Source organism: Anabas testudineus, chromosome 21 (assembly GCF_900324465.2).
Source record: "Anabas testudineus chromosome 21, fAnaTes1.2, whole genome shotgun sequence".
Lineage (NCBI taxonomy): Eukaryota > Metazoa > Chordata > Actinopteri > Anabantiformes > Anabantidae > Anabas > Anabas testudineus.
In genome coordinates this window covers 18,756,056-18,900,234 of record NC_046629.1, presented here as the reverse complement: position 1 = coordinate 18,900,234, position 144,179 = coordinate 18,756,056, and the positions used below count along the sequence as shown (strand labels likewise).

Sequence of the window (144,179 nt, the reverse complement as noted above, 5' to 3'; positions counted from 1 at the left end):
ACATACTGCTACTGATGCAGGAAGCAGTAATGCATTCAGAAGGTTAATAATGAGAATCCTATGAGCAATAGGTTTACCCGTAGAAGTTAGAAAACCTTGATTTTTCCACAAAGCATAGAAGTTATAACACACATTAAAAGCATATTGTGAATCAGTGTAAACTGTGATGTTTTTCCCTGCTCCTAGAATGAAAGCACGGGTTAAAGCAAACAATTCTGCAGCTTGAGCAGACAAATTAACAGGTAATCTGGCACTTCCAAGCACATCAATGTCGCTACAGATAGCATAAGCAACACAAGGCAAGCCATCTGAAGGATTTCTCATTGCAGATCCATCCACAAAAAACACACAGTCAGGATTACACAAAGGTGTATCAAACAGCTTATCACGTGGAGTTGATGTCATTTCCACTTCCAAGCATGAGTGTGGTTCTCCATCTTCAGCTGTAGGGAGTAAAGTTGACGGATTAAGAACAGTGCACCTTTTAAGAGTGACATGAGACATGGTTAGTAAGACATTTTGCCAATGCAATAGCCTAGCTGGTGAAAGATGAGCTGTTTTTGCTTGAAGAATAAGGGAGTGCACTGCATGTGGAACATGAACTATGAGAGGACACATAGCAACAATGTCTGTTGTAGCCAAGACAGCTTCAGTAGCAGCCGCTACTGCTCTCAAACATGCAACCATTCCTCTCTCTGTAGTTGAGAGGCATTTGGAATAATAACCCACAGGTCTCTGTTTGTCACCATGGAGCTGCGTAAGAACAGCTGACATAAATCCATCACGTTCAGACACAAAAAGATTAAACGGTTTTGTATGGTCTGGAAGTCCTAAGCACGGTGTGCTTGCAAGAGCTTGTTTTAAGTCAGTAAAAGCAGTCTCTGCTTCTGTAGTCCAAGTCAGAATGTCAGTCGTGGCCATATGTTTTCCCCCATATGTGATGTCATACAGGGGTTGGGAGATCTCCGCATAATTTTTAATCCATGGACGGCAATAGCCTACTAGACCTAAAAAAGACATCATTTGTTTTTTATTCTTTGGTTTTGGCACATCCAAAATTGCCTGGATGCGTTCAGGACCCAATTTGCAACCCTCCGGAAGTTATAGTATGGCCAAAATAGCGCACAGATTGCAAGACAAATTGTAATTTGTCTTTCGCAACCTTGTGGCCGTTTTCTGCCAGAAAACAAAGTAAAGACACAGTGTCAGTTTCACATGCATGCTTCGATGTTGAACATAGTAAGAGATCATCCACATAACTGATTAATGTACTCTTACATGGTGGCACCCAGTGTGAGAGATTTTCTGCCACCGCCGTTGCAAACAAGGTGGGACTAGAAGAAAATCCCTGGGCTAGCCGCGTCCAAGTATAATGTTTACCATTGAAAGTGAAAGCAAACCAGAATTGTGAATCAGGATTAACAGGAATACTGAAATATGCATTTGCCAAATCAACAACAGAAAACCAACAGGCATTCCCTGGAACCTGACACATCAGTGTGGTTACATTCGGCACTGTTGGAGCCGGATGGTGAACTGCTTCATTCACAGCCCTAAGATCTTGAACTGGCCTCCAGCCCCCCATTTGGTTTCTTTACAGGCAAGATGGGAGTGTTGCATGGTGAATGGGGACATTCCACTATAGCACCTTTATCTATCAGTGATTGGATGACAGGAGCTGTTACAAACTGGGACGGACGAGGACCAAACGGGTATGAACAAAAGGATATTTATTAACAAAAGGGCAGGGGACACAGGGAACTAACAAACACTAACAAAGTATCAAAAGAAAGAGACCCGAACACACGGTGCTACAAAGTACAAACAAAACCCTAGCCAAACATACAAAGTGCCAACAAAAAACCACGCACTAATGCGGACATGAAACTAACAAACTAAATGTACAAAGTGACAAACCAAAATCACTGCGCAAGGCAGGCAAACAGGAACAAACATACAAAACTAACAGGACAAAGTATCAACTAAAAATGCTGCATAAACGCAGACCAAACAATTCAAAACCCACAAACCAAAAACAGACAGGTGCCTCACAGACAAACAAACGAACGAACGAACAGACCAACCAGAGATGTGGAGGAGTAGTGTGCAGCATGAATGAATAAGCAGAAGTGTGAGCACGAAAGTCAATGTGCGACAAACCAGCACCGAACTGAGGACTGAGGGGTGCTTTTAAAACAGAGGGAGTAACAGGTGAATCGAGTCTGTAATTAGTCCAGAGTGTGGAGAGTGGGGGATGAGGAAGTCCATATAAGGGTGTGTGGCAGGAGAGTGAGACAGAACAAACAAAACCAAACCAACAGACAGGGGCAGAGAGAGGAATTGTAACAGGAGCAATGCCTTCAACAGCTTCAGGACTCAGTGGATATTGTTGCTTACATGGTCAAAAACTAGATTTTGGCTGTACAACAACAGGAGTTGCACCCTTCATATCTCCAAAATCAAATTTGCTTGTAGCCCACAATTTGTCCGGTACTGATGAAAGCAGAGCTTCATCTTCTAATGTCAGTGTCATAAGTGTTATGTCTGTTTCTGAACTATGAACTGCTGATAAACAGATGGGATATAGACCCGCAGTTGCACATGTTACTTTAATTCCAGTAGGTTCACACTGAACCTCAAGACTTAATGCACACATGAGATCACGACCCATCAAGTTAACAGGACAAACATCAGATATGAGGAATACATGTTCACCTATGTAATCTCTAAAACAGACAGTTAAAGGCTCAGATAGTGGTTCAAATCCAGGAACCCCTGATGCTCCTATTGTTTTAAGATAATTTGTTGTTTTTGGAGCACTAGGAAATATTTTAGATTGAATGACAGAAATTTCTGCGCCTGAATCTACAAGGAACATCACACTTTTCCCTTGTATAGTGAGGTTTAATCTAGGTGGTGTTTTATAATTAGATGTTAACTGTAAATACTGACTATATGTAATAGTTGGGGTGTCATTAAGAACTGTGTCTGTAAGTGTGTCAACATGCTGCTTACTGCTCTGACCTGCCCCCACTGCTTCCTATTGCTGAGGTGCCTAGAATCCTGGTGAGTGAACTGCAATGCCCTGGGGAGGTGCATATGGCCAAGATCCCTCTCTGTTGCTCTCTTCTTGTTGAGCATTTCCTCTGTTTGTTGGACAGACTCGGGACATGTGTCCAAAACCTCCACAGGTGTAACATCGCAAGTTGTTCTGATTATCCATCTGGTTCCGTCCATGCAGCCTGTTATACGGCCCTGACTGCCCTCTTCCTCTGTTTCTTCCTCTGGCACTGCTGTGTTGTAGTGGTCTATGTCCAGGACTTTTCCCACTACCCTGCTGATAGAACATCAACTGAGCTGTTTGGAGTTTCTTTACCTGTTTGTTGTCATAGTCCACCTTGTTTCTCTCAGCATGTAAGACATGTGTCCACACAGTTGCCAAAGTCTCTGTTTCCCAGCCTACGCATGACATCATGACACGGCTCTTCAGATCAGGATGAAGACCATTCACCAGGGCAGTTTTCAGGCACTTTCCATACGGGTACGATAGTCAGTAGCTGACTCACCTTCCTTCTGCTTGGTGTTGTGAATCTCAGGCCAGCAGACTCTCAAAGGGAAGGCAACCTTCACAGCATCATACAGTGTGTCCATCATGGTGCTGAATGCTGGTGAACCAACAGGTGCAGTAGTGGACCAGTTAGCAGGTCTGATGTTGGCCCATCGAAGCTTGAAAAACCTGCGACACACACATCTTCCACTTCCTGTAATGTTGGGTTATACATAGCCAGTAATTGCTGCATTGCTGTGACCCATTTTTCCCCACCAGTCTTTTGAGGATCAGGTAACTCCTCAGCCACTTCCTTCAGCTCGTCTGGTTGCCAAGGTCTGTAGACAAATACCTCTGGATCCCAGTTAGCTTGTGCTTGAGCATTTTGAGGCATAGGTTGTGGGTTAGGGAAAACCATCATAGGCAATTGATTGATTTCTTTTCTGTCACCCTGGCTCCTGAGCCAATATTCAAATGAGACTGCTAGAGGAGACAGAGGTTTACTAGTAGAATCAGACAAAGTGCTGGACTTTTTCTTTATCTGTACTTTAGATGCTTCTGGAGTATTTAAAACAGTAGAGAGGTCAGGGTAGAGTTTCTCACTTTCCTCCTCCTCTTCTGAATCCTTCTGTGCATAGCCACTTGCAGAGGCTCCAGCCTGAGCCTGAGGAGGATGCATTCCTGATGGAGGAGGGGCACCTGGTGTGGAGACAGCATATGGAGGGGGCAGGACCTTATCTCTGTCCCTGCGTTTATGTTTATCCTTCTTTTTCTCCTCTATGCTTAACTCTTCCATTTTTAACATCACTCCAGCAGCAGTTTTTTCTGCCTTTATGTCTGCCTCTCTTTCCCATTTCTGGAAAACATGACACTTTATATTACCTTTCCCTACTTTCTTTCCCTTCTTCTTCACTTCCTCTTCTTTCTCTTCTAATATTATTCTGCAACGTTTTAAACCATCTACACTTAATGTGCCTTGTAAAGGAAATACCCCTTGTGTGATATAGTGCCAAAGTGGAACATCTTCAACTGCATCTTTTCCCCATTCATCTGCCATTAATTTAGCAGGGCCCTTAAGAGGGTCAGATAATTGCTCTAATTTCCCTGTTTTGTTTCCCATGTCCTAGATTCACTTGGACTGGTGCTTAAACATTCAATGGGCTTATCAGTCACACACTATTTCATTCATTCACACTGATTTTCCCATCTCATCGTATGGTCAAATCTTATCACACATACACTAACACTGGACGACTTCCCAGTCAGACAATCTGAGACTGTCCTATAGAATGCACAAGATGCGCAAACTGTGTGCGTATATATATATATTATATATATATAATGCGTATATAGTCTCCTTTTTTCTTTACTTTTCCTTTTTCTTACAAAACTCAGTTCGGACCCCACTGGATCTACTACGAACCAAAACGATATTCTTTCCACACAGGATCCGTAGAATATCCGTCAATCAAGACCACAAAGGATTTACATGATTAGTTTCCACACAGTAATAGGCCTATCTGTCGTACCACACAGGATTTATCGACCATTTCAACACATAAATATCAGTAATCGGACCACACAGGATTTATCGACTTGCCTAACCTAGGTAATCACTATTAAAAGAAATAGTTCATAACGCTGTACTCACTCAGTTTGGATGAAACATCTGCTGTCCGCCGCCTGTCCCAACGTCAGGTGGGAATCCAGTCCTCCGTTTGTCGGAGCGGAACTTTCCCTGGGCCCCTAGTAACCTTCAGTCTGGACTCAGGCGTCGATCAGCAGCATGAAAATTTTCCTCTTCCTCTAAATATTGCTCAATCTTCATAGACTTCAAGGAAGGACTCAATGTGATGAACCATCTCAGTTTAATGCGTACATGGCGGCATGGAGAAAACACCACAATCATGTATGTCTTCTGCTCTACCTCTCTCTAACCCTCATACTTATACTTCTTAGGTCTCCCTCCACATAACATTCCTAAGGCACTAAAGACATAAATTCTTCTACATATAGGCTAAATCTTTAGACCATAAATTCCCACTACAAGTCTGTGTTTTTTTACTCGTGACCTTATGACCCCGAACTCCTTTCCTACCCATGTCCTATCTATGAACCCTTGTCCTGTCTAATGTCTCCTATCTTCTTTCATACTGAAGTTGCTCTTTTCTCCTACAACACTGATTGACAATCAGTTTCACATCACACATAAAGGAGTGGTTCTGCAGGTAGTGACCACAGATCACTTCTCAGTTCCTATGCTTTCTGGCTGATGTTTTGGTCACTTTTGAATGCTAGTGGTTCTTTCACTCTAGTGGTAGCATTAGACGTAGTCTACAGCCCACACAAGTGGCTAAGGTAGTGCAGCTCATCCAAGATGGCACATCAATGCGAGCTGGGGCAAGAAGTTTTGCTGTGTCTGTCAGCGTAGTGTCCAGAGCATTGAGGTGCTACCAGGAGACAGGCCAGTACATCAGGAGACGTGGAGGAGGCCGTAGGAGAGCAACCACCCATCAGCAGGGCCGCTACCTCCACCTTTGTGCAAGGAGGAACAGGAGGAACATTGCCAGAGCCCTGCAAAATGACCTCCAGCAGGCCACAAATGTGCATGTGTCTGCTCAAATGGTCAGAAACAGACTCCATGAGGGTGGTATGAGGGCCCAACGTCCACAGGTGGGGGTTGTGCTTACAGCCCAACACTGTGCAGGACGTTTGGCATTTGTCAGAGAACACCAAGATTGGCACAGTCGCCACTGGCGCCCTGTGCTCTTCACAGATGAAAGCAGGTTCACACTGAGCACATGACAGACGTGACAGAGTCTGGAGACACCCCGGAGAACATTCTGCTGCCTGCAACATCCTCCAGCATGACTGGTTTGGCAGTGGGTCAGCAATGGTGTGGGGTGGCATTTCTTTGGAGGGCCGCACAGCCCTCCATGACATTTGTAAAGTCCCCAAATCCTCACATCAATTTTGATTATGTATAACACTTAAAACCGGTGTCAAGCATCAGCCACTATGTTACTATGGAACTTCCACACCACTGTCCAGCTCTTAGTTTATTTTTAGGATCTGCACGGTTCTGTCTGCATTGACTGCCTCTGTTGTTTGGGGAAGTAAGGCTGGCTTTGCACTCATGCTGGCATTCTTCTTTGCTGTAGACAGAGACAGAGGCAACAACGGACTGATGATTAGCTTAAGTTATTTTTACCTCCTAAATTCATTAAAAACTGATAAAAGTACTTTTTTTTCAATATTTTTATGTAGCGATCGATGAGCGAAGCCATCTCAAGGCACTTTACAGTGTAAGGTTTAAGACCCCTCAAAATACACTGAATTAAATAGAAAACCCAACAACCCCACTTGAGCAAGCACTAGGCAACAGTGGTGGGCGTCTGTCTGCCTCAACCGGTTGGTGTGAGTGGAAAGAGGAGAAAGAAAAGAACAGCAAGCGACAAAAAACAACAGTCAGCAAAAACACTGGGCAGGTTGGCAGGGCCAGTAACTGCACTCAAACAAATATAGACAAAATAAATCCATTTGATATTCACTTATCAAATCATTTACTAACAGGGATTTAGCCGAGAGAGATTAATATTTCACAGTCAGGGAGCACATAAACACTGTTTATGGGGTTTTGGGAGTTTTGGGAGAGTGATGGCTGTTAGATAACTGCAGAGAGCTGTGTAAGAATGTGTCTCTGTGTCCTGGGCTCCACTCTGAGATGTCAGGGTTTAGGTTGTCTAATAAACTAAAGTGAGATGGATGCCATCTCTTCTAATCATCCCAGGTTTTCCCCAAAATGTTTCCAATTGTCTATGTAGCCCACGTTGTTTGTGGGACACCACTTAGACAGCCAGTGGATAAATGATGATATGTAGCTAAACATGTCACCACTGGTCAGAATGGGAAGAGGTCCAGAGAAAACTACAGAATTCGACATTGTTGTAGCAAGCTTATACACCAATTCCACATTAATTTTAGTGACTTCCAATTGGCATAAACTCCTGTGTGAATTATCACCTTACTGTATTTCCATTTATTCATACACAGGAGTGTTAAATAGGATTCAACGTCCCATGTTGTGGCCCTGGGATAGATTTGGCTATGGCCGCTGGAGTCTCTAACTTCATGTTTCTCAATATAGAACTGCCAATTATCAGAGTAGGTTTAGTTAGTGGTAGTGGAGAAAATCTGTTAGAAGCGTGAACCTGGTTGTTGTGAACCATAGTCGAATGTCTAGTGCCTAGGGTTATTCTTCCTACGAACCATCACCCAGCTGGCCTGATTATCTGACTTTTTTTCTGTGTTGCAGAGTCAAGTTTCAAGATTGTTTTGAATTTAACAGTATTATAAACAGGTGTTTGAGCAACACAAGTCTTTGTTACAACTGTTACTTCAGTAGCTGTATAATAAAACTAAATATTTAGCGTTAAAACAAGTTAAAAGGCTAAAGTTAATGTACACTCAACACGAGAAAAACAAGTCAGCGTCAGTATGAGCAACGGATGCATTACGCCTACCGTATGAAAAAGAAGGAGCAGTCGATAAATCTGACAGAAAAGACAACCACAAGATGTCGACATGCCCTGGGTCCAATTTGTGGGTTTTGGTTTAGTATTAGGAATAAGGAGTTAGGTTTAGTCTCATCTTATAGGCCTGTGAGAGTTTACAGAAACAATGGTCAGTGTCCTTTAGCTACACCAATCTAGCACTGCACATATGCAGTTAAAAAGGTAACACCAGACTTTTAGTCATTCCTGTCAAAACCCAGGTTGGATGCTTACTACCTATGTTCATATTACTGTTTACTTATACTATCCCAATATAATTGGTAATATTTGCTCTTGGATGAGGCCATGTTTTTCTGTTTTAACCCAACCTAAACTTGATACAGCATAGCCAAATTATCATTTGTAATAGCACAGTAAATTAAATGAAAGAGTATCATAGATTCATGTAGTCAGTGTTTTAGGTTCAAAATATTTACAAGTGAAACATTTCAGCTCCATGTAATTGTTCCTGTTTAGCAGGGTTCTGTAAGGTTAGGTTCAGGTATTCACCCCTCTAAACCAAATTTCCAAACCCTTTACAGAGCCACTGCATTTCATTTACATTGAGCAGATGATGCAAAAAATATCTTGTCTTGCCCATGTCAAAGGACACTTGTGGAGGAGGGACTGAGGATCAAATCCCATTCTCCACAGCACACATACACTGTAATTATTATATAATTTATATAATGTATATTTATAAATATTATAGTACTGTAATATCTCATTTAATTTAGACCTACTACATTATCTTGCTTGATTTTTTGCTTTGTACCTCACTTGTATGTTGCTTTTGATAAAAGCTTCTGCCAAATGACTAAATGTTAATCCCAAATAATATTGTCTCTTTGCACTTCTGGTTAGATGTCGACCGCATTTGACTGATTCTGTATATTTTCTCTGCACAGTGACCGTAAAGTTAAATACAAACTAATTACTTATGTGCTAAAATAGCATTTAGATAAACACGCACACCAACAAAACATGCAAATTTTGAAACTGAACATGTAATTTACTATGTAATATTTAGGATCTCAGCAAATCAGGTCTTAGGTGTATAAATGCTGTTGTACATGAAGCATGTGGATGAGAAGTTCTCAGACACTTGTCATCCCCCGAAGAGACAAGTTGGAGCAATGGAGAGATTGTAACGTTTTTCAAAGTGATTCATGAATAAAGAAAAATATTTGCTGTCTTTTGTGGTGGAGTGGAGGTTTGGGGGATTTACCAGGTGCTCATTTAAATACATCCTCTTCTTCAACAATGGTTAAATGACACCTAGATAGAGAAGAAGCACCAGCAATTCATTGTGATGTATACTACTTTACATAACATTAGTGGACACAATTGCACTTTTATAGTTTCTTTTGCTGATTTTCTGAAAAAGTGTTATGTTTGGATGGATATTTCACTAATGAGCCACACTGCATATACATATAAAATCATGCCAGCTTTATCCTTTAAATAATAAAAGAGCATTTATGGTTGTCTGTGTTTGTGTCGTCCACAGACAGAATTCTGTTTCAGCCAGTCAGTGCTGCCTTTTGATCTCATTATTTCCTTGTTTTCTGATCAGTTTCTCCAGAACTCTTTTAGGGGAAGACCAAAGCCTTAGTAGTCTGCAAGTGAGGGTGTATTATTTTTTGGTGAAACTAAACTAATTATCAGCAGTACTGGATATGACACATCAACAGGACTGCTTCAGAAGTTCTCTATAAAGCGTTCAGAGATGCTGATGAAGAGTCAGTAAATGGATCACACAGGATTATAGTTGCTTGGTTGCGATTCATTTAAGGGAAATAACACATGCACACACACATACATATGCATGTCACTTTAGTGAGCTTTTCGCACTGTGCTGTTGATCAAAGACATGCTGTGCTCACATTTGGTGCTTTGAAGCAAAACACTCTGACCGTACAGTACTTACCCACCTGCTGGGAACAATGCAACAGTGCATACTAATATACAGGGGCTGACTTATTGTCAACAGTGTGACACAAAATGTGCACAAATAGGGGACACAGAAGGAGAATGAAACAGGATGGATGAAAATAACATGTCAGGGATCCAAAATCAAAATCCATGTTAGTTAAAAATATATTTGTTTGATGTGTCACTGATTCACTGACTATGAAACGTGTCTTCAATATGTCTACAGACTCTCTTACAACATGCACCTTCCCACCTCATTTAAGCAGGCCCAGATCACCCTACTCCTTAAGAAACTGACTCTTAACCCCTCCCATCTAGAGAGTGTGGAGGAAATTTTGAAATTCATGCTGATCCTCATCCAAAAAAGGAATGATGAGAGAAAAGTCTGTTTGTCTTTGTCGTTTTATTCGTCACCTGGGGAGAGCTGTACACATAACGTGTGGTACATGACAACTCTGAATCTCTATGTCCACATGCTTCTTTTTCTATGTGTTCTTGGAGGCGTAAACAGACTTTCTACCAATCGGATTTACTAATTTTACGCTTACTCAGACCTCATCAGGAAAAGATCATCATATGATCTTAACAAGACAATTGGGTATTGTTCTTAAGTGATGCTGTCAACACTTATCTGGGTTCACTGAGCATCCTAAGTTTTCTGAACACTCAGTTGTATAGATAAAGAAACACATGTTTTAGAGTTCAGCTGAGTCAGCACAAAACATTAAACAGTCACAATGTTAAATTTCTTCTACAAGAGTTACAGACCTATCTCCCTTCTACCATTCCTGCCCAAGACCCTGAAACGAGCAGTCTTTAATCAACTCACTGACTTCCTTTCTTGGAGCGACCTCCTTGATGTCAACCAGTCTGGCTTCAATAGTGGTCATTCCACAGAAAAGGCACTCCTGAAGGTTGTGAAATCTGTGCAAAAGCTGCATCTTCTGTCTTAAGTCTACATGATCTATCTGCAGCCTTTGACAGAGTTAACCACCCGATCCTCCTTTCTACACTTTCTAATTTGGGCATCACTGGGACAGCTTTGGCCTCACTTAAGTTCTACTTGTTTGTAACCTGGTACCTTCAAGGTATCTTGGCAGGGGCAGGTTTCAAACTCTCATTGCCTCTCCACTGGCATGCCACAGGGTTCAGTTCTTGTCTTACCAGGCAGACCTTAATTAAAAAAAAGACATCAGCATCAACACAGCGTCTACAGTGATTGTCCACACTGTCTGCCAGAAACCTGGGCGGGATCATTGATCATCAGCTGAGCTTTCCTGACCACATCTCTTCTGTCTCAAGGGCATGCAGATTTGCCCTTTTCAATCAGTCAATCAGAAAGATCAGACTCTACCTTTCAAACAATACAACACAACTCATGGTGCAGGCTCTGGTCATATATCGGCTTGACTACTAAAATGTATTACTTACCAGCTGCACCATCAAACCCCTCCAGATGATCAAAAATGCTAATTTTTGATTAGCCAAAAAGGACACGTTGCACTTTTTCAGATCTCTGCACTCGCTTCCTGTACCTGCCCGCATCAGGTTCAAAGCCCTGACCCTTGCCTACAAAATGGTCAACTCACCCGCTTACCTGAACTCCCTCATCCTGGTCTACAATCTCTCCTGCTCTCTGTGCTCTGCAAGTGAACGTCTTGTAGTCCCCCCACCTCACCTCAAAAGATCCCAGGCAAAATTTTCTTCTCTGTTGTTCTGCAATGGTGGACACTTAGCTGCCTCACTCTCAATTTTTTTTGCTGAAAACAGAACTTTTCTGAACTCTTCTCTGCACTTACCCTATGAAACTGAAGTAGCTCTTTCTTAAGCACTTTACTTACAAGTTTGCCTCCTTGACTTAGATATTTGCTTGCTTTGTATCTCACTTGTAAGTCACTTTGGATAAAAGTGTCTGCCAAATAGCTAAATGTAAATGTAAAAGACTCCTTCCCATTTTCTTCAGAGCTAAATTTCACCAGTTTTCATTGTTGATTAACACAGGCTGCAACAGTCTGAATAACTTTCAATGGCTTTATGTATACAAAAACAGAAATAATGCTGAATGTTTTTCTAAAAGTTTCACTTTCATATCCTCACACAGTGAAAACAGTCTTCTTGTCATTTTTTTAAACTAACTGCTTCAGGTATTGTGCATTGAATCACAAGACAGTAATCTGCGTAAGCTATCCACAATGCTAAGCCTACTATTTTTATTGGCTTTTCAGCTACTTGTACAAAACCCTACTTTCTTCTGGTTACACGCTGTTGTGTTTGCTTTCTCCGACTCTCTCCCTGCAGCCTGGATCTTCCTCACTACGTACCTGCAGGCTAGAACAAGAACAAAACAAAGCGTGTGTGGGTAGAAGCTCTGCTACTAAATCACCATCCCCTTTCCACCATCCTGTAAACACAATTTCTTTTGAATCTATTATAAACAAGAGAAACAAGTCGATGAGTTCATTGGAGCTTTTATGGAAAAAACAAACATAACCTATAATTAAATTCAATTGCATACTCATGACTCAATATAAAACTAGTTGTTGACAGAATTAAATATCACTTCCATGCTCATAAAGAAATCTTGAACTGAGAAGTTTAAAATAAAAAAAAAAAATTATATTAAAAGAAAAATTTCATAGAATTCATAGTTTGTCTGTCCCAAACTTTAATCTTAAATGCAGCTGCTATGAGAGACCAGCTTTACATTTACATTTAGTCATTTAGCAGACGCTTTTATCCAAAGCGACTTACAAGTGAGGTACAAGGCAAGCAAACAAAATCTAAGTGAAGAAGATACAACATCAAAGCAAAGTGCTATCAAAAAAGTGTCTCTGTTCAAGAGATGTGAGAATGAAAGGGTAGAAAAGTTTTTTTTTTTTTTTTAAGTGCAAAGGAATATGTGGAAGAGTTCTGTTTTCAGCTGTTTTTGAAAGATTGCAAGTGAGGTGGCTGAGCGTGCAGAGATAGGCAGCTCATTCCACCTTCGTGGGATCACTGCGCTGAACAGTTTTCCTTGGTGTTGACTGTGTGGTGCTGGTACCACCAGACGACATTCTCTGGTTGAGGGCAGTGGACGGGAGGGGATGTAGACCTGAATGATTGAATTGAAATAAGATGGAGCTGTGGAGTTACCCACTCTGTAGGCAGGAGACAGAGCTTTGAACTTGATCCTTGCAGCCACAGGAAGCCAGTGCAGAGATCTGAAGAGCGGTGTGACATGAGACCTTTTTGGTTGATTAAAAATGAGGTGTGCTGCTGCATTTTGGATCATCTGGAGGGGTTTGTTCGTGGATGCCGGTAAACCCATCAGTAGTGCATTGCAGTTATCCAGGCAAGATAAGATCAACGCCTGTACAATGAGTTGGGTTGTGCACTCTGTCAGATAGGGTCTGATCTTTCTGATATTGTGGAGGGCATATCTACATGACCTAGAGACTGTGGCGATGTGTTCCGTGAAGGTCAGTTGGTCGTCAATGATGACCCCCAGGTTTCTGGCTGACTTAGTAGGGACAATCACCGCAGATCCAATCTTAATGTTGATGTTGTGTTGTGTTGAAGGTCTGGCAGGGAAGACTAGAAGTTCAGTTTTGGGAATGTTGAGTTGAAGGTGTCTTTTTCTCATTCAGGCAGAGATGTCAGAGAGACAGGCAGAGATGCGAGATGAGACAGCTGAGTCATCCGGCGGAAAAAACAGGAAGTGCTGTGTGTCATCTGCATAGCAGTGATAAGAAAAGCCACGTGGAGAGGTTATGAGAGTCAGAGACATGCCCCTGCCAGGATACCTTAAAGGTTTGTTCGTTCCACAGTGCAATTTCGGATCAGAATGAGGTCCAGGTTGTTGCCAGCTTTGTGAGTTGGAGGAGTGGAGACTAGTCTAAGGTCAAACGTGTTCAGAAGAGCTTTACCAGTTGAACTGCATCCGATTTCAAAGAAGGGCTTGAACAAGCTGATGCACAGTAGGTGTGTATGTGACTCAGGCAGCACAGCACAGAATCATTTGCGCAGCTTCAAGCTAAACAGGCTCTACACTAGTTTCACACACAAAGGTCAACTAGTCTTTGTCATAACGAGTCACAGAGTGAAGAGAAGAGAAAGTCTGTGATTCTGGAGGAACTCCGTCAAGTAGGAAGAAGGAACCCTGCATCTTATGTTGTGATGATGTCACTCCATCTGGTTTTTAGAGAGTACAAACAAGTATTTTTGGAGCTTGATTAAACATAACAATTTGTTAGCAGCTGCTACGTCAATTAGGCTATTCCTAATTTCTTAAATTGTCTCTCTTTTCAGTCCAACAAAAGAAGTAATTTCCTGCCTAGGAACAGAGAGCCTTGCGCTTCCTGATAGAAAAACACTGAGTCATTCTGATAGACTAAGATCACAGACCTCTCTTTGAGCCACTGTTTTTCATTTGCCAAAAACAAAAGATATGTCTGGCAGTGTTGTGACAGCAGTCTAATACAGAATGTACAGCCCTTCTGATCTGACATATGTAGAGGGGAGTTGTACTGCAGAGATTAATCCTAAGTGTTCAGGATGGCGTTTCAGATCTAAATACCTGTGACTTTTGTGTTTTGTGCCTTTTGTACAATCACTGTGATCAGTTGTAATGCACACATGTAAATTTTTCTCGAGAAATCTGACTTTCTTCATAACATGTTTTGTAAAAGGATAGTTCGTTAAATAAAAAAAATATCCTAAAGTAATTGTACTTCTTTCCACTAAAACAAAGGAGAAAAACATGAATTTATTGTTATTTATAGCTGTGATGAGATATGATGATGAGCTATGCTTTGATTTTAATGGTCTGGCCCTCTTGACATCAAATTACGATGTATGCGGTCCCTGAGCTAAAATGAGTTTGACACCCCTGCTGTAAGGTTTGCCTGTAATATGGTGCAAGTTTACCAATACTCATGTGAGGGACCAAGCAGGCAGGCAAGAGGAAGCACAGGTGGATTTTCAAAAAAAGTTTTTTTTTATCCAAAAAAGTGGAAGGAAAATTACACAACATATTTAAGAACATTTAGAAACCAAACTTAGCAAAGTAGACTAGACAAACTTAACTTCAACTGACCTACCTAAAGGTACACACAAGGGAACATGTATGATGGCTGATCAGACCACTTGACACACAGGGGGTAACTACAAACACATACTACTAACAAAACTTCAAAACAGTACAACATCACAGTCAGTCCTGTCCTCTCAGTTGTAAATAATTAAACAATTAATCAAAAATAACTCCCTCCACATAACACATTATCAAGTATTCACTTCAGTATCAGGGGACTTCGAACTTATTCAATGTGGGTTTCAGTTTAGTTGTCATCTTTAAGGTTCTCATCTTTGTCCGCGACCAGTTGGTACATAGTTATAGTTAAGGCAGCATCTATCTACCCCTGCATTAGTCCTCAGAGGCATCCACATACAGCAAGATTCACATAAAACCACTAAGGCAGCCACCACTGCAATAGAGAATAGAAAAGATTCTACTGTGACTCAATCATTTCTTCTGAGATTTAAAGACATAATAAGATAATAATAATGTATGACTGTAAAAACGATGTGAAAGAGGTCATAGAATGATCAGATGAATCTGCAGCATTAGGACCACAACTGTACTGTTGTTGTTAATAAAGATAAGAGATTAACTGATCCAGATCCACAATTTTCATGACCTGAGGTCATACAGAATTGAGATGGAGCACATCTGTCGTAAGTCACTGGTAACCTAACAGAGCCATCTCAGAGCTCGTGCGGTGGACTTTTCTACAGTCTAAAAGTGACAACTCAGAGGTGGAGCTAAAACAATGTAAAACAGAATTATCTAAAAAGTGCTTCTTTAACAGTGGCTTTTCCCTCTGGTGGGACCAGCACCACATTGTTGACACCAAGGAAAACTCCTCAGCTCAGTGATCCCACGATGGTGAAATGAGCTGCCTAACTCTGCACACTCTGCCACCTCACTTTCAATATTTAAAAACTGCTGAAACAGAACTCTTCAGCATCTTCCTTTGCACAAAAAATAAATAAATAAATAAATACTTATCTCCTCTCTTGAATTCACATATCATGAAACAGAAACACTTTTTTGATAGCACTTTGCTTTGATGTTTTTTCTCCTTGACTTAGATTTTGTTTGCTTTCCTGGTTCCTCACTTATAAGAATAAGTGCTTTGGATAAAAGCATCTGCTAAATGACTAAATGACTAAATGTACTTCAAACGCCTACTCTGTATACAGGGTTTTAAGCCAATTAAAGACCAATATTCAATCTGCCCTTTATCTCTCAAATCCTTGAAAAGGTAGCACTTATGTGACCACCTGTACAGTACCTGTATAGATTTCCCAGTCAGGATTAAGATTACATCCTAGTACAGAAACAGCATCAGTAAAGGTCACTAATGATCTTCTCTTAGCATTAGACAACAGACTGTACTCATTTTGTTAGATCTTAGTCCTGCATTCGACACTATAGATCACAATATTTTATTACACTGCAACATGTAATTGGGATTAAAGGAACAGAACTGGGCTGGTTTGAATCTTATCTGTCAGACAGATTCCAGTATCTGCATCTTAATGATGAGTCTTTCATGCACACAAAAGAAACCAGAAAAAACAAAATACAATTGGTCAAACTTTAAGCATGCTTAAAAGACATAAAGGCCTGGATGCCCTCTAATTTCTACTCCTAAATTCAGACATGACAGAAATTATTCTTTTTGAGACATGATGTTTAATCATATTTTTACCCTAGATAACTTTGACCTCAAGTAATACAGTGAGGAATCTCGGAGTTATCTTTGACCAGAATATCTCCTTTGCATGATACATAAAAGAAAGAAATGCCTTCTTCCACCTAAGCATTTATGCTAAAATTAGGAACATCCTGTCTCAAAGTGATGCTAAAAAACTAGATGCATTTGGTACTTCTAGACTGGACTAATGTAATTCACTATTAATAGGATGTCCCAATAACTAATAATAGGATGTCCATCCATAACTGTTAAAGTTTTTGTTTTGTACTTGCTATAAGGGAAATAAAATAGGATTCACTGACTGATATGAAGGTCCAAAGATTAAAGATTTTTCTGAGAATAAAGAAGTGATATTCAGAATCGCTTTTTTCCTGAGGATGCAATAATAATATAGCAACATTAAAGTCAAAATACTTTATAAATAAACTCAGTATATTTTGAAAATGTCAGAATAATCTCGCATTATTAAGTTTAAGTTTCTGAGTTTAAAGTGTGTGAGTGTTGTGAGAATAATATTGGAATATTGTAAGAAGAAAGAGGAGATCCATTACTTTGATTTTAAAAGCACTTTCCTACTTATTCTTACTGATATAGAAATTCGGTGGTTCAACAGATTGGTGCTTTATTAAATTTTTTTATCTCACAACGTTTCAAATGTCACCACAGTGAGTGGCAGTGGAAGTTGGAAGTTGGAAGACCTTTCCTGAAAACAACGCCTGGATGACAGCATATGCTGCTTCAAAGCATACATCCATTCAGCATTAATGCTTCCAATAATTCTGGGCTAAACATTTCCAGTTGTGCTTTTTTTAACATGCAGCATTCCACCGTTCTTAAAACTACTACTGCTGTTCATTAAATCTAGATTACATGCACACATCCATCTAGACATGCACAAATGGATACATTGGCGAGATCTGTAATTTTCCCATAGAGCTGTTCTTCAAAAATGTGCAAAAGTGCAGCAACTGTGTAAATAACAAATCAAGATGATTTAAGAACAGATTCAGTCACTTCCACAAACTGTTCTAATGCGCTGTGTGGCATTTTGTAGACGCACTAAAGCTGATAGTTTAACTGCAATCTTGACTTTTATATCTCTATAACATTTCCTTCTTTGTTCTTTTCATTTCTACTTTATTTCCAAACTAGTATATCAATGTTATTCTCAACATTTCCATTTTTATTATAACATTGGGCCTCTCTTGTCAAAATGCAGGGAAGAAAAAGCACGGGCCTGCTCAAAAATACTGTAAAAAGAATGAGTCTTTCAACAGGTGATGTAAAAGAAGTGCTCCTGAAATCACCTTGTGAAAAAAGCTCACTATACACTTACTTGCCTTTTTTTTTTTTTTTTTTTATAAAACTATGTAATATAAATCGGCAAATGACCCAGGCTCATGCCAGATACAAGGTTGAAGCCATTTCTCTTAAAAAGCTGTGTGTAGTGCAATGTAGTGACTGACTGAAAGGCTAAATTAGTTTGGCCACAAATCTTGTTGCTTGAGGGAAAGGTTTGCTTTTGCTGCCAGCACACAAATTTTGAGTTGTCAGACCATAAGACAGATTTCCTCTTGGTTTCAGTGCAAGTTCAGGGACCTGTGATGTTGCAGCCTGTGTTAATCAAGCAAAGAGTATATATATTGGTTATGTGTTTTGTGCCAAGTGCTGCCATGTTTACCACAACATTTCCTGTTGAAATAGCACATTAGTCAGTCATTACATGTGCCTTATAACATTTTGCATATTATGTAATCTAATACAGTGGATTAACATAGTAATAAAGTTTTACCTCATTTAAATCAGCTCTCAGAGAGATAGGGAACACTCTGAGCAGGTCACAAGTGTATCAGTCTGGTATAGGTGGCTGGTTAGTGTAGTGGCAAGACCTCCTTACGTTTACCCTGCCTACACTTGTAAGTTGCTTTGGATAAAAGTGTCTAGTAAATGTAAAATCAGTCAACCAAGAGACAGACAGCCAATTGCACTAGCATCCATGGAAAAGTCAACTCTAACTCTAACTGCATGAATCTGGATTGTAAGAAGAAAGCCTCACAGAAAGGCCCCAGATGCTAGAGGCGTTAATGGGGTGGCTGTGGCTCAATAGGTAGAGCTGTTGTCTGTCAATCACAGGATTGGTGGTTTGATTCCTGGTTGCCATGTCACATGCCAAAATGTCTTTGGGCAAGATACTTTTCTACTCTTTTGTTCTCACATCACTTGAAACAGAAACACTTTCTGATAGCACTTTGCTTTGATGTTGTTTCTCCTTGACCTAGATTTTGTTTGCTTGCCTTGTTCCTCACTTGTAAGTCGCTTTGGATAAAAGTGTCTGCTAAATGACTAAATGTAAAATGTAAATGTAAGATACTGAACCCCAAGCTGCCCCTGGTGGGTCAGCTGCATAGCAGTTCTGCCATCGGTGTGTGAGTGTGTATGTGAATGGGTAAAGCGCTTTGAGTATCAGTTAGGTAGAAAAGCGCTATATAAGGGCAGACCAATTACCATTTAAGCCCAGAACATCCTCAGTGTGTGGCAACAATGTTGAACATCTTGAGGATCAAAACTGTGATGCCTTCAGTCAGAGACTGAGTATGTCATTTTGTATGGCTTAAACACAAAGCCATGCATGCACGGCATTTATTAAAGGAGAAGCTATGACCTGAGGGAATTTACCATATAACCTAGATACTCGAATTGAAATATCTTCTGCACTAATACCGGTTTTAAAAATCATCTTCCTAAAGACACGACTGATGAGAAAGTAAGGATGCAGTAACTGGACACTTGGTGGCGGTAATGTCCCTCTAGACTGAAAGTTGCCAGGAAAACGAAGAAGAGCCGACGCTAGTTTTTGTAAACTGAAAGCAACCACATGATTTGATGATCTGAACAAGGTGGGCTTTTCATACTGTTTGCTTGCAAACATTTTACTTTGGGCTATAATTTACTTGCTTGTGGTTAGGGTTGTTCACCCTTAGATGTTTTTTATGTTAACGTTAAAGCTGCAGCCTTAGACGTAGGAACTACGTTAGCTAACGTTGTGCTAACATTACAGCTAGCCTAGTTATTAGCTAGCTGTCTCTGTTTGCTTTCACAAAGCTGGCAGATCAGATATCACATTATTATGTTTATTTGTAGATGCACGTGGGTGATGCTGAACATTAACACTACTGAGTAGGTTCATTCTTCTACTTTGGCAGATCTGCGACTCAGAATGTACAGTTAGGCTACCAAGTGTCACACTGAGGCATTTTGAAGTGTTTTTCGTTGCTTTGATTTGGCGGACGACTTGACAAGCTGCTTGTTAGATTGATTTGATGCTGAAACTAACTGAATAATAATAATGATGAAAAGACTGATTCAGTCACCAGACCTAGACATATTTCCATGCTAATACACATCAGGTCAGTGCTTAAATATGGAAGATAATGTTTTATGTTTTTATTTTTCACAGGCATCTCTGCCAGAGTCACTGATCCCGTGGGAAAACTACAGGTGAAGCAGGTGTTAACACAGGCAAAGCACTGTTCACTAGGAAGATTGGATCAGGAAAAGAGTGCTGAAGATGGCTGGCATTCTGGATAACTTCCGCTGGCCAGAGTGTGAATGCATTGACTGGGGGGAGAGGAGGAATACACTGGCTTCTATTGTGGCTGGAATTCTGGTTAGTGATCCTACAGAGACAGTAGTTGTAAGATTTGCATAGATAGAAAAGTGTGTCATGTTTAGAGAAATATCGTTGCTGCTGGGTTTATATGAGTAAAGTAACAAGACAGTAAAATTGTGAAGTTGAGGTTAAACTTTGTTAATTTGCATTGCAGAGCCTACACTTTGCCTCAGTGTGAAAAACCTACACACTGATTTATAGCCAGGTCTGTATATCTTTGGACAATGTCACAATTTTGGGTCTGTGCAACACTACACTGGATTTTAAATGAAATGATCAAAAAGTTTTTAAAGTATACACTCATTTAAGGATTTGGTCAAAGATATTGGTTAAATTGTGTAAGAATTGCAGGTATTTTTAGTGACAGGCCCCCATTTTGGTGGGGTTTAAAAGTATTTGGGCAAATTAACATAATCATATGTTGCAGGTCCCCTGCCTTCAGTTCTGCCTTCAGCAACTTAAATGCAACTCAGTTGAAGTTATGTGATTGACATGGCCATTTTAAAATATTATACTTCTTCTTGCTCAAAAAAGCATTTTTATTACATGTTTTTGGCACATTCAAATCCTGTCTTCATGGACTTTGGAGAATTGTTTTTTATTGAGTGGTGTTCTTGATCTGGTCAACTATTGAACTATTCAGTTTTAATTCCCGAGAAAAATAAATCTTCTCTCATCTTCTCTCAACTCCATGCAAATGTGAGGAGAAAATCTTTTAATTCAATTCTGGATTTTACAGGAAGCTGATGGAGAGAAGCTAATGTAGGAGAAATCTCTTGCTAATTCCAGTCAGAACTCGTGTAACATTTTGGAATGGAGGCGTTTTTGGGACATCCTATCCGTAGTGAACTATAATAATCCAGTCTGGAAGTAACAAATGCATGGACTATTTTTTAAATTAATTAATTTATTTTTTTTACATCACTTTGGGACAGGATGCTCCTAATTTTAGCAATATTTCTCGGGTGAAAAAAGGCAGTTCTAGAAATTTCATTTATGTCTTTTTCTTGTATGAATTTAGGAGAAGAAAATTGGAGGACTTCATAAGTACACTAGAAGATGCAAACCACTCAGCAGAAATGAGCCTTAAAAATTCTGGAACAAAGTTTTATAGACTGATTAGACAAAGATGAACCTTTGCCGAACTGATGTGAAGGCTAAAGTTTGAGGAAAGAAGGATCTGCTTATGATCCCAAACATACAAGTTCATCTGTGGAATGTCATGGCTTCTTCTGGCCTTTCAGGTTTTAAACTGGAATAACCAGTCTCCAAACTTAAACCCTATAGAGCATGCATTTTACTTACTAAAGAGAAAACTCAAGGGAGTAACTACCCAAAACAAAAAATTAAAATAGGCTGCAGTGAAAACCTGGAAACCCATCCTAAAAAATGCAAAAGTTTGGTGATGTGGGTTATAGGTTTGATGCAATTTCTGCAAGCAAAGGATTTGCAAGTAAATATGAAGTCTTATTCACTTTAATTTGTTTTAAGTCTACATTTCCCAATACCTTTACTCACAAAATAGGTGGGTTCAGGTGGCTGTTGTTGTATTGTGTCTGAAAGCTCCTTTAAGCTGTTTCTGACTGGGAATATTGTTTGTGATATATTGTATATAGAATGTGTGTATAACATAAATTGTTGTTGCTTCTTGTCAATCAAGAGGAGCTTTTAGGGCTGTGCCATTTGTAATCTTTAGGATTTTCTTATGTGCACAGTTTTTTTTCATTTACATCACTGTGAAAGGAGTGACTGCGGTGAATACATTTATCTGCCACAAATCCTGTGAAATTAGTCTTTTCTAAAGTTTTAAAGTTTCAAAGTTCAAGAGACCATGCAAGTATGGATGCTGGACCTGTGTAAATCCTTCCCAAACCCTAGATACATAAATTAGTTTTTGAAAAAGACAGACCCAATTCAAGCACAGCCTGACTAGGCACCAGTCTGTGATACATTTGAGTTTAATACACTGGTCTCTGCACTGCAAAAGCACCACTGTCCACACACACACAACTCCTGTATTCCCTCTTTTTCATGACCTTCTCCCATCACATTGGAATCTGAGCAATTCAGTTAATGGAACTCCATCTCCTGTATTCAGACACATCAAATGTCTACTCTGTAATTTATTTATTCATTTTTTTCAGTTTTTCACAGGCTGGTGGATTATGATTGATGCAGCAGTGGCGTATCCAACCCAGGAGCAGATGAACCACGCCTTCCACACCTGTGGTGTCTTTTCCACCATAGCATTTTTCATGTAAGTGCTGGACACTCTAAGTCAGGGGTCAGCAACCTTTAACACCCAAAGAGCAATTTGGACCCGGTTTCCACAGAAAATAAAACAATGGGAGCTGCAAATACTTTTTGACATCTACAATGAAGATAATATTGTTTTTTTTTTCTTTCTGTTTTTACCTTTACGCTTTGTATACACAAATTTTGTGTCTTTCTTGTGACATGTATTTTAGTGCTACAGAGAAAAAAATAAAATCATTAAATAAATTTCATTTATGTAATAAACACATTTTGAACAAAAAAAATAATGGCAAAAAAAAGAAACACGCTGAGTTCAACTCTTTCAAATGTATCAAAAAAGCTGAACTTATATTATCCACGTAGCAAACAGAAAATGCCCTGAGCCATCATCCTTATATCGCCTTTGGGCTGTCGGAGCGTGTAGCGGGGCCTTGACATGAATTCAAAAAGTTAATTGGAAAAAAAGCACTACATCACCAAACACTGAAAAATAAATAATTGCAAAACATCTGCATATACATTTATTTTACCTGCTCCTGAACCTATGTGCACAGCGTCTGCAAATTGGAGCTGTACGAACTCACTTTCATCTTTACGTAGGACTGTAAGCTGTCATCTGGGTTTGTTTTTAACGTAGTTCATGATGGAGAATAGCTGCTCACATACGTACGTGGATCCGAAGATCGACAGGACTCCAAATACATATTTCTTCATGTCTATGTAGGTGTCGGGGATGAATTCTATGTTTCAAACACCAGTTTGTCTCTCTCAGTGTCACTCTATTTGAGATTCTATATTAAATTAACTACTTATAATTTATTTTCCCAAGCCATGTGGAGCCACGGTATAAGAATCTACCTGTGTTTAGAGGTGATCAACACATGAATTATACACTAAACTTTTTTATCTTTTTTTTGTCTTCAGTTCAAGTGTGGAACTTTGAATAATGATCTTAAATTGAAGACCACTTCTGTGCTCTTTAAATGCTGTCACTTGACTGTTTTACTTTAGGACACTTTGACCAACTAATAGGATTGCTGTGTTTTACATGCTTATTTTACTTTGATTCACAGTACAGTCATCTCTTCACAGTTTTGTGAAAGAGACCGCTAGCAGCCATTTTCACTTATTTCTGGTCCCATCTGTGTTGTGGGAAGTGTGCAAACTGAACTAGTGTGCCAAGAGCTGAGCCAATTGTCGTGTCAGGTTGGAGTGGTTTATGCTATGACTAGAGGATTGAGAAATGTGCTGCAGCTCTAAAGCAACTATCAGAGAGAAAATCAATACACATAGCAATCTGAAACTTACCAGGGTTCCTCCTTTTACCAACATGTCCAATTGAAAATTACCTTTAATTACTAATATGTTTTCTTTGCTTTAGAAAAATATCAGATCCACGGGGATTAAATACAAATGCACATTAGCATTATATTGGTGAGCACCATGTAAAGTATATCTCGACATAATCTTAGTTTTTGTCTACATCAAACAGCAGATAAACATAGCTGGTGAACACAGAGGAACATTTAGTAATTTCAGTTATTGCAGATTTAAGCTGGATTATTGTTGTAATTGTTTTTTTTTGTATTTTTCAGGATCAATGCCGTTTCCAATGGCCAAGTGAGAGGAGACACGTATGGTGAAGGCTGCCTCGGCAGAACAGGTGTGTCTCTATGAATGTGTGTGCTTTTTCTTTGTTAGATTTATATGTGAAGTACGTGTGAAAATTTGCAGAGAAACTGGCATATTGCTGCCACCATGACAAAAGAGAGAGTGAAGTCATTTAAGAGAATACCTTTGTATACCTTTGACTTTTAATAAATTTACAAACAATTGTAAAAAACTAGTTTTCACTTTGTTTATACCGGACAAAACGACAATTTAATCCATTTAAAATTATGTTTACAACATAGTAACGTGAAGGATTCTCATGCTTTCTGAAATGACTGTACGTGTCTGTGTTCCTATATTAGAATGTATTCTTTTTAATCCATTTCCTGTAGATTCACAACCATATATGGCAGCCCAAATCATCTACCTTTCCAGATGCCCCTACAGAACTAAAGTTTATTAATTTCAATTCAATTCAATTCAGTTTTATTTGTATAGCGCCAATTCATAACAGAAGTTATCTCAAGGCACTTTACAGTGCAAGGTTTAAGACCTTACAGAGTATAATTATACAAAAAATTATACAGAAAACCCAATGGAGCAAATGGAGCAAATCTGTTAAAGCTCTGGTGAATGATGATATTCAGTACAATTAATGAATAAATTCAAGATGACAACTACAGTTGCCGTTAGGATAGGATTTAATGCGAGTATGTTTGTAACTAGTGAGCTAATGAAAGTGATTAGCACCTCTTTGTCCTTACAGGAGCTCGTCTCTGGCTGTTTATTGGCTTCATGATGATGTTTGGCTCACTCATCGCCTCCATCTGGATCCTCTTTAGTGGCTACGTGGTGCCAAGTGAGTGTCCTTTCACACAAACACCACATTTTCTTGCTATTGTTATTATTCCTGCTTTGCTACACTGCACACTGCGTCCCTGCTTGTCTTAATGAATTCTGATGATACCTGTATAGTGTGCAAGTGCATAATTTTCAGAAGTCTATATGATGTGACATGTATATTTCATGTGACATTATACTTAATATTAATCAAAGTTTCCAAATCCATATTGCTTCTTTTAGGAAAATGTCATACAATAGAGTATTTAGCCAGTTTAGCTCAGAGACAGCAAAGACTCAGTAACCCGTTATCAACATGCTCATATCACAAAGACACGAAAAAGTATGTACATGAAGTACATGACGAGTATACATTATGTGTACTTTGATATTATTTTTATTTAAACCACAAAATTCAGTAATTTCCATGTATCTTATAACAGAGCATTTGGCCTTCGATGCCACGTGTCCTTTGATGACAAGCTGATGTGTCTCTTTCTTTTCTATGTGTCTCAGTAGAAAAGATCAATTTAACATCTACATTTTCATAGATTTTTGAGACTTAAAGTGCCTATAAAAAGTCAATAAAAGTTGGCAACTTTGACAAAAAAATCATTAATGTCAAAGTGAAAACATGTTTCTACAATGTAATGTCAATTACAAAAATCTAAGACTGAAGCCATGCTCTTGAGACTGTGCTGGGAGACTCAGAAAACCTTCTGGCAATAGCATGCATAAAAGTGCGATCCTGGAGGAGTTGGACTGCCTGGGCAACCTCTCTAGGGACCAGGTATCACCTTAGGCTACCAGTAGTGACACTGACCCTAGCAAAATGCTAGAGAGAAAAAACAGTCAGAAAAGATGAGGGAAAATGTCAGTGGCCTCCACCTGTAAAATCATTCCTGTTTTGGAGGGTTGTCTCATTTTTGACCCTCTAGTTCACCTGTTGTTAATTTCATTAACACCAACTGAAACAGATTAATAAACCCCCTTTGCTGCTTAACTGACCAGATCTATATCCCAGAAGTTTCATTGACTTGTTGTAAAAAAGTGTTTAATTTTTTTTTTACTTTTGAGGATGATGAACCTTTTGATGTTTGTTTTTAATTTTTTTGAGCAGTGTATTTAAATTTAGACCTGCTGGAGTATTTCACTTAGCTTTAAAGCTAAGCTAGGACTAAGCACTTACAGTAGGTCTTGAGACCTATATGGGTCACTGTCTAATCTAATGACTTTTCCCTCATTACACTGACGATACTGTTTATCCACAATGACCTGGCAAAAGACAGCTCATTTGCACACTGGTTTGAAAAATCTAATTACCACTGTGAGATTGGAGACTAGGCCTTTATTATTATTGCCATTAATAGCTTTTCTCACACATTGATTACTGTAGCAACACAGATTGAGTGGCTCTATGTAAAGAAGTTAACTAGTTAAATATGTGGCACGGCAGCAATGTCAGGTGAGCCATCAGGTATGGTAACACTACAAGCATGATATACAAGTTGCCTGATATATATATAATAATAATAATAAAAATTATTATTATTATTATTTTATTTATTTATTTATTTATTTATTTTGTTAGGATACTGTTGAGGCAATTTTACATGTAACTATGCAAACTAGAGGTATAAATGAAGCAGGGGAGGAAGAGGAAAAAATGACAGCAGCAAAAGCCAGGTTTGCCATGTCCCTTAGGATACTACTGCATGCTAAGTCTGGGCAGAACCGTAAAATTGCCATCTAGAGAAAATAGCTTGGGCTCTCTTTTATAAACCATGAGCCTTATCAATGTCATGTACACTGAAAGCTCACTCAACTGTGTGTGATTAATGCTTTTATGACAGTGTTAGCAATTTTAAAAACTGATACTTATGCTTAATTCTATACTTCCACAAGCCATGAGAAACCACATTTATCTATCAACAATATTACCCAAATAAAAAGACCACGGGAACACACAGACATCACAGTGTTCAGGAAGGAGATGTGTACCAACTTGAACAGATGAATAAGTCAGGGAGCTTGTACAAAAGTATCTACGTCCACAGTAACAAGAGTATCATTGTCATAACCCAGGGTCTTGACTTGCACTAATCAAGACATAATTGTTCTGGCAACACATATTCGAGATAGTCAAGAGGCAGAAGTGCTCTGGAATATGTACAGTTTACTTTTATCTTTGTTCTGCATTAAAGGACACAGTTTACAGATATACACTGCTCAAAAAAATAAAGGGAACACCTAAATAACAAAATGTAACTCCAAGTCAATCACACTTCTGAGTAATCAAACTGCCCACTTAGGAAGCCACACTGAACAATCAGTTTCACATGCTGTTGTGCAAATGGAATAGACAACAGGTGGAAATTATAGACAATTAGCAAGAAACCCCCAATAAAGGAGTGGTTCTGCAGGTAGTGACCATAGATCACTCAGTGATCTATGGTCACTGGCTGATGTTTTGGTCACTTTTTAATGCTAGCGGTGCTTTCACTCTAGTGGTAGCATTAGATGGAGTCTACAACCCACACAAGTGGCTCAGGTAGTGCAGCTCTTCCAGGATGGCACATCAATGCGAGCTGTGGCAAGAAGGTTTGCTGTGTCTGTCAGCGTAGTGTCCAGAGCACGAAGGCGCTATCAGGAGACAGGCCAGTACATCAGGAGACGTGGAGGAGGCCGTAGGAGAGCAACCACCCATCAGCAGGGACCACCTTTGTGCAAGGAGGAACAGGAGGAGCACTACCAGAGCCCTGCAAAATGACCTCCAGCAGGCCACAAATGTGCATGTGTCTGCTTAAACGGTCAGAAACAGACTGTATGAGGGCCCAACGTCCACAGGTGGGGGTTGTGCTTACAGCCCAACACCGTGCGGGACTTTTGGCATTTACCAGAGAACACCAAGATTGGCAAATTCACCATTGGCGCCCTGTGCTCTTCACAGATGAAAGCAGGTTCACACTGAGCATGTGACAGACGTGACAGAGTCTGGAGATGCTGTAGAGAATGTTCTGCTGCCTGCAACATCCTCCAGCATGACTGGTTTGGCAGTGGGTCAGTAATGGTGTGGGGTGACATTTCTTTGGAGGGCCGCACAGCCCTCCATGGGCTCGCCAGAGCTAGCCTGACTGCCATTAGGTACCGAGATGAGATCCTCAGACCCCTTGTGAGACCATATGCCGGTGCGGTTGGCCTTGGGTTCCTCTTAATGCAAGACGATGCTAGACCTCATATGGCTGGAGTGTGTCAGCAGTTTCTGCAAGACGAAGCCATTGATGCTATGGACTGGCCCGCCTGTTCCCCAGACCTGAATCCAATTAAGCACATCTGGGACATCATGTCTCACTCCATCCACCATTGCAACGTTGCACCACAGACTGTCCAGGAGTTGACGGATGGTTTAGTCCAGGTCTGGGAGGAGATCCCTCAGGAGACCACCGCCACCTCATCAGGAGCATGCTCAGGCGTTGTAGGGAGGTCATCCAGGCATGTGAAGGCCAGACACACTACTGAGCCTCATTTTGACTTGTTTTAAGGACATTACATCAAAGTTGGATCAGCCTGTAGTGTGTTTTTCTACTTCAGTTTTGAGTGTGACTCCAAATCCAGACCTCCATGGGTTAATAAACTTGATTTCCATTGATAATTTTTGTGTGATTTTGTTGTCAGGACATTCAACTATGAAAACAATAAAATATTTAATAAGAATATTCAATTCAGTCAGATCTAATTTGTGTTATTTTAGTGTTCCCTTTATTTTTTTGAGCAGTGTAGAAGGATCTGTTAAAATCCTCTTATTGACCGCTAATTTTTTCTTTCAGAAAAAGAAGTGGCACCAGGGCTTGCTGTGTTCTTCCAGAATGCCTTCATCTTTTTTAGGTGAGTCTAACACAAAGAGTCAGATTCAAAATAACGAATTTCACTGAGACACAGTATATATTTCTGAATATAAATCCATGCTAATGTTCTGATCTCTCCAAATTGTTTTTTGTTTGAGTTTCTGTTCAGATTACTGGTTAAATGTGATGATGGTACAGTGACTCAGAGCCACTCACAGTTCATCGTCCACACTAGTCTATCACAGAGACAGTGTGTAGACTCACAGTAGCAAGAAATGCATCACATGTGCTTGTTATTTCTAATAATGGGTGTGATTGTGTAGCTGGAAGTTTAGCATGTTCAGGCAGGAACTGATGAACACTAGAAATCAGCTCTCTGCCTTTTATCTGCTTGTTATTCATGCACTTGGTCACAGAATAGCTGAGCAGCCAACTATATGAATATTTCTGAGCCACTGCCCACAGTGGATGAGTCCTTACATGATTAGAGTTTGGCAGATAGAATGTAGCATCGCAACAGCAAGAACATTATGGGCTTATGATGACACATAATGGTGTAAAGATAATAAACAGTTGACTTCAGTGGACAGCTTTCAAACGTTAACGTTAGAAATACTATAGCTGCTGTCTGTGCTGGAGAGATCACTGTGTCCTGTTGTCAAAAACACACAAAAATAACACTTTTTCTTTTTTCTTTCTGTAGCACTCTGATCTACAAGTTTGGTCGGACTGAAGATTTATGGGGTTAAAGGATCTGTCTTTCACACACTCTCAACCTTTAAACATTTTTTGTAAGCAGCTGTTTAATCCATAAAACCATCACCTTAAACACACACATCAACTCACACATTTTACGTACTCCATTACTTTTCAAATAGAAACATGGCCCTGTTCTTTGTACATAGATAAACAGGTCTGTCAATTATGTTAAGCTTGTTGTCCTGACAACATATTAGCAATCTCAAACCCACCTAGGCCAATGTTCTGTACCAGCTTGGCTGATACATTTTCGGTGGAGTTGCAGTAAGGGTTCTGGTAGGGATTCATGTTTAATTTTAAGCAACATTTTGAATACATCTTTCTGCAATTTTTGCCTTTTTGTAGGCTTTAGCTGAAGCTATGACTAGGAACTGTCTGAACTCAAGATAGCCAAAGAAAATAATGATAATAGATAATTTATTAACTCTGTTGGGGAAATTTTTTGTGGACAGGCAGCTGCATTTTAGGTGCCAAGGGCTTGGGGTTCAGACAAGACATTATGTATATACAGTATATGGTATAGTCAACCACCACAAGGGCACACGGTTATCCTAATCCAGACAGCTTTTCTAGTCCATTTTTCTACTGCAGTTGCAGAACCAACACACACACATGCACAAAGACAGATTGTACTATTAGTATAGTATTGTAGCTATTTAAATAGTTCTGTCACTTTTCATGTCTTTCCTGATGTGAGAATAGTTCTGTTATCTGTTGACTTCATTTAACAAATGTTAGGTTTATTCCATGCTGTTCTTTTTTTCATTGAGAGAATTTCTATTTTGAATGGAGGTGCTAGGTTACTTTAGTGTTATTATATCATGTGTGACATTTGAAATGCAATGATATATAAACCCTTGTACACTACATAGTTGTGAAGGGAAATGCAACCACAACAGAGGCAAGAAAGCCCTATGCTGTCTCTGCTCAAGCTGCTTGTATTCTATTGAATCCTCATATGCCATATTAAGTACATGCACTGGATTTTAATGTTTTAGAGATTAGATGGTTTCCACGTATCTGATTCATTCAACAGGGTTGGTTTCCTGTTGACAGATAAAGTAACTTTGCCTCAGGGTTTTGTTTTTTTTTTAGATCCTGTACTATTATGTAAAACATACATACAGTAAATATTCATATGCTTCAGGTTCTTTTTTTCTAGTAGCCATTTTATGTGTACGACAAACCTTGTGAAGCTGGCCATCAGACTGCTGCAGTAACAGTATTAAAGGACAGAATGCTGGAAAATCTGTATCCATCCACGTAGCAGGAGGAAAGAAGCATCTTTGAACGTCTGTTGATTGCCTCAGTATAAATTCTTAGACAAAAACCATGTGATCGTAGAGTAAAGTATACGGGGGTGGCTGTGGCTCAATAGGTAGAGCAGTTGTCTGCCAATCATAGGATTGGTAGTTTGATTCACGCCATGTCACATGCCAGCCGGGAAAGTGTCCTTGGGCAAGATACTGAACCCCAAGTTGCCCCCCGTTGAGTCAGGTCAGCTCTGCCATCGGTGTGTGTGTGTGCGAATGGGTGAATGAGACGCAGTGTAAAGCGCTTTGAGTACCAGCTATATATTATATAAGTGCAGACCATTTACCATTTAAAGCTATCAATAGACAGTACTTTATACATCAGTGGACACAGTAAAATCTTAATCTTCCAGCCAAAATTTTAATTGTGCAGCATTCTTGTTTGTGAGCATGTGTGAACAAAGTCATAGTGAGCTCTCATACCATACATGCAGGAGCACCTGTCCCTCAGAAAGAAGCTTCAATAAAGCATTTTGTAGTTTTGTGTTGTAAAAAAATCTATTGTAATAAAAAATAACAACAAATGTCTCTGTGTTTTTTTCTAAGTCTGAAAACAAGCCTATCAAGACATCTGTTAGTATGCTTACTCCTGCACTTGCTAATTACAAGAAATACACAACAGTACAAAAGCAAATTTTCCCATTAGAAACACATTTCAAATAAAAACTCTGCAAGGCTAAATACTCTGAAATGATTATTAAAATAATAAAGCTGCTCGTCTTTCTATTCATGATTTAATGTAAAAGTCAGACAAAGCAGTCAAACTACCAGACATTATTTAAACTCATCAGAACATTGGACGATTAGGATAATTACATAATGTACTAAGTTTGGACAGTGTTTACAAGACAGAAAGAGATCATGGTGAAGGTTAATTGCACCCACATCACACACTGGCTGCATAGAGAAAATGCTCAACATGAAGGACCAACACTGCGGTGTGGTAACAGCTAGAGCTGTAACTATTCATCATTTGGCTGATTGACAGTGGAACAATCATTGTTTTGATGTTTGATTCATTTAGAGACATTTCTGAAGCAGAGACGTTTTACAGTATGTTACAGCTTTTGTAGACATCACTATGGCTTCCCGGGAACTGTGCTTGACATATTTCAAGCATATTTGCTTGAAGACAAAACAGGAAATTTCTCAATAATGGTAACAGTGTTCCTCTTTCTCACTTGAAATGTCCCTTGGACTGGCTCAAGGCAGAAGGGAGGTGTCTGCTGAAGACACCCAAAAAATTATTGAGTTGTAACACTCCCACAAGTTACATTACTGTATTGATGGGTCACTTCTCAGCCTTCAACACTTATAAGACACAGTGACAGATGTGGAGGTTAGTGATTCTTCCTTAGAGTCAATGAAAGGTTTTAATCAGTGTATGTGTGTGTGTGGAGAGCAGTCTGTGATGAACAGTGTCTGTGAGGTGCATGCTGGTTTATTTAAGACTAAATATCAAAAGTAGTTAATGCTATCAATTCTTTCACTTGTGTCTGTAAAGCACTAATACAATACATGCACAAAATGTAGTACTTAAAACTAGTGTCAGGTAAGCATATGCTGGGCTGAGGCCCTGTGGAACCTGTGTTTGTATTTTGGTTTTTTTTCATTCTGATCAGCTGATTCGACCCACAGTGACTTTGTGTCAACAGGGCATAGTGCAATTTAGCTCATTTAAGTGGTATAGGCACAATCTAACAATTTCTTCTTCTAAAAATGAAAATGATTTTAGAAATGCATTCTCATTAAATGCTACCAACCATGGTACTTGTGTAGTTGTATCTTATGTGGAATCCTCTTAACTCTGGGCCCCAGTCTTTATATTTTTACATTTGCAATTATGTAGTGGTGTCTTCGAATTTCTGCAGCAACATTTAACCAAATGACTGTGGGAAAAGTAATATGACAGAGGTTGTTAACTCAAGTGGCCAAGTTCTAACTTTACAGTAAATCAAGTGTTCCTGTCTCCTGAGTGTTAGTACACTCAGCAGAACTCGAGGCTTTAGGGAGAAGACTAGGTCTAAATGTGGAGGAGTGAACAGCAGTTAGAGTGTCGCCGAGAGGTCAAGCCCAGGTGAGAAGCCCACAATAGCAAAGTGGAGGTGACAAAGCAGCTGCATTCATTTTTCTCTGACGTCCGCTATCATAATGATGTTACAGTCCTCATTGCTGGAGTAGGAAAGCTGATGACTGGGACGTGGGATGTCAAAAAACTAGAGGAGAAAGGAAACTTAGTTGAGAATACTGTGTTCTGCAGCTGTTGAACCAGTTCTGCAGCCCACCGCCAGGATCTGCTGCTTATGTTGAGATCATTGACATCATTTAACATTTAACATCGTACTTCTTGAGTTTTCACCACAGAAAGAGCTGCTGTACATAAGGTCAAAAAATACATAAGAATCAAGTTTTACTCTGCACAACTCACCTAATGCAACTTTCCTATTTTACACTCTTAGTTATTAAACACTGGATAAGCAAACATTGCCTACAGTACAGTACATTTTATCCACCAAGCCTTTGGCCTACTGCACAGTGTACACTTTTGTTTAGTGTAAAGTACTCACGTGGTCTGGGATGTTGTATGGAGGCTGCAGCCACAGTTTAATTTTCTTTCGGTGGAAAATGAGGATGTACGCTATCACAGGTATGAGAATTGCCATGGAGAACACAGCCACCACAGCTACTATTACCTCGGTTGGTTTTGTCTTTTCTGTTGGGAAATGGAAAGTACATTTATACACATACACACAAAACAGAGAGCCATTCTTAACACGTTCAGATTTCTAAGTAAGTATGTGATGCTCATAATACCAAAACTGTAAGAAATTGTCAATAAATAGCACAAACATAAATATTATTCAACTGAAAAGCATGTTGTTTTAACTGATCATCTTGTTATGAATGTCACTTGTCACGAATATCACTTTTCACAGTCATATGCACTTAAAAACAGAACAATATGTAAGCACAGTTTGTATGAGCTTCTAACTTCAAACTGAAGCTGTGTGCTACATTCTAACTGCCCTGACTTCATTAAACTGAACAGAAAAAATTGGGGACTGTATTTTTCTTTATACTTAAGTAACACTAACCTTTTTTAGCCTTATTTTCAGCTGCAATGAAAACCGATTTCTCTCGTTATAGCTGTTCTTTTCTCTTATCTCTTATCTCTTTACACTCACTCCAACCGGTAGAGGCAGATGGCTCCCAGTTTTTCTGCTCCACTGTCGCTTAGTGGTTTTCTATGCTCGTGTTACCTAATATATGGCCTGTCTCAAAATCATGTTTTTTTACCAAGAGAGTGTGTCCCAGCAGCTGCATATATGACCACAGTCTTACCTGACTCAGGGATGACCTCACATTGGATGCAGCTGGCTGTCCCAGTGATGTCAGTGTAGAGAAGATACTGCACCTTTATGCAGTAACGCTGTCCCTGCTCCAGGTCATGAATTGACACTGAAGAAGCACCATCTTGATAATTCCTCTGTAAAGAAGATTGTGTGTGTGTATACATACATAAACACACATTTTATATATATCAAAGCTAGAAGCATTTCAAAGAGACCTTCATAAAACATTTCTCAGGTTTAATCTGAGGCTGACAGTCCAGCATCTTGTCAGAATTATGTAATCTGTAATTCTGTAATCTATCTAATGATAGGTGACAATACAAGTGAGATAAAAGACACATAAAAATCTCCTGTACTCCACCTAAAGTGACGAGGATTCTCACCTCCAGTGACTCTCCCTCCTTGCCAAAGTAAACCCTGTGTTTTGCATGGCCTCCATGATCCTGAACCAGACTGGGGCTGATATTCACATATACAGTCAGTGAGCCGGGCCGTGCACTAAGGCTGACTTCAGGGGTACAGGAGTCACCTAGAAAAGGAGAAACAAATACACAAATGAGTAGTCCCATTTACAAACTGTGTCTCTACAATATTACACACACACATACAGTTTTCTTCTTAAAACATGTATTAACCCTTTTTTAACCTGTACAATTAAAATGTATTGTTATGCTTAAAACATGATTTTGACCCCCCCTGCCTAGGTGGACTGGCAAACACCAAATAGCAGAAAGGTGGACAAAGCAATTCCTAATTTACACAAAACACGCCCACACGTTTAATGAATAGACTGTAATCATCATTCCTGAAGTTGTTAATTTGCAGTTAATAATTTTTCATTTAAATTTAACTAAAAAATATTGTGCATCCATTATCTTTTCTCTCTAGTATCTATGGCTTCATATAAGAGATCCAGTAATCTGGTTAATATCATCTGTAATAAATCTACATTTATAATAATTTGTTATGTTGTGCTATTAATAATTTAAACTTTTATATTTTAGTATCTTAACCACATTTGCCTTCTTAATTTTTCTCATTTGATACTTTTGTTAACAACAGGTCAACTGTGTTTCTGTATGTAGACAAGCACAAGCAGATAAAAAACACCACTTTTTATGTTGGTGCTGACACTTCCTAATCACACATTTGTTAAGCACATGCTTTTATAAATAATAATAACAATGTACACCATCTGCCCATTTATCTTTATTGTGGATGAGATCTCATATCTCCACCAACACATCACAAACACCTCGACGTATAAATAATTTCAGCGCATAATATCATGAAAGGTTGCTATGTGTTTGTTAAGCTTGCCACTTAACACCATTTGGTTCACACCATGTTTATGATGGTTCAAGCCTACAACCACATATCATCTCAGAAAGGTTTGTCTTAATTTGTTTTGATTTGATTTGTTAAATCTGTTTAAGACCAATTTTCTATTAAACTGCAGAGATCTGAAAACTAAGAGAGGCCACTAGAAACGGACAACAAATGTAGAAATGAAATGAGTCATTTCCTGTCAAATAAGTAAGAGACACACTTTATTTTTATGATTGTGCAATATGATAAAGCAAAACACCATAACGTGCACAACTCTGCATACATTCAGAGCTTCTCACACAAACCACACCAAGGATGGAAAGACCAGTGCATGAACTACACCTTCAACGTGAATGTTTTGTATGTCCGTAGGTTAAAGTGTTCATATAAAAAACATTGCCCAGTTTACAGGGAAGTGTTGGTTTCTTACCATGTTTGCTACAGGCTTCGACTGGTCTTGAGGTCAGACCATGTCTCTCTGCTTGCACTCGCAGAGTCATGCAGCCATTCGTGCTCTCAGCTTCGGTGAAATTACAGGAATTGAAAGATGAGTGAACACAGGCTGGTACATTTTTCCAAACTTTGTCATCAAAACTGAGGACAAGGAACAGAAACAAGACATTTACGTGAGTCGAATCTGTGAGAATGTCGTAGCTTTTAGAATGTGTTTCATCTTTAAGTATAAAACACTCTAGGGCTGCAGCTGACAATTATTGATTCACCTGAGTGATTATTGTCTTTAACTGTTTTGTCCATAGAATGTCTAAAAACAGCGATAAAAAAGTGTGTATTCAAATGTGGTGTATTGTCAGAAGAGTCAGGCCAGACCTCACCTCCTGTACTGGACCGTGTAGTTGACCTGTGTCTCCTCTGTGGCAGGAGTCCATGTTAGTAGCCCCCCATTTACATGGATGTTCTTTGGTGGTGCCAGCGTCGTCTCAGACACTACAGGTACAGATGACATTAAACAGAACATCCCATCATTCTGTGTGCATTTCCGATAAACCAGTCCACATCGTTCGGTGTTGTTTTCAGTCTTGTGATGAGATGACTCAATTAACCACAAACAGGGTAACATTGAAGTAACGCTAATGTTGGAATGGTTCTCCACATCTGTGCAGTTAAGAGTTTCACGTCGTTTTAACATTTTGGTTCTTTAATAACAACTCTACATAAAATGTATAGCTTCCAAACACTATTCGCAGTGATATTTAAAATCGACTAATGCAGTTTGTGTCGCTGCTAATCCATTTACCAAAGGGAGAAATAATAATAATCATAAACGAGGCCTAGCGTTAGCTTCCGCTGGGTTAAGCCTGGACACGCGTACTCACTTACACACTGTTGCCTCACAGCACTGACGGCCAAACGGCTAAAGTTAACGACAGCGTCCGCTAAAACGAAACCTGATAGACTACTGAGAACTAATTACCTTGGACGACGAGCTGAATACTCATAAAAATGAGGAGCATTCTGGTAGCATCATTTCATTGGATACGACGACTCCCCGAACATAACATTAACGGTCTCCAGTGTAACCATGATTTATCTTTGTTAAAACCATAAAATACATTAACAGTATGTATGTTGAACTTCTTCAAAATGGGAAGTTACGCTACTGTTTTTTTTCAACTTCCTGAGACGCCCCTTAAAGGAAACATTCCCTGTAGTAATTGGTATCTATGACCATCGTAATCATTTGAAGACAGCTTTCACTTTAGCTAATGTTCTATTAGTTTTCATGCAAATACAAAATGGAGAACAACCTAAATACACCATGGCAAGGAAAAAGGTGCTGGAAGCATTCTTCACATGAGATCAGCTGCAGAGATATGCATACGTCTATGTGGAGGATGAATTAATTACAACATATAGTTAACTATTTGTCTTAGTGATATATAACATCAATTCGATTGAATTCAACTTTATTTATATAGGGCCAAATCACAACAAAAGTCATCTCAAGGCAATTTACAGTGTTTAGGTTTAAGACCTTACAAAATATCTGTATATAGAATTATATAGCTAACCCAACAATCTTACTTGTGCTGCACTAGGCAACAGTGTAGAGGAAAAAATCTCCAGCAGAACCAGGCTCAGGGTGGGCGGCCATCTGTCTCGACCAGTAGGATTGAGTAGAAAGAAGAGATAGAAAAGAACAGCAGGCAACAAAAAACAATAACAACAAGCAGCAAAAACACTGGGAACTGCACTCTCAGGATATATAGCTCCAGGGCCAAGGTTTGCTGCAGAGGAGAACAAGGAGAGGGGGATAGAAAGTAGGAACTACAGGAGAGAGACGATACAAAGTTAGGTACTTACACCTTAATTCATTTGCTTTGGCCTGAAGGAAATGTTCATTTAAAAAAGAGAAATTAGGTCTGTAGCTGGTGACTGTAATCAAACTGGAAGAAAATGTGTTTCTTTAAATAAAAAAGGTTTTTCTATTACTGCCTGTGTATTCATTCCAGCATCACATTCACTTAGACTGCTTCCATTGTGGTCTTACAAATGAATTTAGCTGTTGTACAAATGAGACCATTCATGCTGTATACAGGGAGAATCTGGTCAATTATTTCTCTGCAGTAATAGTTATGATTTTATTTGTAAAGAAATTCATGAAATCATTGCTGCTAAGATTTAAGGATATACTAGGCTCGACAGAGCTATGACTCTTTGTCAGCCTAGCTACAGTGCTGAAAAGAAACTGGGGGTCGTTCTTATTTGCCTCTGTTAATGGGGAGTAATATGTGGCTAGCTTTTTTTAAAATATATATATATAATTAAACTATCGTTTCAGGCTAGGCAATATTCATCTAGATTGGTGGAACACCACCTCCTTTCCAGCTTACGTGATGTCTGCTTTAAGCTACAGATTTGTGAATTGTACTGTGGAGCTAACTTCCTCTGATTCACTAGCTTCTTTTTCAGAGGAGTAAAAGTATCGAGTATTGTTCCGAGTGAGGCTGTGGTATTATCAGCAAGATAGTCCAATTGTGCTGGAGTAATGTCATAATGATTGCCCTCCTCTGTGTTGGTACATGGCTCTGAAAAGAGCCATGTACCAACACCCTCCCTGGCAGGGAGGATCCCTGCCGTATGCAGGAAATTCTTAAAAAGGTAGTTTCTAAGCAATTATGTGAGCACCTGCGCAGCAATAACTTGTATGAAGAATTCCAGTCAGGATTTAGATTACATCATAGTACAGAAACAGCACTGGTAATGGTCACTAACAATCTTCTATTAGCATCAGAAAATGGACTACTTTCTGTACTCATCTTGTTAGATCTTAGTGCTGCATTCGACACTAGAGATTACAACATTTCGTATCTATCGGATAGATTTCAGTTTGTACATGTTAATGATGAGTCTTCCATACACAGCAAAGTTAGCTACGCAGTTCCACAGGGTTCTGTGCTTGGACTGATTCCTTTCACTCTATACATATGCCCCTTAGGCAATATTACTAGGAAACACTTTAAAAATTTTTCTATTGGTATGCAGATGATACCCAACTATACGTATCTATGAAACAAGAAGAAACTAATAAATTAGTCAAACCTCAAGCATGCTTAAAAGACATAAAGACCTGGATGTCCTCCAATTTCCTTCTCCTAAATTCAGACAAAACAGAGGTTATTTTGTTTGATCCTAAAAATCTCAGAGACACTATGTCTAATTACATTCTTACTGTAGATGACTTAGTACTGGCCTCTAGTAATACACTAAGAAATCACAGAGTTATCTTTGACCAGGATATCTCTTTACTTCATACATAAAATAAATCTCTAGAACTGCCTTTTTTCACCTGAGAAACATTGTTAAAATTAGGAGCATCCTGTCCCAAAGTGATGCTGAAAAACTAGTCTATGCATTTGTTATTCAATTCAATTTCATTTGTATAGCTTATAGTTAGAGATGGATCAGGTGACTGGCACTGGTAACAATGCCACCATTGCATTAACTTTGTGTCTTCTCTGACCCGTAGTTGTGCTTACTCCTCTCTGTCTACCTCTCTCTCTCTGTACTTTTCTGCAGGTATCCTCAGCCTGGAGCTGTATATCTCCAGAATCCAGTTGAACTGCCCAATGTTCTTGCTCCTTGTTGTTGTTTTTTTTGCCTGCTGTTCTTTTCTCTCTCCTCTTTCCACTCACCCCAACCGGTTACGGCAGATGGCCGCCCACCATGAGCCTGGTTCTGCTGGAGGTTTCTTCCTCCCACTGTTGCCTAAAGCTTGCTCAAATGGGATGTTGGGTTTTCTATATAATTTGTATATTGTATTTGTTTTATTATACTCTGTAAGGTCTTAAACCCTACACTGTAAAATGTTGAGATGACTTCTGATGTAAATTAGCACAATATAAATAAAATTGAATTGAACTGAATTGAATTGAATTGCATTGAATTGAAGTGAATTGAATTAAAGAGACGTCAGCACTGAAGTGGTTAGTCCTTTTTCTAGCAGTTCTTCAAGTTGGAGCTGCCCCCTGTGGAGTAAACTCCTGAGTCTACGCTGCTGCTGTGCTAACGACTGTATCTGCTGGAAAGAAGAGGAAAATTAATTTATTAATTTATTGCTTCTTCTGTTGTATTATCTCAGAATGAGAATGCACCAAAAGTTTTGTCTCTGTATTTTTAGATTAGATGGTGATAAATAATATCATACATTCAGAAAGTATTTAAACCCCCTTCACTTTTTAAATTTTGTACTGATACAAATTTTTCCCCCTCAGTCTATGCACAATACCCCATAATGACAAAGTGAGAACAGAATTTTAGAAATGTTTGCAAATTTATTAAAAAGAAAAAACGGAAATATCAACAACACTTGACCTTTAGCTCAGGTACCTCCCATTTCTCGATTGTTGCTGAGATGTTTCAACACCTTGGAGTCCGCAACCTATATGTCCGATAGCCACTCTTTGTTATCTTGTTTGTGTGCTTAGCGTTGTTGTACTGTTGAAAGATGAAACATCGCTCCAGTCTGGGGTCATAAGCGCTCTTGTGCAGGGGCAGGTTTTCATCAAGGGTGTCTCTTTACATTGCTGCATTCATCGTTTGATCCTGACAAGCCTCCCAGTTCATTCTGCTGAAAAAAATCCTCACAGCGTGATGCCTGTAGGTTACACCTACTCCAGCTATTGCACGCTTCCCCACTCTACCATACAGGCCTAACTGGTGGAGTGCTGCAGAGATAGTTGTTCTGGAAAGTTCCTCTCCCTTCTTTCTTGACTGCTCAGTTTGGCCGGGTGGACAACTCTAGGAAGAGGCGTGGTGGTCCTAAACTACTTCCATTTATGGATGATGGAGGCCACTGTGCTTATTGGGACCTTCAATGCTGCATAAATGTTTCTGTACCCTTCCCCATATCTGTGCCTCAATACAATCCTGTCAGACAATTCCTTAGAATTCATGGCTTGGTTTTTGCTCTGACATGCACTGTTAACTGTGGGACCTTATATAGACTTTCCAAAAAATAATGAATTTCATACATTTTGGAATAATGTACTGTACATTTAAAAACTAGCCAAAAGAAGTAAAATATGGAACTATGAGATCTTTCAGATATGATGGAGCTTGATTATTAAGTGCTTTTTATGTGAGGAGAAGGATTTCAAACTCTATTCTGTATTTTACAATCCAATGGAGAAACGTTAGGAGTAGTATGTTGGAGAAATACAAATCCACTTGCTTATTCCAGTCAGAACTCTGACTGCAGCATTTTGGATTAACTGGAGGCTTTTTAAGCAGTTATTGACAGACATCCTTTTAATAGTGAATTACAATAGTCCAGACTGGAACAAAGCCTTCAGCATAACAACACAAGGGAGGTTTGGAGGGGCATGAGGACCATCACTGGCTACAAGTCCAGCAGCCAGGAAAATGTGGGGACTGTGGACCGAGCCAATGAATTGAATAATTTCTTCAATCGATTCCAGGCTGATCCACTGAGCCCACTTCAGTTCAATAACTGCTCCTCAGTCCCTCCCCCACACGACTCAGCCACTACCCTCACAGTCTCAGCTGAGCAGGTGAGAAGAGAGCTGCACAGGCTTCACCCCACAAAGGCTGCAGGTCCTGATGGAGTCAGCCCAAGGGTGCTGAAAGCCTGTGCTCCTCAGCTATGTGTTGTTCTCCAACACATCTTCAACCTCAGCCTGCACCTGGAGAGAGTTCCTCTAGGATGGAAAAAGTCGTGCCTGGTTCCAGTGAATAAGACGCCACGTCCCACAGTCCTCAATGACTACAGACCTGTGGCTCTGACATCACACATCATGAAGGCTTTTGAGAGGCTGATCCTGGAGTCCCTCCGACCTCTGGTCAAACCCTCACTTGACCCCCTCCAGTTTGCTTATCAACCCCATATTGGAGTGGATGACGCCATCATACACCTTCTCCATCGCACCTACACCCACCTGGACAAGCCTGGGGGCTTAGTGAGGATCATGTTTTTTGATTTCTCCAGTGCATTCAACACCACCCGGCCTGCACTGCTGGGAGAGAAATTAAAAAACATGCAGGTCAACACTCCCCTGATTTCCTGGATCATGGACTACCTCACTAACCGCCCACAGTACGTCCGCCTGCAGAACTGTGTGTCTGACACTGTGATCAGTAGCACAGGTGCTCCACAGGGGACAGTTCTGTCTCCATTCCTCTTCACCCTGTACACCTCAGACTTCAGGTACAACTCAGAGTCCTGTCATCTTCAGAAGTTCTCTGATGACTCTGCAGTTGTAGGATGTATTAGGGGTGGAGATGTCACAGAGTACCGTGGAGTGTTGGACAGTTTTGTTGACTGGTGTGGACTCAACCATCTGCAACTGAACATCAATAAAACAAAGGAGCTGGTGATGGACTTCAGGAAATCTGGGAGTCCTGTCATCCCTCTCTCTATTCAGGGGGAGGAGGTGGAGGCTGTATCTGAGTACAAATACCTTGGAGTGTACTTGGACAACAAACTGGACTGGACCAAAAACTCATCAGCATTGTACAGAAAGGCTCAGAGCCGGATGTACTTCCTGAGGAGACTCAGGTCCTTCAACGTCTGCAGCACCATGCTGCGGATGTTTTATGAGTCTGTAGTGGCCAGTGTCATCTTTTATGCTGTGCTCTGCTGTGGCAGCAACATGAAGGTGGCAGACACTAACAGACTAAACAAGCTGATTAGGAGGGCTGGCTCTGTTCTGGGGGTGGAGCTGGACCCTCTACATGTTGTGGCTGAAAGGAGGATGCTGTCCAAACTCCTCTCAATCTTGGACAACCCCTCCCACCCACTGCACAGTGTGTTGGCTGGACAGAGGAGCACGTTCAGCCAAAGACTTATTAACATTAAATGCTCCACAGAGCCCACAGGAGATCCTTTCTACCTGTGGCCATCAATCTGTACAATTCCTCGCCCCTCTGTAAGGGGTTGGGGAAGTGAAACTGTCATATACTTGTGACCCAATTTCATTATCTATTTTCTATTTTACATATTCTGTATATATATTGAGTTTTTCGGTATTGATGTTATTGTGTATTTCTGTTTGTGTATTTATGTTGGTGTATGGATCTTTCCTGGTTGTGGTTCCTTTTCTTTCTGTCTGTTTTGAGAACAATGGTAATGAGGCAAAACAATTTCCCTCTGGGATTAATAAAGTTTTTTGAATCTTGAATCTTGAATCTTGAATCTAACAAATGCATGAACTAGTTTTTCAGCATCTCTTTGAGACAGTATGCTCCTAATTCTAGCAATACTCCTCAGGTGGAAGAAGGCAATTTTAAAGATTTCTTTTATTGAGGTAAAGTAGATATCCTGGTCAAAAATAACTCAGAGATTCCTCACAGTATTACTTGAGGTAAAAGCTATATTATCTAGGGTAACAGTAAATGGTCTGCACTTATATAGCGCTTTTCTACCTAGCTGGTACTCAAAGCGCTTTACACTGCATCTCATTCACACACCGATGGCAGAGCTGCTATGCAGCTGATCTGACACACCAGGGGCAACTAGGGGTTCAGTATCTTGCCCAAGGACACTTTGGCATGTGATGTGGCAGCTGAGAATCAAACCACCAATCCTGTGATTGGCAGTTAACTGCTCTACTTATTGAGCCACAGCCACCCCTAATCATAGGTATGATTATATTACATCTCTGAGGTTTCCAGGACCAAACAAAATAACCTCTGTCTCTGTCTGAATTGAGGATTAGAAAATTATGTATTTTAAGCATTCCTGAAGTTTGACTAATTGATTTGTTTCTTCTGGTTTTATAGATAAATATAGGTGGGTTCCATTTGTATAGCAATGGAAATGTTGTGTTTTATTAATAATAGTTCCAAATGGGGACATATATAAGCTAATGCTATATATAAACCTTAGCATGCAAAGACTCATCATTAATATAAACAAATTGGAATCTATCTGATAGATAAGTTTACATCTGGGGTGGGGGAGGCGGAGTTTGAGCTTATGAACTCTTTCTGGATAAATATGACCTGGTACATGATCCAATTTGTGTCTTCTCTGTCTCGTAGTTGTACTTCCTTCCATCTGTCTCTCTCTTTCTGTATTTTTGTGCAGGTATCCCTGGCTTCAGAGGCACTGCTGTTCAATGTATGGGTCTGAAAAAACGAGGGACGCTTTAAAGTTTATTTAATTTAATATATTTATGACCTAACACACTACAGTTTGAGCCACACAAATGAGTAATTACGAATTAAATGTACTAATTGATGTAATGATTATCATTTCTATGCTAGTATTTAAACAAGTGAAATGGTTTGTTACTCCTTGTACTAAAACATAAGATTAAATGCATTCTGTATTTTCTACCTACTATGTTATCTCTGTGTCCTGGTCTTGCTAAGGTTATCTGAATAAATGTCTACTTAAATGCCAGTTAGTCATTTTATATCTGTGGTGGATACATTTGTCTACAAAGCCAATTACTATAAGGTCTGCAAAGACAATTTCTTTCATATCTGTCACACTTACATGTCTCAGATAAGAAAACACATTTTAACATTGCACAAAGTCACCAATTGTAGCGTCTGGATTGGATTTATTTCCAGACTTTGACTTTTTAGCCATTAAGAGGCTGACCTGCTGGTGTGTTCTGGATCATTGCCCTGCATAACTCCTTGCAGTGCAGTTTGACTGTTGGTATGATGTTCATGTGGACACACACCTTCCAGAAAGTTCAAATTTTGTCTCATCAGTCCACAGAATATTTGCCCAAAAGTCTCAGAAATAGCCAAAATGGGGGAGGCAGTAGCTCAGAGAGTAGAGCAGTAGTCTACAAACCCCAGGGTGAGTGGTTCGATTCCCGGTTCTTCCTGGCTACTTGCTGAGGTGTCCTTGGACAAAACACCAAAACCCTGTAGTGTAGCACTGACATACCATCTAGCAGCTGTCCACCCACAATTTCCCCAAGGGGATAAATGAAGTATTTATTATTATTAGTCTCATGCTAAAACTAGCCTATTAGCTCAATGCTAATATATAATAGAATTCCCGATTAACATGCTGAAGAGATTAACATCAGTAGTGATGTTATACAGAATTATTTTTGTATTATTTTTTTTTGTATTATATTAGCTAGTACTCTTGAATTTGCTGAAGATCAGATACTATTTTATGACAAATAAATGCAGAAAACCATAAAATTACTTACCACTGGTTGTCCTTTAAATCACAATACTAGTGCTGCAATAACTTCCTGGAATAAATCCCATTTAAAAGCCACACTATTTTCTGAATTGTCTTGTCCATCATAATAATGTGTATGTTCAACCAGGATTAGTTCTTGAGTTACAGTAGAATAAATGTACCTAAAGCTTTAAAGATAAATACATATTGGGTGGTGAATGTGACAGTGTGACTCTGGTTCCAGTCCCAGCTCACTATTTAATTGGTGTTCAAGGTAATGAGGGTCACATTCTGTGGTTGGACCAGCTCTGCTTTAACTAAAACAAACAACAGTAAACCCACATGATAATATAGTCTATTCCAATGCTGGTGAAGCTGTTATAACACAATAAACTGCTTGTCCTAAATTTTAAAATGAAGACATAAGTCAGTGAAATCAGAATCAGAAACATTTTATTGCCAGGTGCGATAAAGGGCATTTTACAGTGTCGGAGTCGGAAGGCACAATAGTAATTATGAGATAAATATGGTTATGGCTGTGAACATGAGTATGAGTATAAATATTAAAGAAGTTATGTATGAACATAAATATGCATATTCATAGTTGGTTGAGAGGGGTGGGTTTGTGCAGGGGTTATCTCGGGGGAATTGGGGAACTGTTCAGCAGGCTGACAGCAGCAGGGAAGAAACTGTGACCTCCTGGTCCTGATGGCCCGGAGTCTCTTGCCAGAGGGGAGAGGCTGAAATAGTGCATGGCCGGGGTGAGAGGGATCAGCTACAATCCTGGATGCATGTCTCTGGGTCCTGGAGATGTAGAAGTCCCGGAGTGATGGGAGGCTGCAGCCAATCACCTTTTCAGCAGAGCGTATAATTCTCTGCAGACTGGCCTTGTCCCTGGCAGTGGCTGCAGCAAACCAGACTGTGATGGAGGAGGTGAGAATAGATTTGATGATGGCAGTGTATACGTTGGTCAACATCTGCTTAGGGAGGTTGTACTTCTTCAGCTGCCGCAAGAAGCCTGCCGAGCCTTCTTGGTGAGGGAGCTGATGTTCTGGTCCCACTTGAGCTCCTGGCTGATGGTGGTGCCCAGGAAATGGATGGACTCGACAGGGGGGACCGGGGTCTTACAGAGGATGACGGGGGAGGGGGGCTGGGTCTCTTCTGAAATCCACTATCATCTCCACTGTCTTGAGAGCGTTGAGCTCCAGGTTGTTCATGCTGCACCATGACACCAGACGGTCCATCTCGCTCTTGTAGGCTGACTCGTTTCCATCGGAGATGAGGCCAATGAGGGTGGTGTCGTCTGTGAACTTAAGAAGTTTGACAGACTGGTGTCCAGATGTGCAGTTGTTTGTGTACAGGGAGAATAACAGAGGAGAGAGGATGCAGCTTTGGGGAGATTCCGGTGCTGATGAACCGGGAGTCCGAGACATGCTTCCACCGGCTTCAGGAACTGTCAGGAAGTCTGTAATCCACCTCCACAATGAGTGTGGCACATTCGGCTGAGTGAGCTTGTCTCGGAGTACAGATGGGACAATAGTGTTGAAGGCAGAGCTGAAGTCCACAAACAGTATCCTGGCATAGGATCCTGGGGAGTCCAGGTGCTGGAGAAGGAAGTGGAGAGCCATGTTTAGAGCATCATCTACAGATCTGTTGGCCCTGTAGGCGAACTGCAAGGGGTCCAGCAGGGGGGCTGTATTGTCCTTGAGGTGGGACAAGACAAGACGCTCAAAAGACTTCATGAACACAGAAGTCAGGGCAACGGGTGTGAACCAGGGTTTGTCATTGTTGTGTTGTTGAAGGCTTAGTTGTTCCTGAGGGGGGCGTACCAGGAAATAATTGAGAAGCACTGCTGTAGTGTGTTTTTCCACTTCAGTTTTGAGTGTGACTCCAAATCCAGACCTCCATGGGTTAATAAATTTGATTTCCATTGATAATTTTTGTGTGATTTTGTTGTCAGGACATTCAACTATGAAAACAATAAAGTATTTAATAAGAATATTTCACTCAGTCAGATTTAGGTTGTGTTATTTTAGTGTTCCCTTTATTTTTTTGAGCAGTGTATAATTAAAAGAAGAAATTCCAAAGTCTACCCCAGATTTATTGAGCTATTTTATTTGTATTCTTTATATCAGTAATATTCCATTATAAACATGACCAAATGAGGCATCATGTATGGACAGCTACAGCTAGACACCTTGACAGTTAACAAACCCCAGATTGGAGAGACGTTTTGTACAAAACATGTTAACACTGTGAATATCACAAATGTGTTCAAAGTGTATTTTTTATGTACAAATTGTTCAGAAATTTACATATTATCATACTTAATTGTACATGAGGCCCCCAAAACATTATTTCCAGGTTAGCTAAAAACGCTAGCTAAAACAAAACCAGACTTCGATTAACTGGGGCGGTAGCTCTGGGGTGGTAGAGCAGTCATCTACTAAACCCCAGGGTGAGTGGTTCAATTCCTGGTTCCTCCTGGCTACTTGCTGAGCTGTCCTTGGACAAGACACCGACACCCTGTAGTAGCCCAACCACAATTTCGCCAAGGGGATCAATAAAGTTTTCATTCATTATTATTATTTAACTACCGATATCTGACTTAAATTACCTTGGATGATGAGTTGAATGTACAGGAAAAGCATCGTGACCGTCTCATTAGGAGTGCAATGACTCCGTGAACATATTTGTCTCAAGTGGAACCATAATTAGTTAGTCCGTAAGACAGCATTCATTGATTCAGGATTTGTAACTTTCTTGTTTTTGCTAATAGGACTACTACCTGTGGTGGTGTTATCCTAAAATGTCATTCTTACTGGTCAGAATGACATTTTGGATAATTTGACTTTTGCCTATTTGCATTATTGTTTTAACTAGGCAAAATGCAGTTTGAGATCTCTTAAATGGTTATACAGGCTTACTGACGGTTTCACTATGGCTTCACTGCAAACAGGCCTGCTAGGTGAAAACGCTTCACTTATATGATTTTGACAGCAGAGGACAACGTTTATCTTCAGTCCAATACATAGATGTGGGGGCAAAGGTCAAAATAACAAAAAACAATGAAGTAACATAACAAAACTAAATTACATTACTTACGTCTAAAAAAAACAAACAGGAGAAAACATGGCCAGAAGTGTGGCCAGAAAAAGAGTGACACGAATGTTGCCCTGCCACCATCTTGGCTCTTCATAGAAAGGGCTCTCATCTGAGGAGAGCCAGCACAAGGCAGCGGCTGCTGGATCACACATTTTGGTGACTTAATAAACGTCTACAGTGCCTATAAAAAGTATTCAATCCTTTGGATGTTTTATCCTTTTATTGACATTATAAATCAATTATGGTCAATAAAAGTTGGTGAAAAATACCTGATTAATGTCAACGTAAAAACAGGTTTCTACAAAGTAATGTCAATTAAATAAAAATATGTAAGATGAAATCAGTGTTTGCATTAACATTCACCCCTTTAAAATGACTGACCTAATCCAACAGAGGTCAAGATATTTGATAGTAGTCCCACAGTTGGTGAAATGGGAGTGCAGTGAACGTGTCTCAAGTGATTGCAGTATAAGAAACTTGAGTCTGGAAGATCCAGTCACTGTATTCAGTTTTCCTGGCTACCATTACATCATGAAGACAAAAGAAAACTCCCAGCAACTCAGAGAACAGGTAATTGAAAATTCTAAGTCGAATGAATACAAAACAATTTCCAAGGCACTGAACATTCCCCAGAGTTCAGTGAAATCCATAATCAAGAAATAACAGGAATATGGCACATGTCTAAATCTGCAGAGAACAGGCCGCCCACACAAACTGAGTGATCGTGCAAGGAGTCAGTCTAGTGAGAGAGGCCACTAACACACAGGTGACTACGACTACTCTGAAGGAGTTACAAGCTTCAGCAACTGACATAGGAGAGACTGTACATACAACAACTGTTGCTCAGGTTCTTCACCAGTCAAAGCTTTATGGGAGAGTGGCAAGGAGAAAGCCACTGCTGAAGAAAACTCATGTTAAATCATGACTTGAGTTTGCCAATAGGCATGTGAAACACTCCATGGTCCAGTAAAGATTGTCATTAGATCTGATGAGACAAAAATTTGAGCTTTTTGTTCATCAGACAAGATGCTATTTCTGGCATACACTAAACCCTGCACATCACCACAAACACACCATGATTACTGTGAAATACCGTGTAGGCATGGTATGTTTTTTGGCAGCCAGCCCTGGAAGGCTTGTTAAGGTAGAGGGTAAGATTAATGTGGCAAATTATAGGACAATCCTTGAGGACAATCTTATACAGTGGGCAAGACAACTGTAGAGGGTTGTTCACACCTGATCCCTATGCAACCTGCCAGAGCTTGAGCAGTTTTGCAAAGAAGAATGGCATAAAATTCTAGGTTCCACATGTGCAAGCCTAACTGAGACCTATCCACACAGACTCCATGCTGTGATTGCAGCTAAAGGTGCATTTACTAAATACTGACCTAAAGGGGGAAATTATTAATGCAAACACTGATTTCACCATATATATTTTTATTTCATTGACATTACTTTGTAGAAACCTGTTTTCATTTTGACATTAATGAGGTATTTTTCTGACATTTTTTGTCAAAGTTGCCAACTTTTATTGACCATGATTTATAATGTCAATAAAAGGATGAAACATCCAAGCGGGTGAATACTTTTTATAGGCACTGTATTTCTCTGTGTTCACAAAAACACAGATCACAGATCAAACACCCTAACAGCAAGAACAACTATTCTCATTATGTTTGTTTAAAAACGAGCCGAAGACCAAGAACTGGAACCAACAGACAGATACAACCTGTCCACCCACTTTTAAATTTCCAGTAATCATGCCAGGCATTCTTGAGCTGCTCACTTTCATTATGACTTACAGGAAATGGCTGGAGATGGGGATTACCAGCCGGCACAGTGTAGTGTGTCTGCAGTGACACTCCAACAGCCAGAATAATGCAAATTAGGTACAACTTTTTTTTTAAATGTTAAATCTCTTCAAAATGTAAACATCCTAATATTAATGTAAACATCTTATTATTTCCTTTAGGATTATTACTGCCAAATTTTCATTACAACTGTAAAATGAAAAGAAAAAACCTTGTATGTGTTTGTCTTTGATATGGGAACAGCTTGACGTATCAAGAACGCAAGAACACTGGGGCATCCGCTGTTTCCCTTTGTTCCTTAGTGCTTAAGTGAAACAGAAAGCCTGAGAAAACTGCTGCCATGTCTCTGTGCTTTGTTGGAGTCACAGCAACTGAGGGCTCAGTACACCCGAATCCCAGAAAGCTGTCTTGGACCTCCCTTATGGTAAGGTCATGTTTAACAATGTTAGTACAGTAGTTCACCAGTGTCCAGTGCGCAAGTTATTGTGCATCTCAAACAGCTTTCAATAAATCTGAGCGGGATACCTGGAAATGACTGGTAAAGTTGACAGGAAAGCACAATTAAATACCACCCTTACTACCACCTATTTGCTTTGAAGATTTCTAGGCCCCTCCTGGGATTCAGACAAAAGCAAACAGGTGCATGTGTTTAGGGTTAGTGTCTAACTTATGCATATCATGTGAAACTCTCTCTGCATCATCACCCAGACTACTGAGAAGGTATCTTGGGTCCACTTCACTACAGATGAAAGCTTGGGTACTTTCTATTATGTACCTAGTTGTACCAATCTGTGGATGAACTGTATAGTTCTGTGAAGTTTGTGTATGGGTGACAAAGCACATAAACATCACTTATTTACACACCGCGGTTTTGTATTAGGTGGTTTATTTTATATTCAGGATAGTCCATTAACATGGAAGCTGGAGATACAGTTGTCTGAGAACAAAGACACAGACTGACATCAGCACTGCTTTGTGCACACTGCTTCACAAGAGGCTATTATACAGTTTCAAGACACATGGGAACTAGGTGATTGAGTTTTATGAATTTAAATCATGCGGACTGACAGTTATCTACAAGCTCTGAAAGGTTGCCTGTGTATGTGTGTATGTATGTATGTATGTATGTGTGTATGTGTGTATGTGTGTATGTGTGTGTGTATGTATGTATGTATGTATGTATGTATGTATGTATGCCCTCATTCAACATGCAGATCAGTTTGATTGTTTCTTATAACTACCTCCAAAGTCATCTACACTCTTGCTATTAGATTCAGGTATGGTTGCTTGTTAGAAGCAATGGAAACAGGTGAATAACATACACGTACATAGAGCAGAGAAAATCTCTCCCTTCTTCATTTATTCACTAAAATAGTTTTATTCTGTCTCTGTTAAATGTGAACTATGTGAATATGTCTAGGGTCAAACCTAGACAGGATTAACTCTGATTGTACGATCCTTGTTTTGTCACAGTTTCTCCAATTAGCGGATGCAGAAATAACACAGCTTCGAAACAAATATGAGTGAAATAGCTATGATAGAAATAAAATAAATCATTAGAACAGACGTAAGTGAAATGGCATCAAGATTCTATAAGAATCATAACTGGAAAAACGCACACAAAAAATACTTAAAATAAGCAGAGACAAGTATCAAATGCCAATGAAAAAGAAAATTAGAAAAATCAAATGAAAAGTAAAAAAAAAAAAAAAAGACAGGACAGAAATCTTTCTATTCTGATTTTCTTAAATGGAAAGTTCTCTCTGATGTGGACAAACTGGTGGATATTAAAATAAATCTGTGTTTACGTCAGACAGAGCAGTTTAAAGTGGATTTCTCTGTTACACAAGAACACTAACTGAAACTTCACCTTGTCAGCAGGTCTTACCCTCAACTGGCAATGACCAGAACTGCCTGAGCCACATAGTGTACTATATTTACACTATCATGTTTGATGGAAGTTTGTGTTTTTCCCTGTCTCTCACTTTTGACATTATTGCTGATTCCAATTTTAATGACTAATTGATGCATTTGAAAGTAAAACAGATGACAGCCACAATAACACAGTCAACTGTTGTTGAGACACCTGTGCACTGCAAAAGTATAAAAGCACCACTTGGGTCTATAAGCTACACAGCTACACTTTGAATGCATCTCTCGTTTCATGCCACACAACTTAGCTTGGCACATGTTCAGTGTAAAGAAACATTACAAACAGGTCAGACTATGTCCCTTAGTTTCCTGCAGAACAAAGAAACTCCACTGACACAGACACTCAAGTTCGGGACAATGTCCTCACAGCATCTTTGACTGTCAGCCACTAGCCTGTTTAACAATGGCTAAGATATCCTCTCAAGTCTCATATTTTTCATAACACACCATCATTACAGTCTTTCACTGGCTAAGCTCAACAACTGCCTGATTTCTATTCCCTCTACAATTTATATTTGATTTGATTAAGGCAGGTAAGGTCCTGTTCCACTGAGTCTGTGTGTCATATGCCTAGGTGTCCTTCCTAAAGAGAAAGCAGAGTGCATCTTCTCCATTGTGTCCTGACATTACAATGTGTGAAAAACCACTGCACTCTGTAAGAGCTACACAAGATTGAGTCCATTCAAAGCTTCTAACTTCTCTGCAACTTCTCTTTGTTTTGAGAACAGCCATATCCATTCATCCACTTACAGTACGTTTTCTCAAATAATTGAAGAGATAATCAATATTAATGCAGATGCTACACAGATGTACTCTTATCCACTCAGCTACATGAGAGCGACAGGTCGAAAACTTGCCGCATGAAAACAGTTGTTAGAAGCCAGGTGAAGGGGAATGTGCAACATATTTAAACTGGCACTACCAGACTGATAATCACATCATGTAAGTTCCTGGTGTGACCTACTTTTCTCTAGCAGCCCTTGTTTCACATGCAGCAGACACGACCCTTGTCCTTGTGTCACAGTGACAGGTGGAGAAAAGGCACGCTTTACACTTCCCACAAATGTTCCAGAATATCTTTCTTGCATCATTCTCTTCTCGTGAAGAGAAGCATCTGCCTCAGACACACATGTCCACAATTCCCTCATCTGCAACAAGAAGTTGACTTTTGAGCCCTGAAGCAATCTCCTGCATTTTTAGCTGCTCCAGGTCAACAGGGCCCCACACAAAGTCCTTGGCCACTGTACAGGACTGACTGGTACTGGGCTGCTGCAGGTTGGAGCTGCCCCCTGTGGAGTAAACTCCTGAGTCTCCACTGCTGCTGCTGTCCTGACGACTGTGTCTGTTAGAAACATCAAGAGGAAGATACATTTATTTTATTTTTATTTTGTAATACACTGCCTGTCCAAAAAAATTGGAGCGTGTGATTTTTTGTTTGGACTGGCAGTGCATTTTAAATGTTATAAAGCAACATATATACATAAAGTCACATAAATATATGAAAATACACATTTCCTATTTAATGTACTTTTCAACTGAATAGTTAACACCATATTTAAGCAAGACCTGTTGTCAGGGTCAGGGCCTGATTGGGGAGACAGTAGGGACTCAGGTGGAGGGTTGTGGATCTCCAGGACTGTTGGCTCTGCCCAGACAGTCGCTATATCACACAGTAGTTCTGATTCTGGATCCGGGGTGAGCAGACCAGGCATATGAGAACCAGTAGAGTCAAGATACTAGAGTGACACCAAGGTGAGGGGAAGGAGAGAAGACAGACTGATGTGAGACATCATGCTAGAACTGAATATAGACATTTCAGAGAGATAAATAATCACATTATGCAAAGTCAACATTTCTTCTAAAAATAGCATGGATAGCCAACAACTGTATTTTTTAGTGTAATAAAACTTTTAAAAAAAGTTTATTAAAAAAAAAAAGTAATGTAAGCTTTGCATAGATATGCCTGTGTCTGCACACATCCAAGTTTATGACAATACCATCTTGAGGTGTGAAGGCAGCTGGCTGGAGGGATAGAATGTTGTCTTGATGGTCTTGTAGCACCAAAAGGACGTGGAGAGTGAGACCAGCATCACCAGGAAGCAAATCACCAGAGATCCCAGAAAGTACAAAAAGATCTGCCACCATGGAACATTACCTGTGAAGTGTGTAAATACACACAGATACATACACTAGTTACATAATTTTTTGCTTGGTTGCCAACAGGACAATAACTTTACAGTTTAGTGAACAGTCATATTTGTAACACAGACTGTGGCCTTATAACTGTTTACACGCCATGCCTTTTTGTAGAGAGGCTTATTGAAGGTCAATAAAGTAAAGGGTGCAGCTACAGTTAAAAATAAATAAATAAATAAATAGATTCTGTGGGAAACCTTACCTTCAGTCTGCATACACTGGGGTGAGGTGGAACTGCTGCTCTTGTTGTAGAAATCATAGCATGACTGGACTCTCACACAATACCAAGTCCAGGCCTTCAGGTTTGGCAAAGTCACTATGTTGGCACTGGTTTTCAACATTTGGGTCTGAAAACACAAGAGACAGTTTAAAGTTTACTATTTAAATTCATATGTTTATGACCCAACACACTAGAGTTTGAGCCAAGTTTGGATCTGTCAGGAATGTCAGGGGGGTGGAGGGGTGGGATGGCAGGAAATAATTACCAAACACAATTTTCTATATCGTTCAAGATTCAGCTACATAGTAGCTCCAACAGGAAACACCTCTGCAAAGCATTTAAGGTTGCATCAAAACAAATAAACCAACACTGTCCTGAACTTACGGAACAGAAACCAGGTGTTCTGCTACCCACGCTCATTATAAGTGAATTACTTTTTTATGTGGTTTCACTGGGTGTCTTTAGGAGCTGACTATGGGAAGTGTAAACAGGAGACACGTTTGGGTGAAGCTTTGCATGAAATGTGTATGAAAAGCATCATCTAACAAAAGGCCTCTGTTACAAACAGCAACAGGAGAATTGGGAAAAAAAGAGAGTCAACCTGATGCAGGACACAACTCGGTCGAGTGCAATTTTGTACACATTGCTATAATGTTTGTTACGGGGATCAGTTCAAGGGGTGTTCTCTACCTGTGTGCCTGCTGAGCGCTCCCAGTAAACAATGTTGTAATATAATGTGGGAATATGGTCCCTCATGGTGACGTTGGAACTGTTCACAGGATCAGAGATGACAACGTCCAGGTCACTTCCAGCAGGACTAAGGCTCACATTGGTTGGTGGACCCAGAGCAGCTAGCAGAAACAAGAGAGAAACATGAGATGCAGGAATTGAAAGGTAGATATGGGGTTGTGTGTGTCCGATTCTAAATTTTCAGGGGGGCCAGCAGCATTCAATGTCTGATAATTTTCTCGACTTAGGATCACTGTAGGTTTTTTGGTGCCCATCGCAGTGTGGAGAGAAGCTTGCACACAGTATTCCACTGGAAGTGATTTTTGAGAGACAGTGAAATAGTGCCCAGACATATGATCACGCGTGGTTCAAATGCCTGGTGGACACAAAGACACCCTTTCTAGAATCAAGCAGCAGGCATATGAAAAATGGAAATACGAAATTTAGTCACACTGCATGACACACTTGATTTTTAGAATAAAAAACAACCCAATGATCACCTCTAAAAAAAGCCCAACTGGTTACTCTACACCAGGCTGCCACAACATAATACACATATATGCAAACATCAGATTATTTAGAACACACCCCAGAAAAGCTTCAGAAATTATTCAAGACACTTTTTGGAAAACCATTTTCAATAACTAGAATGCACCTTAACATATTTTGGAAAACCACAGTAAGGGGTCTGAATACCTTTGTAAATGAGAGATTACAGCTTTTGAAAAACTTTTCTATTTTGCCATCATGTTACTGAGTACAGGCTGAATTAGCAAACGGCAGTTTTATCCTGTAAAAATAAATCAAAAACTAAATCTCCTAAAACATTCACTGAATGGTTATCTGAATGCTCTCTTAAACACAGTATATAACACCTCACCTTTACTTCCACTTTATGGTAGCCCTGCTGCAAAAAAACAAAAACAAAAAAAAGAAAAAACAAATTGCCAGATGAGGATGAAACCCCACATAAAGACTGTTTGTTTAAGCTAGATCTGTTAACATGCTATCAAAAGCAGGTACCTTTGCTAGTACTGTTATGCACAGTTCTATCTACATCTTTGTGGTTGTTCTATTTAGTTCAGTTGCTCTTCCATCTTCTGTCTCCCAAAGCAGGTTTGTCTTGTTCTTTATGGTTTGCGGTGCACCTTTACTATAGGCTCCTATAAAATGCCTGCACTTTTAGATGGCCTCATTCTCCCCCACTCTCCTTTTTACCCGTCTTTATCTCACCCCTCTCTCACCATCTTTATCAGGGCAGAATTCCTTCTGGACCCAGCTGGAGTGACTCCCGTTCATGTTAGTTCGTACACGAAGCATGTAGATGCCCAGATAGTGCAGGCTGACCACTGTGAGGTCACATGACCTGATCAAGGTCTTATCACACACTGTAGACCAGACTGGACTCTTCTTCTTGAACTGAAGCTTGTACTTCCTGGGAACATTAAAAAAGACAAAAAGGCCTGACTTTAATCATGGTAACTCAACATGATCGTTTTTAAGTACACATCCAAAATTGAAAAAAACATAGATATAGAAATCTTAACCCTCTTAAATGAGTATACACTCATGATTAAAACACATAAGTTTAAGAGGGTGTGGTATAGTAATGATTATTATCTTATTGTTCACATAAAAAACACCTGTATTATACTTATTTTTGAAAATGGCTACATACTGCTTTATTGTCACTTTTACATTCTAAAGACAATAAAATATGCCCTATTGTGACGTGAGAGAGAAGCTTACCCGACATATTGGGTGGTGAATGTGACTGTGTGACTCTCTGCAGGACTCTGGTTCCAGTCCCAGCTCAGTGTGTAATTGGTGTTCAAGGTAATGAGGGTCACATTCTGTGGTTGAGCCAGCTCTGCTTCAACTGAAACAAACAACAGTAAACCCACATGACAATATAGTCTACTGCTAGCTTTTCATTCATTCATTTTTAAATGAAGAATTTAGTTAAGATTAGTCAATAATTTCATAAAGTCAAGACTGATCACTTCAGTTTTTGGCAAACTTCACTCAAATAGAAGGAAGAGTGCGTTTGTTGTCGTTGTGTCTGTTGGGTATGTTTACAGTATAATGGATGAATCCACATTTGGAGTTTTTCTAGCATTAGGAAGGTATATGTGGGACTGAGTCACAAACTTTTTAAAAGGAATCACAATCTTTCTTCTCAAGTTTGAACTATACTCAGGGCCTGAATTTCACTGTGGGATGGAAAGTATTGTGCAAAATTGTAATGATTCCTGCAAATCTAACTCTTATAATGCTGGAAATTACAACATGCTTCGCACTCTCTGTCCCCTCTCTTTACAAGTCTACAAGCTTTCTCTGCTGTTGCAGCATCACTAGCTAAGGTACATTCTGGTGTGCATGCAAAATGGATCGCTGGCTAAAACATAAATATAGACTAACCCAGCGTTAACAACATTACTCCTCAGGATCCCCAGACAGGTACGGCAATGCTGAAGCAAAAATTACGCAGCAGTCTAAAGACAAGTTTTAACTGCCTCAAATATAATAATGGTGCAATGAGCTGCTCAATTTTGAGAATGCGCCTTTTACCAGCTGATCTTAGCAAACCCCAGGGTCAGTGGTTTGACTTCGGTTCCTGCTGGCTACATGTTGAGGTGTCCTTGGACAAGACACCGACACCCCACAGTAACGTCATCATCTAACTGAAGCGGATCGATTATGTTATCATTATTATTATTATTAAACAAACTGAACTTAGCTACTCAGACCATGATACAGCAGTAATGCAACCCATACAGCACCAGCAAAAAGAAAGTGTAAGACAGATTCTGCAAAGAATGACACTGCTACTGAAAGAGACAAAAATAAAAGCTGTGTATGTAGTTCAGAGAACCCCTGAAGCCAGAAAACATTGTATGATCCATTAAGCAACGGAAATGTCACCAAAGTGATGCCTATTTCAGAGCTTGGTCTTCTTTAAGATTAGTTACATTTTTTTAAGCTGTTAACAAGGGAAAAGCTGAGGTGACAGGGGACAGGGAAATATTAGACAGGTTAAGATATGAGTTAGTAGAAAAGGAGAAGTTCTGGAGTGAGTTAGATGCTGTGATGTAGAGCAATTCAATGGACATGTTGGTGAAGGGAACAGAGGTGATGAGATTGTGATGGGCAGGTGTGGGTCTGGTCTACTAATCATGGGATCAGTGGTTCGATTTCCAGCTTCTCCTGTCACGTCAAAATGTGCTTGGGCAAGGTACTCAGGTCAGCTGCATGGAAGCTTTGCCATTGGTGTGTGAGTGTGTGTGTGCGAATGGGTTAATGAGATGCAGTGTAAAAGTACTTTGAGTACCAGCTAAGTAGAAAAGCGCTATATAAGTGCAGACCATTTACCATACAGGACAGGAACGCAGAAAGACAGATTCTGGTAGAGGCTGTAGTGCCTCTTCCAGAAGAGGCAGGAACATAGAGTGACTTATAAGTACGGAGGGAGAAGCACTAACATAGACCACATCTTGTGCAGATGTTGTAATCTGAAAGAGATCAGTTACTGCAAAGTATTAGGAGGGGAGAGTGTAGCCAGACAAACCAGGACGGAGGTGTGTAAAATGACTATGGAAGAGGAAGATGAAGAGGACTATGGTAGTGGTGGAACTTGAAAAGGGAAGAATGGTGTGTAGTTATACTACAGCTAATGTGATCAGGGGGACAGGACAACAAGATTTTGGAGGATGAGAGGATGTCCAATGAAATGGAGGAGAAGTGTACTGGTGCTTAAGAACAAAGGAGATGTGCAGAGATGTGGCAACTAAAGAAAAATAAAGCTGATGAGCCATACAATGAAGCTGTGAGAAAGAGTAGTGGAAGCTGGGTTAAGGGCAAAACTACACAGAAATGGTTTACCGACAACACAGTGAAAGTTCTGGAGTGGTAGTCAAAGCCCGCACCTCAATCCAATAGAGAATTTGTGGATGGACTTGAAAAGGGTTGTTCACACCTGATCCCCACACAACCTGACAGAGCTTGAGTTTTGCAAAGAAGAATGGCATAAAATTCCAGTGTCCAGATGTACAAGCCTATACACACAGACTCCAGGTCAATCTACTAAATACTGATACCAAGGGGATGAATATTATAGCAAACACTGATTTCACCTTACATATTCTTCTTTAATGAACATTACTTTGTATAAACCAATTTTCACTTTGACTGACATTAATGAGGTATTTTTCTAATTTATTTTGTCAAAGTCTCCGACTTTTATTGATCACGGTTGATTTATAATGTTAATAAAAGGATTCAATTTTAAATTTAGTAATATATATATATATATATATATATATATATATATATATATATATATATATATATATATATACACACACATACATACATACATACTGTATATAATATATACTGTATATAATACAAAGCATGCATCCACTGTCCACAGTAAGGCCTTTAGTCCAGCCATGATTTGACACAAAGAAAGTCCCTCTTTGCTTGGAATAAAAATATACAATTGGAGGCACAGACATATTTTTGCAAGTTAATTTACTTACAAATTTCTGATAAGGTAATCAGGTCGTCCTGATTATTTCCAGGTCAACATGAAAATATCACTGATTTTATATGTTCTCTTGGATATTTAGGGGCACTCTAATGTTCTATCAGTCACTATTTCCTACAGCAGGGTTTGGCAACCCGCAGCTTTTTCATCCTTATACTGCAGTTCCGCGTGGCTTGGGAAAACAAATTGAGTATTTTATTGAAGTGTATTTTATTTGTGTTAGTTCTTTTTATTTATTTATTTATTTTTTATTTTTTTTTAATTGTAGTTCTAGCTATTCTCCACCATGAACTATGTTAAAAAAAACACCGCTCACGCCTCACAGACAGCTTACAGTCCTGCTGAAAGATGAAAGTGACTTTGTACAGCCCTGATTTGCAGACACTGTGCGCAGAGGTTCAGGAGCAGAAGTCACATTGCAAATATTCATTTTTCATTGTTTAGTGACAGAGTGCTTTTCTTTCCCAATTTACTTTTTAAATTCAGGTCAAGGCTCTGATACATGCTCTGAAAGCCCAAAGGCAATATAAGGATGATGGCTCAGGGTATTTTCTGTTTGCTACATGGATAATTTAAATTCAGCTTTTTAATTCATTTGAAAGAGATCTTCAATTCGACATGTTTTTTTCTAAATGTGTTCATTACATAACTAAAATTAAATTTTCTCTGTAGCACCTTATGGATTTCATAAGCAGCACACTATAGTTGTTTATACAAAGTAAAGGTAAAAAAACTATATATACAGCGTTATCTTCATTTTAGATGTTAAAAAGTATTTGCGGCTCCCAGTGTTTTCTTTTCCATGGAAACCGGGTCCAAATGGCTCTTTGGGTGTTAAAGCTTGCCGACCCCTGTCCTACAGTCTAAGTAATGTTCCCTTTTCTGATTTGTGACTGTAGGCTGACTTGTCGAACTGCCAAGAATTATCACTGTCAGCTTATCAGCTCACTCCTACAGGTTTAACAGACATTTGTAAACACTTTGAAGGTAAGTAACTATAACACGAATACTATTAACATACCTGACCTATGTGAAACCAGAAAAAATAAAGCCACAAATAACCTATGGTTGAACATTCTCTCTATAATGTTACTGTGCGCATGTTTTTTTTTTTTTAAACTACATTAAAAAATATTAGACGTTTCATGCAAACACAAAATCATCTAGTCTTCTAATTAAAGACTTAAAAGTGCTTGTTTTTGTATCAGATATGAACAGAACATACAAACAAACACAACATTACTTATATCTCTTTTTATTTTTCTTTCATTTTTTTATCCCAAGGACAGGAAGAGCTTGGTAAAATATTTCAATTTCTTATTTTAGAGAAGGAGAACACCTTAACAGAGTCATGAGTGTCATAGAAGAGAGGAAGCAGAACAACCTCAACAGAAAAATCTGTTAAATCTGTAAACTAAATGAAAAGTAAGTCTTTGACACAGACTTGCTTACCAAACTCACTTGTTTTGGTTACTGGCCTCTGTGCTACAGTGGACTATCCTACAGCACAACCTTGCCTATCTGCATATACTGGGAAAAGACTTGATTAAATATACTCATTTTCATGGTACATTTAAGACTCCAAATGTATTTTATCATCATGACTTCCAAATCTTCAAAAGAGGAAGGCCAAACTCAGTCAAACAAATATCTGCTGGGAAATGGTGGTAACGTTTTATTAGTAGGAATGAGGAACCAAGCAATAGTCTGCAGAAGGTATTAGTAGTCAACCAGAGACACAATTTCACTAGGACATTTTTTCATCAAGTACAGCTGTACAGATTACTTCTGTTGGCCATCTGGATGTTTTTAGCATAATACACCAATTTAGCTTGATGCAGACAGTGTGTGTAGATCTGTGTATGACTGTTTTTCTGCTGCACCACGTGCACAGTATGCCATAGTCACCCTGTTTACACCTGGCTGTATTTCTTTTTGCAAAATGTCATCTACATTAAATATTAAAAACTGCCGTTGAAGTGATTAAATGATTTCTGTAGAATATAGGAACCGTAGCATGATGCAGCCTGGATATTTCAGAAGTTACAGATTTATGAGATCCATTTCTGAGAAAGGTTTCCATAACTGTTTACAAGGGCACATTAGAACAACACCTTTGCATTTCAACTTCAGTACGCGACACATATTATTCAACTGCAGTCTTTGTGTGTTTATACTTATATTCTATATACAGAGAAAGCACATCAGACGACCACATCACAAAGCTTCAACCTTGTTGTTATGAGCTCGTGTGTTTGCGAATCTATGTTAGCAAAACCTAAACTCCACACACTCAACCTAAACCTTCCGACAATAACAGGATGCGTCTCATTTTTTGAGAACTGTACGTTCAAACACAAATGGGATTCAGCGGTCGAAATATCACGATGCCTCAGCAGCTGCGATACAAATGCAACCGTGTTAGCTAACAGTTAGCTAACATTACACATATATTATTGCGCAGCTAGCGTTTGGTATTAAAACAGCTTAATATGACAGACAATAGGTTAATAAGCCACCACAATACCAAAGATTTCAACAGCACACTGTTACAAACACAGTTAACACCAGGCCTGTAACATTTGGTGTAGTTTGTAGGCACAAAGTATACCCTCTGGACCAACTACACCGCAGCTTGAAACAACATTAGCTTAACGTTAGCTTACCGACTAACGTGAGCATTCTAACAAGTGTTAATAATAACTTACCAACGACGGTTTGAAGGCAAAAAAACAGAAGCCGGGCATAAAAAGCAGCGGACATGATTGATATTTCTGCGAGCTGCTGACAGTTTGACTTTCCACCGACAGAATCTCACATGCACATAGTTTCTGTCTTGGCCCAGCTCTCACGGACTCAGCTCGGCTTTCTTGTGCTGCCTGAAAACCTGGCAAGTAGTACTGCGACGTGACAAGGATATAGCTAGACATATCCAAGTGTTCCGGTTGTATTATCAAAATAAAAGCTCGACTTAGTCACACTGCCCACATTCAACTACAGCATAACACAAAGCGATGGTTTCTAATAATTGTGCTGAACGTGCGATATTGGTAAAGTAAGCAACAAAGTCAAAAAAAGAAACAAACGTTGAAGAATTGTGTTATTTGCTTTTCCCACATACATACATACATACATTCATACACACGTTGTTACTTATTGTACTTTATCTTTATAACATGTTATGCAGTATCGCATAGTATGTAGCAACATTTTCCCAATTTTCTCCCCTTTTAGTATTCAGTACATTTCACAGTCAGTCATTTATCAGACGTTTTTATCCAAAGTGACTTAAAAGGTACAAGGCAAAGGCAGGGTAAGGAGGTCTTGCCTAAACACCTACTGGATAAGACTATGTCCAAAATAGTGTTAATATGCTTTATCTCAGTTGTACAGTGATAATCCTAGCAGTCTTACATTTTGTGGATCCTCTTCATTATGTGAGTATAGTTTTTCATCAAATAACAACTATGTTATGCTCACATAACAATTGTTTAGCATATTTTTACATTTTATATTTTTAAATTCTCATTGTAAGCATAATATGTGGTATCAGGAATATTTTACTGAAAGACTATAGTCAGAAGAGCCTCTCATTCATTTGTATTTAATATTAAAATATTGTGGGTTCACAATGAGTCATAAGTCTGTCCTAAAACAGTTAGGTGCAGTGGCAGATCTAGAAGAATTTACATGAGGTGGTGGCAGGGAAGTCAATGACTCCCCAGCGCGACTCTTTCAATGTCCCAATACTATTGCAGCTATGTTTTGATGTTGTTATTTGTTTTTATTTAACCATGTAAATCCAGCAGAGGTTAGCAATTCTTTTTTTCAAGGAAGTCCTGGTCAAGGAAAAGGCAGCTTAAAGTTTTAGACAATAGAATTCAACATGAAACAAACACACAAATCCAATACAAAACCAGTCAACAATGCATGAAGGTTTTAGCTAAGACAAAAAATTGAACAGATATTTGTCCTTTTATTGTCCAATTACAGCTTTAGACATTGAAGAAGAGGGTAGCTGGGGCCATACCCCACAATAGTAGGCATTGCTTCCCCTTTCCCCCATGTAGATCTGCCCCTCAGGTGCCTATATGAACAATGAAGGGGTTTTTATTGCTCACCAGTCCTCCTGTCAAGTCTATGTAACATAGACTGTTTATTTGATGTCTGACTTTCCACACTAATCAGCACTGTCCTTTAAGAGATCCCTCCAAAATATGTTTCTTATATAAGTGATGTGGACCAAAATCCAAACATGTCTTCAACACGGACTTCAAACACCCAAAATAATGATAAATGAATATAATTTGGGGCCTTTATATTACAAAATTCACTGATTTAGTTTTTTTGTTGTTGTTGTTTTTTTAAATTAACTTAAATGAAATGGCATGAATGAAAAATACTAGTTTTTGGACCATAATTGATTTTATTAACATTCTGTTTATGATATGCAGTATATGTTTTAAATCTTCAGAACAAAAGCCTGGCAGCAGCACAAGAGATTTGCTTCTAAAGGTTTTTGAATACATTAAGCACAGAACAAGGCCTGGGATTTTGGTCCCATCATGTCAATTGTATGGATCTATCCATGGCAAGTACAATATGATCATGAGTAATTCTCAGTGTTCATTTGGACACCTGACTGTGATTTTAAAGACAGACTTACAATAATGTATTAATCATGTGAATGCACAATCTTCTGGTGTTTTATCTGCAGCTTGATGCAGGTTGCCCTCAGATAGATTCACACTACAGAGAGGGTCACATTTAAAAAAAATACCAGCATAAAAATTAATTTCTGTGTAATCTGGGATAAATTATAATTACATTAAAGTTAAAAGTTAAGGGTGTTAATTTGGGTGGGTAAAAGGTCCCAAAGAGAATGAGGATTTGAAAGGAAAATCCGTAGCTCAAAGCAGACACCACGTAAACTGGAAAGATGTTATCCATTAATTTACATGAATCTTGCCTAGCCTGGAAAGTTTAATAATATATTAAAAAAACTCTCCAGAATGACAGAACCACATATTATTCATCATTAATAAAGGCTAATAAGAACAACCCTAGGCTTCTTTTTAGCACTGTAGCCAGGATGACAAAGAGTCATAGCTATGTCGAGCCTAGTATCAGCTGACTTCATGAATTTCTTAACAAATAAAATCATAACTATTAGAGAAAAAATAGATCAGATCCTATCAGAATGGCATGGATGGATTTGTATGTACAACAGCTCTAGATTCATTTGTCAGACCTCACTCGTATTTAGATTGCTTCTTCCTAGTAGATCATACAGAGTTGATTTCAATTATTAATTAATGTAAACCATCAACATGTCTCTTAGACCCCATCCCAATGAGACTGCTCAAAGACATTTTGCCGTTAATCAGCACATATTTTTACTAACAGGCCATGTACCAAAGGCTTTTAAAGTTGCTGTAGTCAAACCTCTACTCAAAAGTTTAATCTTGATTTAGGGGTTATAGCCAATTGTAGACTAATATCCAATCTGCCCTTTATCTCTAAAATACATAAAGGTAGTTTCAAAGCAATTATGTGACCACCTGCCCAAGAAAAACCTGTTTGAAGATTTCCAGTCAGGATTTAGAGTACATATTTATATATATATACACTTTTCTGTACATATTTATATATATATATATAAATATATACTTTTCTGTTCTCAGAGTGCAGGTCTTCTTGTGGTTCCTAGAGTTTCTAAATGTAAAATGGGAGGCAGAGCCTAGCTATAAAGCTCCTCTCCTGTGGAACCAACTCCCTGTTTAGGTATGGGAGGCAGACACCCTCTATACAACAAAGACTAAGCTTAAAATTCCCTTTTTATAAAGCTTATAGTTAGATGGATCAGGTGACTCTGAACCGTCTCTGTTCTTTTCTATAGGTATCTCAGGCCTCAGAGCTGTATATTTGCAGAATGCAGTTACTGGTCCTACCAAACTGTCCAGTGTTTTTGTTGCTTATAATCATTGTTCTTTTGTTCCCTTCTGTTCTGTTGAGGCAGATGACCGCTCACCCTGAGCCTCTTTCTGCTGGAGGTTTCTCCCATTAAAGGGAGTTTTTCCTTTTGTGGGTAGTTGGGTTGTTGGGTTTTCAAAATAATTCTATATACAGTTATACTTTGTAAGGTTGTAAACTTTACACTGTAAAGTGCCTTTACCTCAAAAGGTGAAAATTATGACAAAGACTGTTTCAGGTAATAATTGTGTGCAGAACAAAAACAGCAGCTGGTAAAGGTGGAGTTGGTTTAATCATATCATCATTTATTAGTTGATCTGATTTCTATAATAATCCGTCAAAAGTATCTAGTAACTAAATCTGTAAAATACATGTAATAGAATAAAAATAAATAAATAAATAAAAAAGACGCAAAAAAAGTACACAAGTAAGTGTGCTTATTAGTTTACAACCTCTGGTCTCAAGTGCTTTTTAGATTTGCAATTTGTTAGCTGTCTAAAAGACTTATGCAAATTATGTAAGTTTTTTTTTAAATCAGTGGACAGAATCAGCATTATGACTTATATATATACTGTATAAGACACCAGGACAAACACTTTCGCTTGCGACTTTACTGAAATATCACAACTGAACTTATTGTCAATAAGAACAGCTTCACTTATATGAAATTCAAACTTTGAAAATTGTGGATGAGCATCTTGTAGCATCACTGCAACATTAAAAAAAAAAAAAAAAAAAAAATCAGTGTGGACATCACCAGTAGGCCTTCTAATACATATAAATTATATGCATTATGTTTGCAGGGAAGCTGATTGTGTATTGCCATCTTTTGCTCATGTGTTCCATGTTCCAAAGCACAGGCCTCTATCTACACACGCCAAGAAACAAACAGTCTGTAAAAAGCCAGTGAGAAAATGTTTTATGGGCTTACCTAAATTTTGTGTGATCTGGCTAAAGGTGTTGTGCTGTATGTCATTTTATGTATTTAGATGTAAATATCTCAAAATGAAAGGTGAAATTTTTAACTTAACTTGTCTCCATCTTTTCATCTTCAACCCTGGTCTTCAGTGTGTGAGTCTGAGTCAGAATGAAACCAAACCAACAGAAGTACACTGACTGGTATCACATGTTCAAATAATGACTATTTAATTATCAACTCAGTCATCAAGATTGACGTGTACACCTTTGCTTTGTTCTGGTATATAAGACACCTTCTTGTAGTATCACGGCAGTATAAAAACGTCAGTGTGGGCAGCTCCAGCGGGCGTACCATGCTCCTTCAGTTCCTACAGTATAATAATACTGTGAGCAATATTAGGACTGTACAGCAAAAGAATAACATCACCTGGATTAGGTGTCTGTACCTGTCTGTGTACATGTTTATGACAAATAATCACTTCACTTCAGCTTGAAGGAATACTGTGGGAAAGGGGCAGAATATCTGCCACAGACCTTGAAATATTGAAGTCAAGCAGTGCTAGATAATTTCACTGTTTCACTGTCCCTGCTAAAGTCTGCAGATTGCCTTTTTAAGTGACTCTGTGCTTTCCAGCCTTTCTTCTACTTCTCTCTAACCATGACATTGGACTGCTTGCTGCAGGTATTGCCTGCTACCTCCAGAGGGCTCTCTTCCTTCACACTCTTTTCATCTGCAATGATACTGATCAGGTCGTAGTTCTCCTCAGGTAGAGTGGGCTTCTGCATGGCCAGGTAAATGGTTGAGTTGGGAGGCATAAGCAGGTACTGAGGGGGCAGGAAGTAGACAAACTGTTTCAGGTTTGTGTCACGTTAACTTCTTAAATACTTGACTAAAAAATCCAAATTATGGGATGGTAAGTTACTTTTGTGGATGAACAAGAAAATTATGTTTTGTTGTTTGCCACAGGATTTAAAGAGACATCAGTCATTACAAACAACTATGCAGACACATCAACATACACACCTCTTTAATGTGCTGAGGCAGGGCATCTTTTGGACAGAGAAAGTGGGATATACTTCTCCGATACACCACCGCAACTACCACCAGGGCCACTGCAACTGTCATGACAATAAATGTCACCACGGCTGCCACCCATGGAATTTCTTCTTCTACAATTAGAGAAGGAACATAAGTACACAATATTTTACAGTTTTAATTTACTGTTACCTGATTGCATGCCCTGGAACGGCACTACCAATTTTGTTTGGAATGGACAACCTGCTCTACCTTGTCATACCTCTATGTGGCCTCTGCCACCATCTGAATGCGTCTCAAATGTTATGTCCAGCTCCATCAATATGAATGAATGTATATAATATTCAAATAGTTGCTGTTTGGTGTTTTTTAATGTTGCAAATGAAACACATAACCCATCATATCACATGTTGAGTGCTGCTGATTTCCTGAGTAAACTTAACTGCAGAGCTTAAGAAACACAAATAAATGCCAAGTGACACCAGAAGATCATTTAACAAGGTGTCACAGACAGAATATCAGTGAGTTAGTGCAGTTTTTCCCTTATCTGAATCAAAAATCTAAGACAGACTGTGTCACAACTTGCAGAGGTTGTAAAGTTCTGAGGAAAATTAGTGGGCTACATAAGTAAAACAGATTTAACTCAACCTGATTTACACATGCACTAGAAACATGATGGTGACTGAAAAGCATAAAAAAGTGTATAAGACCATTTAAGAGAAACTGGTCCACATATGCTTTTTACTTATCTGATGCAATGTTTTCGTTGTTCCCAGATAAAAATTGAAGTCTTGTGGATATATGGAGGCTGAAAGCACAAATTAGCCTTCAGACTAAATATACAATACATGTGAACCACAGTATCAGCTCACCAGTGGTCGTGCCCTGACAGACAATTGTGCTGGGCTCACTGGGGTTGGGGCCTGAATCAATTGTGTTGATCTGGACCTGAACACAGTAGTTACTCCATTGGTCCAGCTTATCCAGAACCACTCGATTTTGATGCATCTTGCTGATGTGGTTGGCCTGCAGGAAACAAAAGGTAAGTAGTCAGGTTTGTTATGCATATCCCCACAGAGACAATGAGATAAGAAGAGAGAGGAATGTAACCTGTTCCTAATAGTTATGGAGCAATGCTCCACCACACCTGCTGGGCTGTTGGTGTCTGACAAAAGGTGAGCAGTTAACAAACCAACAGTAAAGACAAATTAGTTTTACAAATTACACACATATTTACAGTATTTTGCATAGATATAATTCTATCCTTATTTCAAAATAAATATGTATAATCTTGACTTCACTGATTATCCTGCTAACCCTATCCCTTACCCTTTTTAATTTAAAGACAATGTAAACTCTAGTTAATACATTGCAGATATCCACCCAGCTAGGTGTACTAAGCTGCAAACTTAGCAACCATTAATTGTGCAGTAATGGCCATTTTCCATCAGTTTGTTAACACTTCTTTTTAGCAAATATCATATCAATATAGCAGCTGTAGACAATATCTTAACGTTTTATCACTAACTTTTGGTATTTGGTGCTTCAGACACATGGCCCAGGACCAAAAAAGTATTTTTCATCCACTTTAAACATCTTTACAGGAGTGGACAACCTGCTCTATCTCCTGATACACAGCTGCCTCTGCTATATATGAATGTACATTATATTCAAATTGTAGGTGTTTTTCTTTTAATGTTGTGAATGAAACACATAACTCATCATATCACTGCTGATTTCCTGAGGAAAAGGTACTTAGCTACAGAGCTTAAGAATAAATATACACAAATATACAAATATACAACAAATATATGCCAAGTGACATCAGAAAATTATCTAACAGATAGTATAACAGTGTAACAGATAGAATGTTAGTGAGTTAGTGCAGTTTTTTCCTTATATGAATCAAACAATTATGACAGTGTGTCACAGCTTGCAGAGACTGCAGCGATTACATTCTTTACAGACCGTTACTGACTGCTGACGTACTGGCCATGTCATCAGACCCCCAAAACCTGATGGTTATTTCACTCACTTAAAAAAAGATCCCACCTTTTCCTTCTGGCCATCCTTCCAGTATGTGATGTTGTATGTAACGTGGGAGTACACATTTCTAAGTGATGAGATTACAAACTCTGGTTCTTTAATGATGACTTCGATAGTAGCCCCGTTGGTAAAGAGCGAGACACTGGGCGACCCGATGATGGCTGATGGAGAGGGAGATCAGGTAGTTTAGCAAAAACAGAAAAAGCTAATGGACTGAGATAAAAAAATAAAGAACACCTGCAGATGTTGTCAGTGCAGACAAAGTGATGTTTGTTCATGTCAGCACTGTATGACAACTGAAGGACAACTGAACCACAACATAACAATGCTAAAACACTCTGAGGTGAACAGCAAAGATTAGTTATATTTTACTGTGGATTTGTTACTGCAAGCACCATCTTACAAATTTTACAAAGTGGTTGTTTTTTTATTAACCCTTAACTACTCACTTTCCTTGTCCAAGGTAATTTGATTACTTTCCACCCAGGCAGAGCTCTCTGAGCCCAAATGCGCCTGTACTCTGCCGATGTATGTACCGTACTCAGCAATAGATGGACGCCCAGAAATGCGAAGGCTGCTGAGGTCACATTTAAGCGTGGTGATGTTTGCACACCCTACGCTGTAAAGTCCAACGGAGGATCTGTAGACAAAATAGCTTCATAATATTACACATTTACATTACACCTTTCTCAGTAGTGATTTCAGTGTTAATCACTATGATGTTTGCAATGATAACATAGAAACAGCAAGCAGTAACTTTAACAGATGGTTGCTGTCAAACAGACACCAAGTTTTAATTTTGTATTATTACAACTTACGTATACAACTTATACGCAAAACGCATATTATCGCATTCACTGTGGTTTGCCCTAAAACACCATTTGCATCATATTTGATATACAAGTTTCTGAGACCCTTAGTCCCTAAGTCATCTACCTGATATTTCGATATAACACTACTATATTACTTACCATAGCAAATTGTATCTTTAAGCAATCCAGAAGATGCATTTACAAATTAAGTAGAAGAAGTACTAAAGAAGAAACTGAAAGAAATACCAAGGCTAAGAGTGGGAAAAACAGGATTAAATAAAACATTCCATTTAATAGGAAAGCATTCATCTAGTGTGGGTTCTGCCAGATTGAGAAACCAGTGAATCATATATTACGTCAATGTCAAAAGTACATATATATACACACACACACACACATATACATACACACACACACACACATATATATATATATATATATATATATATATACACATATATATATATATATACACATATATATATATATATATATATATATATATATATATATATATATATATATATATATATACACATATATATATATATATATATATATATATATATATATATATATATATATATATATATATATATATATATATATATATATATATATATATGGCTTTTAAGATTCCTCTTTTAACTGCATTTTAGTCATTTCTATTTGAGGTCATTTACTATATTGGTTTATAATATTTTTTTCCTTTTTGGTCAGCTAATATTGCCACTTTTAACGGTAACATTGTTCTTTTAATTACTCATTTGCTACCATCTGATCTGAAAGAAGCTGCATGATTAAAATTTGCATAGCTGGTACGTAAAATAGAATATAAGAATAGAAACCCAAACTATTCACCTTCTCAGTTCTTCTTAAACTTCTATCAACAGAAGTGACATCATGAAATAACAGTGTTTGCTTACTAACATGACTCAGTCATATTATATTGGGTGTATCATTCCCAGAAGAGAAGGTTTTTGTTTATACTGACAATAGGGAAGCGTCATATTTGTTCCTGCTGACGAGACATTTTCAGGGCCGAGCTATGGCATTTTTTTCCAATGGTATCACTGTATCATAATCAATTTATTATACTCCAGATAAAATCTGGGTCTTCAACCTATACAGATTGTAAATCCTTAACAACAAACAAACTAAAGTTATTATGACAGTAAGTGCTGAGAGTACTGAGAGTGATGCAGACTCACTTGTACTCTGTTGTGTAAACCAGGCTGTTGTTCACCCCTTCAGGTGGATCCCATTGCAGCACCAGATTCATGTTGTAGGAGGTCAAGTTGACTTTTTTGGGTCTCCCAAGGAATCCTGATACCACTGCACATTGCATAGGCATGGCACAAAATTAGTGCTACTACTGGTAAACAGGAATGAAGAGGGCAGTAAATCTGTAAACGTATAGTAATACTAGCGTGCTGCTGTCTTTCTTAAGAGCATTGTCCAGGTGTCAAAGTTCACCCTCTTCACTTGTGGAATACTTCACTTACTGATCCTCACTGTATCTCTAACCGCTGGGTTGTGTGAATTAAAAAAGTTGAACTGATTATTTTAAGATTGCACCTTTGACTAATTGATCATGTGCCACGTTACGTTTGGCAATGTTGATTTCTCTCTTAAGGTAAACCCCTACTAACGACATACCATTAAGTAAATCTAAATGCTGCCACTTACATTCTAGTCTAAATCCTTGGCTAGGATCGTCGTTATAAATGTAGCTTAGTTCCTCCTCCTCAGTGTACCTTTAGTTTAGCCACACACAAACAAGACACAAAGCAAAGTTATGTTGACGTTAACGTTACCTCTGGAGCTGCATAGTATCGTAAACGTCAGGATAAAGGCACAAACAGTTGCTGACATGTTATCCGAAAGGCTCTTCTGTCAGTTTATGATGTATTCCAGCTGAGTAGTGTGACTGAGTGTGAACCCGTCTCTTTTTATGAACTCAATTTCCGGGTAGCATTCAGAAACAAGAGGCGGGAAATTCCACGGAAACGATACTCGTCTGCGCAGAAACCTCAGTGACGGCTCTCTCTCTCTCTTCCTTTTTTTTTCTTTGTTGTATTTGACTGAAAAAAAAGAAAAAAGGGTAAAACATAAAATAGAAAAAATAATAAAGTTTAATGTGTCGAGGACATAGAAATAAACTCTTCATACATACCTCAATACATGAAACGAGGGTCTAGTTTACTTTTTTTTTGCACCTGCGCAGTCGGTGCACTGGCGGGCAGATCGCGTGGGCTTTTTGGCTACTTGTGAATGTCCACACCGTGGTTTTAACTAGTGAACTTTTAATTTTTCACTGTGACACTGTGATAAGCGATAGCGTGATAAAAGGCTCGTTCGAGATAAACTGCGCCTCCTCTATAAAACCGATAAGAGCCGGCGGCGTCAACGGAGACAAGGCGCAGCAGTGAATACAGACCGTTTCTGAGTTTTATAGCAGCAATCAAGCTGCTGTTTGTGCTGGAAGCAACTCACATCCTGTATGGTCGGATACGGAATAAATAAAATTCAATTTTTTACTCAGTTTTCAGTAACGTGATGTTGTTAAAAGGCTTCACAGGAGATGTGTGTTTCTGGTTTAATCTCCGAATAACTTAAATATTTCATATGAAATGAGTAAAATTGTAATGAGACGCTGTCAGTCAATAGCTGATCAGTCAATAGAAACCCAAAATATTCATTTCGAATATTGATCTGTTAATATTTTCCCTGTCAGGGCTGAAGCATCTGTGAAGATGTTATTTTAGTAATCAGAAAGAAATTTGTCGCTTAATCGTCTAGTTTGAGACTAGCTTCTCCGATAAGTCACATTTATTCTGTAATAAAGTCGATCTTCAGAGTGAAAACGCATGAACTCAAAGTATTTCGAAATAAATAAAAGAGGAAACGTTTCTATAAAATGTCCTGTTGTTGATCCAGCACCAAAACCAACCAGATCTCATAACATGTGAGAGCCGTGAGAGGCGTTTCCCATCTGACTTGAGGTTTCACAGTCGGTGGAGAGCAACAGCAGCGCCTGGCTCCAAAATCTGCGGCCGCCTTGGTACAAGGTTATCGTTGCTTACGTGTGCATGACGTCAGAGCAAGTCGGGATCAAGTCGGAGAGAAAACTAACCGCGCCGATCACCGGTGATCGATTCTGCACAGAGCTTGCTCATCTCAAACGAGAACAAAGTCTTTCTTTGGCATGGCTGGTTTTGTGGCAGGTGGATGGCTAAGAAAAGAGACCCCCTGCGAAAAATAGCAAGTGTTGCCCTTATAGTCAGTGGCTTAATCAGTATCAGCAAAAGCAGCATTATGTTCCCACAGCATACTAATTCAGACGCTCTGAGTGTATTACTGACAAAAAAATACCAGAGTATCAAAAGTAATGGCGACAGTGTTTAATACATGCACCATTTAAATGTTGTAACTGACCAAAGAGCAGATTAACTACTGTATTTAGCATTATTTCAAATCGATATGGGTGCATCAAATCTTAATAGCTCTGAAATAAAGGAATTACTTAAAGCTCATCACTCCTTTTATTGCATTTATGTTGGGCTAGTATAACTACAAATAGAAAATACTAAAGTAAAGAACACCTTAAAACAAGTGGTAGAAGAAGTACTCAGAACATTTACCTAAGTACCATTATGACAAGTAGCAAGTAGCTCCAGAAATACTTGATTGTTTATGCCCTGACAGTGAATATGACATTATTGTATATTACTGATGTGTTAATATCTTTAATGTGGCACTTGGAAAAGATGGAGCTTATTTTAACATGTCATACACTGTTTCAGTGATCATTATTTTGAATTTAATAAATAGTATTTGAATAACTTTACATGCTTTGTGCAGCTTGTGAATTTCACACTATGGGTCATTAAAGATTTCTGATTATGCTGTATTTTGTATTATGACCATTTCATAACTCTACTCAAGTGCAGAAGTAATCATTTTTCATTTAAGACATGTTGACATGTGATATCTGTGTAAACAAAAACAGCTGCATTACTGTCACAGCTCAGTCAGACGCTTGAATAGAACAGGTTTTGTGACTGTGGTTAGTAACATTGGTAATTTCAAATTCTGCCATGACATTTTCAAAGAAGACACTGATTTTGCCTTACTGACTTACCTAATACTGTAAAACTTAAACAGGAATCAGTTTTCTCACCCTCACCTGAACTTATTTAGTATGTATGTATTAAGACACTTCCAACTACAGAGGGTAAGATTGTTTGACAAGATTTAGAGAATGAATTACATTACATCAATTACACAAAAGCTTTACAAATCCAAAGTAGACGTAATAAAAAATCTCCATCTATCTGTATTTATTGATTTTACTTTTTAATTGGGATAAAATTGTCAAAGAACTGTAATAATTTTTAATAGTCACTGAAAAGCAAATAAATGACTAAAGTCTAGTTTACAACTGAGAATACACAATGAATCAAGAAAAACAGTAGAACGGTTTTAGTCTAAAACACAAGTTTTCTCCTGCACAACCTGCTTCACTCACCAAAGTAGTTGTGGCTGTGTTACCTTTATTAGGGTGGAAATGTATTATGTACATATGTACATATCTTGCATGCACCATCTAAGTTCCACACTTCATAATATGATCAAAAGGGTCAGAGAATCTAGAGAAATCTCTGTGTGCTAGGGACAATCTTTGGGTCCTCAGACAGCACTTTATTAAACACAGGGGGCTCAGTGTCTGTAAACACAGTCCAATGTGCCCCACCTTAATGACCCTGAGAATATGATGGTATGTAAAACAGTGTACTCATAAGACATATACTATGTTTTCATTTGAATAAAAAATATTCAGCAACAATTTGACAGAAGGCCACTAAAATTAATTAAATTCATAAAAAACAAATATTAACATGTGAATATAACAAAAATTGAGCATACAAGAACATGTCACACTAAACTATAAACTTAAACATCAAGTTTTTACAGTTTTTAAAACCAGTCTGAGCAATCCAGTCTACCTAAACTCCCTCTCCAACACTTGATTGACTTTTTATGTCAGAGCCAGTGCACAGTCGCCCGCTCCCTGCTCAGAGCTGCTCTTCAGTGCTTGAACTGGGCTGTGGGCCATCAGGAGACAGTTGGCAGAGCCATGTAGCTGTGATGCTGAGAAGTGACCTGAGAATTCGAGCTGTGCACGCCTGTGCTGGCGGCCTTGGATGAAGGTGTTTAACTGTAAATGAGGAAAAATGAGATGGTCGAACTTACATTCTCCTCATAATAAACCACTCAAGTCTCACTATCTTTAAATAACACTGTATAAGAAGCAGATGTTTCACATTTATTTGCAGGCTCACAGCATGGCTCCAGTTAAAACATCAACCATCTGTTGGCCAGCATGTCCATGGTCACTGAGGAAAAACTCCCACTGACTTTTTATGATCTTTGATCTCTGGTGACTTTAGATCAATATTTTGGTTATTCTTAATTAGCTTAGTTACCTCAGAGTCACAAAACACAACAATCAACTGGACTAGGACAATTCACTCTATGGAGACATTCACTCTATGTGCACATACAGTAATTAAACTTTAGGCAAAGATGAAGAATTGGATTCTCAGCAAACAGAATTGGATTAGTTACCAGACTTCTGGGTAGGTGTTCTGTTATAAGCTCTGAGCTCAGTTGACTGCCATAAACCACTAATCCAATGAACAGGAACCCCAGCATGCAGAACACACCCAGCAGGATGAAGACCACATACACTGTGAAACAGAAAGACAAAAACATACTTCGGGATATGTCTGTGTGGAATATACACTTACTCACAAAAATTAAATCCCACTACTTCTAAGACTAATGTCTTGTTCAAAAAGGAATGTGTTTTGCTACAGTGCAACCTAATGTCTTCTAAATGGACTTCCTCTCTGCATTGTTTTAACATGAGGCAAATGTCAGTGTGAATACAGCCTTATTTAGCCTTTATTTATTATAATTGTGATCACGTTTCAGTGTAATATCTTCAATTCTCTGTGAATAGCCTTTTAGTAAGATGATGTACCTGATGAAAGATACAGGTTACCTGGCTCAGCATTTTTACAGTCAATTAACAGTGACATACGTGCATTGGAGCTCTTGGATGAAGGAGGACTGGTGAAGGCACAGTAAGGTTTACTGGGAATATAGTTGGAGTTAAAGAGTCCTCTCGCAGAGACAGTCACACAGTACTCGACACCTGGCTGCAGGTATGTGATCTCATTCTTGTCGTTGTAAGGCAGATTCAAGGTGAACTGAAACACAGTAATACGTTTCCTCAAAGTATTATTTTACATATTATGTTTTCAAATGAAAATAATAGACATTCTCTATAAATTATGTAGTGAATAAAATCGCAGTTATTTAAAGTAAAATGAAACGTATGTTCACTCACACACACTTGTGTGTGAAACAGAAAGACAAAAACATACTTCGGGATATGTCTGTGTGGAATATACACTTACTCACACAAATTAAATCCCACTACTTCTAAGACTAATGTCTTGTTCAAAAAGGAATGTGTTTTGCTGCAGTGCAACTTAATGTCTTCCAAATGGACCTCCTCTCTGAATTGTTTTAACATGGGGCAAATGTCAGTGTGAATACAGCCTTATTTAGCCTTTAGTTTTCATTGATAATTAGCAAGTGGCTAATTGTGATCACGTCTCAGTGTAATTTGTTCAATTCTCTGTGAATAGCCTTTTAGTAAGATGATGTACCTGATGAAAGATACAGGTTACCTGGCTCAGCATTTTTACAGTCAGTTAACAGTGACGTACGTGCATTTCCTCTCTACACACTTGTGTGTGAGTGAACCAGTATCAACTCAAACAAATATATAAAAAGATATTAAATAATATATTATAAATTTATATTAAAGTGGACTGCATGGAGAGGAAGTGAGACAGAAAGAAAAACATAATGAATGAAGTTCTTTGTTTCTTACTCAATAAATTTAAATCAACAAATTTTGATTGTTTTGAGGATGACTGTACAATAACAAGAAATAATGTGATGGCTGTTGTCAGTAATGACTTCTTTCTTTAGTCAGAGAAGTCTTTGACTAAAACAGCTCCACTGTTTGACCAGCAGGCTGTGGAGAGGAGCATCCTCCTCTCCACAACCTGCTGCAATGGTTCCAGTGAAAGCCCCAGCACAGAGTCAGCATTCCTGATCAGTTTGTTTAGTTTGTTGGTGTCACTGGCTCTGATGCTGCTGCCCCAGCAGACAGCAAAATTTGGCTGAGTCAGAATTGTCAATAAAGTTAAGAGAAGAGATCACTGACTTTCACAAACAAAGAAAATAAAGATATTGCTGGGTCTGTTCCTAGAGACACAGATGGAAACGCACTTTGATAATTCAAAGGAACTGTGGCTACACTACCCGGTAATGGCAGAAAAAGGCAGCTAAGAAAGGCTGTGACAAGATTCAGGAGGCAATTTGAGAAAAAACTGCAAGATGCTTGCAGACACTGAGGTTTCAGCTTGCACAGTAAGAGGCAAACAAAATAGTGAAGTTTTCCATGCCAGGACTCCAAGACCTACACCGAGTATGTCATTATTATATTATTTAACTCTAAAACTTTTATTATATATATATATAAAAAAAAAAATCTCTTCTTTCAGCCCTTGGTATTTCTCTATCTTCTTGTGCTCCTTCTTCCTGATGTTGCTATCACTTGAAATTGCTACATCTATCACTACAGCCTTGTTCTCCTGTTTGTCCATCAATACTATGTCTGGTTGGTTGGCCATTACCAGTTTGTCAGTCTTTATCTGGAATTGCCTCTGTGCTGTCTTCCCTTGCTCCTCTGGAGCCTGCTGCCTGAGGTATTCACTAAACACGCCATCAGTTGGGGCCATCTTCCTAATGTATTCCTGGAGCTTAGTTGTTTCATCCTGGATAGTGGCTTTGACGCTCACTAATCCCCAGCCTCCTTCCTTCCGCTTAGCATACAATCTCAGAGTGCTGGATTTGGGGTGAAGCCCTCTGTGCATTGTAAGGAGCTTCCTTGTCTTGATGTCAGTGGCTTCCATCTCCTCTTTTGGGCAGCTTATTATGCCAGCAGGATACCTGATGACTAGGAGGGCGTAGGTGTAAGGTACTTATTGGTTGCTGTTTCCTTGCTGCCTCTTCGTGGTTACCAAAATCAACTTCTGAGGCAGACAAATACCAACTAATATAGTAACTCAACAACACTAAGTACCAAAAAAGTGAATGCACAAAAATGAATAAACTATAAAACAACAAACTATCACAAAACAAAGACAAAGTGCAAACAATAAACGAACAAAAACAAACTTCCTAATTAGAAATACAAAGCAATAAACAAAACCACTACCGATGGCAGGAAAACGCTAACGTACATACAAACCAAACAATACAAAGTAACAACAAAAAACTATGCACTAATGCAGACAAAAAACTAACCAACATACAAGCTAGACGTACAAAGTAACAACAAGTCACTGTAATGGCAGGCAAAAATACAAACTTACAAACGGGGAAACAAAGTTCAACAAACAGAGGTATAGTCCGGGGTAAAACAAACGGTGAAGTCCAGAGTAATCCAATATGATTGTGTGGTGAAGTCCAACCAACGACAGAACAAAAAAATGGCGAAGTTCAATGTGTAATCCTACTGACGGATAGACGAACAAACAAGAGCAGAGTATGGTGCAAACAAAATTCAACAAACCAGCAAAAACAAAGGACTGAGGGAAGCTTACAAAAGGAACATAAACTAACAGGTGAAACATTAAAGTCCAGGAGAGTGGAGGAAGAGGAAGTCTGTATGCAGGAATTGGATGGAGAACGAGGTGAAACAAACTAAAACAAAACCAACGAAAAGGGGACAAAGGGAGGAATTGTAACACTAAGCCACTTGTATTGGGAGCCTACGAAAACTGAGACAATGTCAGCGTGGTCAGTGTGCACATATAGACTAAGCATTAAATAAATGATTTAACATTTACTCAGATACATTTCAGGGCTTTAGAACATCCTGATGGGAATGGGATTTGACAAAAATTCAACTTATTTTACTGCATAAAAATATACAAAAACTTCAAATGACTGAATGAATGAATTTTATGTTTTTAGGTACCTCAGATCCTTTTTTCTATGTATAAATCTTGGCTGTAGCCCTGACCATTCTATTTAATTTTCATATACTGGTGCTGGTCATATAATTAGAATGTGATTCTTCATGGTGCGGTTATCCCTATTGATTGTACACTCAGCAGTCTTCCCCATGATTGTGTAGCCTACAGAACTAGACTGAGAGACAATATAAAGGCCTTTGCAGGTGTTTTGAGTTAATTAGCTGATTAGAGTGTGGAAAAATCCTTTCTTTGTATTGATCTGATTAATATTCAAATTTTCTTAGTCACTGAATTTGGGTTTTTCATTAGTTGTCAGTTCTAATCATCAAAATAAGAAAAAATAATTCCTTGAAATATATGAGTCTGTGTGTAATGCATGAATATAATATACAAGTTTCACTTTTTGAACAGAATTAGTGAAATAAATAAACTTTTTGATGATTAATTAATTATATGACCAGCACCTGTATATCTTATATCAGCTCCTAGTGCATATGCATGTAAGTAGCAAGCTACTGTTTTAAGTGGCCACTGTAATAGATATTTCTTTCTGAATTGTAATGTAGTAGAAGTCCTATACAAAGTACAATAAAACTGGAATACTTCAGTAAAGTCCAAGTAATTGTAGATTTCCATGAAGTATGGTGTTGTATCTATATATATATATAATATAATTATATGCCCAGAGAGTTTCCACACCCCATATTAATCGCTGCTTACGTTCCTCCATCCGCTAACGCTACTGCTGCGTGTGACGTCATTCAGACGGTCACCTCCAACCTGCAGACCAGACACCCCGACGCCTTCTTTATGATCTCTGGAGACTTTAATCATGCCACCCTCAATAAGACACTTCCTACCTTTACCCAGTTTGTGAGCTGTCCCACCAGGGGGGAGAGGACATTGGACCTGATGTATGCTAATGTTAAAGATGCGTACAGCTCCACTGCCCTCCCACCTCTGGGAAAGTAGGATCACAACCTGGTACATCTCCTCCCACAATACACACCTTTGGTTCAGAGGCAGCCTGCCACCATTAAAACTGTAAAGAGGTGGACAGAGGGGGCACACCTTGCCCTGCAGGGATGCTTTGAAGAGACCGATTGGAGGACTCTCTGTGAACCTCACGGTGAGCACATCGATGGACTGACGGACTGCATCTCTGACTACATTAATTTCTGTGTGGACACCCACGTACCCACAAAAACCATTTGCTGCTTCCCAAACAATAAGCCATGGGTCACTCAGGACATCAAAGCCATCCTGAGTGACAAAAAGAAGGCATTCCGATCAGGAGACAGGGAGGCAGCAAAGAGGGTCCAGAGACTGCTGTCTGTCAGGGAGGGGAAGGAGACTTACAGGAGGAAACTGGAACAGAGTCTTCAACAGAACAACACCAGGGAGGTTTGGAGGGGCATGAGGACCATCACTGGCTACAAGCCCAGCAGCCAGGAGAATATGGGGACTGTGGACCGAGCCAATGAATTGAATAATTTTTTCAATCGATTCCAGGCTGAGCCACAGAGCCCACTTCAGTTCACTAACGGCTCCTCAGTCCCTCCCCGACACGACTCAGCCACCACCCTAACAATCTCAGCTGAGCAGGTGAGAAGAGAGCTGAACAGGCTTAACCCCACAAAGGCTGCAGGTCCTGATGAAGTCAGCCCAATGGTGCTAAAAGCCTGTTCTCCTCAGCTATGTGTTGTTCTCCAGCACATCTTCAATCTCAGCCTGCAACTGGAGAGAGTTCCTCTAGGGTGGAAAAAGTCATGCCTTGTTCCAGTGAATAAGACGCCACGTCCCAGAGTCCTCAATGACTTCAGACCAGTGGCTCTGACATCACACATCATGAAGGCTTTTGAGAGGCTTATCATGGAGTCCCTCCGACCTCTGGTCCAACCCTCACTTGATCCCCTCCAGTTTGCTTATCAACCCCATATTGGAGTGGATGACGCCATCATACACCTTCTCCATCGCACCTACACCCACCTGGACAAGCCTGGGGACTTAGTGAGGATCATGTTTTTTGATTTCTACAACACCATCCGGCCTGCACTGCTGGGAGAGAAATTAAAAAACATGCAGGTCAACACTCCCCTGATTTCCTGGATCATGGACTACCTCACTAACCGCCCACACTATGTCCGCCTGCAGAACTGTGTGTCTGACACATTGATCTGTAGCGCAGGTGCTTCACAGGGGACAGTTCTGTCTCCATTCCTCTTCACCCTGTACACCTCAGACTTCAGGTACAACTCAGAGTCCTGTCATCTTCAGAAGTTCTCTGATGACTCTGCAGTTGTAGGATGTATTAGGGGTGGCGATGTCACAGAGTACCGTGGAGTGGTGGACAGTTTTGTTGACTGGTGTGTACTCAACCATCTGCATCTCAACATCAACAAAACAAAGGAGCTGGTGATGGACTTCAGGAAATCTGGGAGTCCTGTCTTCTCTCTCTCTATACAGGGGGAGGAGGTGGAGGTTGTGTCGTACTACAAATACCTGGGAGCGTACTTGGACAACAAACTGGACTGGACCAAAAACTCATCAGCATTGTACAGAAAGGCTCAGAGCCCGATGTACTTCCTGAGGAGACTCAGGTCCTTCAACGTCTGCAGCTCCATGCTGCGGATGTTTTATGAGTCTGTGGTGGCCATTAGGAGGGCTGGCTCTGTTCTGGGGGTGGAGCTGGACTCTCTACATGTTGTGGCTGAAAGGAGGATGCTGTCCAAACTCCTCTCAATCTTTGACAATCCCTCCCACCCACTGCACAGTGTGTTGGCTGGTCAGAGGAGCACATTTAGCCAAAGACTTATTAACATTAAATGCTCCACAGAGCGCCACAGGAGACCTGTGGCAATCAATCTGTACAATTCCTCCCCCCTCTGTAAGGGGTGGGGGAAGTGAAACTGTCATATACTTGCTGTGAATATATTGACCCAATTTCATTTATCTATTTACATATTCTGTATATATATTGAGTTTTTCGGTATTGATGTTATTGTGTATTGATGTTATTGAGTATTTATGTTGGTGTTGGATCCTTCCTGGTTGTGGTTCCTTTTCTTTCTGTCTGTTTTGAGAACAATGGTAATGAGGCAAAACAATTTCCCTCTGGGATTAATAAAGTTTTTTGAATCTTGAATCTTGAATATAAAGAAACATATTAGCAAAGATTTTTTTTTATTTTTGAAAAGTGTTTTTGTGTTTGCATGTTAGATATCTGTTTGTCCTGTCACATGCTCATCACAAATTTATGGAAAGTATATTGAAACACTCTATTCTTGCTCTGTTTAGCTGTCACTGCTCTGTTTATAGTAATTCCAAAGACGGAGTTACTCCTACTATAGAAAAGGTAATGTGAGTGACATTTTATGTCAAAGTAATGTATTTTCCCAAGAAAGAACTGGTGCACACCAGGTGTTCAGAACAGGAAATGCAAGAAGACAGAGGCTGTGTGCAGGAACAGGAAGTATCAACTGATCATTTGTGTGAAGAAATTAAGTGATACATTTGTGTACATTGTTTACTAATTAATTAATATTAAAGTACAAAAGTAGCAGAAAAGCCTTGAATGTTTGTGAAATGTGAGACGGGAAGATTAAATACACACACTAGGAGATTAATTCCCTTTTGTTCTTCTCACTAAGCCAAGCATTTCCTCTAACACAGGCAAAAATGAGCCGGTAAGAGGAAGACGTGGGTAAAACCACACAGAGTCATCAACATCAGCCATGTGAGGGAACCCAGCGCTGCTCTCAGCTATAGATAAACCTACACACGTTTTTCTCTATATCCTGACTGACCTTTCTCGACTCTTTCAAAGAAATGAGAAAGAGCTGCCTTGTGGGTTTGCAGGTTTTATTTCTCAGTTTTCCATGCTGCCTTAATATGGAGTGTTCCACATTTAAACATGCACTCTGACACGTTCTGAAACATGCAGATGTGCAGAAATGTTCTGTTATCAGGTCAACTGTTCTGCAGATGATAAATAGCAAAAATCAAATCAAGACATATTCTTTTTCATATTCTATCTTAATCTCTGTAATTAGCAGCATGTATCGGTTATCCTCTATCTGTATTAGACTTCACAAAATACAAATGAATTTCTTTCTATTTAGACCATATTTGGGACCCTGCCTAGAAACTACATTAGAAGAAGTAGTTTAGTAACCTAAATCAGCCTGGGGTAAGGTTACAGCTTGTTCAGTATTTGGTTAGATTGGATAAAGCTGCTTCAAGCAGACAAACTGTTACCAAGAGAAACATCCCTTTTCCCAGCAGATATTTTAGTAGGACTATAATTCATGGCTGAGAGATATGGCAGGCTAGACACTGGTACTTGTGTTACCATCATGATATATCATACTCAAAAAGGCAGTAGTGTTGTTGCCACAGCTCCACCAACCTCTCCTCTGCATCACAACTCCAACAATCTGCATGTTCCTCTTTTCACTTTACTTTGTCAATGATATGCAGAGCATCACTCAGTGCTCCTTTCATTCTACACAAAACACAGTCATCTTGAGAAAATCAACTAGCTAAACAAATAAAAGAAAAAAAGTGGTGATTTTCATTTACTGCACATATAGACATTAGACTCAACATAACAACATTCCATAAAATCTGAGTTTTTAGCTTGTGCAGTGTTGACAAAGATGTCACATTTCTTACATAATAATTTACTGAAAAGTCTTCTGAGTCATTAACACCAAATAAATACAGAAACAGAAACTGCTCTTGTTTCTCATTTGAAAACAGAACATCTGTTATTCAGTCTCCCCTCCCAGCTGTTTATACTGGATAATGAAGGTATCCTCTTAAACGAAGATGTCTACCACAGCACCACACGATCTATTACTGTAGACAGTAAAGTCAAAAGTCATCACTGCTATCTGGAGCTGCACGACAACAAGCTCCGAAAACAGGCTGACAGATTTTTCGTCATTTGTGGCTACTTCAATTATGCAAAAGTTTGTTCCATTGTATTTATCACTACCTGTCTAATATTTAGACTTACCACAGTTCTCTCTGCAGCCATAAAAGGCGATGTACAACCTTTGTGCACATATAAGTGTGTTTCCAGCATTGTGTGATGTGTAAAATCAGCTGAGATTCCAATTAAAGCTGCATTATTTTTTTTAGCCTATTGGAAGCTGAAAACAGACCTTTTAATATATTGTTACATTATAAAGCTGATATTAACACAGACACTACTCATTTGGAGTTGTGTTTGTGTCCACCTGATGAATACCAAAACAAAGAGCTGAAATATGCTAAAATGCTCTCAGGGGAACAGCAGCAGAGTTTGGGTAAATTTATAGATAGATGAATTTTTTGTGGGTTTATAACTAATGAATAATAATGAAGAATGATTTAATTGTTAAAATCTGTATTAAAATAATTTCTTACAACTTCTGTAACAGTTCACTGCTGCTGGAAACCATTCTGAGGAATGTGTGTTTTTAAACCGGAATTTCTGTAGAGATAGATCTGTAGGGACAAGCTAATGACCTCACCTGTGGTACAAAAATTACCCTTTTTCCTTTTCCTCTCCACATAACAGATCTGGTAGTAATCAGAGCACTGTATACAAATTATGCATGTTGAAGCCTGACACATACCTGTGCCCCATCCCTGGTCCTTTGCACATGAAAGATGACTCTTTTGTAGAGTTCCTTCAGCTGCAGGTTCTGCAGAAGCTTTCTAGCTGGAACTGCAAGCTGCACAATCAAACAGTTCCCACAGCCTGACAGAGTCACATCAGGAGGTTCCAACACAGCTATAGGGAGAAAAGTATTTATTTTTAGCAAACTGGGATTCACGGCTGGACAAGTAACAGTTTTTTTGAAACAAAGATGGCTGCCACTGATTCAACAATTCCACTTGCAATCCATTTCTGTGACAAATGTTCATGATTAGCTGCATAGCAGCTCTGCCATCAGTGTGTGAATGTGTGTGTGTGCTTGTGTGGGCGAATGGGTGAATGAAATGCAGGGTAAAGCGCTTTGAGTACCAGTTAGGTAGAAAAGTGCTATATTAGTGCAGACCATTTACCACTCATCAGTTTTAATGTGTGTGTAATATGTTGGTGGTGCCTCACTGTCTGAAAGGGGCTGGAACACCCCTGATAGAGTCCAGTTGGATGTCTGGTTAGATGTGAAGGCCTTAATGCGAGCTTGGTAATGGTCGTATGGATCCTTGAACACCATGGTTAGGTTGCACGTCTGTTCAGCCAACAGCTCCAAACAACCTGACACTTGTCTCCATGAGTTCTTCCTCCAAAGCAAAAGAATTCAGAGAAAGACTGTTGATTCGCCGAGAACAGCGGTAGTATTGGTGTGTCATCACACATAACATAACAACTTATAACATAACACATAACTTTGACCACAGCAGGAGTGAGGGAAAAAACATAACTACCAACACATAATTTAACATATTCCCACAAAGAGCATCCACTGCGTCATAACAAACCAGCTTACTGTGCTTGATGTGTCATTTTGAAACAAGAAATCACTTGTTATGACATTGCTTCAAGTACACATTTACTGAAAAAGGAAAGTGCTTAGTCAGAAGGTTCAGAGTTGCTAGAGAAACAAAAATGAAACATACAAAACGTATGACCTGGTGTGCAGAGTGACATAGAAGCTAAATAAATCCAACACAGGTGGATTTATTTAAACCTCACTGAAATGATGGAACAAGTGCTCACATCTTCTCCTAAACTGAAAATGGCAGTACCACAGTGTAGAAATACTGCATTAAAAGTAAACGCAAGGCATAGAATCAAAATATAATGAAAGTATCACAATTACTCAAAATACAAAAAATACTTATTATGGAGAATAGCCCCTTTTAGAATAATCTTTATTATATTTTCTAGACTGATACATTTATGTCTTTATTTCTAGGAAGCTTATGAATTTCCCATTAAGTCAGTCAATCAGTAAAGTTAAATATATATTAAACAAATGGAGTAAAAGTGTCAGAAAATATGCTCATGTAAAGTAAAAATACCTCACAATTGTACTCAAGTACACTACTTAAGTAAATGTATGTTACTTTAAACTAGTGGATTACTGTACACAAAGACATGAACACTTAGCAGTGCCCCACTGGTTGAATAGGACTGTCATCAGTCCCAGTGCTGCAGCAGGGAACAGCACATCTGGATCATCATGGAGTGAAATATCAGACTTGGAAACCTAAGAAGCTGTTTCTGTTTTTAGTCACACTAGCTGTGCTGCTAAGTGGATGGCACTGTGACTCTGTCAGTAGCGTCATTCATGTGCTTTACACTAAAGCGGTTCAGCAGTTGACAAGGCTTACTGAAATTTCGTGCATTGCCACCATGCGGTCTCCCGACAGCTATTGAATTGACTGTTCTGACATTGGCTCCATATAGTCCCTCTTATGATCAATTCTTACTTCTTTTGTCAAGGATTTGGTAATCCCTTTCACAGAGAAATACCTACAAAACCAACAACATTCCCACCGCCCTCAACTGTTGTGGGTGCACATTAACAAATATTCAAATAGTCTTATTACATATCACTTGGTAAAGAATCACAACAAAATGGCACAACTTATTTAAAATGTATGTGAACATGTAACACATAACATGTTAATTTCTCTCTCATTAACCCGACATGCTGGAGGTAATTTTGTGATGCATACAGCTTAGGATGGTAAAATGTAATGCTGGCCATGATGGACAGGTGTCAGTACACAGTGCATAACAGCTTGTTATGTATGAGACTGCGTCGCTTCAGACTGGTTAGAGTGCCCAAGCTGACCCCTGTCCACCATTGTTGCTAATCACATAGACACATTGCTTTTTGTTGGCTACCTTTGCATGATCCATGAAATTTGCTCACAGTCTCTCTAGTGTGGAGAGGAGCTCAGAACTGTGCTTGTCAACAGATAGAAAGTACAAGAGGAGAGTCTTACATGATGGTTCTAAGTCTAACAACCTTTCTCCTTAGTTCTCCTCTTTTATTAGTGGAATCTGTGGACTGAGTACCTGAGATGAACAACTTCAACAGTGAAGTGGGTATCAGAGGGGGTTCCAGGGCCTGGCAGGAAGCTGAGTATGTGCTGCATGTTGAAGGAAGAGATGGAGACACTTAAAGGTGCAGGGAGAGAAACACATGACACTGCAAGAGAGGGGGGTAGGGGTGATAAAAAATACAGAGAGAGAAGGGACAGACAGGTTATTAGAATATTTCAATCACATTGTTCTGTCTTTTTTCCTTTAGAACTCTGCATCACTCCAAAACAAGTGTAACTTCCCATACCTTAATGGCACAACCTGTGCTCTGCTATAAATTTTAAGGAAGTGCTATGACTTCACTGCTACTGCCATCATTCACATACACAAATTATACGTCCTAGTCTAAAGGCACAAAATCAAAGGCAGCAGATGATTTAAACACAGTACTTTGACAAACTGATAGGTTCTCTTGTACATCAACAGCTAGTGCTAGCATTCATTATGTGATATATTTACCATTTAAACTCCCCACTTCCTCCCCATCTTTAATCCTGGGAGAATTACCAAGGTGTAAATGTAGGAGAAGAAGAAGCATCCACAACTCCATCATCCCTCCATGGACTGTGTTATTGCTCGCAGTGACACGTCTTACACACACAAGTTAACAAGGCTGCTGTTTTTTGGGTTAATGCACACTACATATGGGAGGAAGGTGTGTGTGTGGGGGTTGGGACACTGTGTGTTATGTGCACAGCTGAGTTTCTATTTCCCCAGAAGTCCCTCCCTGTGTATTCTGCATTATCACCATTGAGCTGCCATAGTCACTGGACATTGAATAGTTCCAGTTCACACTAGAGTCAGCAAATATTTCCTTAAGATTGTTTCTGATCTGTGTGAGTTTAATTTGCTGTTGTTCTGTTCATATAGTTTGTGTTAAGGTTACTGTTTCATACACAGCATATTGGCTGCTTTTACTGCAATCACACAAAAGACAACATGCTCTATGTAAAATTTTCCTTTTTATTATTTTATTGAGAAATGTTGATATGATTAAAAAAAATAAAATAAAATACAAAAATACAAAAATGTCACATTTATAATTTGGAATTTATTGTTTTAATAAAGCTGGCTGTATACTGAATCCTTTGATCATGTGTTAACCAACCAATGCACTGTGTGAAGTGTTGTTAATATGAATGAATACTGACAGGCTATATACGATAAAGAAAATAAGTGCATATATGTATTAGCATGCAACAATATTCACTAATCCACATGTCCAACATAATAAGGAATGTGCAGTTGATGGTTTAGATGTGCAATATACAGTAATATATATGAGAGAGAGCATGCCAGTGTGCGAGTGTGAGCGAGAGAGAGAGTGGGAGGGAGGGAGGGAGAGCGAGGGGGGGAGAGAGAGAGGGAGAGCAAGAGAGAGAAAGAGAGAAAAAGAGCGAGAGAGAGATGACTTAAAATGCTAATTCGTTAAGATAAACTTATTAACAAACATTAATGGTGTTTGTGGAGATGACATGCTCATGGAATACCTTCGTATCACGCAACAGCTAAATGCAACATTGTTCCTTGTTATCATAGATTCTGCTCCCAGAAACACCTGAGACACACACCTGAAAACAAAGTAAAATATCTCGGTGAATGTGAAAAAAGATTAACTTGATTGTGTGTTTATAGAGTCCAGAAACTGCTTCTTACACTATTAAATTCTGTGTTAGTATAGTAGTAAAGCCGACCTTTACTACATTTTTTTTTTTTTATTGAAGGATTGCTTTCCTTTTCAAGTCTGAACTAATAAAGTTGAGGTTTGTTTGTGTGCGATTGTGAATGTAAAGTTGGTTAGTTAATGATGATAATGACGACACTACTGAAGGAATGTGTGTAGAATAGGGTAAAGCTACTGAACTTTTAGTTAGAAGTTCAAATAAAATAAATAAATCTAAATGTAGACAAATTGTGTTGAAAGCAGTGTTCAAAAGAGGTGTGGAGCGCATACTGAAGACATTTTATTACAGGACTATTGAATTTTTTTTTTTTTTGTGTGTGAAATGTCAAAGTTGAGAACGATTGGTTTCACACAAGCCAGATAAGCAAGTAGTCCCAGTATGACTATAACGACCTCTGTAAAACTGCTGTGAATGAACGACCCATATATTCAGAGCCTTCTTCTTCTTCTTCTTCTCCCTCCTCCTCATCCACAGAGCAGGACACTGTTTCTATGGTAACTTCCCTGCCTTCCCCAGGTTGTGAAGGTTGAACTGAAGTGATGTTGCATTCCTCTATGACAAAGGGAGTCTCTAGCTCAAAGTTTGCAACATCCAGATGTGATTCCTGCTCTTCCCCCTCCTCCCTATGCCTGCCGAAGGTTAATGTGAGGAGATTCACATCCTGGCTGCCCCCCTCTTTCAGCACCTCCTTCTCCTCCTCATCTGGCTCAGTTGTTCCCACAGTACCTCTGTCTGCATTTGTGTGTGTGCTCAGTGCAGAAAAGGAATGTGTCTCTGCTGAGTTTAATGTTTGGGTTGGGGAGAGGAGATGCTTAGGTTCAGGCTTGGGACACACAGGAGCAGATAAACAAGGTGACGATGATGATGATGAGGAGGACAGGTTAGCTCCCACCCACAGTTTATATTCTCCTCTGGTGCTCTCCGTTTCACTTTCCTCATCGCTCTCTTCTGATGTCATTCGTTTGTGTCTCCTTTTACCTGAAGAGGGCAGTGTCGCTTTAACAGTCATGATGGAGGACAAAGACATGCTGCTGGCTGTGTTGACCAGACCTCCTCCTATGTGAAGGACAGATGTCTGAGAGAGAGAGAGAGACAGAAAAAAAGATCTGAAAGACAGCCATCCAGTTTATTGGTGTTTAAATGATAGATATTAAACAGCAGATTCTTTGTCCCTGTAACTACACATCTAAAATCTCTACAGATACTTAAGAAATAATACCAGTTATAACAGAGATACAAGACACACAGTTGTGTGTATAGTTTTTTGAATTATTTAAATGATTATTTGTTTGGATTTACCACACATAAAAAAGTGAGAAACACAAATCAGTGAAACCAAAATCCAAGAATATTCTGTTTGCTTTTAAATAAGACAAAGAAAAGCAGACAATTAATGGAACCACAAACAGTTTAAATTATTTATTATAGTAGATGATGAATACATTATCTTTGATTTAGATATGTGTGTACAAACAACAGCTCTAGAAGGTTTGTAATGTCTAATCTGATCTTCAGCGACTGTCCCCAAAGGAATCTTGAATTTAAAATTCTTTAAAATCCCTTAATAATCAGGCTCCATCTTATCTCAAAGAACTCATAGTTCCATATCTTTGAAGCAGAACTCTACATTCTCAGACTCTACTGACAAACTGAGCTCCTCTCTTTTCTCCTTTCTTCTATGTCAATGCAAATGCCACCATTGCATGTCATTAACTTTGTGTCTTCTCTCTCTTTTAGTTGTGTTTTCTCCTCTCTGTACTTTTCTGCAGGTATCCTCAGCCTGGAGCTGTACATCTCCAGAATCCAGTTGACCTGCCCAATGTTCTTGCTGCTTGTTGTTGTCTTATTGCCTGCTGTTCTTTTCTCTCTTCTCTCTCCACTCACCCCAACCTGTCAAGGCAGATGGCCGCCCACTATGAGCCTGGTTCTGCTGGAGGTTTCTTCCTCTAAAGGGAGTTTTTCCGCTACACTGTTGCCTAAAGCTTGCTTAAATGGGATTTACACTGTAAAGTGCCTTGAGATAACTTCTGTTGTGAATTGGCGCTATACAAATAAAACTGAATTGAATTGAATCTGGGAGTAAATCGACGACTGAGTGGAAATTCCGAGTATATGAGTGAGAAATTATGAGAATTTATGAAAAACGTAATAGTCACATTTCACAATAGAAAGGTACTAGTCTGCATGCCTAGGTGCTTCATTTTATATACTTGTGGTCATGGAAGTGATCGGAACACCTGATTCCGATTATTTGGATGGGTGAGCGAAAACTTTCTCTGCTTACTCAGCAGCTGCTTTTACTAACCAAAAAGCTGTTGAAGACATAACTTCCTAAGCACTACAAGAATTTCTCCTATCTACTTCACACAGCAATTTGCTTTGAACATCGTCTCTCTGACTGAACTGTTTAGTTAGTAGTTAATTTAATTATGCGTTTATCACGGAGGTTCTAGTAAAATGTGTGTTCTCCTATTTGCATACACTACCACTCAAATGTTTGGGATCACTTACTTATTTTATTGTTTTCCAAGAAAACAAACATAAAATTAGTCTGAATAGGAAATATAGCAAAAGAACAGGACATGCTGCCATTTTAGTTAGAAATAATGATTGATAGCTTTCCTTTCTCAAGGTCCCTTCCACTCTGTACGAATCTCCTATTTTACTACCGCCAAATCACCCCCAGACCATCACGCTGCCTCCACCATGCTTGACTAAAGGTATTGAGCACTGTTCTAGAACCTTTATTTTTTCTGCATCTCACAAATCTTCTGTTTGATCTGAAGACCTCAAACTTGGACTCATCTGTAGAAACAACACCTGTATCGAGTCTTACAGTGCACATATCTATCTACATATCTGTGCTCTTTTGCTTTTATTGGCCAGTCTGAGACACAGCTTTTTCTTGGCAATTCTGCCATGAAGTCCAGCATCCTGAAGTCTCCTCATCACTGATGCTGACACTGGTGCTTGATGTGTACCATTTAGTGCAGCTGCCAGTTGAGTACCTGTGAGGCATCTTTGTCTTAAAATACACACTCTCAGATAGTTGTCTTCTTGCACAGTTGTGCATCAAGACCTCCCACTCATTTTTCTGTCCCTGTTAGAGCCTGTTTATATAAGAAATTTTAAGTTTCCTCACAATTTCTAGCATTGAGTAGCCTTCAACAACAACGATAGACTGACGGGTATCTAATGAAAGTTCCTCCTTTCTGGCCATTTTAAACCTGTAAACAAACAACTGCTGATGTCCTCCTTTCTGGCCATTTTTTTAACCTGTAAACAAACACTGCTGTTCAGATACAGAACTAAACTTGCTTAATTAGTACAACTGTTCTTAGCTGAGCAACACAATTACACACAAGGGTTTTCTTATCATCAATTAGCCTTATAAAATTATTGACTTGAAGAGGTTGGCTGTGGCTCAATAGGTAGAGCAGTTGTCTACCAATCATAGGATCGGTGGTTCAATTCCCAGCTCCCATTTCATATGCCAAAGTGTCCTTGGGCAAGATACTGAATCCTAAGTTGCCCCTGGTAAGTCAGATCAGCTGCATAGAGGCTCTGCAATTGGTGTGTGTGTGTGTGTGAATGGGTGAATGAGAGAATGAGAAGCAGTGTAAAGCACTTTGAGCGCCGGTTAGGTAGAAAAACCTTATACTGTATAAGTGCAGACCATTTACCTATTTTTTTCCATAGTTTTTTGTGCTGCATGTAAATTTTAGCGTGAACATGTGCAGATGGCCGATAAGTAATACTTGCAAACCCCATTAAGGGACTGCAACAGTCTGCATTTGCCTTGGACAGATATCACAGCTCACAACTCCTTTCTGTAGAAGCTTAAAACTGTTATTGACTTAGGACAAAAATAAAAAACAAATATCCAGCACAGATTCTTAGAAAAGCTGCACCACAGAAACTGGGAAATGAAAACCTATCATTTGCTTTTGTGATTGTTTTTTAGGCTGTATACTATACGCAGTCAACAACTCCCTCTCACAGGCAGCGCCTTTGTTCTATGAAAACCTAGGGGAACGCTGAGAACCTTGTTCACATGTACATAGCTGTTCTGACTTCTTTGGGGTTTTGTCTGTATTATCAAGCCAAGTCTTTCCCAACAGTGAAAATGTTGCTGAATCATATTAAACGAAGGGAGATTTCACAAAGACTGCGTGAGTGACACTGTTGTGGAAAATAAACTCATGGTGAGCAACCAATAGCCTCATGTACCCTCCATTGTTCACATTTAATTGATTGGCAACACGCAAGTCTTGTATGTGTGGAAATCCCCCTCTACATCTCTCTGTCAGCCTAGCTGACTTTAGGCAATTAATAATGGAACATGAAACAGAATCCATGTCATTTAAAGCAGGTTCAAATCCCCCTTGCATTAGACAAACACCAAATAACAAAAGGTTAACTGTAAGCAACGCCCACATCCACAACAGTTATTTTATCACAGCACGCCTTAATAAAATAAAGCAAATGCTAACATGAATTTTATATAATCCTGCTTTCAAGGTGATCCATAAAATCCGACTTTGTAATGGACACTTTTGAATCAGCTTAACAATCAGCTTAACAATAAATCAAAACAATAAAATACGCTGCTTGCTTCATGTCATAATGCTAGTCACTACATGCAAATAGACCCTAAAATCAAGTCTATTACATTTGGGTAGAGCCCCAAGATTTAGATGAATGGTAAATGGTAAATGGTCTGCACTTATATAGCGCTTTTCTACCTAGCTGGTACTCAAAGCGCTTTACACTGCATGTCATTTACCCATTCGCACACACACACTCACACACCGATGGCAGAGCTGCTATGCAGCTGACCTGACTCACCGGGGGCAACTTGGGGTTCAGTATCTTGCCCAAGGACACTTTGGCATGTGACATGGCAGCCGAACTTCTCCTAACTAACAAAAACAACCATGTGTTTGTGTTCAAGACAAAATTAACATATTGTAGCCAAACAATTTGTGAAGTTAATGCTTGATTTAATTGTCGCACACATAATGTTGCTGTAAAATAAAAAAATAAAACATATCATTAATATTATTGTCAAAATCATTCCCTAACTGAACAGTGATTTTTTTTTTTTTAAACGCTTATTCACATTTTAGGCAGCTAGTTGGTCCTGACAGACACTGACAAAAAACAACAACAACAAAAAAGAAAGGATAGAGATAAAACATATCAGCAATATTTAAAGACCGAGAAAATTGCCCCCTTCTGTTATACTTTGACTCATTTTTTTCATCATCTAACCTCAACAGCACCACTGACAGCTCAGTGAAACCTTATCTACTGGAACTAAGCTCATCAGCCATCCTGTTGCAGAACAAACACCGGGACTGCCTGCAACTCTCTGCCTTTGTACATCTTTCTTCCTATACCACACATCAACCACAAGCATGAAACATTTCACTTCAGCTATAATAAACGTGTGTGTTTTGTTTAAGTATGTTTTCATCTGCTGTTCTTTCCTGTTACTTTACTCAGAAAAAGCTCAGTATGAGGTTCTTGCAGTAAAACCACAAATTAACCATCTATTGTTTAGTAAAGAAAGAAACAATATTCTTAAGATAGATTTGATCATAGAGACAGACAAACATTTACACTCATGGGCAACTTACAGTCAACAATTAACCTAAGACATACATGTCTTTGGACAGTGGGAAAAAGCTGGAATACCTGGGAGAATCCATGCAGACAAGAGAAGAATTGTGTGAGGCGGCATTGCTGACTACTATACCACCGTACCACTCTGAACAAAAGCAATTCCATGTTTTCTCAGACAATTCAATCATCAGAGGCCTTGTAATTTTTGATTCTGCAGGAATTGTACTAAAATGTTTTTTTTTATACAATAGATGTGTGTGTGTTGGAGACTTCAGGTCGACTGGAATCCAAACTAGCTATGCCATCTCCTACATGTTAAACTAAGATTTAAGGTGAGGACAGAAAAACTGTTTCTCAAAAACTGTAGCAGTGTAACCTCACACAAATATATTCTAAATATGTATTATAATGCCTGTTGCCCCCTGATTTTTTGCATATTTTGTCACAATGAATCATTGAATCATCAGGCAAAAGGAGGAGTACTAGTTGTCATTACAGAACATTCAATGTGTCCATTATGTGAGTATTATGGCTAACACTCTGTGGTCACATCTCAACGAAATATCTACTAAAATATCACATTTCTAATAACACAGCTTTGTCTTTCCGCAACTCTACTTTTAGTCCACTATGAATGCATTTAGTTTATCTGGAAAAATGTGAAATTATTTTCATGTTGCGCTTTTAAGGCCACGATGAAGTCAGTAAAAAGACATCTCTATGGAAATCTTCTGCTATTAATGTTTTGCCAGAAATGTGGCCATCATTTTCCAGTAATTTAATGACTCATTTCTTATTTTCAAAAAATACTTACTGATTTTTTTTTTTTTTTTTTAATCACCAATACCTGCTGCCATTAAAACTGGTACTACGTCACTCCCACCCACTACACTACACTAAAAATGAATGAAACTTGACTTACCAAAACTAGTGGCAGTGGCCTTTTACTCAGACAGATGGAACCAGTACTGAAAAGGAAGGCCACGACAACCACACCAAAAATCACCAACACACACAACCCAGCAGAGATCCATGGGTCTGCAAAGAGGAGAGGTGGTCAAGAGATATACAATTTACACAGACACTGGACATAAGCCAGGACCATGACAAGGTACCCAAGCAATATTATATAATAATATATCATGCACAAGAGATTACTTTAGTTGCACGCTATTTTATGAACAGATATCCACAAAAGGATATGCTTTAACATCAATCCTAAAAACCTACATACACCCTATCTAAAAACATAAATAAGCATAAACTAGTTGCTTTTTCACCTTTTACAGTGCAACAAATGACTTGGAATTCACAGGAGTACGCAGAGTTTAAAATTTCAAATCAGTGCAGCATTAAATTTTTTAAAAGCTTGTATGTCATATTTTCTGGCTCAATTCTGTTTGCCTTTTTTCCCCCTTGTGTATGAGGCTGGTTTTCCTTCTCTGATCTTTTCAATATTTTACTGCTTTTTCTAGATACTGATGTTCCCTCTGCGCTCTCTCTAACTCATTTTACATCGCACTGCAAAACTAACTCTACATAAAATCAGTTTCATTTCATAAGCCTTGTGTATATTCACAGTTTTGGATAATGATAAAGAGAACATTACTTATGTTGCAGCAAAGAGCCTGCTCTCCACTGACAATGATAAAAACAGCAGAAAAAAGTCAGGGTTACTTAACAGTGTAAGGAATGACCTGTACCTGCATAAAAGATGCCAGGGATGAAAGCACATACAGGCTGACTGTAGTTGGACAGTTTGGGCAGAAGCCTGTCCAAGAAGCATACTGAGACACAATACAACCTGCCAGGGACCACAGGCGTCACAATGAATTTTTGTAGATACCTGATGTCCTTAAAATGCAGAGAAACCATAAACCGATGTTAGATTGGTATGAGATAAACACAGAATTTCTCCCATAAATCAAACCACAGCTGTCATAATGAATGTATTAGGGTGTGGGTGTGGGTACTGGATTCATTATGTTCACAATTTTAAACATGACACACTCCTGATCTGTTCACAAATTCTTCATGAGACTAAAAGATGATAAAAACTATTCTTTGAAAATGAAAACTATGATAAAGTGTTTATTTGTCATCAACTAATAAAAACAACATGATCTGGACACAGAGTAATCATACTAATGCAAAGTGTTATTAAACAACCTGCAGACAAAAACTTGACTGTCAGATGGCATTTTTTCAGCTGGGCTTGCAGCAACATCACATCAACACAGCCTATTGCATTTTTACGAGTACCTGATCAGTTGCAAAAAAAACTAAGTAAACTATTTGTAACATCTTTCTAACAGACAAATACAGTGTGACTTTCACAAATTTGTGACTTTGGTGAAAATCAGATCACATTTCATGACCAATTTATGAAGAAAACCAAAGAATTGAAAACCAAACACTTACTTCTTGGAACTGTACTTCTGCATTGTTGCTATCAATCCTAAGTTTATATGTAAGACTGCTGTTATATATGTCCCTATAATGTTGGGACATATCTAACTTATATAACATGGGAAGCTGAAGTTCCACGCACAGACTCATGTCACATGGTGTCACAGTTAGCAGCGGGAGGTCCAGTTGACCTGGAAAACAGAAAAACAAAAGATGGACTTCAGTTATACTAAACTTCCCATCACAAGACAGCGTTCCTTAGTGGTAAACACTATAACAGAGGTGTCCTGAGCTAAAGTTAACACAGATACTTTTGGTCAGATTTATCCAGGTTTTGAGATATGTATTTTTGACAACTCAAAGCAGTAAATTATCTGCAAAATATGCACCATTAAGACACATATAATAGAGAGACAGAAAAAGGAAATTACAGATGATAACTTCATTAATGATTTTCTGCTACAGTGAAGTAGAAACAGACTTTTACTAGACACAGACTGGTTAATCCTTTTACTACGGTTCTACTTACTGTCTCTAATTAGTTTAAATCCTGAATAGCTGGCAGGTTGTGATTTCTGTGTTCCCAGCAGTGTGATAACCTGTGATAAGTAGGTCTTGTTTGGGTCAGAGAAGACTTTTGTCAGGTTGCAAACCAGTGGATACTGGACAAGCTGACACCCTGGTACTGGCCTCCAGGATACTTCCCTTTACAACCAGATAGAAGGGAAAGAAACAGACTTTTTACAGGTGACCAAAATAACCAACACGTTTTGTTGGTAATCCTGTGCATCAAAGCAAAGTGCTAAAGTCACAGTCACTTTAAAAGCCTTTCACTACCTCTAGAATATATATTTTTATTATTACGCACATGGTTGATATAACAGAAATTAGCGATGAATGGCTAATCTTAGTTATAATGCTGATTATATAGAATTTCCCTGGAACATTGTTGGTATAAAATTGATACAAATAACAAGACAAACAATGATGAAACACACCTATCTGTGTTAAAGGTGATGTTGTAGCAGACTCCTCTTGGCGTCCCTGGTCCAGGCTCCCATTTCAACTCAGTATGGAAGTGTTTTGAGGTCAGGGTAAGGTTGACAGGCTGGGGCAGTTCACTCATAGCTGGTATACAAACACCCAGGACATTATTAAAAATGTATGTATGGTATTTTACATGTTTGTCTTAAGACATTACCATGAGTGTTTGGACACTACTAATTGTATTAAGCCAAAGTTAGTATGTAGTTGAGAAAGTTGTACTTGAGAAACACAACTGTATAGCCTTTTGTAATCCAGAGAGAGCTGCACAAATCTGACATATTGCATCAAATGATGTCTGTGTTGGAGTCAGGCAGGAAAATTACCAGAGACCACTCTCAACAAACAGAGCTCTATTTGTCAATGGCAAAAACCACCAAAATTAAATAAAAAAATAAATAAAGTTATTTCTATTTTTATGTTCATTGAAGTAGTAGTTGAAGTGAGTAGATCTACTGTACTGGAATAATCTTTCACAGAAACATGTATGAGGTAAAAAAGAAAAAAAAAAGTGGTAAATACAACAGTGTTTTGTAAAAAGCATGTTACTGTGTTGTTGCTGCAGTTGTGAATGGGTGGATCATTTAGAAACAAAAATTGAACTTTGAAAAAGGACTGTTATGTTTTGATTACAGAGTTTTGCTTTGACACAGAAGTGACATGTTTTTCTCCAAGTGCTGTCAGGACTGTATGAGAAGGTAGAGCAGTCGTCCAACAGTTTGATTCCTGGCTCCTCCTGTCACATGTAGAAGTGTCCTTGGGCAAGATACTGAAGCTCAAGTTGCCCATGGTGAGTCAGGTCAGCCGCATGGCAGCCCCGCCATTGGTGTGAGTATGTGTGTGCTTGTGTGTGTGAATAGGTGAATGATGTACTAAAAGCGCTTTTACACTGTGTAAAAGCACTTTAACTACTAGCTACATAGAAAAGCGCTATATAAGTGCAGACCATTTACTATCACTCTAGTGTTACCCGTTTAAAACCCACTTTCGGTAAACTGGGTGGCTTGAGACATTTTTGAATATGTAATCACTTATGTAACAAGACTGTCATGCTGACCAAGACTCTCTGGAAGAAAATATCACTTATTTAAACTGAACATTATGTGTCATTAACATGTCAGCATGTTAGCAGTCAAATATTTACTTAAAACATAACAAATTGTGTTGTCCTCAGGAGGGGCAACTGCAGGTGTAACTGTGATGTGGTGTAGCCTGGTGAGGGTGTCATTAACATTACCTGACTGGGTACTCACCTGGCAGGACCTGTGGCAGCCATGTGAGCAACCAAATGAGAGCAGTCATGACAGCGAGAACATCTCTGAAGGTGCGGTGCTCAAGCCACCACGCCTCTCTGTACTCTGCTGCTTTCACTTTTCAAATCATCACTTTCTGTCAGAACAAAACTGAAATTATATGGACTTTGATTAACACATTTAACATATATGTCGAATAGTTAAATATTAAAACCCGGTTGAGACAAAAGTATCTGCCACGATGAATGAATAAATGAGGAGTGTGTAGTGGGAAACTACTTAAACTACTTAAATACCAGTTAACGCTAACTCCCTTTAAGTAACAGTTAGCTACGTTAACGTTAGACCTAACGTTATCCACGGCCTGCAACGCTGGTACCCAACGTTGTATGGAAGCTAAATAATACCATGAAACGTTAATAAAACGTTAACTTTTATTCTGTAAGAACAAAAATGGTTTCACTCTGTCTCCATATCCGGTTTGAATATTAGTTTACTTCCCTCTCCCGGTAACGTTATTTCGTCTGCTAGAGACACATAAAACTAGTACGTGAGCTAACGTTATATCGTTCATTTGCTTAAAAACGACAAGTTAATCGTCTTTTTGTTAAGAAATCCAATCACCGGAGATGTATGTAACGTTACCGACATATAATGGAGCAACGTTAGGAATTAATAAAGCTTTTATAATGAGTCAAAAGCAACAAACTGTAACGTATCGTACCTGTCTTCATGTTTATCCATTAATGTCAGTAACAGCAAACAATCTCAGCTGCAAACCACAGCGTGGACACAGGTTACCATACCAGCCGCCGCTTGTCTTGCCGCCTTTGTGGACATCTAGTGAAATAACCTTCCTAAACTGACAGCGCAGTGTGCCTAGTGTGCACGCTGAATAAACACTTAAGAAATAACGACAAAATAGCAACACTGATACCTTTTCAACCATAGTTTGCATGAATAGAAAGATTCGGTGGTAAAGGGTAAAGAGTAGTTTTCCCCCAAAGCTGATCAATCTAGTGTTGCCTTTTTATATAGTTACACATTGACAATATGCAACATACAGACAAGACCAAGCAGGTTAAAAAACATACACAAACATATAAATAATTTCTTTTTCGGGGGGGGGGGGGGGGTGTCTCATAAACAACTACCATTCAATTTAACTGTAAACAAATTGCAAATTGTCCAGAGCTTCATGAAGGCACCACCCTACGAATCCCTTGATAGGAAATCACGTGATTCAGTTAAGTGACGTAATACGGCGAGAGCTTTTGGCGACAGCCGTGTGAACCGTTTCCAGTTCTTACAAGGCAGAGTAGTGAACTATAGCATTTATATAGTTGGTATACTGTATAAAAATGAATGGATTGTGGCCTCCCAGTGAAAAACGAATTGTTTGTATTATGGACATTCACCTAAATTGTTCTGCAGTGAATATACTACAGACTCAAACCAGGATGTTAGATAGTGTGAAGTAGAACTATGGCAGTCTGCATTTCCATGTAAACAAGGTAAATATGAATATTAAAGACTATATTTAAACATTAATAATTAATTAATAGTAATAATAATAGTAATATTGAGTTGTATTCCAAGTTCAATTGCAAGTAAAGATTTTGCATTGCTGATCAGGTTGTTCAACTATTGGACTCACCAGCCTTGATGCCACTTCCCCAGCACACAACGGCAAAGAACAGAGCACTAGTCACTATAGACTAATAGAACATCTTCAGTAGCTTGTTGCAAACATCAAAGGAACAAAGCTTTGTCCACTCCGTCCTGTTCTTGTATACCACAGGCTGTTGTTGGTGTGGCCTCTAAGATGTTTATATAAGTCCATCATCTCTACATCTTCTCCCAGGATGGCGAGTGGTACTGCCATCTTCCTGATGTCTTCTCCCCGAGTACCTAAATTATTTATATCTAAAACTAACACAAGAGGAGTTATTCATAAAAACCTAATAAAAATAAAGACGACTCCTCTCTTAGAACAAAATAACAAGAAAACAATCAAATGTGGACTTTTAAATATCAGATCTCTCTCGTCTAAATCCCTGTTAGTAAATGATTTGATAATTGACCATCAAATAGACTTATTCTGTCTTACTGAAACCTGGCTGCAGCAGGATGAATATGTCTCTCTGAATGAGTCGACCCCCTCAAGTCATGTTAATTATCATGTTCCTAGAAGCGCAGGTCGGGGTGGAGGAGTAGCAGCAATCTTCCACTCAAGTTTGTTAATCAACCCCAGACCTAAACATAGTTTTAATTCATTTGAGAGCCTCACTCTTAGCCTCTCTGATCCTAACTGGAAAAATCAAAAACCAGTCCTGTTTGTTATTGTGTACCGTCCTCCTGTCCCTTACTATGAGTTTTTAACTGAATTCTCAGAGTTTCTATCTGATTTAGTTCTTAGTGCAGATAAAGTCATTATAGTGGGTGACTTTAATATCCATGTAGATGTTGATGATAACTGCCTCAACTCTGCATTTAATTCACTATTAGACTCCATTGGTTTTACCCAAAATGTAAATAAACCCACTCACTGTTTCAATCACACCCTTGATCTTATTCTGACATACGGTGTGGAAGTTGATCAGTTAATAGTTTTTCCCCAAAACCCTCTTTTATCTGACCATTTCTTAATTACATTTGAATTTACAGTACAAGACTTTACTAAACCTACAGATAAGATTCACTACAGTAGATGTTTATGTGAAAATGCTGTTGACAAATTTAAGGAACTGATTCCATCTTTTATTTCAGAGCCATGTACCAACACAGAGGAAGGCAGTTATTTCAATGTTACTCCAGCACAAGTGGACTATCTTGTTAATAGTACTGGTGCTTCACTTGGAACAATACTTGATACTGTTGCTCCTCTGAAAAAGAAACTAGTGAGTCAGAGGAAGTTAGTTCCATGGTACAATTCACAAATCCGTAGCTTAAAGCAGAAATCACGTAAGTTGGAAAGGAGGTGGTGTTCCACCAATTTAGATGAATATTGCCTAGCCTGGAAAGATAGTTTAATAATATATAAAAAAGCCCTGCGTAAAGCTAGAACTTCATATTACTCCTCATTAATAGAGGCAAATAAGAACAACCCTAGGTTTCTTTTCAGCACTGTAGCCAGGCTGACAAAGAGTCATAGCTCGGTTGACCCTAGTATTCCCTCAACTCTCAGCAGCAATGACTTCATGAATTTCTTTACAAATAAAATCATAACTATTAGAGAAAAAATTGATCAGATCATCCCTGCATATAGCATGGATTGTACAACAACTCTAGATCCACGCTCGTACTTAGACTGCTTCCTCCCCGTAGATCATTCTGAATTAATTTCAGTAATTAATTCCTCTAAACCATCAACATGTCTCTTAGATCCCATCCCGACTAGACTCCTCAAGGATGTCTTACCTTTGATCAGCGCGTCCATATTAGATCAGATCAATCTGTCTTTACAAATAGGCTACGTACCACAGGCTTTTAAGGTTGCTGTAGTCAAGCCCCTACTCAAAAAGCCTACTCTGGACTCAGGGGTCTTAGCGAATTATAGACCAATATCCAATCTGCCCTTTATCTCTAAAATCCTTGAAAAGATAGTTTCTAAGCAATTGTACGAGCACCTGCGTAGCAATAACTTGTATGAAGATTTCCAGTCAGGATTTAGAGTACATCATAGTACAGAAACAGCACTGGTAAAGGTCACTAATGATCTTCTACTAGCATCAGACAATGGACTACTCTCTATACTCGTCATGTTAGATCTTAGTGCTGCATTCGACACTATAGATCACAACATTTTATTACACAGACTGGAACATGTCATTGGAATCAAAGGAACAGCACTAGAGTGGTTTAAATCGTATCTATCGGATAGATTTCAGTTTGTACACGTTAATGATGAGTCTTCCATGCACAGCAAAGTCAGCTATGGAGTTCCACAGGGATCTGTGCTTGGACCGATTCTTTTCACTTTATATATGTCCCCTTTAGGCAATATTATTAGGAAACACTCTATAAATTTCCATTGTTATGCAGATGATACCCAGCTATATTTATCTATGAATCCTGGAGAAACTAATCAATTAGTCAAACTTCAGGAATGCTTAAAGGACATAAAGACCTGGATGTCCTCCAATTTCCTTCTCCTAAATCCGGACAAGACAGAGGTTATACTGTTTGGGCCTAAAAATCTCAGAGACACTATGTCTAAACACATTCTCACCATTGATGACTTAGTTCTGGCCTCAAGTAATACTGTAAGAAACCTCGGAGTTATCTTTGATCAAGATATCTCCTTCACTTCATACATCAAAGAAATCTCTAGAACTGCCTTTTTTCACCTAAGAAACATTGCTAAAATTAGGAGCATCCTGTCCCAAAGTGAGGCTGAAAAACTAGTCCATGCATTTGTTACTTCCAGACTGGACTATTGTAATTCCTTATTAATGGGATGTCCCAATAACTCATTAAAGAGCCTCCAGTTAATCCAAAATGCTGCAGCCAGAGTTCTGACTGGAATTAGCAAGAGAGATCATATTTCTCCAACGTTAACTTCTCTCCATTGGCTCCCTGTTAAATCCAGAATTGAATTTAAAATTCTTCTCCTAACTTATAAATCCCTTAATAATCAGGCTCCATCTTATCTTAAAGAACTCATAGTTCCATATCTTCCAAGCAGAACTCTCCGTTCTCAGACTGCAGGTTTACTTGTGGTTCCTAGAGTTTCCAAATGTAGAATGGGAGGCAGAGCCTTTAGCTACCAAGCCCCTCTCCTGTGGAACCAGCTCCCAGTTCAGGTTCGGGAGGCAGACACCGTCTCTACATTTAAGACTAGACTTAAAACTTTCCTTTTTTATAAAGCTTATAGTTAGAGATGGATCAGGTGACTCTGAACCATCTCTTAGTTATGCTGATATAGGTTATTCTGCTGGGGGACCTCTACTGATAAACTGAGCTCCTCTCCTCTCTCCTTTCTCCTGTATCAATGCAAATGCCACCATTGCATGTCATTAACTTTGTGTCTTCTCTCTCTTTTAGTTGTGTTTCCTCCTCTCTGTCTCCCTCTCTCTGTACTTTTCTGCAGGTATCCTCGGCCTGGAGCTGTACATCTCCAGAATCCAGTTCATCTGCCCAATGTTCTTGATGCTTGTTGTTGTCTTTATTGCCTGCTGTTCTTTTCTCTCTTCTCTTTCCACTCACCCCAACCGGTCGAGGCAGATGGCCGCCCACTATGAGCCTGGTTCTGCTGGAGGTTTCTTCCTCTAAAGGGAGTTTTTCCTCTCCACGGTTGCCTAAAGCTTGCTCAAATGGGATTGTTGGGTTTTCTCTATAATTTTTTGTATAAATATTTTCTGTAAGGTCTTAAACCTTACACTGTAAAGTGCCTTGAGATAACTTCTGTTGTAAATTGGCGCTATACAAATAAAATTGAATTGAATTGAATTGAATTGATGTCAGCCACCAGATCTGCGGTGTGATTCCTGTCACATGTCAAATTGTGCTTAGTCAAGATACTGAACCCAGAGTTGCCCCTGGGGTGTCAGGTCATCTGCATAGCAACTCTGCCATCAGTGTGTGTGCTTGTAAATGTGAATGGGTGAATGAGGAACAATGTAAAAACATTTGAGTACCAATAAGCAAAAAAGTGCTATATAAGTGCAAACCATTAAGCATTTTACCATTCATTAGTGATGTATGCAATAACTGAGGAGTCATGAGAGAATGTTTGGAGGTGGCAGGTTGTATCAGTTGTAAAGTGCAAACAGAAATGTTGATAAATATTAATACTTAACCCCAATGCCAAACAAGTTGGGACACTAAGGTTCAACAATCTGTCAAAAGCAGAAGCAAAAGCAAAATCAAAACAGAAGTCATCTCAAGGCACTTTACAGTATAAGGTTTAAGATTTTACAAAATATAACTGTATACAGAATTTATCTGTATAAATCAATATATACATATATGATCAATCATCTTATACAGTTCCGATTGTTCTTCAGGGCGGCACTGCATTAAAAAAACAGTGTGATTCTCTGATGGCTATCACTGTATGAGTTCAGGAATACTTCCATAAATCACTATCTGTACCATCCGAAAAAGCAAGTTAAAGCTCTATCATGCAAAGAAGAAAGTTATATAGCTTGTTATCAGTACTCTGTTTGAAAACCTGCATTTTTGAGGGTGTGGGGTGCATTAGTCATTATGGAATGGGTAGAAATTATGCATAATATGAGAACTTGCGACTGCTCATTTCTTCTTGTAGGCATTCAAACACAGCACACTGTCAGACAGGGCAACACACGGAATAAACAAATCAAAGGAGATGAAAGAAGATTAACAAGCACCATGAGAGTCAGAACATGAGAAGAATACCTCAGATCAATATTGAGTGCTGTTTGTTGACAATACTTGAAATCTCCTTCATTATTCACACAGCAAAGCTATCACTTTCTTCCATCTTTCTGAATAAGTTATAATGTATAATGTTTTCTTTCTTTCATGTTTTACATTTTTGTTTTTGCACTGTGCTAAAACAAAAATGTATTTGTAAATATACTAATTTGATTACTTCAACACCTGCCAAAATGCAGGTGGCCACAGTGGTGTTGTAGCTGCAAGAGAAATTAATTGATGTTGTTTACTTGAGAACCTTAAACAGATACAACAAAACTAAATCTCTTTTTCTTTTACACGTAGATATTTTTTATTGACTAATAAGAAATACATCAATCATACACCTACAGTGACACACATCAGAGAAACAAATCATGTGTGTGCCATATATCCAGACAATTCCTCCTCCTCCTGTGTGTGTGCATGTCTGTTTTCATACCCAGTCTCAGCAGAGTCTTCATGTGTGAGGCAAATTAATGTCCCAGTCAGCTGATTGTCTGACTCTATCTTTTGAAAGTCTGTGTTACTCAAAGTCAGTTTGGAGACTGTGGGCAGTAGATCTAAATCAGAATTAGACAGTTTCAAAGAGTCTCTTGTATTCTCCTCCTCTTTCTCTTCTACAGCCAGTGCTGCAAGTGTGACTGAGAACAGATTGACATTTCCGGAGCTGTCACATTCCTCCACCTTCTTGTTTATCTCCTCGTCCTCCTGCTCACCTGTCATATATCCCTGGATTGCAGTTTGATCCTTCTCATTAATGAAAGAAACTGTTGTTCCTTCAGGTCTGGTGTCATCGTGATCCAGCCACCTTTGTACAACCCCAACCACAAAGACAACGGCTGGTGCCTCCACCTGAGTTGAAAACCTCTCTGTCAAACTTACAGAGTTACCTGATGCAGCCGGTTTGTAGTTCTCTGATATACTAGTGACGCTGCAGGAGCATTCACTTGAGTAAAGCTCTGCATTTCTGCTCATGTAGACATTTATCCCTTCCTCTTCCTCCTCATATTCCTCCTCCTCCTGCTCCTTCTCTAAGCTAGTGTTCCTGGTGGCAGGAGGTGATGTTGTAGGATTATTTTGTGTTCTCTGTTCCATCTCTGAGGTGACAGAGATCAGGTCTGGGATCGTTTTCTCCGGAGTCAGCATGTAGCCTTGGCTCAGAGCCGTCTAGTGCAGCAAAGAGAGTACAAGGAGACAAAAATGAGAGAGTTAGAGAAGATGATAGGGAGGAAGGGTAATATATCAGTCAAGTCAAATGCACCATGTTATATACCCCTGTTAAATATATCTATTCACCCAAACAACAACAACAACAACAACAACATCTGCTGCTCTAAGGTACAGTGTTCCAACAACAGAAAGCTGGATATTCTGATAATCAATAATTTCCTTTTCTTATCCATTCGGTTTCCTTTGTTATGAGTGACACAAGCTGTAATGTTTGCTAACATCACACCACATGTCTCTTTGTTCCAAAATAGTCTTCTACTGTTTCTTTGCAAAGTAAGAGAATGAAAAAACAAATCAATGTGTAAGCTACTTTCCAACTGACAGTAAACACGCTGGCTAATCCCTGTGAGAGGTGGGAGTAATTGTTTCAGGAAGATAAAAATGAAAAAGGTGTGCTCTGGCTCTGGTATGTTTCTTTTGGACTTGGGCTTAACAGACATACTGTCCATCTACAGCACCTCTCAAGCTCACTGTTGAACTTACCGTTTAATTAATTCATACAGGAACTGAAATTATCAGGACATCCCTGTTAAGCAACACAGACAAGAGATACTTGGATACATGGACAGACAGAAAGATTGGTTTCTTACTATAAGTGCTCTGGGCAGAGTTGCCTGCAGTTTACACAGGAATCCAGTGTAGTAAAAGCAAAACATGGAGCTCATCAGGACACCCATTACTACAATTACAATAGCGGCAACTGCACCTAAAACAGCAGGGTCTGAAGACACACACACATACATCTTTCAGTCTGGTAATGTTAACCCAAGGTTCTGGCCATGTACTTGTGTTGAGTTAAGTAACAAAACATGACCAACATGTTGTCAATAGTTATTTTTTGTCTAAAATGACCAAATCTGATTTAATTACATTTTAAAAACAAACATAAAATAAATACATTAGTGCAGCATATTTTCATTTGTATCATTACAGATGGTGTTATGCACCAATAATGAATAAAAATTCTTTCGAAACCTATCACATATCTAAGTGCACGAGGAAGCCCTGGTCATGAAATGGCCAAAACTGCTCTCGACAGATGGCACTTGAAACACAGCACATTATCTGCAACAGAGCCCACAAACCTCAAATATTGGTTCAGCATCTTAGTAACATCAATAACATCCAAACACATTTCTGTCAGTTCTGAAAGTAGTGCTCACCTCTGCGGTCCTCCACAGGACTGGTGAGGATGCATTTCCAGTTGGAGGGCTGTGTGTTTTTGTTCGTACGAATCTTTGTGTCCACCTGTACACAGTACTCCTCACGTGTTTCTAAGTTGTCAAGAGTACAACTCTTGCTCTGTGTTTTGACCTCTTTTGCACCAGACTGCAGGTGATATAAGGAGAAAAAACGTGTTCAATATGATTTCCATTTGAGACACTTCTGTGACCGCATCACTCTGTTACTCGATAAGATAAGATAAGATAAGATAAGATAAGATAAGATAAGATAAGATAAGATAAGATAAGATAAGATAAGATCAGATCAGATAAGATCAGATCAGATCAGATCAGATCAGATCAGATCAGATCACACAGAAAGTTTTCTCACAGAAATATCCATAGGTGATATTATTATTATATGTATTACATATATATAGATATATATGTTAGATACTGTACACACAGGTTTAGAATAAGTTCAGTGCAATTCAGTTTATTTATTTAGCACCAAATCACAACAAAAGTCATGAAGGAAATTTACATTGTAGTAAGGTGTAAGACCTTACAGAATATAGTAATAATACTACTACATATAGAATTATGTAGAAAACCCAACAACCCCATTTGAGCAGCACCAGGCAAGAGTGGAGAGGAAAAACCCCCTTTAACAGAAGAAACCAGCAGAACCAGGCTCAGGGTGGGCAGCCATGTAAACAAATTTATCAATACAGTTCATGAGCATAAGAGTAATTAGATCATAAGATATTTGCAGTGTGGAACAGAAACAGAATTGATTTCTTACCACTGCTTCTTTTTTTTTCCTCCACCGGACTATGAACTCAGGGTCGTAGAATTTCTGGAGATCTTCCACCCCTGATCTCTGGTCAGGCTGAGGCAGTGAAATGTTAATTTGGATGCAGTTTCCACATCCAACCAGTGACAGTTCTGCAGGACCTATAATGGCTTGTCACAAGAAGAAAACACATTCTCATTTTCATTTTATTTACAATGATGTGACGTGAAGAGGTCTTCACAGGTTCAAACCTTTGGAACCAACCTCAACAGATTTACATGAATACATTTTTTAACAAAATAAATAATTAATAAATAATTAAATTTATTGTAATTACAGTATTGTTACTAATCAAGCATTAATTACATTATTAATAATTAGCTGGTGCAGTGACTGCACTGGGAGAATAAGTCTGTCTGCAATAAATGAAATAAATGAAAGTCTTTCCCTTTGGACATACTGTCTGTGAAAGGGGTGAAGAAGACTTTGCGGGACTTTGCTGACACTGTCTGGTTGTAGTAGGCTTCGACAGTCAGGTAACACTCCTCGTTTATGTCGAGCAGCAGCTCTAATGATGTTTTCTTTGTTGAGTTCAGCAGCTCTATCTTTGCCACCCTGCAGAGACAAACAGAATTTAAACATTTTATTTCATGCTTGCAGTGCTCTTAAAATGGCAGGCCTTCTGCGTGCACACTTTCAGTTCACATGTGTTTAACATCACAAACAACTAACAATCACTGTGTACACCAGTGTTTCAGATGTGCAGATACACTGGTTGGGCCAGACGGAGCCACCAGTGGAAGACAAGGAAATTATCCCTTACCAGTGTATTAAGGTCACCTTTATCAGGGTGCACTCTCATTGTTCAAAACATTAATTAAAATGTAGTTATGTTTCAAAATCTGTTCACATTCCAAATCACACAAGGAAGAAGATACGTTTAAATAAATCCCTGCAGTAAAAAAAAAAAAAAGTGGGCGTGGAGGAACCCGATTGTAAGAAGTGGGAGTAGAAGAACCAGAGTAGTTGTGTGGGCCAGATTGAGGTGAATGGGTGCCTCCACTCTATTGCTGTAAAGTGATTTGAGATGACTTCTGTTGTGATTTGGCATTATACAAATAAAATTGAATTGTATTGAACCAGCTGTTTACAACACACCTGAACCGGCCAATGTACAAGCAAAGAAAATGAAGCAAACTTCAGCAAAATCCTTAGTCATAAAGTCCAACAACTCTGCATAAACACACAGAGAGACAAGCATTTTATGTTTATTCAGATAAAATGAAATGAAAGCTAAACCCTCACACCGATTCTTAGAACAGAGGAAGTGGAAGTGAAAAACACAAGAACAATTGAACTTCATTCGCCTTGCTTTTAATAACTGGTCCCTTTAAAAGTATCAGTGGGCCTTTCCGTGGTCACATCTGCATCGTGTGCACAGTGCGGCACCACACTAACGGAGGGAACCAAACAGCACTGTGACACAACAGCTCAGCTACAATCAGAGAAAGCAACTGTTCACGAAAGAAAAGTACCCTCCACTCAGATATTCCACCAAAGAAGGCGCTCAAGAAAAACCACAGATTGTTAGATGGACCAAGGTCTGACTGAGAACGTCGTATTTCATCCTGTCTTCTGAGAGGCTGATGAGAAACAATGCAGCTGAAATGAGCATGGTGAATTCACACTGCTGTGAATCAGATATGTTCATAAATCAGCTGAATTTAAAAGAATTTTTTTTTTTAAAAATACCTATATAATGACTTCAATAAACTGTCACTTTCCAGAGCCATGTGAAAGACTACTGTTTTTTTTCATCAGTTTTCACAGGGTGGCTACAGGTATAAACAGGTTCAATTTAAGATGTTTTAATACAACCTTCAATTAAATTTATACTTGTGATAGAAATACACAACAAAAATAAAAACATCCTCTTTCTAAGCAAAGATATTGATGTCAGTTTAAAATCAGCAGTATGGCAAGCATCAAACTGGTAGCCTAATGGTTTGTGTGTGTGCCATGTAACCACAACATCGGTTTAAATCTGGCTGGGGACATATGCATGTTATGCCCTCTCTCTCCCCAGGTTTCCTGTTTGCCTCTCTTTTACCAAACTGCCCAATAAAGACTAAAATGCAAAATCTTAATAATAATGATAAGCAACAATAAGCAATCACAGTGGTTCTGGTATCATGTGTGATTCCACTGCCTCAATGTCCACTGTCCCAAGTTTGAAACATCTTCATCATACAGCAGTTTGCATAGAATTTCTTGCACTGACTCAACTTAAAAACAATTAATATTTATTCACTCTGAATTTAAGACAATTTGTTACTTATTAGTAAACGTACAATTTACCATTTTGAGTAGCCAGACTTGTAACCACCCTATTCTTGATATTAATAGATTATTCCAACTCTTTTAGTTATGTTAGTTAAACAAAAAGACAATTTAGAGAAATAATGAAAACACATTTTCTCTTTCAGATGTGACAAATGTAGGATGAATTTTCAAGAAATCCAACAGCCAGTGCTCACTGATTACTAATACACAGCAACACATCTCTTTATCTTTAACTACATAGGACAAAACAGATAATGCTAAAGAGAATTAATATTTTAGTTGTCTAGTTGTGTAGTGTCATATACTAATTATGATTTTCAGAAACAAGAAGGAGAATTTGTCACTTAAACAACTGGCACCATAACAGTGGTTTTTGTTGATTTTATTTTTTATGTTTTATCATGTTGTTTCCATTTAATACAAAAAAGGCAAACTGCACAGCTAAGCTGAACTGAATTATTAATTTCTGCCTCTTACAAGTAAAAATACTATCTTAAGAAAAAGTAAAAAAGAAAGCGGTGGAATTTCCCAACAGCTTCAAAGAAGCCTTCTGGCTTTCTTTAGAAATGTTGAGATACTTCACAAAAATAACCTTCTTGCTTGGGAACATCTAGCACATTCAGCAAGTTGTCTGAAGAACAGTGATGAATTATAATCTTATTCAAGGTTTCAAATATTGTAGAAGGACCTGAATGATAACTATACTTCAACTGTTAATCACATAACTTTCCCTCCTTTACATTTGCATATAAAGGTAATTTATTTCTTATTAAAAATGTGACCACAAATTCCTTCCTTGGAATATCTGGTGGCTTTCTAATACAGTGGCAAGAAAACGTGTATGAACCCTTTGGAATTTCATGGTTTTCTACATTCATTTGTAATAAAATGTGATCTGATCTTCATCTAAGTCAAAAGTGATAATGTGACTAAAATAATAACACAAAAAAAAATCTGATCTTTGAGGTCTTTATTGAGAACCTTAAAAACCTAACAGTGTGAATAGAAAAATTACACTTGTTCACACACTGAACACTTTGAATAATGACCTTCAAAAAGCTAACTGAGTCAGGTGTAAGCATTAGTTAAGAAAAAAGTTGTGGATTAGAGCTACTTCAACTGACAAAAAACACAAACTTCATCAACAATCATGTTTGCTTCACACAAGAAGAATACGCTTAAGTGAGCCATACCTTGCCAAAAGGAGCTTAAGGGTTACAAAGTGATTTTAAAGACATTAGAAATGTACCAGTCTACAGTTCACATAATTTTTTTTGCCACTGTAAACACACCAGTGGGCACTACAGAATACCGTCCAATGGAACATTCTCTCCTATCTCCTAAATGGCAGGGTGTGTGTGGTAGGAGATGAGAGCAGAGACAGCCAAGATAGCTGATAGGAAAATTACCTCTTGTAGACATTGTACAGTGTCCCTGGTGGGGTGCCAGGCCCAGGATCCCACCGCAGAACATGGTGGAAGTTACGAGAGCAAACAGTAACGTTGACCGGAGCACGAAGGGACCCGAGCACTGTGCAAACAGGTTAACACATTACGCAGTGTGACTCAGACAGTGCCACAGGAAAAGCACAAGGTACAAAGACACACCTTTACTGCACCATGAGCACAAATATAGCAGGGTGTGTGATGAGATGAAAGGTATCTGTGGTATTTAACATATTACAACTTGCAACAAACACATGACTAACTGTCCTGACTAAATTTGTTTTACTCACCAGAATGGAGCAGCAATGTCACATAAAGAATGGGAAACACACAGTTCATCCTTTCATGTCAGAAAGCAGCAGGTGTTGTGTCCGTCTCACCCTCCATACACCGCATTCTTACTGTCTATAGACAGAGATAATCCCTTAAGTGTGAGGCTCTCACACATACTGCATATTTAGCTGTAGTTTTTTTATGTGATATAAACTAAAAGGAATATTCTAATGTGTTTAGTTATCTATATGTTTTCTTGTCTTTTAATTATAAAATAATAGTCCTCGATTTTTACAATTTTAAACTTTAATTTCACGCAACGTCCCTTTGCTAATTCTAAAGGTAAAGCATTACGCAATAATAAGCACAGGTAAATAATACAGTATAGTATTATTAGACATCGTTTGCGCAACTACTAATTCGCCTAGGGCCATGTCTTGACGGAGATTACCCATTTTACGTTACTGGATTAATGTTACGACATTTATTCAAACGTACTTGCACTACCACTGACACTGAGTACAGATATAAGTTATTATTAAGTTGATGCTATTTTTAAGTTGCTGCTCAGTTAACGGCTCCCAGGACCAGTAACGTTTCATTAAACTGTATTGTTACTAAAGTAACGCCAATGTTACACTGACTTCCTGACTGCCAAACTGAGCTCTACGGCTTTTTAAGCCCCAGCGGTTTTAGCTACAGCAAGAAAACAGAGAGGCGAACAAATATCTCTTATCAGGACGCTGCTTGCCGAGAAACTTACCAATATGAACAGTCTGTGTTATCTTTGTTTCAATGTCCGAGAAGCAAAAGCGAAATAATTGTTAAATAACCAGTTTCTCGCGAGAGACATTAAACGCTACTACTGCGCACACTCTGATCTGACCGTCCGGCGTTCGAACTCACTAACACACCACGACTTCCTGTGTAACTTCAAAATAAGTCTTACGTCAATCTTCGATTTCCATAGCTTTCACGTGTGTCAGTAATGGGAGGCAAGTAAGTAGGTGATATTTACTTTAGATGTGTACAATGTCGTTGAACCTGTCGTTGAACTAAAAACTTCAGTATTTGCATTCCACTTCTCAAACGTCAATATTTTTTACATACAATGGAAAACATAACAATGAAAAGTAAATATCAGAAACTGAATAAAAATCATAATAGTAACTTATCAAAATCATAGAAGTAAGTGTATGATAATAACCCTAACCCTTTTTCAATAATGGACAATAAAACAAGAAAAATAAAATCAATAAAAGAAAATAAAATCAATAACAATAAAATCATCACGATACTGTGTACTTTTACAGTGCTATCAGCATGAAACACTCTATTAGACTTTCATAATACACATCATGAAGTATTCACTTCAGTATCAGGAGACTTAGAACTTATTCAATGTAGGTTTCAGTATAGTTGTCATCTTCAAGGTTCTCATCTTCTTCAGCGACCTTTTGGTACATAGTCTTAGTTAAGGCAGCATCTATCCAGCTCTGCATTAGTCCCCGAAGGCACAGAATACAGCAGCATCCACATACTGCCACCAGGATCGCCACCAGTGCAATAGAGGCTAGAAGAGAAGAGATTAGATTACTCCATCTCCCAATCTCCCTGTTCTTCAATCAGTGCAGTCAACAATGCAACTGTCTGGGGCTGTTTTGTGAGGTTTAAATGTACAATATTAAACACTCTACAGCAGGGGTCTTAAACTCAATTGACCTGGGGGCTGCGGGGAGCAGAGTCTGGGTGAGGCTGGGCCGCATCAGGTTTTCCACAAGAAAATCTTCTCAAATCCCTTTATTTTTATTTTTTAATACAAAATAGATAAAAACATAAAAAAATTATAAGAAAATTATTCAGTGATAAATAACTACTACTACACTCGTACTTAGACTGCTTCCTCCCTGTAGATAATTCTGAATTAAATGGTAAATGGTCTGCACTTATATAGCACTTTTCTACCTACAGTAGCTGGTACTCAAAGCGCTTTACACTGCATCTCATTCACCCATTCACACACACAAGCACACACACACTCATACACCGATGGCAGAGCTGGGTTATGGCTATGTAGCTGACCTGACACACCGGGGGCAATTTGGGGTTCAGTATCTTGCCCAAGGACACTTTGGCATGTGACGTGGCAGCCGGGAATCAAACCACCAATCCTGTGATTGGCAGTCAACTGCTCTATCTATTGGGCCACAGCCACCCGCTAATTTAATTTCAGATGTCTTAAATTTGATCAGCACGTCCATATTAGATCAGATCAATCTATCTTTACAAACAGTAATGTAATACAGGCTTTTAAGGTTGTTGTAATCAAACCCCTATTCAAAAAGCCTACGCTGGACTCAGGGGTTTCAGTAAATTATAGACCAATATCCAATCTGCCCTTTATCTCTAAAATTCCTGAAAAAGTAGTTTCTAAGCAATTATGTAACCACCTGCACAGGAATAACTTGTGTAAAGATTTCATGAGTACATCATACTATAGAAACAGCACTGGTAAAGGTCACTAACGATCTTCTATTGGCATAAGACACACACAGTTACACAGTGACAATGGCTATGAACATGTCATTGGGAATAGGTGTCCCCCTTAGATAATATTATTAGGACACACTACACAATTTAGACAGAGGTTATTTTGTTTGGTCCTAAAAATCTCAGACACATTGTGATTATGTCTAATCACATTCTTACCGTACATTTATCAGGGCGTTACTTGAAGTATTGGCCTCAAGTAACGCTGTGAGAAATCTCGAAGTTATCTTTGAACAAGATATCTCTGGACTATTGTAATTCAGTAATGATAGGATGTCCCAGTAACTGCTTAAAAAAGCCTCCGGTTAAGGTAATTCAAAATCCTGCAGGCAGAGTTCTGACTGGTATTAGCAATATTTTCCTATTTTTCCTATGTTAGCTTCTCTCCGTTGGCTCCCTGTAAAATCCAGAATTGAATTTAAAATTCTTCTCCTCACATATAAAGCACTTAATCAAGCTCCATTTCATCTTAAAAGCCTCATCGTTCCATATTTTACCAGTAGAACTCTTCATTTTCAGAGTGCAGGGTTAACTTGTAGTTGCTAGAGTTTCCAAATGTAGAATGGGAGGCAGAGCCTTTAGCTTACAAGCTCCACTCCTGTGGAACCAGCTCCCAGTTCAGGTTCGGGAGGAAGACACCCTACATTTAAGACTAGACTTAAAACTTTCCTTTTTTATCAAGCTTGCAGTTAGAGATGGCATAGACGACTCTGAACAACTCTCTTAGTTATGCTGCTATAGTTAGTCTGCTTGGGGACCTCTACTGATACACTGAGCTCCTCTCCTCTCTCCTTTTTCTTCTATCTATTCAAATGCTACCATTGCATGTTATTAACTTTGTGTCTTTTCTGTCCTGTAGTTGTGCTCTCGCCTCTCTATCCCGCGCTCTTTCTGTACTTTTCTGCAGGTGTCCTTGGCCTTGGAGCTGTATATCTCCAGAATTCAGTTGACCTGCCCAATATGTTTGATGCTTGTTGTTGTTTTTTGTTGTTCTTGAGATGATTTCTGTTGTAATTTGGTGCTATACAAATAAAATTCAATAGAATTCTGTTCAGTACAGTACTACTGTCTCCATGTCATGTATCTGACATGGAGACAGGAGTACATTATATTAAGATTTGACATTAAAACACATAATTATTATAATGAATAATTTGAGTGTTACCATAGTGATTTGGTGTGGAACAAAAACAGCAGCTGGTAAAGGTGGAGCTTGAGTACTTATGTACTTATGATGTAGCCCTGTCTAGACTCCTGGGGCTCAAAGGTACAAGGAAAAGGTTTAGTCTTTTCATTCATGAAGAATTCTTTCGCGCCCTGCGCCAGCACTGGGCTACCTCACTCAGGTCCGCCCACAGAGCATAAAAGCCCTGCGTGACATGAGCACTGCTCCCCCTTTTTACTTCAGCCTGCGATGCAGTCAACATGTGAAGACAAGAAGATGATTCCATCTCAGTGTTCCACCGGCAGGGTCCAGCTGTGCCCAGGATGCAAAACCGACTTTATCCTTGATGACAACCTCCATGCTCGCTGGGAGATCTGCCTCGGTCCTAAGCATGCCGAGCTAGCCCTCACTCCTCGGGCCACGTGTCCCTAATGTGCATGTCTGCGCCTGGAGGGGAGCAGCAGCGAGTGGACACCTTTGTGGTGCTCCGGGAGGATGACGAGAAGGAAGGCTGGGCTAAGCCTGTTAGCTTCCCCATGCGGGAAGCTATTGACTGCTTGGATCCCCCTGGCCCAGAGGGCAAGCTCCATGCAGGGCAAGAATCCCCTGACTTGGCTCCCTCCATTGTTGGCTCCCCTCCTGGTTCTCCCCTCTTCCAAGTGGAAGACATGGGTGACAACATGGGGGTTCAGTAAGCACGATGGCACATCGTCCCCTCTCTCCTGCCTGCGGTGCTCTTCTCCAGGACCTCCCTGAGATTATTAAGAGAGCGGCAGCAACAGGAAACGTATCACACCTCAGAGGAGGTCGCGCACCACCTCTGCCCTGTTCGTTCACTGTCACATTACGTGGCGCGCAGAGCTGTATTTAGACAGATTCAACAACTGTGCATTACAAGGAACATTCCCAAGGGAAAGCTCTGACCAAACAACGGCTGTCTCACTGGCTGTGTGAAGCTATAAAAAAACCCTGGTAATGTCCGTGCTCATTCTACTAGAGCCATGTCCTCCTCCACATCCCTTTTCAAGGGAATGCCAGTGGAGGATATCTGTGCAGCGGCATCGGGCAAAGGGCATCCTTGTGACCTTTTAAACGTTTCTACCTGCGGGATACGTCAGTATCGTCCTTATCTCATTCTGTACTGAGCGTGCATAATGACCAGTGGAGCTCTGTCGGTACAGAGCACACACTGCTCAGACACACTACGTCATGATGTGGTTTTTGTGTGAATTAGTACATCCACATGCAGTAGCAAGAATAAGTATGTGGAGTTTTGCATTAATTTGTCATAAAATGTGCTCCAATCTTCGTTACAACAATAGAAAAACACAGTCTGCTGAAAACAATAGTACACAAACATTATATGTTTTCATGTTTTTATTGAACATAACATGTAAACATTCACAGTGCAGGGTGGAAAAACTATGTGAATCTTTGGAATTAATAACTGGTTGACCCTTCTTTGGCAGCAATAACCTCAACCAAACGTTTCTTGTCGTTGCAGATAAGACCTGCACAACGATCTGGAGTAATTTTGGACCACTCCTCTTCACAAAACTGTTTCAGTGTAGCAATATTCTTGGGATGTCTGGTGTAAATGGCTCTCTTAAGGTCATGCCACAGCATTTCAATCGGGTTGAGAGCATTCATTTTTCCATCAATGACAACAATCCGTCCAGGCCCTGAGGCAGCAAAGCAGCCTTAAACCATGATGCTCCCTCCGCCATGTTTTACAGTGGGGATGAGGTTTTGATGTTGGTGTGCTGTGCATTTTTTGTAGTGTTGTGTGTTTTTTCCAAACAACTCAATTTTGGTTTCATCTGTCCACAGAATATTTTGCCAGTAGTGCTGTGGAACATCCAGGTGCTCTTTTGCAAACTTCAAACGTGCTGCGATATTTTTTTTGGACAGCAATGGCTTCCTCCGTGGTGTCCTCCCATGTACTCCATTCTTATTTAATGTTTTCCTTATTGTAGATGTGTCAACTAAAATGTTAGCATGTGCAAGAAATTTCTGTAAGTCTTTAGCTGATACTCTAGAATGCTTCTTTACCTCATTCACCATTCTGCACTGTGCTCTAACAGTCATCTTTACAGGACGACCACGCCTAGGGAGAGTAGCAACAGTGCTGCAACAGTAAACCCAAAACTGGTGTGTGTTTTTAAAGGGCAGAACAGCTTTCAGCAACACATCCAATATCATCACACTGATTGGACTCAAGGTTGGCTCAGTCCTGGCTCCAATTAGCTCTTGGAGAAGTCATTAGGCTAGGGGTTCACATACTTTTTCCACCCTGCACTGTGAATGTTTACATGTTATGTTCAATAATAACATGAAAGCATATAATCTTTGTGTACTAATATTTTCAGCAGACTGTGTTTTTCTATTGTTGTGAGTTAGATGCAGTTAGCACATCCTGCCAACATGAGTTTTTCGGATGTGCGTTGATTCTCTATGAAAATGGGTGCTTTTGACATGGCCTCTGCACGGGATGTTTCCAGCCCTGCTCGAGCGTGAAGCTCTCTGCGCTGCTCTCCAGGACGACAGTCTCTTATGAGTGACTCCGGCTCTGTTAGACAGGCTGTGATTGCAGAGCGCTGTGTTTTCTTAATCACTGTAAGTGCCTCTGTGTTGGTTCATGGTGTTGAGTTTATTGTGTGGTGCAGATTGTTTGCTTTTGTTTAAATGGTTAAATGAAAATAGTTGTGTTGAAATGTTGATGTCACAGTGTGTTGTTCGCTGTAATGTGGTACTTGTGTGTGCCGAGCACTTGCTCTGGCGTGTTTAGGGGACATTATCATGGGGTGATGTGTCTCGCGGGACTTTGGAGATGCAGCGGGAGTAGGCAGGTGAGCATCTCACCACATGGACTGCAGGTGAGCAGACGGCTCCATCGGGACTCTGCTGTGTTATACTTCAAGTTTAAGTTGTCCACCACTGAGGCCAAGGACAGACATTTAAGAGACTCAAAGAACTCTTTTCATGACAAGCGGCCAACGAGGTATTTGTTTATGTACTTTGTTTCATGTGTTTAAAATGTCTTTATTTGTTGTTCGAACATGCTAGGTGCCGTGTAAATGGCTAATTGCTAATGTACTGTGTGTGTTCAAAATGCAGTTCTCACGGCGTTACGGTTGGACAAAGAAACAAGAGGAAGAGAAGAAATAAACGCCCGTTTTAAAGAACCGACCTGTGTCTGTGTTGTCGTGAGAGAGCTACAGTGAGAACTCGACTGCTCAACACGGGTAGGAGAGACGACAGGACCGCGGCGGATGACGGCGCAGCATCCGACGCATCAGATCAGCAGAGGCCCTAACGCAACGTCGGCATATTGGTTGCAAAATACGGTGAATAGACTGTTGAAAGTGTACATTTTCAGACCAAAGCCAAGAAGAGCTCTACCACAACCATTAAGTAAGGTGGTGTGAGAAGTGGTTAAGTTTGGAAAGTGCAATTAAGAACTCAGCTCTATTAACCGTGCATACTGTTCTCGTTAAGGAGATAAAATTAATGTCCATGTGTTCATGTTTGGCAAAGTTTAAGAGTACCTTGGTCTAATAGTTAGCTGGTAAGCTCAAGAATTTCAGTAAATGTTAAAGTAAAGTGATATCATTACAAGTAATTTACAAGTTACTAAAAGGGTTTGAAGTCTAAAGAGAGACTATACTGATATCGATATATTTGAGTTGTTAAGTGATTTAATGTCTTTCTAAGTTCAATTCAACTGTGATTAAGGTTTTATATTTCATATTTGTGTGAAGGTAATTGTATTTGTGCAATATATTTCAACAGTGTTTAGAAGATCCCTACACACATTTACAAGTAACTCAGGACTATATTTTCTTGGCTATATCAACTGTACTTTCACTAACACATAGCCTAGAATACAATTCACCACTGAAGTTATTTCAAGATGTCTGACACAAGCACCGAGACCGACTATAAAACTGTCAAACCACCAGCTGAAGTTGAAGCTAATGACACTGAATCTGCAACAGAAGTAGAAAGACTACGAAGAAGTGAAAGAACTCGAACCCTAACAGAAAAGGGAAGAGAGCTCCAAGAGGAAAGATTGAAAGGTATACAACGTCGGTATAAAATCATCTATGAGAGGTGGAGGTGTTGTGCAAGAATAGGAAAGGAATTGTTGAATGACAATGCCTCTGAGGATGAGCTGAATGAGCTTATAAAGAACATGAAGCATGCTAGTTCTGAAGTAATGGTAATCTATGAAGAGTTACGTAGGTTAAAAACCCCTGAACCAGACTTACGGCGCAGAGTCGATGCATGCATGTCACTCTCAGAAGTCATTATACAGAGTGCAGAAGGACAGATTAAAGGGAATAGAGCAGATGCACACAAAGAGCCTTGGCCTGATGTTGGTTCAATCTTAGATTCCACAGATTCTGTATCAGGTCCACTGTCTCATCGATCAAGATGTGGTTCTGCCCGTTCTAGCATCCACTCAGTCAAGAGAATGGAGGCTGTGGCTGAAGCTGCTGCATCTCAGGAGATCTTGGCAGTATTGGAGGAACAAGAAAGAGAAGAAACGGAACTCCAAAGGCTAGAAGCTGAAAACAAACAACGGCTGGCACAGTTTGAATCAGAGAACTTAGCCAGACAACAAGCAATACAAGACAAACACAGGAAGCTTGCACGACTGGAAGAGGTAAAGAAACTCAACGCTGCAAGAGCTCGAGTAAAGGTCTATGATGAAGTTGAAGAGAAAGTTGAAACTACTGACTTGTTGTATGATGTTGGAGTAGCAGCTGAGCTTCAAGTTCCTAACCACACAATCCCACAACTCACAGAACAAACCTTTGGTGCTTCAAATCTTCCATACATGCCTCAGTTTCCAGAAAGTACAAAACACAACCTCTATGCCTCCAGCCCTCCATTCATACCCCATTCTCTACCACTCACAACGCAAACCCCACATGCTTGTAGTTCATCATTCAGACCTCATGCTCAGCCAATCATAACCCAAGTTCTTGGTGCAAGTCCTTCATTCATTCTTCAATCTCAAGCAGCTACAGGTCCGGCTCCTCATCCACAAGTGTTACCTCAGCCACCTTCAGCTACAGTGTTTGCACCTCAAGAACAGAACAGGTCAGATGTGGTTAACGTGCTAGCAGAGGCTATAAGTGCTAATCGCCTTCCAACACCATAGCCCGCACTATTCACTGAAGACCCCTTGAAATTCAACGACCGGCAGCTATCTTTTGACACATTAATAGAACGAAAAAACATTCCAAAGAACGAGAAACTTTATTACCTGAGAAAATACTTAGGTGGCATAGCAAAGAAGGCTGTAGAAGGTTTTCTCATACGAGGCACAGAGGGAGCATATGACTCAGCCTGGAAGCTGTTGGAGAAACGTTTCAGGGACCCATTCATAATTGGGAAGGCCCTCAGAGACAAGCTGCAAGGATGGCCAAAGATAAGCTCAAAGGATGGCTGCGAGTTGAGAGAGTTTGCAGACTTTCTTAAGAGTTGTGAAGTTGCAATGTCCCACATTAAAACATTGGAGGTTCTCAATGACTGCATTGAGAGTCAAAGGATTCTGCTGAAATTACCAGATTGGTTGGTTTCTAGATGGAATCGTAAGGTGATGGAAGCAAGGCAAATAAGTGCAGAATATCCATCTTTCAAGGAGTTTGTCGATTTCCTATCGAAGGAAGCAGACCTCGCTTGTGATCCTATATCCTCAATACAAGCGCTCAAGAGTGTGGAAAGTGAGAAACCAAAGTATCCACGAAACCAAGTATTTCAAGCAAAGACGCTAATCACAAACACAACACAAAGCAATGTTCCATCATGTTTCTTCTGTAAAGGGACAGGACATATCCTCAATAAGTGCAGAAAGTTTGCTGAAAAACCTGTTCAAGATCGTGTGAAGTTTGTGCATACAGAGAAACTTTGCTTTGGATGTCTAAGGACTGGTCATCAGTCAAGAAGGTGTGATAACAAGAGCACATGTGAGAAGTGTCAAAGGAGACATCCGACATGTCTGCATGATGACAAAATCAAAGAACGTCAAAGGCCAATACCCCAAAACGGAGTTGACACTTTAAAGGACAAGGCTGACACAACAGAAAGAGCTGCAACAGCGATTACTAACAGAGTCATACAAGATGCCTTAAGCACACAGACATCCCCTATCTTACCAGTTTGGGTGTCATCCACCAAACAGCCACAAAATGAAGTCCTTGTATATGCTCTCTTAGACACGCAGAGTGATACAACCTTTATCCTAGATGAAGTGGCGCAAGACCTCAACGCAAACAAAGAGAATGTCAGGTTGCGGCTGTCCACAATGTCTGCCAGGTCGACAGTCATACCGTGTCAGAAACTGACTGATCTACAGGTGAGAGGATACAACTCAAACAAAAGAATCCCATTGACACCTGTTTTCACACGAGAGTTCATCCCAGCCAATAGGTTACACATTCCAACTACTGAAACAGCTAAAAAATGGCCTCATCTGCAACAATTGGCAGAAAAGATCCCACCACAGTTGGACTGTGAAGTAGGCCTTCTCATTGGCTATAACTGCCAACAAGCCCTTCTCCCAAGAGAGATCCTGTCTGGTGAAGAACATCACCCATATGCACAACGAACTGATCTTGGCTGGAGTATTGTTGGTTGCTCATATTCAGCAAGTGATGATAGTGATGCGATAGGAACCAGCCACAGAATCATAGTGCGACAAGTGACACCAGCTGTGCAAGCATCAGTTCAGCTAAAGAGAGAAGTTCACTTTGTTTGTAGAACTCAAGTCAAAGAGATCCATCCATCAGACATAATTAAAACTTTTGAGTCAGACTTCATAGATCATGCTACAGATGATAACCCAGTTTCTCAGGAAGACCTTCTCTTCTCGTCTAAAGTGAAGGCAGGCATAAGGCAGAAAGAAGATGGCCACTATGAGGTCCCACTTCCTTTCAAGACAGACAAGCCTAATCTTCCAGACAATAAACAATGTGCAGTTCATAGGCTCAACCAACTGAAGGAGTCTAACTGGCTGAAAGGACCTGACTTTCTGTGGCAGCAAAAGCTTCCTCTTGGAGACAAGATGGTGGGAGAAGTAGAAGCAACCGATCCAGAGCTTCGAAAGGTCCACGTTCATGCAGTCAAGGCAAGAGAACTGAATCCAATTGTGAAATGCTTCGCTAAATTCTCTGACTGGTCTAGGTTGGTGAGAGCTGTTGCCAAGCTCAAAAGATTTATCAGGGACTTCAAGGGATCTCAGTCTAGAACGAATGAATCGACTAACCTTGAAGAAAGAAGAGAAGCGGAAATCTTCATCATTAAGCAAGTGCAGGAAGAAGCCTTTGCTGAAGACATAAAGAATATTCAGGCCCAGAGAGAAGGCAGCCTGAACAAGCACAACAAGCTAAACAAGCTGAATGCCTTTCTAGACCAAAACAACGTTCTCAGGGTGGGAGGACGGCTATCCCAGTCAGCCTTACACTATGATGTACAACACCCTGTGATATTGCCAAAGAAATCTCATGTCTCAGCTCTGCTCGTCAAACATCATCATGAGCGCATACACCACCAAGGAAGAGGCATGACCATGAATGAGTTGCGTGCAAATGGCATATGGATCTTGGGGTGTGGAAATGTGGTCTCCTCACACATTTACAAATGTGTAAAATGCAGGAGATACAGAAGAACAACAGAGGTTCAGAAAATGGCAGACCTGCCTGAAGAGAGAACTGAGACTTCACCTCCTTTCACTTATTGTGGCCTTGATTGTTTTGGCCCCTTCATGGTGAAGGAAGGAAGAAAAGAACTAAAACGATACGGATTGTTATTTACTTGCTTGTGCTCCAGAGCTGTGCACATAGAAACACTTGATGATTTATCAACAGATGGATTCATGAATGCACTCAGAGCATTCATAGCTATCAGAGGACCTGTGCGACAATTAAGATGCGACAGAGGAACGAACTTTGTTGGTGCTAGGAAGGAACTATCTGAGTTGCTCAAAGGGATGGATCAAGATCGTCAGCGAGCAGTTGGTTGTGAATTTGTGCTGAATGTTCCATCGGCCAGTCACATGGGAGGAGTCTGGGAACGCCAGATAAGAACAATCAGAAGCATTCTGACAGCTATGCTCGACAAGTCAGCTAGCAGACTTGACACCACCAGTCTGAGGACATTTCTTTATGAAACAATGGCCATAATTAACAGTAGACCACTAAGTGTCGAGCACCTTCATGATCCTACTGGCCCAGAACCCCTCACTCCAAACCACATACTAACCCTTAAATCATCAGTTATTCTGCCACCTCCTGGACAGTTCTGCAAAGAAGATCTCTACCTGCACAAAAGGTGGAAAAGAGTGCAGTTTTTAGCTGATGAATTCTGGCAAAGATGGAAGCGGGAATACTTGTTAAACCTCCAACAACGACAGAGATGGCAAAAGACATCACGGAACTCACAAATAGATGACATCGTCATTCTACAAAATGACAGTGCACCAAGAAACGAGTGGAAGCTCGCTAGAGTTGTAGAGGCTCAACCAAGTTCAGACGGCAAGGTGCGAAAGGTGAAACTACTAGTCAGTGACACTTCATTTGATAAAGGAAAAACACTCACTAGATCAGTTTATCTTGAAAGGCCTATCCACAAGGTAGTCACATTACTTGATGCCAAATAAGTCAGATATATAAGGCTACATCATTCACACACAGACTAAGAAACATTGTCAATTAATATTATTTTGAGGAAAATCCCATTTTGAGTTAATGAGTGATTTTGGTGGGAGTGTAAGTGCCTCTGTGTTGGTTCATGGTGTTGAGTTTATTGTGTGGTGCAGATTGTTTGCTTTTGTTTAAATGGTTAAATGAAAATAGTTGTGTTGAAATGTTGATGTCACAGTGTGTTGTTCGCTGTAATGTGGTACTTGTGTGTGCCGAGCGCTTGCTCTGGCGTGATTAGGGGACATTATCATGGGGTGATGTGTCTCGCGGGACTTTGGAGATGCAGCGGGAGTAGGCAGGTGAGCATCTCACCACATGGACTGCAGGTGAGCAGACGGCTCCATCGGGACTCTGCTGTGTTATACTTCAAGTTTAAGTTGTCCACCACTGAGGCCAAGGACAGACATTTAAGAGACTCAAAGAACTCTTTTCATGACAAGCGGCCAACGAGGTATTTGTTTATGTACTTTGTTTCATGTGTTTAAAATGTCTTTATTTGTTGTTCGAACATGCTAGGTGCCGTGTAAATGGCTAATTGCTAATGTACTGTGTGTGTTCAAAATGCAGTTCTCACGGCGTTACGGTTGGACAAAGAAACAAGAGGAAGAGAAGAAATAAACGCCCGTTTTAAAGAACCGACCTGTGTCTGTGTTGTCGTGAGAGAGCTACAATCACTTTTTACATCCTTGTCAGGTTGGTGTAGGAGGACTGGTGTTGTTAGTGCTTGTGGACCCTGGGGGTCTAGTGAGACATTGACTACATCCAGCTTCGCCTGTATCCCAATAGCGACAGCTCTTAGACGGCGAAGCCTATACAAAATAGAATGTTGGTTACGTATTGTAACCCCAGCTTCTATGAATATAAGCGTAGCCCTCTAAGATGTGGGCCTCACTGGCTCTCCCTGTGTCAGCTGAAGTAAAAAAAAGTTGGCTTTTTGGGAGCAGTGCTCATGTCATGCAGGGCTTTTATACTCTGTGGGGGGTAACCAACGATGCAAGGAGGATGCCATTCATCTATTTTGCAAGTTCTCTGGGTCTGAGCTCATCTCAAATGAACCAAGATAAAAGTTCTGTGGCCAGAACGGTCCATGTTTTAGCAAAGACATACTGGTACATGACTTGCTCATGTGTGAAGGTACAGTAGAATTGACACATACATGTATATTGATATTTTAGAGAGGCATACGCTGCCTTTTCCCAGGACATTAGTGGACATTTCAGGAAGACCATGTCAGATTTGTCAGCGTGGCTTTACCACAGATTACCTTTGTTTTACTGATCTGCCAGCAGTCCAGATGTGTAAGCTTTCATTGCAATCTTGTTTCACAAATATTGTTTGCTCCTATAAAATTAGCACATGTACTGCAACACATGCTATGTTGCAACTGATCCATCTCGTGTTAAGTATATTATAGTATTATAATCACACATTTACTGTTATGTTGGCAAACATGAGATAAATGCACACACAAGCACACAGAGACACACCCATGTGTTCATGCCAGAAAACTTGGATGTTCATACATGCTCACACACGCTCACACACACAGGCCAAGAAAGGCATTAAATGATCTGCAGAACAGAATTCTAGGGGATAGATTGTGTTTTTAATAACAGATTTCCCATTTTCACACATGATGTGGGCTGGAACCATCAAAAGAAATGAGAGAAAGAGTTATTAGTTATTGAATGTTTTCAAACTGTCCTCCAACTCCTATGATTCATGCCACTGTTAAAAAAAGTAATTTGAGAACTGCAGGAAAATTATGATTAACTTTTATAAACAATTGTTTATAAGTGTGATGACCAAATTTCTCTGTCACAACCTCTCTTCTCTCACAGAACCCTGCAGACTCATTCCATTCAACAGAGTCAAAATCATTGTTTTGGTCCAAGCTGAGAGAGGTTTGTTGGCTGGTGAGAGAGGATCATAACCCTGGGACTCTTGGTCACTGGGTGTCCATTTTAACCAGTTTCAAAACAACTTGTTTTATTAGGCCATCTGCACTCAGTAAAACCAGCTGCAAAAACGCAGCACCATAATGTAGCCTTAATAACAGTGAGCCTAGTGCGCCTCTCTGGCATCTCTGACCACATCAGACTGACTCAATTCTTGTCTACATCTTCTGTTTGAATTTACAATAATTTGCTGCTTTAAATATGGTCACAAACTTACACTCATAGCTTTCTCCCAGACACAATAAGATCATCCAGTTCTGGCTCTAACAGGCTCTAACCCCACTCCAGTGTTTGCTGTACTCAGTTGTTTTCTATTGATCCTTGAAGCAGGAGTTTCTTCCATCTCTGACACTGTACTGTACAGTATTTCAACATGTGGCAGGTGTAGTACAAGTTTTCCCCATGCAATGTAGCAAAGAAAAAGAGCAGATTGTGTAGAGCAGAAATTTCAAAAACATGCTTTTCACACCATATGTAGCATATGTGGTTTACATTTCAAACAAACCTCTTTTCACCCAACTTTTAATTTTGAGTTGCATTAGCCAGTTCTTCTATGGTGGAGTCATCCCCTTTTGCTGCATGTGAATTTGTAATTTGATTTAATTTGGCCTTGGCATCCACCTGGCTGACCTAACCTTTTAAGGGCTGGGTGTGAGGGACAAGATCAGACAGTTCCTGCTACTTGTACAGGGCAAGTAGTACTGGTGGGAAAAATATTCATTCAGTTGGTGGGTTTGCCAAGATTTTATGTGTATTCATGTTTTTTAATTATATTTTTAGGGCGTTTTTTGTCTTTATGTAATAGCATTAGTAGAAAAGCAGGTAGGAGACCATGGGAGAAGCATATAGCAAGTGCTGTAACCCATCAGCTATCAGGGCAAGCCGTGTACAAAGAAGTTAACTGTGAGACTTTACTTCACCACTACTACTACTACTACTACTACGGCCTTAAATGATTCTATGTTTTTATATAATTTCATGAAACTAAAATTTAAAAGATCAGTGGGTAGGTATTTGCATGAACATCTCCCAAGTGCAAATATTTAAATTTGGCAGCAAGTAACTGCAGGAGACAAATCAAACATTTCTGTACTTTATACAAGTCAAGGTGGAGGACATAGTGATCACTCTCTTCCTTCTAGTATTATCTGTATCCTTCCTGCCAGACAGCTGGTTGATACTTTCACTGGAGCTGTTTTTACTTTTCAACACGGTACTATAAGGTGTACCAGCAAAGATAAGGTGTTTAATACTTTGTCAACTCTCACTTGAATCTGGCTAGATGTTCTGATAATCCAGCAATGATGGCGATATACACTGAACTGGCAGACCTCATCCTGATTCTTACCTGGGACTTTTGTGCTTTTTAACAAACTTTTAGCACTCCATTGAGGAATTAAGAGCAAACACCCGCCTAACAGTGGGGTACTGGATCTGGACCTCTGCATATCTCACCCCTCTCTTGGAGCAGGTATGTGATTTGTCTTGTACATAGCTTTAGCATAACAGGACACAGTCTGTCTGGACAGATGTGGCTACAGCTACACTTTTTGCATGTTTAATCAATGCACATATTTGCTAACACCAGGGAGCCTATGGTGTCAGGCCTGCAAAAACCACCTTGTAGCCACATTACTATAAGATCCTCTGGATCAAATGTGAAGACGAAAGACGTAAATGAATTTCGAACACCACAATGTGAGCTCAAAAGTGCTGTTAAAAGTATAACAAAAGCTAGCGTGGCTTTCAGCCACCTGGTGTTTTAAGCCTACACTGAGTGTACATCTGCAGACCAATGATTTTAAGAGTTACTAAGTTCTCCATATTGTGATTGATTGTGAATATATAAACCATTAGCTCGCATTCAGACTGTTAGAAGTTTTAGCAATCAGTCTTAGATAAACATCAATTGCTCAATCTCATCTGGCTGTCACACAAATGTACAGTAAGAGTTGCTTTTACCTTAATCATATCTATTTGAACTTGATGAAAAAGTAACAGCCCTGAGAGCTATAGATCATTAGTTAAAAGGGTCATTATGCATTTCATGCTTTGATTTTACATACAGTATAATATACAATATATACTATTGTGAAGCTGAGTGCTACACAAAAGTATCGTCAGACCCCCAAAGCTTGAGGTAAATGTATTCCAGCATATTGGTTTCAGGTAGGTTTCAGTCTGGCCAATACAATACAAATTGTTTTTCATAAAGTTTTGGGCTACTACACATATACCTCTCTTGCAGAAACTTTCTCAGGCTAGCTATGGCAGCTAACACGAGAGGGGTTCTGTTAGAATATCAATCTCCCCAGTAACATTCAAACCAGCAACAACTATTGCTGCTACAGCAATATTAACACTAGCTGCTCTGGAGATCACCAATCACCATAGCAGCACCAGTATTTTTTGGCTGTGAAGGAGAATTAACTTGGTTTATTCTTCCCATTGACAAAACCATAAAGCACCAACACATTCAGCTACTGGCCACAAGCAAACTTCTACTTCACTAAGAAATGAGTGGGTTGTGGAGAGAGCTCAAACAAGCTGTTTCACTTTGAAGGCCAGAGAAGCTGTTGCCTTAGAACATATAACATGAAACTGCAGCCATTAAGTATAACTTTTAATCTTTTAAGTACCTTTTTAAATTATAATTATTGGATGTTTAATAATTAACAAAATAACATTTGTAATCAGAATGTGTTGAAAAAAACTGTCCCTTATATATAAGAAGCAGATAAATAATATGTATGCACGTAAACACCATCTGTTTTTAAGGATAAGGGTCATTGAAGCTTCTGGTTAGCAAATCAGCATTAGCAGTTTTAGGTAATAATTCCCCAAAATATACTAAAGTAAGTGTTGAAATGGTCAAATAACAGCATACATGTAGCACAAATAATACAAATAAATTATGTCAGTCAGTTATGAAGTCATCTCCATAATGTTGGCCTCTGTTGACACAGAGCCACACTTAGGCCAGAAAACAGCAGTCAGTCATGGAAAAAGTAATATATTCCACAGAAAAAATGTCAAATGCTCTTATTCCTGTGCATCATTAACAGTGCAGTACTGCAGACCTGACCTTTGAATAGGAGCTTGTAACTAGTAGACAAAAGTAATGAGAAGGTTCTGCAGAGGCTCTGCAGCCTGTTCACTGGGGTCCAAAGAATTATCTGGAGTCACAGAGGATGACAGAGCAAGAGGCAACGTCAGATGGGGGAAGTGTTAAGAGAGGGTTCAATTCAATTCAATTCAATTCAATTCAATTCAATTCAATTCAATTCAATTTTATTTGTAGAGCGCTTTTTACAATTGACATTGTCACAAAGCAGCTTTACACAACCAAAGAACAGTACATGAACAGTGTATGTGTATGAGTCATAATAATGTGATTGTCCCTGATGAGCAAGCCGAGGGCGACAGTGGCAAGGAAAAACTCCCTGAGAAGGCAACAGGAAGAAACCTTGAGAGGAACCAGACTCAACAGGGAACCCATCCTCATATGGGTGATTACATGCTGTGTAGGCAGCAGTCCAGTATAACAGTTAAAGTCTTTTAAGTTAATATGGGGTCCAGTTAGTTATTGCAGGCAGACTTGTTCCATTCCTTGACTATCAAGCGTTGAGTCGAGACCTCCAAGAAACAGCTTCCGACGTCCGCCGAGGCCGGGACCGACATCATAGTAGCTTGTGACCAATCCAGTCTCCAAACGCATCCCAAAGGGCAAACGGTGGATCCAGGCGACGAGATCTCCAGCCAGAAGTTGGGCATCAGGACGAGTCAGACAGGTCCAGAGGGCAAAGGGTGGAATGACGTGTAGCTCGACAGAGAGACAGGAAGAGGGAAAAGAGAGAGGGAGAGGGAAAGAGAGAGAAGAGGAGAGATTGCAGTTAGTTGTATTCACAACATCAGTTGGTCCTACAATACTGTAAGTCTTCAGTGTAGAGAGCCCATTGAGTGCTGCTGTATCTAGAATGGTCACATGGATAGAGGAGGAGAAGTCAAAGGAGAGGGCTTTGAACTCCACTGTAAGCCCTGCAGCTGGGGAGATTGAAATTTCCTGGATGGGAAAGGGCACTTCTGGTGCTGCATTGTGGATCCTGAGGGTCCGTAGCAAAGCTAGGTTTTGAGTACCTATCGGTTTTATCCCACAAAAAGACAGGCACAAATGGTCAACCATACTCATGTTGAGGAGCTCCATAAGGACCCATAACTCCTTACCCAGACCGTGAGTCCATGCTCTCTGATCCTTGCATGGGGCAGAGCAGAGCGCCGGTCAGTGTAGCATCTGCACTGCGAGTTGGCCAGAGCCTCTTCACAGTCCCGGACAAGTGTATAGCAGCTGCAGTTGCGCAGGTTGTAACCTATGAAACAGCAGTGTGTTATTGAATGGCAGAGAAGTTTCAGATGTGGAGTCTGTTGTCCGGCTGATGGGGGTCATGAAAATATCATCCCAATCATAAAGTATGGTGGAGGAAACATAATGAGTTGGGCCTGCTTTGCTGCATCAGCCAGCTTGCAGTGATTGAGGGGAAGATGAATTCCCAGGTATATTAAAAAATTCTTCAGGATAATGTGAGGATGTCTGTACGTCAGCTGAAACTTTTTAGAAGTTGGGTCATGCTACAGGACAATGATCTAAAACACTAGAGAAAGCCCACAATAGTATGCCTTCAAGAAAAACATAATCCCTCTGTTGGAGTGGGGTCAACCAGTTATTAATTCCAAGGGTTCACATACCTTTTCCACTAGAACTATGAGTTTTTTTATAGTTAAAGTATATTATATAGTTATAATAAAGACATAAAAGATCAGAATTATTTTTGTGTTATTCACGCATCATATTTGTTAATACTATTGACTTAGATGAAGATCAGGTCACATTTTATGACAAACTAATTCAGAAAACCCTGAAATGAGCTGTTAATGCTGTACACATTAAGATAACATAATGCACAATACATGCTGAAAGCACAAAGCAGCCACTGATACACAAAAAATATTGGGGAATAACTATTAGTGTTAGTCTTTTGTTAGAGCAATGAAACAGCTAACAAATACAATGTACTACTGCACTGTTGACACATCTACTTTATGGGCTGTGTGGGATTTGGCCCACTGGCCCCTTTTTCATTAAGCTTTTTCCTCAGTTGTAAAAGCGGAAAAAAAGGCTGTGTTTACTAATCACACTCCCTGACTACCCAGATTTCTGTGAGATATTTTTCTAGAATCTGACAGGAAAAACGTGGAGGTAGATTGACCAGTGTGGAATATCAAATACTGTGCAACTCTAAAAGTGTATGTGAAAATAGAAAAATGTCAATGCATAGCGCTGACATAGATTTTATATATTTTATAGTAAACTAGAAATGGTGTGTGCACATTGTTACTTGTTTTTTTAAGTGAATCTAATCCACCAATGTACTACACTATTCTGGTAAATTTATATAATGAACTAAAGTGGTCAGGACAGAACATGGTCTAACTGTAAAATAAACTTAGAATTTCCTCTGCTTCAGGACAGGAAACATCTGATAGAGTAAATCAGTGAATCTTAAGTGGCCAGCTCTATTTTTACATTAACAAACAGATGATTTACTACTACCACCTGTACTTCACGCCACAGATTACAATTTACAATTCATTCTGCTGCAGTTTTTGTTTTCTGTTTGCATTATTTTCCATACGTCTACACATCATATCATGAAAAATATTTTCAGCAACCTGTAGTTGTAAACCTACAGTGTACAGCCATGGTGTAACGATACATACATTTTTCAGTGCATAATACTGCTTTAATGTGGCCTGTAAAATTCATGTTACCATGCCAAATATAAATTCAGTCATTCATTCAATGAAAAGCTAAATGAGTGTACAGTAAAAATGGATGCTAAAGAGCTCCACTATAATTTGGCATTCAAGCCCCATTTCTGGTATCATTACTACACTGCTTTAAATAAATGTAAACTTCACCATTGTTGGTTTACAGTAGCAACTACACACACAGGCCGTCCTGTCCATTGTCCCCCTCCCTGCTAATATTAGTCATCGCTTTTCCAGCTGTTCCCACCGACTGGCTCTAACCCATATTATAGCAGTCACTTTCTCTCTCTTTCTATCTGTCTGGGACTGAGAACTAAACAAAGATGGGAATGAACCAACTGATAACACATTCCACTAAACTTTTTTGAGGTGTGCTTGAAACAGTATGACTGAGATCTGAGTATGACTCCGATTTCTGACACTGATCCAGTGTGTTTACGTGCATGCTACGCGAGAGTAACAAAGAAATAGTTAAGAGAGGTCAAAATGTTATGGGATAGGTGCCGTCACTCCACACAGCTCCAGCTTGTTAAAGGCTTGACGCATTCCTCTGACATCATGTTCCAACACAGCCTTCTCTCCACTTCTCTTTCTCAGTTATAGTCCTTCTCTTCCTCCATTTCACACATCTCTTTTCAATGTCTTTCTTCACCCCCTCTCTGTCAGCAGCTGCAGCTTCACACACAACTACAGAGACACAGCTTAAGGGGTTTTTCTCCACAAACAGTAAATATTATTTTCCTCTATCCCAATTGTTCTGATATGCAGAGCCTATGATATATATCTCACGATTATCACATTTTTAAGACAAATACAGAAATAATAATATGGCTACAGCTACACTTTTTGCATGTTTAATCAATGCACATATTTGCTAACACCAGGGAGCCTATGGTGTCAGGCCTGCAAAAACCACCTTGTAGCCACATTGCTGCTCAGTGGACTATACAATGAGTTTGGTTCTTTAGTTCAGCCTGTAAAAATCTCAGACCTTTGTAAACAAAGGTCTTGTGTTGTAGATAGCTTGATTCTGCAGAGATGCATATTGTAGCTTTAAAGGAAAGAGAACAAAGGGTTTAGCAACAGTAGTGGAGGAAGTATTAGAAATTCAATTCAATTCAATTTTATTTGTATAGCGCCTAATCACAGAACAGCAAAAATCGTGTACCAATTCACATCTTTTTCACATCTATTCACATCTTTTACTTATGCTGCATGCTATTGGTTTTTAGAACCAGAATAGTACAGTCGTGATCTGGTGAGCTAAAATTGCATCAGCACTAGGGACACCTGAACATTACCCTATTGTTTTCACAGGTCAGAAGATCAATCATTGAATCATTGGTTTTGGTCTGTGATTGCATGTGATTAGTTCAAGTAAAATGTAAAATTATGTTGATTATGTTTCTGTTGATGGGATTCACTAAGCAATCAAACATAATAGACCATTGATAGTTAACACTATTAACCCAGAGTGTGTGTTTACATGAAGAGAACCTTTTCTTCACGATCCATGCATACAAATCTTCTTGTACAGTGGCAGCTGTGAAGGACCTGTCCCCCGACCCTCCTGTGCATTAGAATTGCAGCCAGGTTATTTTTATTGATTGCTGTACAGTAGAATCAAGTTATCAGGCTGTAAAACAAAAAACTCCAGAATTACATATCCAACTAATGTTCAGAGCACTTACAGTATAGAAATCAATTATTCTCTCTAACAGTATCTCCTAGGGAAGAGCCACAGCACAGCAGCAGTGGTTCTCCTAAAAGCAGTACTTTGACAGCCTGCGTGGGATTTCTAGATCAGAACAATGACAATGAAAGCCATGGTAAAATTTGATAATTGTGAGATCGTAGTTGCTGCGGGAACAATTGTGGAAACACCGCTGAGTATTGTCAGGACAGGAGGGCCAAACCAAAATGTAAGAATTAAGAGTTGCATAACATATTTAAATATGTTTGAATTTGTTTTCTAAACAAAATGAGCAGAGTTTCACTGGTAGCTGATACTATTGTTAGACAGTAGATTTTAAATTAGTTTTGTCCTCATGGTTGGGAAGTATTTGAGGAGTGTAGTACTATGCAATGCAGCACGCAATAAGGCTAGACACCAACAGACATAATGTAACAGGTAAAATTAGTCCCTTTAAGAAATACCTAAATGAAAATTAGAGCAAAGTCTGTGTGTAGATGATGACCCACAGGCAGTGAATCAACAACACTGCTCATTTTGCTGTCAACCAGTGGGTCCAGTGTTAATGTTTGGTTAAGATGACAGATTACTTCACAGCTCAGTTGTGTGATGCCACAGGTTTTTCCTTATGGAAGTAAAACCTCAGTAAGTTCCCAAACCACATGAATTTCTGCTGTTAAAAATTAAGGCTTGAGGAAACCATTTATGGATTAAAGTTTAGAGCATAGGAATCTCTTACCACGTTATGAGTACTGCAGGAATACTAATGCAATACAAATTAACAATAGGAGAGCACACAGACAAATGCAGTGTACTTACATACATTGCTGGTTAAGGTGGCATGCTGCTGCTGTCTGGCTCAAGCTGATCTATCCAGCTTCCACATGTGGTGAGTGCAGTAGCAGCTTTCACATCTGTTTACAGGTCAAGTGGAAAACGTCATCTGTGTATCTGAAAACACACGTGAGAGTTTGTCAGAATGAAGGGAGAGAGAGGGCAGCACAGATGAAAAAAGGGGAAGGTCGGTCTGAATACTGGATGGATACATTGCTCTTTCCTCAGTCTCTTACACTTTGTCGATTTTCTCTATGTTCTTTTCATCCTTTTCCCATTCCCTCACTCCTCAGCCTCATTCTCCTCCTATTGTGGGATATGCCTCTCATTTCTCAAGCCCCCACCCCCCATACAATAGTTGTGTGCTGAACTGCATGGCTAAGATATTAGACAAAAAATTTCCTCAATCAGAATTATTATTTTCACAGCAAGATGAACCAAATGTAAAACTGAACTGTAGATAATGAAAGTAAGATTGACCTGAGGATGTGATTTAGTTCATTAATGCTGTAAAGTAGATTGTGGAAAATATTGAAATACACAGTGGTGTTTATACAGTTTTGTTATAAAACAGTAAACATATATAATGCAGCTATACATTGAAAGTATGTATGTATTGATATAGTATTGAGTTGCTTATGATCACTTTATGACAAATGTTAAATATCTGTCACAACACTGTGATTTAGAGATCGATGTCAAGTACTGTTAGCTGTAAAAACAGTGCCCCCTAGAGACAGTAAAGGCAAACTGCACTGTGGGCATACTCCCCTAGACGTTTAGCGATTATTGGTACTTGGGTCTTTTGTAAAAATAAAAATATCAATACTACAGTGTAGGAATACTGAAGAAAATTCCTCCACCCAGCAGGTCTATTTATGTAGTCCAGGAGGAAACCAGGTGCAGCCAACCAGTGGGTGAGAGTAATTAGGCTGGGAGGAGGAAACAGGAAGTTGACCGAATAAGGGCATAGAGGGAAAACAGGAAGCAAGGAGGCTGGAATTGTCAGCATCAGGAATTGACAGTATCAGGTTGTGAATCATGTACAGTATATAATACATCAAGTAGCCACAACATCAACACCACCTTAATGCTGTCATAGACAGGGTTAAAAATTGAATTCTGGCCATGACCAATGTCAGGACATAATAGTAGCATCAGTAAAACTGAGCAAAAGTAAAATAGGTCACTTTAACATCAATTCACATTCAGGACACATGAAAAGTAAAAAGCATTGCTATTGTTTATCAGCATTTGACCTAACCCTGGTGTCACTAGGTCTGAGATAGACACCAAACGTTATATTGCCTGATGTATTATGACAGAAAAGTGTGGCTGACAGTCACCATTCGCTGGTCACTCCACAGACTTTCTTTAGTGGGAAAACTACACAAGAAATAACTTACAACATTGTATTGTGCATGTGTTGTGACAGTGGACATTAACAATGGACAATAACATAATAAAATTTATATTTTTAATTAATCAGTCCTAATTAAATTCAATTCAATTCAATTCAATTCAATTTGTATAGCGCCTAATCACAAAAGAAGTCATCTCAAGGCACTTTATGGTGTAAAGTTTAAGACTTTAGAATCAGAATCAGAATCAGAAGTCTTTATCGTCATTGTACAGAATACAATGAAATTGTAGCAGCCTAGGAGTGGTGGTACTATAAGTCTAAATCTAAGTATGTACAAGTATACAATAAAAAATAAAGTTATTCTTATAAAAATAGAATAAAATAGAATAGAATAGAATAAGATGCAGTAGGTGGAGAAAAATATAATTAACATTAATATAAATATTGTGCATGGAATGGAGGTAGAGCTGTATTGCAGATTGCCATATTGCCATATTGCACACTGCAGTTATAGCAGAAGTTGTCCATTGGGTGTAGAACAGAGGTGTATGTAAGTCAAGTCAGTTAGTGTAGTTAGTGTATGTGTGTGTTCAGTATGGTGATTGCTTGTGGAAAGAAGCTGTTTCTGAGTCTGTTTGTCCTGGTTCTGATGGACCTGTACCTCCTGCCAGAGGGTAGCAGGTCAAACAGGGGGGAGGCAGGATGGGTGAAGTCATTGGTGATACTGGTCACTCTCCTGAGCCCTCTCGGGAAGTACAGGCGCTGCTGTGCCTTCTTGATGACAGGCTTGGTGTTGATGGACCAAGTGAGGTCGGCCGAGATGGTGGTGCCCAGGAGGGTGAAGCTGTGGACCCTCTCCACGCAGTCACCGTTGATGTAGAGTGGAGGTGGGTCCTCTCTGCGCTTCCTGAAGTCCAGGATGATCTCCTTGGTCTTAGTGGTGTTCAGGATGAGGTTGTTAGCCTGACACCACACAGACAGGACTTCATCTCTGTAGGCAGACTCGTCATCCCTAGAGATCAGCCCCACCACGGTAGTGTCGTCTGCAAACTTCACTATGGTGTTGCTGGTGTGGCCTGGTCTGCAGTCCGCTGTGTATAGGGTGTAGAGCAGTGGACTTAGCACACATCCCTGTGGGGAGCCTGTGCTCAGGATCCGGGTGGAGGAGCGGTGGGGTCCTAGTTTAACTGTCTGTGGTCTGTTTGTGAGAAAGTCCTTGATCCAGGAACAGATGAGTGGGTGGAGTCCTAGGTCAGACAGTTTGCTGACCAGGATGTCAGGGATGATTGTGTTAAAGGCTGAGCTGTAGTCTACAAAGAGCACCCTAGCGTAGGTGTCTCTGTGTTCCAGGTGGCTCAGCGCAGTTTGGAATGATGGATATGGGGTCCTCAGTCGATCTGTTCGCTTTGTAAGCAAACTGGTGGGGATCAAGGGTTGGAGGGAGGCAGTCCTTGATGTGACCTAGGTTTACAAAGTAGCACTTTGCTTTGATGGTGTTTCTCCTTGACTTAGATTTTGTTTGCTTGCCTTGTTCCTCACTTGTAAGTCGCGTTGGATAAAAGTGTCTGCTAAATGACTTAATGTAAATGTAAATGTAAAGTTCGAATTTTATTGATTAAATAGATTAATGGAGAATAACAGACTGGACTCTGAGTCAAAGCCTGGTCTACACAAGTCTAAATAGTTAGTACAAAAACTAATGTTAGACTGTATTATCACTGATAATGTTACATCGCAACTGTAAACTGCCATGTAACCTGAAGCTCATTCTATTGACTGTGAATGTACATAATACTAATAATTATTTCAGTTTCTAAATGGCCTGCACTTCTATAGCAATTTTCTATTTTATCAGTTCTTTACAATGTTTCTTATCGTTCACCCATTTACACACACAGTTACACGAATGAAGGCAGAGCTGCCATGCAATTGCCTGACCCAATGGGAGCAACTATGGGTTCAGTGTCTTGCTCAAGGACACTCAACTTGTGGAGAGAACTTGTAGAGCAACTGCTCTACCTCCTTAAACACAGCTATCCTGCTAAGAGTCTAAGAATGTTTATAGATATTACTATTTAATACAGTGAGTTAACAGAACCATGTAAGCAGCAGCTGATGGCAGCTGACTGCATTTCCTTAATTTTCTATCTGCATCAGCACAAAGAGACTGGTTACATTTTTACATCAGTCCTCACGCTACAAAAAAATACAGTAAATAAATACCCAGGTGCATATGCGTGTCTCACTATCTCACTTTGACAGACTATTATAAACCTAAGTTGTACTTACTTGTGTGAACAGTCACAGCTAAAAAAACAGGTGTGTCAGGCTTTTCAAATACTGTCCACAAGTTGGACAGTTACTTGGCTATAAATTATACATTTTTGTCCCAACTATGTAGTGACCAGTGTGACGATGTGACATACACTGTATTTCCTCACCTCTTCATGCATGAACACTAAACACTGGCACTGAAAACAATTACACACACATGCAAACTTCCCCTACTACTCACTTATTTGGAAATACAGGCATTTTCTGTTCATCTTTTAGTAATTTTTATAAATTTATTTTCTCTGCTTCTCAGAAACGACAAAAGGGGAATTGACACAAACACACACACACACACACACACACACACACACACACACACACACACACACACACACACACACACACACACACACATATGCACGGTTTTACATACAGTGTTATATCAACATAAATACTAATCATCAGAGTTAGGGTTAGGGCTGTGATTTTTTTGAACAATACAATAGATATAATAACTGGAGGTACTATAAACAAGACACTCTAACCCTAATGCAGCACAAACAAATACATCATGAAATACTACTAGTTTTTTAATACTCTGGGCACACCAAAAATAATTTTGTTACCACCTAAATTGGTGAGGAACTGAAGACAGCAAGCCTAGCTGTGTGTTGTGGTTGAACGAGGGAAGCTTTTCTCAGGCATATTGGGTAATCACTATCTCTCTTCCAAGAAATCATGTTCAGTGTGCCATTAATACTTTCAGGAAGGAAATAGTGATATAAATCATATGTTTAAAGATTCACCATATTTGTGTTCTACTGGTGGTGGCTTTAAATTGTTTAGCCAAAGAAGTACAGAACAGACAATACAGGGAGAGATACATGGCTTTCATTGGGCAGAAGGGACAAAAAAATGTAATCTTTAAATTAACTACTTTGTAGTGATTCTGAGGACCTCACATTACACAGGTCACTGACGTAGGTCACATTGGTGTGCTGCTGTCGTGATATGCTGGAGAAAAAGTCCAGCCTGAGGTCAGCAAAAAAATGCGACTGTTTTTCAGTGACAGGAACTGGAAGAGTAGTCAAGATCAAGGGAAAGATGAATGCAGCAACAAATTGAATCTTAAATCTGAAGATCTGAAAAATGGCTGTGTACCAACAGTCCCCATTCAACATCCATGAGGGAGCATGAGAGGTATTGCAAAGAAGAATTGGAGAAACTGCCCAAAAATTGGTGTGCCAAGCTTTTAGCATCATACTCAAAAAGACTTTAGGCTATAATTGCTGCTAAAGGTGCTTCAACAAAATATTGAGCAAAGGCTGTGAATACTTATGTACATGTGATTATTTTTATTGTTTTATTTTTAATAAATTATTAATTAATTTGCTTATATTTCAGACAAATCTCTTTCAGTTTGACATTATGGATTGTTTGTAGAATTTTGAGGAAAATAATACATTTTAGAATAAGACTAATATGACAAAAGTGGAAAAAGTGAAGCTTTGCTGTGAATACTTTCTGGAAGCACTGTATGTTCAGTCCCCTGCACAGGCACTGGAACAAAAAGGCCAATTAATTTGTGTTGAAGTACTGTGAAGACATTTGGGTTTAACAATTAATTGGAATTCATTTTGCAATAAGACAATTGTACAAAACACACCACAAACTTCAACACAAGACTTGGAGGAAAAAGGAAAATAACCCAACTGAGCATGTATTTGATCTGGGAATTAAATAGAGAAGTCCCCAAAGCAAACAACAATTGGAGGAGCCTGCTATAAAAGATTGGAAAAGCAAATCAAAACAAGAAACAAGCAGTCATCATCTTTCATCTACTATTAACTATTGCAATGCCCTATTGACAGGAAGACATGATAATGATCTATCAAAATTCTCTAAAATGAATCCCAGTATTGGTCTTACAAATGGTCTTAACTCATATGCTGCTGTATATATATATATATATATATATATATATTATATATATACTGCACAGGACCCTCAAGCTCCCAGGCCAGAGGACCCGAACTTGAAGTAATAAGACTGCTCGAATGAAGGAGCGAGTGGGGAATTTATGTAAATATATAGATAGATATATAGATAGATAGATAGATAGATAGATAGATAGATCTCTCTCTCTCTCTCTCTCTCTCTCTCTCTCTCTATCTATCTATCTATCTATCTATCTATCTATCTATCTATCTATATATATATATATATATATATATATATATATATATATATATATATATATATATATATATATATATATATATATATATATATATATTTAAAAAAATCCCCTCTCGCTCCTTCCTTGGAGCGGTCTTATTCCTCTACCAGAGACGAGACCTGGTAGCTTGAGGGTCCTGTGCAGGATCTTAGCTGTTGCTAGAACTGCACTCTTCTGGACAGAGATCTCACATGTTCTTCCTGGGATCTGCTGGAGCCACTCTCCCAGTTTGGGAGTTACAGCCCCTAGTGTTCCTATCACAACGGGTAACACTTGTGCCTTCACCTTCCACATCTTTTCCAGCTCTTCTTTCAGCCCCTGGGACTTCTCAATCTTCTCGTTCTCCTTCTTCCTGATGTTGCTATCATTTGGGATTGCTACATCTATCACTACAGCCTTGTTTTCCTGTTTGTCCACCACTACTATGTCGGGTTGGTTGGCCATTATCAGTTTGTCTTCCTGTATCTGGAAGTCGCACAGGATCTTAGCTCTGTCATTCTCAACCACCTTTGGAGGTGAGTCCCATTTTTACTTTGGGACTTCCAGCCTGTACTCGGCACAGATGTCAACAATATGCCGGCCACTTGGTTATGGCGTTCCATGTATGCCCTGCCTGCTAGCATCTTGCATCCCACTGTTATATGCTGGATTGTTTCAGAGGCATCTTTGCACAGCCTGCACCTGGGGTCCTGCCTGGTATGGTGAATCCCAGCCTCTATCGATCTTGTACTCAGAGCCTGCTCCTGTGCTGCTAGGATTAGTGCCTCTGGAATCATGGGCTGTCTTTCAGTCCAGCTTTGTCTAGCCACTGGTAGGATTTGTCGACATCAGCCACTTCTTCTATGTACCCGTGGTACATAGTGTACAGGGGTTTGTCCTTTCATGAGGGTTCCTCCTCTTCCTTCCCTTGCTCCTCTGGAGCTTGCTGCCTGAGGTATTCGCTAAGCACATCATCAGTTGGGGCCATCTTCCTGATGTATTCATTGAGCTTAGTTGTTTCTGCCTGGATAGTGGCTTTGACGCTCACTAATCCTCGGCCTCCTTCCTTCCGCTTAGCATACAGTCTCAGGGTGCAGGATTTGCGGTGAAACCCTCATTGTAAGGAGCTTGCTTGTCTTAATGTCAGTGGCTTCCATCTCCTCCTTTGGCCAGCTTATTGTGCCAGCAGGATATCTGATGACCGGTAGGGCGTAGGTGTTGATCGCCAAGACTTTGTTCTTTCCATTCAACTGACTTCTCGGGACTTGCCTTAACCTTTGGAAGTACTTAGTGGTTGCTGTTTTCCTTGCGGCCTCTTCGTGGTTACCATTTGCCTGTGAGATTCCAAGGTATTTGTAGCTATCCTCGATATCTGCTATCTTGTCTTCTGGTAGTTCTATCCCCTCAGTTCTGACTACCTTTCCTCTCCTTGCTACCATCCGACCACACTTATCCAGTCTGAATGACATTCCGATGTCATTCAGACGTGGTGGTATATATCAGCGAGTCAATGTCTCGTTCGCTCTTGGCTTACAGCTTGATGTCATCCATGTAGAGGAGGTGGCTGATGGTTGTGGCATTTCGTAGTCGGTATCTGTAGCCAGTCTTGGTTATGATCTGGCTGAGGGGGTTCAGGCCTTTGCAGAACAGCAGTGGCGACAGAGCATCTCCTTGGTACAGTATATGCCACACTTGATGTTGACTTGGGCAATCGGTTTGAAGTTGGCCTCTAGGGTTGTTTTCCACTTTCCCATTGAGTTCTGGATGAAGGTTCTTAGAGTCCTGTTGATCTTGTACAGTTCCAAGCATTGCATGATCCATGTGTGAGGCATTGAGTCATAGGCTTTCTTGTAGTCAATCCAGGCAGTGCACAGGTTGGTATGTCTGGTCTTACAGTCTCTGATGACTGCTTTGTCTACCAGTAGCTGGTGCTTTGCTCCCCTGGTGTTACTACCAATTCCTTTCTGGGCACTGCTCATGTATTGATTCATGTACCTGCTCA

The 144,179-nt window shown here is 39.4% G+C and overlaps 7 protein-coding genes across 11 annotated transcripts; 1 reads left to right on the top strand and 6 right to left on the bottom strand.

The window, feature by feature from the left end:
- Window positions 1-19,608: 19,608 nt before the first annotated feature.
- Window positions 19,609-31,614, top strand: LOC113173691 (transmembrane protein 50B). Of its 2 annotated transcripts, none has more exons than XM_026377199.2 (7): window positions 19,609-19,693; window positions 20,254-20,463; window positions 22,611-22,723; window positions 24,318-24,385; window positions 25,100-25,192; window positions 29,001-29,058; window positions 29,722-31,614. In XM_026377199.2, the coding sequence occupies exons 2-7, from the start codon at window positions 20,365-20,367 to the stop codon at window positions 29,765-29,767; spliced, it is 477 nt and encodes a 158-aa protein (XP_026232984.1). In that variant the 5' UTR covers window positions 19,609-19,693; window positions 20,254-20,364; the 3' UTR covers window positions 29,768-31,614. The 2 variants fall into 2 exon arrangements, with proteins under 2 accessions (XP_026232984.1, XP_026232985.1); XM_026377200.2 differs by lacking the exon at window positions 19,609-19,693 and adding an exon at window positions 19,728-19,973.
- Window positions 31,615-31,807: 193 nt separating this feature from the next.
- Window positions 31,808-37,404, bottom strand: ifngr2 (interferon gamma receptor 2). Its single transcript, XM_026376991.2, has 7 exons — window positions 37,205-37,404; window positions 36,606-36,717; window positions 36,203-36,366; window positions 34,827-34,972; window positions 34,433-34,577; window positions 33,658-33,803; window positions 31,808-33,306 (listed from the first exon to the last, which is right to left on the bottom strand). Exons 1-7 carry the CDS (start codon window positions 37,242-37,244, stop codon window positions 33,214-33,216), a joined length of 846 nt encoding a protein of 281 aa, XP_026232776.1. The 5' UTR covers window positions 37,245-37,404; the 3' UTR covers window positions 31,808-33,213.
- Window positions 37,405-51,168: 13,764 nt separating this feature from the next.
- On the bottom strand, window positions 51,169-62,856 carry il10rb (interleukin 10 receptor, beta). The gene is made up of 8 exons (XM_026375574.1): window positions 62,657-62,856; window positions 57,149-57,278; window positions 56,644-56,834; window positions 55,361-55,521; window positions 54,653-54,797; window positions 54,252-54,409; window positions 53,821-53,990; window positions 51,169-53,596 (listed from the first exon to the last, which is right to left on the bottom strand). Exons 1-8 carry the CDS (start codon window positions 62,709-62,711, stop codon window positions 53,374-53,376), a joined length of 1,233 nt encoding a protein of 410 aa, XP_026231359.1. The 5' UTR covers window positions 62,712-62,856; the 3' UTR covers window positions 51,169-53,373.
- A 3,349-nt stretch (window positions 62,857-66,205) lies between these two features.
- Window positions 66,206-73,195, bottom strand: crfb4 (cytokine receptor family member b4). The gene is made up of 8 exons (XM_026375575.1): window positions 72,910-73,195; window positions 72,551-72,817; window positions 71,945-72,068; window positions 70,371-70,561; window positions 69,928-70,082; window positions 68,748-68,901; window positions 67,864-68,009; window positions 66,206-67,664 (listed from the first exon to the last, which is right to left on the bottom strand). The coding sequence occupies exons 2-8, from the start codon at window positions 72,606-72,608 to the stop codon at window positions 67,482-67,484; spliced, it is 1,011 nt and encodes a 336-aa protein (XP_026231360.1). The 5' UTR covers window positions 72,609-72,817; window positions 72,910-73,195; the 3' UTR covers window positions 66,206-67,481.
- Window positions 73,196-74,271: 1,076 nt separating this feature from the next.
- On the bottom strand, window positions 74,272-88,559 carry LOC113173864 (interferon alpha/beta receptor 2-like). Of its 2 annotated transcripts, none has more exons than XM_026377467.1 (7): window positions 88,374-88,559; window positions 87,888-88,020; window positions 85,965-86,140; window positions 85,486-85,643; window positions 76,843-77,011; window positions 76,365-76,486; window positions 74,272-75,954 (listed from the first exon to the last, which is right to left on the bottom strand). In XM_026377467.1, exons 1-7 carry the CDS (start codon window positions 88,465-88,467, stop codon window positions 75,775-75,777), a joined length of 1,032 nt encoding a protein of 343 aa, XP_026233252.1. In that variant the 5' UTR covers window positions 88,468-88,559; the 3' UTR covers window positions 74,272-75,774. The 2 variants fall into 2 exon arrangements, with proteins under 2 accessions (XP_026233252.1, XP_026233253.1); XM_026377468.1 differs by having other exon boundaries at window positions 88,422-88,559.
- Window positions 88,560-89,618: 1,059 nt separating this feature from the next.
- LOC113173067 (interferon alpha/beta receptor 2-like) lies at window positions 89,619-100,808 on the bottom strand. Of its 3 annotated transcripts, none has more exons than XM_026376343.1 (8): window positions 100,658-100,808; window positions 99,934-100,083; window positions 98,635-98,764; window positions 98,166-98,341; window positions 97,649-97,827; window positions 96,931-97,081; window positions 96,150-96,265; window positions 89,619-90,674 (listed from the first exon to the last, which is right to left on the bottom strand). In XM_026376343.1, the coding sequence occupies exons 2-8, from the start codon at window positions 99,980-99,982 to the stop codon at window positions 89,982-89,984; spliced, it is 1,494 nt and encodes a 497-aa protein (XP_026232128.1). In that variant the 5' UTR covers window positions 99,983-100,083; window positions 100,658-100,808; the 3' UTR covers window positions 89,619-89,981. The 3 variants fall into 3 exon arrangements, with proteins under 3 accessions (XP_026232128.1, XP_026232129.1, XP_026232130.1); XM_026376344.1 differs by having other exon boundaries at window positions 99,934-100,069; window positions 100,658-100,782; XM_026376345.1 differs by lacking the exon at window positions 100,658-100,808 and having other exon boundaries at window positions 99,918-100,083.
- Window positions 100,809-106,635: 5,827 nt separating this feature from the next.
- On the bottom strand, window positions 106,636-114,485 carry crfb1 (cytokine receptor family member b1). The gene is made up of 8 exons (XM_026376615.1): window positions 114,349-114,485; window positions 113,603-113,717; window positions 113,277-113,397; window positions 109,985-110,139; window positions 109,534-109,694; window positions 108,729-108,894; window positions 108,156-108,286; window positions 106,636-107,502 (listed from the first exon to the last, which is right to left on the bottom strand). The coding sequence occupies exons 2-8, from the start codon at window positions 113,649-113,651 to the stop codon at window positions 106,708-106,710; spliced, it is 1,578 nt and encodes a 525-aa protein (XP_026232400.1). The 5' UTR covers window positions 113,652-113,717; window positions 114,349-114,485; the 3' UTR covers window positions 106,636-106,707.
- Between the last annotated feature and the right edge of the window lie 29,694 nt (window positions 114,486-144,179).

Bases quoted from the DNA above. Each gene is read 5' to 3' on its own strand.
- LOC113173691 (XM_026377199.2), top strand. From the start codon at position 20,365: ATGGCTGGCATTCTGGATAACTTCCGCTGGCCAGAGTGTGAATGCATT. The intron at 20,464-22,610 runs GTTAGTGATCCT...CATTTTTTTCAG, and splicing joins CTATTGTGGCTGGAATTCTG to TTTTTCACAGGCTGGTGGAT. The intron at 25,193-29,000 runs GTGAGTGTCCTT...TTTTTCTTTCAG, and splicing joins TAGTGGCTACGTGGTGCCAA to AAAAAGAAGTGGCACCAGGG.
- ifngr2 (XM_026376991.2), bottom strand. From the start codon at position 37,244: ATGCTCCTCATTTTTATGAGTATTCAGCTCGTCGTCCAAG. The intron at 34,973-36,202 runs GTAAGAAACCAA...CTCCTTTTCTAG, and splicing joins CGAAGCCTGTAGCAAACATG to GTGACTCCTGTACCCCTGAA. The intron at 33,307-33,657 runs GTGAGTACTTTA...TTTCTCCTCTAG, and splicing joins CATACAACATCCCAGACCAC to TTTTTTGACATCCCACGTCC.
- il10rb (XM_026375574.1), bottom strand. From the start codon at position 62,711: ATGTCCGCTGCTTTTTATGCCCGGCTTCTGTTTTTTTGCCTTCAAACC. The intron at 57,279-62,656 runs GTAAGTTATTAT...TGTTTGTTTCAG, and splicing joins TTGCCTTCAAACCGTCGTTG to TTGAAGCAGAGCTGGCTCAA. The intron at 54,798-55,360 runs GTAGAGAACACC...TTGTGTTTTCAG, and splicing joins AGCGCTCAGCAGGCACACAG to ACCCAAATGTTGAAAACCAG.
- crfb4 (XM_026375575.1), bottom strand. From the start codon at position 72,608: ATGTCAGCAACTGTTTGTGCCTTTATCCTGACGTTTACGATACTATGC. The intron at 68,902-69,927 runs GTGGGATCTTTT...TGTTTCCTGCAG, and splicing joins AGGATGGCCAGAAGGAAAAG to GCCAACCACATCAGCAAGAT. The intron at 67,665-67,863 runs GTGTGTATGTTG...CTGCCCCCTCAG, and splicing joins TGCCTCAGCACATTAAAGAG to TACCTGCTTATGCCTCCCAA.
- LOC113173864 (XM_026377467.1), bottom strand. From the start codon at position 88,467: ATGATGGAGTTGTGGATGCTTCTTCTTCTCCTACATTTACACCTTGGT. The intron at 86,141-87,887 runs GTACTCAGTCCA...TTTGCTTTGGAG, and splicing joins GTTGAAGTTGTTCATCTCAG to GAAGAACTCATGGAGACAAG. The intron at 76,487-76,842 runs GTATGTCACTGT...TCTGTTTCACAG, and splicing joins ATCCAAGAGCTCCAATGCAC to TGTATGTGGTCTTCATCCTG.
- LOC113173067 (XM_026376343.1), bottom strand. From the start codon at position 99,982: ATGACTGCTCTCATTTGGTTGCTCACATGGCTGCCACAGGTCCTGCCA. The intron at 98,765-99,933 runs GTGAGTACCCAG...TTTGTATACCAG, and splicing joins GCTGCCACAGGTCCTGCCAG to CTATGAGTGAACTGCCCCAG. The intron at 96,266-96,930 runs GTACAGGTCATT...TCCTCTTTGCAG, and splicing joins CCCTGGCATCTTTTATGCAG to ACCCATGGATCTCTGCTGGG.
- crfb1 (XM_026376615.1), bottom strand. From the start codon at position 113,651: ATGAACTGTGTGTTTCCCATTCTTTATGTGACATTGCTGCTCCATTCT. The intron at 108,287-108,728 runs GTGAGCACTACT...GTGTGTCTTCAG, and splicing joins TCCTGTGGAGGACCGCAGAG to ACCCTGCTGTTTTAGGTGCA. The intron at 107,503-108,155 runs GTAAGAAACCAA...TTGCTGCACTAG, and splicing joins CTCTGCCCAGAGCACTTATA to ACGGCTCTGAGCCAAGGCTA.